The sequence below is a fragment of the Myodes glareolus genome, chromosome 3 (assembly GCF_982192425.1).
Source record: "Myodes glareolus chromosome 3, mMyoGla1.1, whole genome shotgun sequence".
Classification (NCBI taxonomy): domain Eukaryota; kingdom Metazoa; phylum Chordata; class Mammalia; order Rodentia; family Cricetidae; genus Myodes; species Myodes glareolus.
Genome location: NC_142028.1, coordinates 88,439,817 through 88,561,712, shown reverse-complemented (window position 1 = coordinate 88,561,712; position 121,896 = coordinate 88,439,817). Strand labels below are relative to the sequence as shown.

At 42.2% G+C, this 121,896-nt stretch overlaps 2 protein-coding genes and 1 pseudogene across 4 annotated transcripts in view; 1 reads left to right on the top strand and 2 right to left on the bottom strand.

The window, feature by feature from the left end:
* Positions 1-1,774: 1,774 nt before the first annotated feature.
* Positions 1,775-55,853, bottom strand: C3H1orf141 (chromosome 3 C1orf141 homolog). The gene is made up of 10 exons (XM_087904776.1): positions 55,596-55,853; positions 50,556-50,647; positions 45,167-45,324; positions 43,064-43,155; positions 31,735-31,799; positions 12,153-12,297; positions 6,481-6,550; positions 5,241-5,418; positions 3,667-3,753; positions 1,775-2,880 (listed from the first exon to the last, which is right to left on the bottom strand). Exons 2-10 carry the CDS (start codon positions 50,628-50,630, stop codon positions 2,278-2,280), a joined length of 1,473 nt encoding a protein of 490 aa, XP_087760902.1. The 5' UTR covers positions 50,631-50,647; positions 55,596-55,853; the 3' UTR covers positions 1,775-2,277.
* Positions 29,349-30,226, bottom strand: LOC148122738 (signal recognition particle 19 kDa protein pseudogene; annotated as a pseudogene).
* A 22,047-nt stretch (positions 55,854-77,900) lies between the features above and the next one.
* Oma1 (OMA1 zinc metallopeptidase) overlaps positions 77,901-121,896 on the top strand; it is a 66,499-nt gene continuing 22,503 nt past the window's right edge. For 2 of the 3 annotated variants that reach the window (XM_085686338.2, XM_085686337.2), the window contains exons 1-8: positions 77,901-77,967; positions 85,902-86,390; positions 88,424-88,652; positions 92,084-92,257; positions 92,355-92,462; positions 95,811-95,939; positions 98,348-98,422; positions 121,030-121,179. In XM_085686338.2, coding sequence (XP_085542464.2) covers positions 85,921-86,390; positions 88,424-88,652; positions 92,084-92,257; positions 92,355-92,462; positions 95,811-95,939; positions 98,348-98,422; positions 121,030-121,179 — 1,335 coding nt within the window. In that variant the 5' untranslated portion in view covers positions 77,901-77,967; positions 85,902-85,920. The remainder of the gene's footprint in view (positions 77,968-85,901; positions 86,391-88,423; positions 88,653-92,083; positions 92,258-92,354; positions 92,463-95,810; positions 95,940-98,347; positions 98,423-121,029; positions 121,180-121,896) is intronic. The other variant, XM_087904775.1, reaches the window with a different exon arrangement.

Sequence of the window (121,896 nt, the reverse complement as noted above, 5' to 3'; positions counted from 1 at the left end):
AAGCCGAGCAAGCCAGTAGGAACAAGCAGTGTCCTTCCATGGTCTCTGCTTCAGTTCCTGTCTCCAGGTGCCTGCTTGAGTTCCTGCCTTGACATTCCTTCATGGTGGACCACAACAATAAGCTGAAATAAACCCTTTGTTTCCTTAGTTGCTTTTGGACATGTCTTTATCAGTGCTAGAAATTTAAGTAGGGTGGTCATGGTATTTTCTTTTTTAAAAATATTTATTTATTTATTTATTATGCATACAATATTCTGTCTGTGTGTATGTCTGCAGGCCAGAAGAGGGCACTAGACCTCATTACAGATGGTTGTGAGCCACCATGTGGTTGCTGGGAATTGAACTCAGGACCTTTGGAAGAGCAGGCAATGCTCTTAACCTCTGAGCTATCTCTCCAGCCCCAGGTCATGGTATTTTCTCACAGCAACAGAAAACGAATATGGTTTTGGACTTATGCCAGGCTTTTCTCCCCCAATACTGATATTGAACCTAGGCCTCCTTCATGCTAGGTAAGAGATCTAGAACTGAGTTACATAGCCAGTGTTTAGTGTCTTTCTAAAGGATAAAGCCCACATACGCACATAGGAACTACCAAAAAGAACTAGCTACTCCTTCCCCAACCCCACTCAGTTCTTTAGCCTAAAATCTGAATACTATAGTTAGGTTTAGCATTTAACTTAGAAAAAAATGTTTTATCATGAACTAACTTAAGAGAAAGTGGGATAGAAAGAATTTTATCAAATGCTACAATGCTCAAGATACTAGGCATTGCTAGATACTAGTTAATCTGGAGACAATCTTGTCTTAAACCCCACCTTGAGTGAGAACACAGTAAACGGAGACTTAGGTACTTTCTGTTCTAAGTCCTACACACCTTTTTCTCATGCTGAGTATGGACATTGTGCACTTACTAGGTATATGTTCTACTTCTTGATTTTCTCATTGGTGCTTCCAAAGAATTTGTTTTCTCTTCTGACCCAGCATGGGGGCTGGCGGAAGTAGGGGGGAGGGGAGTATTCTGCTTTACTGCAAACTGGAAAGCAAAGAAGATTGGCATAATGGAGACAGTGAGAAAGAGTGGGGGAGGGGTGGAGTGTGAGGAAGGTGACTTGAGGACCTTCCCTGCTGCAGCATGGCCCCGCAGGTGGTACCCAGGTTTCTGCTCTGCCTGGATTGCAGCTGAGCCACTGCCCTCCAATTTCTCTTAATTGGATGCTTCCGATCTGACCTGCTTGTCCTCCCGTTCTAATCAACACGGGCAGATCCTTCTCTTACCTAGTGTTTCCTTTTAGTTATTGGAAATATAAATTATTACTTATTTTCACTTTCAATTCTGTGTGATAAAATTATAAGTTAAATTTATTACTGCCAGCTTATTTTTATTTTTTTATTTACTTTTTTTCATGCTGAGACTTGACCAAAGGATTTTCTGCATTCTAGACATGTGCTGTTGACTGAATGTCTAGCCACTTGCCTTCGAAGACTGTTTTTGAGTGAGAAATACTTGGGGCCCCTAAGGAAGTGTACTCTAAATGAACTTGGGTGTAACTTAGTTCAAGACGAGTTCTGTCTTTATGCTGTTTGAGTCAACAAGAAAGAGCAAAAGTACCATGAAACAATGTGTTTTAGACTACGCAACAGTTGACAGAATCTGCTACCACAATTACCTCACTGATGAACCTTTTTCATTTAAGTTATTTCACAACACCAAAAGGAAGCTGCTGTAATGCTTGGAAAACACGGTGCAGTAATGATGTTCCAAACAGCGCCAACAGGTTTTATGAAATCTTTTTAATCACATACATTCCTTATGTGGCATTGTTTCCCCATGAGTCTCTAAGATGCTGACCTACTATTGATTCCATATTCAGCAAATTAACGTTACATCTGTCTTGACAGTCAATCATTTGTTTGTTGAAGTCTTTTGACTTCCTACAGCAACTTTTTCACCAATCCACTCCGTAGCTGGTACTGAATGAGAATGGCCTGTAGCCAACAGGGATGTCTGATAAGTATAATTGAGATAATCCATGAGCAAGAAATGGCTCAACCACTAAAAGCTAGGCTGACAACCAAAACTAAGTCATAAATGAGTCTCTCTTATTGCTAATTCTCTAATTCCATCCTTATGTTAGCTAACGATGTTGACTGATCCTAAACAGACCACTGCAGATTTGTGTACTTCATCCATCAGAACACTAATAATCAGCTAAGAATTTCTTCTGTGATCTTGGAACTCGGTTCTTGTTTTTTTAATAGTGCAGCATAAACGGTTCCTCATGAGCCGTTGACTTCCCAGCTTATCAGGTTGTCTAGTGGGGTTATGTTGTTTAGTTTATGGATTTCAAGTATATTCTTCAGAGGCTTTGAGTCATACTTGATAGGTAAGGTGGTGAATTTGCGTGTGTGTGGTGGTTTTACTTTGGAAAACTGTCTTTGAGATCCACCTGCCTTGGAAAACTGTCTTTGAGATCCACCTGCCTTAGCGCTCTTTTCTTCAATAACATCCTTATCAAAGTAACCCACGATTTTTTTGGTTAAGCCTGAGAAGGTTCGGGATAAATTATAAAGTGTGTCCGGGGATCTCTTTTTGGAAATCAGACTGTCATGTTTCTTCTTTCGTTTCTCCTTTATACTCTTTTGCACCCGTTCGGTAGAGAAGAACTGCAGACTTTTGTAATGTGTTGCAGGCTTAGTTCTTTGAGGCTTAGACACAGCACTGGGTTTATCATTAAGCAAAGCTTTAAACATTTCACAGTTTTTTTCTAGAACAACATTCTTTTTTGTGTATGTCATAGCATAGGGAGTGAACCTTTTTGTCAGGAACCTCACTATATATGCTGTGTCATGGAAAATTATTGGATTTGTGTGACTTTCCTCCTGTATAGAAAAAAAAAACAAAATCAAAATCAAAACACTGAGTCCTGAGCCTATTGAGGCAAAGCTATTTATGTATTTTAAACATGAAAATAAATTTGCAAAATATTTTAAATGACTATATTGAGGTACATGATATCAACAAGAATAACATTCAAATACATTTAAAAAGGTGCTTTTCTTTGGCACACTACCTTCTCAAAATCTGAAGCATTGGCCTTCTTAAGTTCTATCTGAAGTATGATGAGGTTAGTAGAAGGAAGTACTTAATTATTCTTGGGCCATTGTGAATTGAGAGAAGAGAGTTAGTAGGAAGGAGCACTGTGGGCATTTCTTAAATGTCCATGCTCTAGAAATAAAAGGACTATACCCCCTAAAATGGGTTGAGTCAAAGATAAGAGATTTAATTGAATATAAGCCCAAATGACCATGTATGGCTATTCTAATTTTAAAACCTTGAATTTTGTCTATTATTGGAATATTTACAATTGTACCTTAGGACTTACTATAATACTTGGTAAAAGTGTTTAATATATATTTGAATAAAGTAGCCAAAGTAATAGATAGAAAGGTAGAACATGCTTTACTATAGTAATAGCAAAATCTATAAAAGTATTTTTTAAATTACTACCCCCACATTGGCATAAATAATTTTCACAGCCCCTTACTCTTTTGTAGATAAAAATCAATTCCATGAAAACTAGTAAAATATGCATATTACCAATATTTGCTTTGCTAATCTTAAGTCAATAATTTCTACATTAAAAAAAATGGAGATTTAATTCTCACAGCTTTGAAGGGCACAAAGTCCAGACTTGAAGGTGGAATGGGTTCGGTTCCTGGTGTGTCCTTTATAGTTGGCACTGTCTCAGTGTCCTTGCATGGGAGAAGATATAAAGGTAGAAACAGCCCGGTCAGTTCCCTAAGTCCTTTGCAAGCATACGGACCCATTCCCGAGAGTCCTGTAATCTTCATAAAAACCTTTCTTCTTGTGACTATTACACTAGGTCTTAGGACTCAACTTATGGATCAGGGGCAACAGAGACATTCAAGTCACATCAGCAGCCACACTTGGGATGGGACACTCTGCCTCTTTACCTGGTCGCTGGGAAAGGCAGCTGTGCTTACTGATTTCTTAGGTGAGGAAGACTTATGACGAGAAGACGTCGCGGGGGAGGGGGACGGGCAGAGATAGGCAGAGAGAGAGCGGATGGCGGTGGGCGATGCCGGCACAAAGGATTGGCTAGGTACCATTACAGGATGTCTGGATTGGGAGATGGGTTGGAAGGGGACTCTCAACAGAGACAGAGCTTTTCTCTTCCATATTAAACTCTGACATTGGCTCTATCTTGGGCCTAGAATTACACTCTGCAGAAGGAGTGGAGTCACAGCCGATTCCCCAGCTTGAGGTCCCCTAGCCATTGAGCAGGTCAGTGTCTCATGCTGGTAACAGCTGGGAGGTTTCCAGGCAGAATAAACTAAAACAGAAACAGAGCAGGAACCAGGGGCAGTGAAGCTGAATGAGCCCTGGACAGCAAGCCAGGAGGGGTCTTTCCCAGAACAAAATCAGAAATTAAAGGGTGGTGTACAAGTCTCCTTAGCATGAAATGTATCCCAATGACTGTGATTCCCAAAAAGATAACCAGAGAACCAGTTTACTGTCCTTTGGTGATAAAAATCTTACCAACTAGCCACAATAGTGGCCTTTGCATTAGTTTTAGTTTATCCGGCACTGTAAGGAGTTCCTACCATACAAATTAGTGTAATATTATTACATTAGTATTAAGTTAGTGTTCTCAATGTTCCAAATGCTGCGACTCTTTAATGCAGTTCCTCATGTTGAGGTGACCCCACCCCCAGCCACAACATTGTGTCGTTGCTACTTCATAACTGTAGTTTTGCTCTTGTCATGAGTCATCATGTCAGCATTTGATATGCAGGCTATCTGATATACGACCCCCAAAGAGTCACAGCCCACAGGTTGAGAATTGCTGCTGGAAGCCCATGGAGGGTCAGATAGAAACTATTTCCACCAGCCTCCCTGGAATTAGAGTATGGGACTTGGGCTCTGCCAATCACCTATAAGAGTCTTCCGTTTAGAAGGAGTTGCCTTGAAAAGCTAGGATTTGTGGGAGTGAAAAACTAGTCTACTTAGGATTGCAGACACTATGGAGCTCTTAGAAAGCATCCCCGCTCCATCATCCAAGTTGTTAATTATGACCTGTGACTGTACCACAGACTCAACAAAGCAGAGTGGGCTATATTTGGATGATCCCATCAAGATGGTTTTCAAGTCACATTGTCTTTCTAGCCTTCCCCGAGGCTTGGGGTATTCATTTTTACTGAACAGTAGTAGATGTTACCATGGAATAAAGCACGGTCTCTGTTGGACCAAGGTCAATTGTCTTGATGGTGGGATTTTTCAATACGTCCTCAACGTGCAAGGGGAGTAAGATGTTCTGCTTTGCTGGGCGAGGTGACGTTGCTTGGTTATCTCTGACTGACTCGTTTTCTTTTGCAGTAAAATCATGATCCGTTCTCCTGAAAATGAACATAGTTGAGGAAAGCAGTTTGTAAGGCGTAATTTCAGCTAATCAGTTCTCACTCTCTCTAGAAGTTACTGTCAGCAGCCCCCTGATCCAGTAGATATCGGTCAACCTGATAAGCCCCCCTCCCCACCTGGTTTGTGGTAGAAGTAGCAGGAGTGGATGAAGTCATGGGTACCTGTTGATTTTGAGCGGGGAACATCCCGTGGAGGCTGAATAGAACACTAAAGAAAGAGAGGGAGCCGACACAGCCTTTGCTGGGTTTTGCTTTTGTTTTTAAGTAGTGTAGTTAGGAGGATGCAACAGTGTGAACAGGCGCATAAAGAACAAGAGAGATTTCATCTCTGGTCTCCTTTGATTTACATGGGAAATGGCCTCGCCATTATAGGCTTTGGAGGTAACCCGTAACACAAACTTGGCAAAAATGAAGTAGATAGCCTGATTCCCAGAGGGCAAGGACGGAGGAGATGACAGAGCAAGCCTGTCCTGTCTGTGGGTCCTCGGAGTGCACCCTGATCAAATTCCTGGAGAACCGACCATGAGCTCATGCCCGACAGATAATCTGCAGCATGAAGGATCTGGCTCTGCCCCTGGTTCAGTACCTTCCTTTCCTTTTCCCAAAGTTCACCAAGGCCCTCACTCCTATCTACACTGCAGATACAGTCTTGGAAAGAAACAGAAGGGTGAGCTAAGGCCAAAGAGCCCATCTGTCATTGCACCAAAGTTGCAAGTGGGACTTTGGCTCCATTGTGCAGAGATGTTGATGAGAAGGATCTAGATGTTGTACAAGAAATAAACCACTTTTTCACCTCTGTGTGGAAATGTAACTAAATTTGTGCCTACTGCAGAAACATAGTTATATTCTCTGTGCTTGACTTGACTGTGCCCAGGTCCAGGTAAGACGCCCATTAGCTGACCAACCTGGGACTCCTCCTTTGCTGGTACTACGAGAGCAAATGTTAATAATAAGCCAGGAAAAAAAAACCATTCTGTATTACACAAGGCAGAACTTGTTGGACTAGGGTCATCATTGAACAGTATAAAATATTAACATTACCCTTCTTTAATAGAATCTGCTGAGTGGTCTGTAGAATACATGGACTTCTTAGCTCTGTTTCCATTTTTATCTGAAATCACAGATTTTCATAAAAGTTATGTAAGCATTATGCTACGTAGAAAATGTCGGTATTGAGTATCTTATAGTTTAAAATAACAGAGAACATCTGGAGTAGTGGAAAATCTGTAGTAGCTTGCCCACACTTCTTTTTTGTGAGTTTGCATGTGTGTTATGTGAGTGACTGTGGAGGCCAGAGATACCAGATCCCCTTGGAACTGGAGTCACAGGTAATTGTGAGTTGTCTGATGTCAGGGCTGGCAATCAAAATCAAATCAGGAAGTGCTCTTACCGCTGAGCCATAGATGGAAAGACTTCAGTGTTCCACCAAGACAGTTGCAAACAGAAAAGTAACCCGAGAGAGTTTCCATGGAGAAACGGGTTTTTTTGTTTGTTTGTTTTGTTTTTATGTTTTTGATACAGGGCCTCATGTGGCCAACGCTGGTCATAAATTCCCTATGTAGCTGAGGATAGCATTGAACTCTACTCCCCAAGTGTTAGAATCACAGACCTGCACTAGCATACCTGATTTTATGCAGTGCAGGGGAACCCAGGGCTTCACGCAGGCTAGGCAAATGCTTTACTGAGTGAGCTGTATCTCCAGCTCTAACATGGTGGTATGGAGAGCAGTCACTTAGCAGAGAGCAAATAAATCTTCCCACCTGATGCTAGGAAGTAAGTCTTCAAGGCCAAGTTCTTCCAGACAGATCTTGTGGCCACTCCAGAATTTTATTGCCTCTTTAAACGACCCCAGATAGATACTGTCTGAGTCACTGTTCTGTTGCTGGAAAGAGACACCATGACCAAGACAGCTCATAAGAGAGCATGTAGTTGGGGGTCTTGTTACAGCTTCAGGGGGCTAGTCCGTAATGATGGCTGGAGCAGACAGGCATAGTGTTGGAGCTGTAGCCGAGAGCTTTGCACCCTGATCTGCAGACAGCAGGCAGAGACACTGGTACTGGTGTAGGCTTTTGAAACCTCAAACCCTATCCCCAGCGACATACCAAGTCCAACAAACCATACCTCCTAATCTTTCCAGACAGTTCATCAACTGGGGACTAAGTATGCAAATATGCTAGCCTATTGTGGTCATTCTCAATCAAACCACCACATCCCGCTCCCTGCCCCCCATAAACTTGTAGCCATATCATAATGTAAAATGCATAATCTTTAAAAGTCCACATAATTTTTCAGTCTCCGGACTGCTTAAAAGTCCAAAGCCTCTTCTGTGACTCAGGGCAATCTCTTAGCTGTAACCCTCTGTAAAATTAAAATTGAAAAGCAGCTCATATACTTCCAACATACAATGGCATAAAATAGGCCTTGCCATTCCAAAAAGGAGGAAAGGGTGCATAATGAGAAAATACTGGGCCAAAGAAAGATTGAAAGCAACAGGGCAAATTCAATCAAATGCAAATTCTGCATCTCCGTATCTGATGTCAAAATGCTCCTCAGATCTCCAACTCCTTTCAGCTTTGCTGACTGCGACACACTTGTTTCATTTTGGCTGGCTCCACACCCAGTCTGCAGTTTTCCTCAGCAGCTCTGGCATCTCCAATATCGTGGGGTCTCCAGTGCAATCCAGGTTTCACCTATATAGCTCCATACAATGGCCTTTCTTAGCCTGCATGCATTCAGGGACTACCCTGCCAGACTCCTTGCCTCAATGGCTTTCCTTAACAGTAGCGGAAGACTGTGTCACCCCTATACTCTTGATTTTTAAGCCAGAACCACTTGACTGAAGCTGCCAACTTCTTTTGCTTGCTGGGGCTGGAACCTGGGACACCCCAGTCAGCCCCAAGGATTTACATTTGCATAAACCTGGTCCTGTTGATGGTTTCTAGACCAAGGGAAGTCTTCAGGATTATTCTTTTTGCAACAGCAGGATTAGCTGGGTGGTCTTTTGCTGTAAGGGTACATCTCTCTTTATTCTATTTTGAATCAAGTCTTTCTTTAAACTTCTCATCTCCTTGAGCATAGGACCTGGCTCCAGTATTATATTTTCTGGTGGTCTTTTTCTCTTCAAACCATATATTTTGTATTTCTTTTTGCCCAGCTTGCACTTTTTCATTGTAGATCGACATCAGAGTGATCACTAATAATCACACAACACAGCCAATATATTTGCTCTCTTAAAATCTCTTCTGCTGGTCCCATTAGTCCCAAACTCTTCAATTTAGCCTCCAGGAGATATTTTGGACAAAGGCAAAAAGTAGTCACGTTCTTTGCCAAAATGCCACAAGAGTGGTCTCCAATATTATTCTCCTTAGAAACCTCCTGAGCTAGACTGTCATAAGCTATATATATCTCAGTAGTACTTTCTCCCTTGCTCCTACTAGGATCGCCTATTAAGCCCTGCTTAAAGAATTCAACTACTGTTCTAGTCCAAAGTCCCAGTCTTCCATATTCCTACAAACAATTGTGTGTTCAGGTTGTCACAGCGATATCCTTGGTACCAACTATTCTATCGCTATGAAAAGACACCAGGACCAAGGCAACTCTTACAAAATGAAGCTTGTAATTGGGGCTTGTTTACAGTTCCAGAGGGCTAGTTCATGACCAAAGCAGGAAGCATACAGGCATGGCTCTGGAACAGCAGCCGGTAGCTGAGTGTCCTGCATTCTGATCCAGAAGCAACAAGCACCCAGAGAGAGAGAGACAGAGAGACAGAGAAGCAGAGAGACAGAGAGACAGAAACAGAGACCCCCACACACAGAGGGGGCAGGCAGTGTGCCTGGCATGGGCTTTTGAAACCTCAAAGCCCACCCCAGTGATAGACCTCCTCCACCAAGGCCACACTTCCTAATCCTTCCCAAATAGTTCATCAACTGGGACTAAGCAGGCAAATATATGAGCCTATGGGGGCCTTTCTCATCCAAACCACCATACTTACTGTTAGTGAGACACCCTACTTTTTCTTGTCATCAAGTAGTTTCATTTTAGAATATTGATTTAAACTCTTTTCCACATCCTAGCAAACGTCACAGTCAATGTTATTTGTAGAGTACTCAAGAGTGACAGCAAAATGAAGACAGTTTGGAAAAACAAGGGTAAAAAGAGTTAACAATACAGCTCATCACTTCAAGAATCACTAAAGGTTGTCAGCTGAGGACAGTAAACGTGAACACAGGTGACTGTGTGCAGGAGCCAATTATTATTATTATTATTATTAGCCTTTTAAACTAGCATCTGGAGGTGATAGATAGATGGTTCAGTGAATACAGCACTTGCCATGTAAACTTGAGGGCAATAGTTCAGAAGTCCTGTTTGTAATTCTATCACCGGGAAGGTGAAGATGGATCTCCAGAGTGAGCTTCCTAGCTAAACCAGCCATGTTGGTCAGCTCTGCATTTAACTTTCAGGCCCTGTCTCAATGAATAAGGTGGAGAATGAGCGAGGAACACTCCTGATATCAACTTCAGACTTCCAAATACACACACACACACACACACACACCACATGAACACACAAATACACACACATACATACCACATGATCACACACACACACACATATTCACATCACACACTCCAAAAACTAATATTTTTAATTTTAAATTAAATCTTATTATTATTATTTGTTGTATTTGTACAAGTTTTTTTTTATCAGTTATTTTAACAGTTACATTTTTGGGATCTTAGACTTGTGTAGTTTGGTTTCTTTTGTTTTCTTTTTAACTTTAAAAATATTTTTATTCTCATTTATGGTATTTTGCCTGCATGTATATCTGTGCACGTTGTTCATACCTGGTGCCTGCAAAGGCCACGCGAGGGCATGAGATCCCTGGGACTGATAGACAGTGTTAAGCTGCCATGTGGGTGCTGGGTCCTCTGGAAGAGCAACCAGTGGTCTTAACTGGAGTCATCTCTTCTGCCACTTACTTTTTTTTTAAAAGTTTTTACTAGATCTTTGAAAATTTCATACAGCATGTTTTGATCATACTCACCCCTCCCCCAGCACTTCCCAGATCCACCCCCTTCTCACCCCCCCCCCCCCATCTTTAGAGCCCATTACGATTAAGTAGTGCCTCCCAAGTATTTCTGGATGTGTGGTAATCAATGGACCGCGGTCATCTTACCAGGATCTACATCCTTAGAGAAAACTGATTCTCCTTCTCCCAGGAACTACCAACTGCCTGTAGTTACTTGGCTAGGGGTGAGGTTTCATGTGCAATCCCCTCTCCATGCTGAAATTGTGTCTGGTTTGAGCATGCACAAGTCTTGTGCAAGCTGCCACAACCACCGCGAATTCATGTGTGCAGCTGCCCTTCTGTGTCTAGAAGACTCTGCTTTCTTGTAACTGTTTTCTTTGCTTTGTCGAGGTATAACTTAAAGGCAATGAAATGTTCACATCTTAAACATGTAGTTTGGAGAATTGTGACAACGTAATCATTTAAAACTAAAGCTTATATCAAGACTCCAAAGATGGACTTTTGGCAGGTGGGGGCGGAGTCACCTCTTTATTTGCTCGTCTTCCCCATATGGCCACACTGGATATGTCTTCTCTTTCTGCATGTTTGGTGGCAAGTTAACCACAGATGGAAAGGAGAGATCAAAAGGAAAGATTCCACGTAGTTGCTGGAATGACTTTCTCCCAGGAGTTTTCCTTATATTCCCACTTCAGCCAGAAGCAGATTTATATATATATATATATATTGGCTTCTCTTTGACAAAGTAGAGAAATGAACAACTGGATTTTGTTTTGGACTTGAGGAAATTTGACCTTTCATACGTTTTCCCCGATCTTTATCCCCTGAACTTTGCCTTCACCTTAGTTTTGGGACTCCACTGAGCTAAGTTCTTTCTGAGCCACTTTGGTGACTGGCTTGGTTTTTCTGAGCTGTTTTGATTCAGTTGGGCTCTATGTATGCCAGGCTCTGTTACCTTGAAAGGGTTTTGAGGTTGCGCTGTGCCATTGGTTCTGCTGAGTCATGAAAGGCCGAGAGACAAGGCCTCTATTGTGGTTGGTGTAATGACAAATAATACGTTTGGGGTATGTGAGACGGCTCCAAAGGGAAAGGCATTTGCTGCCAAGTCCCATGACCTGAGTCTGATACCCAGAACCCACATGATAAAAGGAGAGAATCAAGTCCTTCATGTTGTCCTCTGATTTCTACACATGTGAAGCAGGATGCATGGACATATATGTATCCACACAACATAAAATAAAAGTGTGTTCCAAATGTTTAAGTTTTGACTATCTTTGTGCTCCCTAGGGAGAATTTTCCTGAGCAGTCTTTTGTAAACTTGGATTTCTAAGCAGTGATGAAGACAGGACACGGAAGCAGGTTAGGCACATTGGGAGCAAGGACCCTAAAAGCAAGTAGTTTTAATTCTTGTCCTTGGCCAGAAGCAGACATCTTTGGTCTGTCCTGGTTGGATGCCAGTAGTGCCAGACTGGAGCTAATAATTTGTAAATGGACTTGAAATAAGCAGAGTAAGGAACCCAGACTTCGCCTTTTTTCTAGTAGTAATAGATGTTACGAAATAAGGGCATATTATGTCTGTACTACTAAACCGTACTATTCCTTGGTCATATATATTCTTAATGTCCATAATGTACATTATATGCTGTTACTTTTTATCTCTTTTGATACAAACATGCGATCTGTGTACCTGTAAATGAAGTAGAGACTTTCTCCTTCTTACTAGCATCGGATTGGTTGGCGGGTGTGGGATACAGGATTGAAGACTCTGATGATCTTTTACACTGATTCCTCGGCTCAGACTGTAGAACACACAAGGGCTTTGCATATTCTGCCTAAAGAGCAGGAAAAAAATGAAGACCTCTTAGAAATTATCTTTCTGTATGGCAATTTGTGCTTTACCATTCAGGTTGTTTGTTTGTCTTATTTTTGGAACCAGAGTTTTATGAACTCCAGACTGACTTTGAGATATTTTGATTCTCCTGACTCCAGCTCTCGAGTACTCAGATTACAGGTATGGGCCAGCACAGTCAGTTTATAGTATGGTGAGAATCAAAACCAGGGCATTGTGCTTGCTAGTTACTGCTCCCATCCTCAATTCTTTACATTTTGAATATCAAGCTACAATAACTACCAACTATTTTGTTCTTAAAATACTAGCTGTTTTTCAGTGCTGAGAATTAAATGTAAGGTTTCATGGATACTAGGCAGGTGTTTCACCATTGAGCTTACACTTCAGAGCTGAGTCTTTTCAAATATGGTGTTTTATGCAATCCCCTAAGATGAATTTTTTTATCACATTTTATGAATAAGGGAAAAAATAACTCCAGGGAACTGAAAAGATTTGCCTAGGTTTGTGTTTTCTAATGACTGTTTCCCCTGTTTACTAATGACTATATTCCCCTTCCAATGAAACTTAGACTTTATATTCATAATAAACATTTTTCTAAATGTAAGTGAAATTCAGACCCAGAAAAGCAGCCAGCTCTGTTTTAACAGAAAAATCCACACAGAGTGGGACCAACAGAGCAGTCTGGAGGAGAGGGCAAGAAGGTGGAGGGAGAGTGCAGGATATTGTACACCCATCTCTGGCCTCTGCCCACTTGGAAACCAATGCTTAGAACCCCCCAAACATGCACATATATCACACACATGCATGCTACATGTATGAACATCATAAAACAACAGCAAAACATACTTCAAGTTAAAGGGACGGGGAAGGGCTTTCTGAAAAGGAATGGAACACACAGAAGGGACTCTCAATGATCGATGTATGAGCTTACTTAAATTAAAATTGTAAAAGGAATGGCAGGCCGCTTCCTGCCGCCTGCCTCCCGGCTAGCTTTACCCAAAATAATTACACAGAAACTGTATTCATTTAAACACTGCCTGGCCCATTGTCTTCAGCCCCTTATTAGCTAACTCTCACATATTGACTAACCCATTTCTAATAATCTGTATATCACCACGAGGTCATGGCTTACTGGGAAGATCTTAACCTGCTCCAGCCTCTGAGCTATAGCCTCTGCTTTCTTTCTCCCACAATTCAGTTCTGTCTTCCCCACCTACCTATGTTCTGACCTATCAGGTCAGGCCAGGCAGTTTTCTTTATTAATTAACCAATGAAAGCAACAGATAGATAGAAGACTCTCTTACATCATAAAATGATTCTGCACAGCAAACTGTTCCAAGTGAAGAGGTGATCTTCAGAATGGGAAGAAATATTTGCTAACTATACATCAGACATGGAACTGATGTATAACATTCATAAATGACCAGAGTAAACACCAAGAAAATAAATCATCCAAATATAGCAAATAGGTGGATGAACTGAATAATATTAAAAAAAATATAAGTGGCCAATAAATATTTGAAAAAGGTGTTTAATATCCTTAGCTGTCACTTAAGTAAAATTAAAATCTCCTTAATACTCTATCTTGCTAGTAAGGCCTTATTGCTGAAGACAACACTTAACATATATAACTCATTGAATGTGAAGAGGTTGTACTGGTACCTAACCAGAGCCTTCACCCCCACTGAATAGTGTTCACAGTATTGGAAGGTATTCTGTATGCTTCCCAAGGAGAAAGGTAAACACCACCCTGTTTATAAACCCTTCCATCCTCAATAGTGACCTGCCCACGTGATACACTAGAGCATTAGTGACACAAAAGCCGTGGGAGTAACCAACCAATATCTGATTGTATGGAACCCGTACCCAATGCCACTTAGGTGGCCAAAAACCTGAGATTAGATAGTATTGGGGCGGGGCGGGGGAGACAAATACCATTGTTCTGTTAAAGAAAAGCAGCAATAAAATGACTCCCAATGACCTACTGCTATACTCATAGGTCTGCACCTTGCTCAGCCACTGTCAGAGAAGCTTCCTCCTGCAGTAGATGAGAATAAACACAGAGACCCACAACTGGACAGTATGCAGAGTGAGAGACCTCAGAACACCCCACCCTAAATGGGATATCTCCATGAAATTCATCCCTTCAGGGTTCTTTGCCCCAGAGGATGTGGAAGGAGTGTAAGAGTCAGTGGGGGTGGAGAACTCCAAGGAAACTATGTCTTCCAGACACAACAGGACTGACACACGTATGAACCAATAGAGACTGTGGCAACAAACCCAGGGCCTGTACAGGTGCAAGTCAAATGATGGAGTCCCAGTGCTGAGAGGGAGGTGAACACAATCTTCCCCCAACCCCCGACCAAGACACTTTATCCAAGTGACAACTGCTCATAAAGCAGAAAGTAGCTGTCTCCAATGGCGTCTCCCTGGGTTCGAAACCACACTAGAATGTGCCCATGTCTAGCAGCAGACAGCCAATTCAAAATGAACTCAACGATATTTTGGGAGATTTTTTTGTCTGATGATGCTTTATCTGCGCCTTTTAAAAACTGCTCTTGTCTTTTGCTTATATATTATGATTTCTGGGAGTGGGGGGAAGATTCCATCTTGTCCTAGTCAGAATATCAGATACCAATAAAACCTGTTTTAACAAATGCTGTTGATGTGGGAAAAGAGGAACACTTATATCCTGTAGGTGGGAATGTAAATTACAGCCATGATGGGCATCAATGTGGAGGTTCCTCCAAAGACTACAAATAGGATGACTGCATGACTGAAGTCTTCCACTCTTGGTGTATACGCAAAGGATGCTGAGCATCACACTACAGAAGTACGATAACATCCACACTTACTGCTACACTACTCATGGTAGCTAAGAAACAGAATCATCCAAGATGTTCATCAAGAAATTAAAGAGGGAAGATAATGTGTTATACAAGCACAATGGAATTTTGTTCATCCATGAGGAAAAATGGAGTCATGATATTTGCAGGAAGTGAAGGCAATGGACAATCCTTATGTTTAGCAAAATAAGCTAGACTCACAAAAATGCTAGTGATTTTTCTCATATGCAGACCCTAGGTTTAAATTGTGTATGCACACACACACATGTATATAAATAATAAAAGTTGAGAGGACTGTGAGAAGGAAGGAAGAGATCTTGAGGTGGGAAGGTGTTTTAGTTGGGTTACTATTGCTGTGATAAAACACCATTGCCAAAAAGCAAGTTGGGGAGGAAAGGATTTATTTGACATACACTCCATACAGATGTTCATCCTCAAAGTAAGTCAAGACAGGAACCTGCTCAAACAGGGCAGGAACCAGGAGGCAGGAGCCCATGTAGATACCATGGAGGAGCGCTGTTTACTGGCTTGCCCCCCAAAACTTGCTCAGCCTGTTTTTTATTATACAATCCAGGACCATCAACCCAGGGATGTCATCACCCACAATGGGCTGGGCCCTTCTCCATCAATCACTAATTAAGAAAATGTCCTAGAACAGGATCTTACAGAGGTATTTTCTCAATTGAGTTTCCCTCTTTTCAGATAACTCTAGCTTGTGTCAAGTGGACATAAGAATAGCCAACAGAGGCCAGTGGTGGGGGCACATGATTTTAATCTCAACACTCCGGAGGCAGAGGCAGGTGAATCTCTGAGTTCGAGGCCAGCCTGGTCTACAAAGTGAGTTCAGGACAGCCAGGACTGCACAGAGAAGCCCTGTCTCGAAAAGCAAAACAAAACAAAGAATAGCCATCATAGAGGGCTATAAGAAAAATGAAATCTAAAATGACAGAGAGTGATGGAACTCATGTAATGTGACAAGCCCACAGCCAACATTGTACTCACTCAGTAGGGGATAGTTGACTTTTTCTCTAAGGTTATTAGGAAGACAATCAGTCTCCACTTTCATCAGTCCTAGTCAACACAGGACTAGAAGTCCCAGGCCAGAGCTTTCAGCCAATGGAAAGAAATTCAGAATATCCAAATTGGAAGGGAGGTAGTCAGGTTGTTTCTGTGTATGGAAAGCAAGACCTTATTTAAAGAAAAAAGTAAAAATTTCAAAAAAACCCCACATTATACCTGGTAAACAAATCCAATAAAGTGGATGATACAAAATCTACATACAAAAATTAGCCAAGCTGAGAGGGAAATCAGAGAAACATCACCCTTCATAATAGCCACAAATCACATAAAATATCTTGGGATAACACTAACAAAGGATGTGAAAGACCTATTTGACAAGAACTTTATGTCTTTGAAGAAAGAAATTGAAGAAGATGCCAGAAAATGGAAAGATCTCCCATGCTCTTGGATAGGAAGGATCAACATAGTAATAATCTATAGATTCAATGCAATCCCCAGCAAAATCCCAACACAATTCTTCACAGACCTTAATACTCAAAACAAAATTTTTTAATACTTAAAAACAAAAAACCCAGGATAGCCAAAACAATCCTGTACAATAAAGGAAATGCTGGAGGCATTACCATCCCTGACTTCAAGCTCTATTACAGAGCTACAGTAATGAAAACAGCTTGATATTGGCATAAAAACAGAGACGTTGACCAATGGAATCGAATTGAAGACCCAGATATTAATTCACATACCTATGAGCACCTGATTTTTGACAAAGAAACAAAAAAGATCCAATGTAAAGAATAAAGCATCTTCAACAAATGATGCTGGCAGAACTGGAAGTCAGCCTATAGAAGAATGAAAATAGGTCCATATCTGTTGCCATGCACAAACATGCACAAATCAAGTCCAAATGGATTAAAGACCTCAATATAAATCCGACCACACTGAACCTGATAGAGGAGAAAGTGGGAAGTAACCTTTAATGAATGGGCACAGGAGACCACTTCCTAAATATAACCCCAGTAGCACAGACAATAAGAGCATCAATAAATAAATGGGACCTCCTGAAACTGAGAAGCTTCTGTAAAGCAAAGAACACAGTCAATAAGACAAAAAACAGCCTACTGAATGGGAAAAATCTTCACTAACCCCACATCAGACAAAGGATCGATTTGATCTCCAAAATATATAAAGAACTCAAGAAATTAAAGACATTAAATAAAAGACATTAAAATTCTAAATAACCCAATTAAAAAATGGTGTACTGAACTAAACAGAGAATTCTCATCAGAAGAAGTTCAAATCGCCAACATGTTCTTCGTCTTTAGCTATCAGGGAAATGCAAATCTAAACAACCTTGAGATGCCATCTTATACCTGTCGGAATGGCTAAGACCAAAAACATTAATGATAGCTTATGCTGGAGAGGTTATGTTGCAAGGGGAACACTCATCCACTGCTGGTGGGAATTCAAACTTGTGCAAACACTTTGGAAATCAGTGTGGCGGTTCCTCAGAAAACTGGGAATCAACCTAACTCAGGATCCAGCAATTACACTCTTGGAAATATACCCAAAAGATGCTCAATCATACTATAAGAGTATTTGTTCAGCTATGTTCAAAGCAGCATTATTTGTAATAGCCAGGATCTGGAAACAACCCAGATGCCCCTCAACTGAAGAATGGATAAAAAAAGTGTGGCACATCTACACATTAGAGTACTACTCAGCAGTAAAAAATAATGACATCTTGAATTTTGCATGCAAATGGACAGAATTAGAAAACATCATCCTGAGTGAGGTAACCCAGACCTCCCCCGAAAAACCAAATATGGTATGTACTCACTCATAAGTGGATACAAGTCATAAACAAAGGGCAACGAGCCTATATATAGCTCAGGATCCTAGAGAAACTAAGTGATAAGGTGAACCCAAAGAAAAACATACATAGACCCACCTGGAAATTGGAATCAGACAAAAATTTGGGAGAAGGAGGATGGGGGTAGAGGGGAGGAGAAGGGGGTGGAGGAGAACTTGAGGGAATGGGATGGTCGAGATGGAGGAAGGACAGAGATGAGAGCAAGGAAAGAGATATCTCGATTGAGGGAGCCATTATGGAGTTAGCAAGAAACCTGGCTCTAGAAAAATGCCCAATGGGATGAACCCAGCTGAAACCCTAAGCAATAGAGGAGAGGGTGTCTGAACTGACCTTACCCCGTAGTCAGACTGGTGATTATCTTAAATATCACCATAGAACCTTCTTCCAACAACCGATAGGGAACAGAGGCAATGGCCCACATCGGAGCACTGGACTGAGCTCCCAAGACCCAATTGAAGAGTGGAAGGAGTGAGAGTATGAGCAAGGAATCCAAGACCATGAGAGGGTCATCCACTGAGACAGTTTGCTTGAGCTAATGGGAGCTCACCAACTCCAACTGGACTGGGAGTGAACAAGCATGGGAACAACCAAGCCCCCCTAAAAGGGGTTGACAGCTGGGTCTGACTGAGGGACCACTAATAGTGACACTGGGATGTGTCTCTACTTGCATATACTGGCTTCATGGGATCCTATCTCGTTGGATGTAAACCTTGCTCAACCTAGATGTAGTAGGGAGGGCCTTGGACTTTCCACAGGGCGGGGTGCATGGCACTCCCTTAGGGTTGGAAGGGTGGAGGGAGAGGGAGGGGACTGGGAGGAGGGGAGAGAGTGGGAATTTGGATTGGTATTTTTTTAAGTAATTAAAAAAAGTTAAAAAAAGAAAAAATAAAAATAAAAGGAAAAACCACAGAAATTAGCCAATAAAGCTGACAGAGAAATCAAGAAAGCAACTGTATTTATTCTATCTATCTATCTATCTATCTATCTATCTATCTATCTATCTATCTATCTAATCTATCTATCTTTCTATCTATGTCTTTCTAACTATCATCTCCTAGCAATTTAATCAAGAAGATGAGAGAAAGGGAAAATATATGTACATCGTTTGGAAGAATTCCCAATGTTAAACTGTACATCCTGTCCAGGGCAATCTACAGAGTCATCCTTATTTAGCTTCCAGTCACGTCCTCAAGAGGTATATATAAAAACCCAAAATTTTATGGAATCACCCAAAGCCCCAAATGGCCAAAGAAATCCTTAAGAAAGAGAAAAAAACTGGAAAAAGTAAAACACCTAAGCCCAAAACATATCCCCAAGCATGACATAGTGGTATACATGCAATGCCGCAACTTTGGAGGTCAACATAGGAGTACCTTGAGCCTAGAATGGGCTGCACAGAGAGATTCTGTCTCTAAAGAAAAGAGAGGTACAGTGCAGCTCCACACCCAAGCCTGCTTAGCAAAGAGCCAGGACCCGGCCCCAGCACACAAAGGGAAGGCTCAAGCTCTATTCTACAGCACAGGGAGATGACCATGGTTATACATTTCACAATAGCTAGCCCACAGCATTTGGAAGATTTCTCAATGCAGAGAAGTAGATGTGTGAGGTGATGGATATACTAAGTATCCTGATTTGATAATTGCATATTACATGTGCACATCAAAATATACATGCATAACTAGATGTAGTTATTATGTGCCAGTTAAGACTTTTTCAAAGAACCAGGCCCAAATAGATAGATAGATGGATAAATTTTTTAAAACTTTCATGCAGTAAAAACAAAACAAACCCCAAAAAGAACTCACATCCCTTAGCTTAAAAAACAAAACAAAACAACTCTTTCAGTTGTTTAAATAATCTGGCATGGTCTTAATACCAAAGCCTGAAAAGAACCTACGTGCTAATCTCACAATGTTAGGATATTTTATATATATATATATATATATATATATATATATATATATATATATATAATTTTATAATAAAATGCTAATTAACACTATACAAACCAGTATTCCAAATGAAGTATTAGGATGCAAGATCTCTCAGAGATACATTATTATAATTCATTCCCCAGTGAGCTAAAATGGATGGAAAACAATGTCATTTTTTTGTAACCGTTTCAGGGTTCACTTGCTTACATGTTTGAGAAAGGGTCTTCCTATGTGGCCCTTTGATATTGCAATCCTCTTGCCTCTTCCTCTCCAGTGCTGGGATGACAGACATGTACCACCATGTCAGGTCCAATGTTGCCTTAATAGCAACAATACCATAAAGAGTTTGATAAATTTAACAGCTATCATGAATAAAACCATAATAAATCCACACAAAAGTGTCATTTTAGCATAATTTTAAAGTGTACGACTGTAAAACCAACAGTTCTTATCACAGCTGAGGTAATCAATACACTAGTCTATGAAATAGAAAGAGGGATTGACACTATGCTGGGGCTGATGGCACAGGACTGTGATCCCAGCTCCTTCTGAGATGGAGGCTGGAGGATCACAACTGTGACACTACCCTGGGTCATCATTTCATTCATTTTGTTTGCCTTAGAACAAGAAGTGAAAAGAGGCTGGTGTGTGTGTGTGTGTGTGTGTGTGTGTGTGTGTGTGTGTGTAGATCAATGTTAGAGCACTGTCTAGCACGCACAAGGCCATAAATTCAGTCCCCAACTTCATACCAATAAAAAAGAGAAAGAAAAGGAAGAAAAAAAGGAAAAAAAGCAATAAGTATCACTATGATTTATGAATTTTTAGGAAGCACAGAGTAATGAACTAGGAATAATGATGGAATCTGTACACACACACACACACACACACACACACACACACAGAGGAAAACTACCTTTGGCAATCCTGGCTCACCATGAGTAAGCATTCTCTTATCAGAACTACCTTGTCTCAGATAAAAAATACACCCCCCCCCACACACATGCATGCACACCCCACGCAGAAGAGTGGAAGAAAGTTGTGACAAAGAGAAACCACTGAAATTTGGAATAACAGATTTGTAGGGATGAACTTTCTATTTATAAGTGGTTTAACTTGACTACAGGTTGCAACTGGCACTGCAGGGACATACAAAGCCACTGTCCAGAACAAGACAGAGGACAAAGTTCAGGTCACCCAGAGTTGCTGTTAGCCAAGGGAGAAAGGCTAGAAAGAAGGGTGCCACCAGGAGGCTTTCTGGCCATGTGTCCAGTTGACCTCAGGTTCCTGCAATTTAGGTGGACCCAACTAAGCGAGAACATGGGCTGTTCCTCAAGAGAAAAGTGTTCTGTGCATCAAGTGGACTGTTAAGACATTTTTTTGAAGGGTGAGAATTGAGTGTCATAAATACAACAGTCATGACATCCAAAGTAAACCTAAGTTGATGTACAGAGGACCAGGAAAATGAAGTCTCAATAGACACAAAGCCAAGTGAGCACAGCCCTAAAGTGACCCAGATGTTCAAATGGATTTTTAAAATTAATTTTGTATGTAAAATAATGGGTTTCATGTAAACATTTTCATATGTACATAATATTATATTTTGATGTTAATTACTCCATTACACTGTCTCGACCCTAATCCTCCCCTTTCTTTGATCTTCTTTGCCAAAATCTTAAAAAAAATGGTAATTATAGAGCTAAAGAAAAAAATCAAATACTTGAATTTAAAGAAGTCTCTGGCTAACTTAAACAGAGACATAGTAGAAGATAGAGGAAGAGAGAGCCGATGGAGTCAAAAAGACACCATGTAGCCGCCACAAGAGACAGACGCCGGATGCCAGCAGAACCTTAGTGGCAGGCCACAGCCATGTGGCAATACACAGGTTAATTGAAACCGTTAATTTAAGATTTAACAGCTAGCTAGAAGTACGCTTAAGCTATTGTCCAAACAGTATTGTAATAATACAGTTTTCAGTGTGATTATTTCGGGTCTGGGTGGCTGGAAAATGAACAAGCAGTCTCCAGCTACAGTCACAGTGCTGGATAAATGTACGTTGGTTTGGGGAGGGAAGAGTACAGACAGTTATAGAAGAAATAGGTTTAAAAAAATAAAATAAAGTCTTTAAAGAGACAGTAAAAGTAATATGAAAGAGTGCAGACAGTCATAGATTAATAGAGTAAAAAAAACCATGTAAAGATGGAATATTCATAGTGAGTCTGTATTATGTATATTATTGTGTTTTCTTTGAGTTTTTAAAAATAATTTATTTATTTGTATTTTATGAATATTGGTGTTTTTGTCTGCATGTATGTCTGTGTGAGATGTTGGATCCCTTGGAACAGGAATTACAGACAGTTGTAAGCTGCCATGTATGTGCTGGGAATTGAACTCAGGTCCTCTGGAAGAGCAGTTGGTGCTCTTAACCACTGAGCCATCTCTCCAGCCCTCTTTCAGTTTTTTTTTAAGATTCTTATAGTTTATTTAACTTTTATTTTATGTGCATTGGTATGAAGGTGTCAGATCCCCTGGAACTGGATCTTCAGACAGTTGTGAGCTGCCATGTGGGTGCTGGGAATTGAACCCCGGTCCTCTGGAAGAAGAGTCAGTGCTCTTAACCACTGAGCCATCTCTCCAGCCCTCTTTGAGTTTTTTTGACTGCAGAAAGAAATTTGATTCTGGGTTTGCTAAACTAAACCAGCATAAATGTATCCTGAGTTTGGGTTTAAGGGTCTGTTACTTTGGAAAAAAGGTTCTGCTTTTGTTTCCGCAGAAGATAAGAACCTGAGGATTCCTTCCAGGCTAATGTGGTTTGGTGGAAAAAGGCCCCCTGAAAGGTCTCCATGAACCCTAAAAATACTTCACCCAACAAACAGCAGGAAGCAGTTTGGAGAGAATAATGCACGAATTTCCAAAATGACTGTTTATAAATGTTTGTTTTCACTTAAAGGGGATTGATTATAAATGGTTAAGTGGTCACTGTCAATCCCTTTTTAAAAAGGCGGGGGCAGACATCATGTGGAGATGAATACTTTGCATTGGTATGAATCTTGATCTATTGATATATATTTAAGGTTGATTTTGTTATACTGTATATATGTAGTTCAGCTCTTGTTTAAGATATTATGTTTGTACAACTCATTTAAAAAGGTAATGTGTAATTAAGCAATACAGATTAATAGATAGTCATCTATAATAAACTGTAGTCATGTTAGGTTTTCTAGATATACAGAGATATATTTCAGTTAGATAGATAATCTTCAGCACTTCAAAGACTTGCAGAATATGGCATTTAAAAAATTTTAAGAACTTAGACTTATCATGACAACAAGACACATCTCCTGCCAGCACCAATCTACTTCAAGAGGATGATGGGCATCGAAAAGCCTCCTCATGGAGTTTGCTTGCCATTTGGGCAAGAAACTGCTCTTGCCTGGGCTGCCTGATGATATGCTGGACGTGTTGGACCCACGGAAAAATAACTACTGAACTTGCCTAAAAAAAGTGAGACAATCCTTCAGGGTTCCTGTTTCACAGAAAAAAAAACCTGCCAGATAATCTGCAGGACACAGAAGAAAACAACTGATGACCTTTGCGATTATAAGGCAGAATGGACCTTCAAATTGCCTGCTTAATGGAAAAATCTGATACTATGGGCCTGTAGGCTAAAGGTGGATGCCCCAGTGTTACAGAAGAACTTTGAGTGACTATCTAGGCAACAAGATATCTCTGTCAATCTAGAACTTTGGAATTTGCTTAAGATGCACTTCCTGTTTACTTAGGTAATATTATATTCTTCTGGGGTCTTTGAAGAATTGAAGACAGATAGTTATAAATTAGATATAAATATTGTAACTGTAATTCTTACTTGATAACTCTTTTTTATATGTAATTTTATTATATTAAAGTTAAAACCTTCCTTTTTCTTTAGACAGAAAACTGGAGATGATGTGGAATTCTCCTCTGTGTTCTGTGAATATGTTTTATTACTATTGGTTAATAAAGAAGCTATTTTGGCTAATGGTTTTGCAGAGTAAGGCCAGGCAGGAAATCAGAACAGACAGAGAGAGAGAGAGAGAGAGAGAGAGAGAGAGAGAGAGAGAGAGAAGTCAGAATCAGAAAGAGGCCATGTAGCTGCAGAAGGAGAATGACACCAGAACAGAAATTTACCTGGTAAAACACAACCTCATGGAGATACATAGGTTAATAGAAATGGGTTAATTCAAGATGTAAGAACTAGCTAGAAATAAACCTGAGTCATTGACTGAATAGTATTGTAATTAACATAGTTTCTGTGTGATTATTTGGGTTTAAGCAGTCAGGATATAAACAAGCAGTCTCTGTTTACACTTTAAGTTGATAAAACACATAATTAGTGAATTGTAGAACATTAGAAAATGCTATGAGGAGTTACAAAGAAAACCATGGGTAGTCAAATTGCTGAGATTCAGACAACAAGAAAAGATCTTGGAAGCAGCACAAGAAATAAGATATGGGACCAACAACTCAAACCCTGTGACCAGTCAGGAGAGAACATGGGAGTCAGAAACTGGGAGCCAAAGGACTCTGGCACATTAATATGGGGAAAGGGAAAATATCAGTCATATACACATTAGTAAGTCAGAGTTTTCTGTCAAGTAAAAATTTCCTTCAGAAATATGTTTTTAAACAAATTAGGAATTTGCTGAGCCAAGACTTCTGTTGGTTCGGGTGCGAGTATGGGACCTTCGAGGGAGTAGACTGGATCCCAAGCCAGGTATCTCCATGGAGTGGGTCCAGACCAGAGACATTTTTGGAAACAGGTCTGAGCCAGCAACGTAGGCTGGAGCAAACCCCAAAATCACTGAGTGACCTTCAGGAACACAGAGTGACCAACAGAGTGACTGGAACCATGGCCCTGATTGCACCACAAGAAATAACCATCTGAGCCTTGGATCCATTGTCACCTGGAAGATTAATCACTAGAGTCACAGATAGCCCAACTACACCCAGAGGAAAAGATGGGTAGACATGGTAAGAACATACACAACACTACAAAGAGCAACACAACACCAGTAAAAACTAGTGGCCCTACAACAGCAAGATTTGAACAACCAAATATAGATGAAGTAGGAGAAAATGACCTAAAAAGCAACTTTATGAGAATGTTTGAGGCCTTTAAAGAGGAAATTAAAAATTCCCTCAAAGAAATGGATGAAAAGACAAACAAAAAATTGGAAGACAAGAACAAATCCCTTAAAGAAAACCAAGAAAAAGCAATCAAACATTTGAAACTATTTAAGAAGCTGAGGGAATCAAAGAAACAAAAATCACGAGAAAATGATCAGGAACCACAAATGCAAGCATAAACAGCAGAATACAAGAGATGGAAGAGAGAATCTCAAGTGCTGAAGATACAATAGAGGAAATAGACTCATGGGTCAAAGGAAACATTAAATCTAACAAAAGCTTAACACAAAATATCCAGGAAATATGGGACACAATAAAAAGACCAAACCTAGAAATAGTAAGTATAGAAGAAGTAGAAGAAGTCCAACTCAAAAGCACAGAAAATATATTTAACAAAATCATAGAAGAAAACTTTTCCAACCTTAAGAAAGATATGCCTATGAAGATACAAGAAGCTTACAGAGCTCCAAATAGACTGGATCAAAAAAAAAAAGTACAAATGCTAGGGTAGTAATGAGACCTGTACCATTCAAAGCTTTCTACATCAGTACTGTGATTTTACTCTAACCAAAGTATGACATGATGATATGTAAGGTTTTTGTATTTATGATTTTGTTTTTTTGATGCAGAAGTTCTCTGTATATCCGCCGCTGTCCTGGAACTTGCTCTGTAGACCAGGATGGCCTCTGCCTGGCTCTGCCTGCTTCTGCCTCTTGAGTCTTGGGATTAAAGGCATGTACCACCACACCCTGCTCAGTGATGTGTATTTTTATCATGCACAGAGAATACCAAAACTCCAAACTAGTACTATGTGTCAATAAAATAAAAATTAAAGTAAAATTTTAATATATGTGGTGGTTTGTGTGAGGATGCCCCCCAATGGCTTAAGTATTGAATGCTTAGTCCCTAATTGGTGAACAGATTTGGGAAGGATTAGGAGGTGTGGCCTTGTTGAAGAAGCTGTGTCAATTGGGATAGGCTTGGAGGTTTCAACAAAAAAAGCCTATGCCATTGCTGATTAGCTCTCTTCTCTCCCCCCTCCTCCTCACCACTACTATTTCTTCTTCTTCTTCTTCTTCTTCTTCTTCTTCTTCTTCTTCTTCTTCTTCTTCTTCTTCTTCTTCTTCTTCTTCTTCTTCTTCTTCTTCTCCTCCTCCTCCTCCTCCTCCTCCTCCTCCTCCTCCTCCTCTTCTTCTTCTTCTTCTTCTTCCTCTCTCTCTCTCTCTCTCTCTCTCTCTCTCTCTCTCTCTCTCTCCCATCTCTTTCTCTCTCTCTGTGCCTCTCACTTATGGATCAGATGTAAACTCAGCTACTGGTCCCACATGCCTGCTTGTCTGCTGCCATCCTCCATGTTGTGAGGGTCATGGACAAACCCTCTGAAATGGTAAACCCAATTAAATACTTGCCTTTGTAAGTTGCCTTGATCATGGCATCTTTTCACAACAATAGGGAAGCCATTAAGACAATATAGATTCAAATAATCTCAAAGGTCATAGGACAAAGGGAACAGAGAACAATAAACAAGGTAGAACAATAAACAGAAAAAATATTAGGTTTGAGTATGAAATGTTCTTCAGGGGTTCCTGTGTTTGAATATGTGGTTCCAGCTGATGCTGTCTAGAAAATGGGATGTAGGTGGAGAAAGCAGGTTCCTGGCAGACAAGCTTTGAGGTTTACACAGCATGGCCCTGCTTTAGCGCACGCTTTGCTTCCTGTTCTGCTGAGGCATAAGGAGGTCAATTGCTGCTGTCACCATGTCACTGGCTGCCTCCATCCCTACTGTGGTGTAGGGATGTGGTGTAGCCTTTCAAACTGTGACCCAAGTAAGTCTTTCCTCCCTATGGTTGCTTTTGATAGGTACTCTGTTACAAGGAGAAAAGAATGAAAGCAGAAAACTGGTTCAGAGCTGGGGTCTTTGCAAAGATAAACCTGACTATAAGGTTTTTAGGCACTGAGGACTGGTTTATAGGAAGAATGAGGGAAAGTATGGAGTTTCAGGCTGGAGAAGAATGCAAAAAATTTTTTTTACCCTATGACCTTATATGATAGAAGCAAGTGTCCACAGTTAAAGAATTATTTTGAACCTAAGAAAAAACTTCAGACTCTTGGACAGTATTAGAATTTTAAGACTCTGGGGACATTTGAGGCTAGATTGGATGTAGTGGAATGTTATGGTTTAGATTTACAATGTTATCTGCAGGGTAAGGGTGGAGGGTGGGAGGGGAATGCAGAGGGGAGAAGGGGAGGGGGCAGGAGATCATGAGGGATCAGGATGGCCAAGTTGGGGGAAGAACAAAGGGAGATCAAGGAAAGAGATATCTTGATAGAGTGAGCTATTATGAGGTTAGCAAGAAACCTGGCACTAGGAAAATTCCCAGGAGTCCACAAAGATGACCCCAGCTAAGAATCTGCCCTTCCCTTCTAAGCAGATTGATGACTCCCTTAATTGTCATCATAGAACCTTCATCCAGTAACTGATGGAAGCAGATGCAGAGATTCACAGCTAAGAACTGGGTCGAGCTGCTGAAGTCCAGACATAGAAAGGGAGGATCTATAATATGAGCAAAGGGTTCAAGACTGTGATGGGGACACCCACAGAAACAGCTGACCTGAGCTAGTGGGAGCTCACTGACTCTGAATTAACAGCTGGAGAACATGCATAGGACAGAACTAGGCCCTCTAAATGTGGGTGACAGTTGTGTGACTTGGGCAGTTTGTGGGGGCCACTGACTGTGGAACCAGTATTTGTCCCTAGTGCATGAACTGGCCTTTTGGAGCCCATTCCCTATGAATAGATAGATACCTTGCTCAGCCTAGAGACTTGGTCCTACCTCAAGTAATGTGACAGACTTTTTGACTTCCCATGGGAGGCCTCACCTTCTCTAAGGAATGGATTGGAGTGGGGTGGGGAGAAGGTGAGGGGAGTTGGAGGAGGAGGAGAGAGAGGGAACTGGAATTGGTATGTAAAACAAACAAACAAACAAAAAAAACGGTTTTAATAAAATAAAATAAAGAAAAAAATGTTCTCTACAGGCTCATTTGTTTCCAAATTTGGTCCCCAGCTGGTGGTGGTTTTTTGGGGGGTTGTGGAACCTTTAAGACAGTTCTCAACCTCCCTAATGCTGTGAATGACCCTTTCACACAGTTCCTCATGTCATGGTGACCCTCAAACATACAATTATTTTGTTGCTACTTCATAACTGTAATTTTGCTACTGTTATGAATTGTAATGTAAATATCTGATACACAGGATATCTAATATGTGACCTCCAAAGGGTTGCAACCCACAGGTTGAGAACCATTGCTTTGAGAGGCGGGGCCTAGCAGAAAGAACTGTGCCCCTATGGGGTGAGGCTCCTAGACTGATCTTGCTTCCAGCCCTTGTTCTGATTTCTGATTTTCCTGATTTGAGCAAGCGAGTCTCCACTGCTGTGACTTCCCCATGGTGATCACATATTCCCTTAAACCACAAACCCAAACCAATCTTTTCTTCCTTAATCTACTTCTTTCTGAAACAAGGAGTGTAACTAATCAGGAAACCAACAACAAAAAAATAAAACAATAGACTGAACCACTACCTGTTATAATAATTACATTAAATTTTAATAAACTAATCATTCTAATTAAAAGCAACTCTTAGGCAATGCTTTAATTTAGGTTTTTTTTTTCCTCTGATGAAACATCATGACCAAAAGCATCCTGGGGAGGAAAGGGTTTATTCCAGCTTACAGTTCAACAGCACGGTGCATCTGTCTCTAAGGGGAAGTCAAGGCAGAAGCTTGTTTACAGGCTTAACATATGGTCTGACATTGAAAGTACAATGTTCAAGCGAAAGGTCCTAGATAGTTAGTACCTACATGAGGCTGCATTTTATAAATTTTTAAGCCTTCTTAAATATACCACCTCAACAAGTTTTAATAAAAGTCTAGGCTTAAAATGCCATGGAATATATTCTCTGATTAAAAATAGAATTAAATTAGGTATTAAATGTTATGTATCTGGAAAAAATTTAGATAGGTGGAAATTCTAGAATACATCTCAATGAAAAAAAAATCCTAGGGTAAAATAAAACATTCTCTTCAAAGTAAATGACAGTGAAAAATATAGTAATCAGAATTAATGTAATTTTACTCAACATTGCAATTATTTATCTAAACAAAAACCCCAAGGAATTATCATCTTAACACACACTGAGTCATTTTTTTTTCAATTTAAAAAGTCAGTTTAATTTTTTTATTTCATTAACTCAAAAAGTGAACAAAATGTGTATTTCAAATTTTATGAAACTTATTTACCTGAAATATATGTTTACAGAGAGGACAAACAGATACAGGATTTCAAGTAACTTATGGGACAGTCATTATCTGTTAAAAATATTCTTCTTTCTCCTACACACACAATCTTTCCTTTTTACAGTATAAAAGCTAGATGCAAACTTTTGATGTAAACTTATCTCATTGTTAGCTCTGTTGATGAAGATGGGAGACATACTTGTTCACAGTTCAGTTAAACGACACAAACAAAGCTGTTCCCGCAGACACAGAGATGCCCATGTCTCAGTAGGACTGTGTGCTTCGCGTTCACACTTCACTTCTTCTTCCCTTTCCCCTTTTTACTGCCCTCTCCTTGCTGAAGACTTGGGTCAGCACCTCCTGTTTTTTGTGTCCTTGTTTTTAGCTTGGGTATCATTTCTACTACATACAGCATCACTGACTTACGTGACGGGAACTGCACAAGGCAGAGGCTGCCATCTTCCTGTTTGAGCTGAACCCGAACTCTGCCTCTGTACTGAACATCACGGTTCCATTCTCTGGAGTACATTTTGTTTTTCTCTAGAAATGCGTTCAGTCCAACTGCTGAGCACACATCCTGAATCTCAGTAGCAGTAGGGTTTTCTACAGCCTTACTTATGGGAATCCGCCTCCCCTCCGCTATGGTCTTCTTATTATTTAAATAAGCGGGGTAGATACAAATAAACCTGTCCTGGTCGGCCGGAGACCGCGCGGCCGCGCAAGCCATTTCCACGGGCGTCCCCACGCCCCGCCAGCCCGCCAGCCCGCACACCAGATCACCAGCCGGAAGTTCACTGAGTCATTTTAAAGCCCCTCAAGGGCTGGAGAGAGGACTCAATGGTTAAGAATTCTTCCTGCTCTTGCAGGGGACCCCAGTTCCAGCACTCAGATTTGCCCGTATGTAGCACATTTCTGGAGGGCCTCCCAGCCTCTTCTGGACTCCACGAGAACCCATACTTATATATTTGAGTTTAAGTCATGGTCCACTGAGCCCCAAATAGAATTGTTTGAAGTAAAATCGCCACACCAAGCTGTGGTTTGAATAGGACATGCTCTCATGGGCTCATGTTTCAGCCCGGCTGCTGGTGCTGTTTGGGGGGGGGGGGTCTGTGGGACCTTCAGGAGTTTGAGTTTCACTGGAGGAAGTGGAGGCTTCATGTTAATACTCTACGTCTTGAGAGTAGATTCAATGAGAGCAGTCAGTCTCCTGTCCTGCTGTCATGCCTTCCTTGCCCTGTGTCTCCTACTGGGACACAACAAGTTTCTCTGGAACTGTAAGCCAGAGTAAACCCCTTTGCCTTAAGTTGGTTTAGTCATGGTGTTTTATCATAGCAATCGGAAAAGAAACGAAAGCATTAGGTACGTCCTCAAGTCCGTGCAGAGTAACACTGGTAAGAGAAGGTCCTGGCAAATTTTCACTGCTAAAATTTTGTATATTTTAACAAAGATGGCTAGTAAGTTATGATGATGAGCAAATTGTGATGTTATACAATTTCTGGGAGGTTTTTACTAAGTGGGGATTTGAGCATGTAGATAAGAATAAATCTATAACCAGGAGTGTAGATACTATTAATGCTTTTTCAATTTTAAAATTTAGGAGTGTGAAGCAAAAATAATAGGTAGATGACTAAGGGCACAGCCCAGTGGTTGAAGATTTGGATAGAACACATGAAGCGCTAAGCTTAACACAATGCCAGTGCTGCCCCCCAAAGGCTAAAATATAATACGCTCTAATGATCATCATTAAGCATGCATAGCTTCATGTTTCTTTCTCCAGGTCAGCTATACTCAGTTAATAGCAAATCAATACAGATTTAAAAGACTCTAGTTTGCCCTCACTGATTCTCTGGATCAACTCAACTCTCTAGTTCCCTAGGTGTGACCTGCCGTATAGCGGCCAGGGGCATGCTCAATGTCGGAAGAGGGCAAGTTTGCAGGATGCAGGAGAAGCCCCCTCAATGACTGGTTGATTTGAAACCAATTCTTGGTAGTTACTGTAATTGTATCCTCTAACCATAGCTCAAAAAATTGCCTGAGCTACACATGAAAAGATTGACAGGTTTATGTGTTTATGATTTAAGTAAATGTTTAAATTAGATATGCATAGCTTTAGCTCATGTGTAATTTTGTGTTGTCCTCATACACAAGACTTTCTATCATATCAGATGAAACTGCTTTACACTCATACCTTTGGATTCTAAACTTCACTTGGATTGTGACACATAAAAACAAAGCTATTTGAACTAGCTTAAATAGCTACTAAAGAGTCACAAACATGAAAATTATACCCACCTCAGTTTTATCCTTAAGAAAATGAAGAGATCTAGAACTCGGTTTTAGATTTTCTTCTTTTGGTCCTAAGGAAATCCAAACACACACACAAAAAATGATTTTAAAAAACTACTTCTAATTTCTCTACAATTAGTTAAATATTTTAACATAACATTTTTATTGATTCTTTGGGAATTTCATCACGCACTAGGAATACACAGTTCCCAGTCTTTCCATGTCCGACCCCCACCCTTGAGACCTTCCACCCCCAAAAATAAAACGTAAGAATAAAAATTAAAAAAATAGAGAAAAGATCCAAGTCCTATTTGTGTTATCTAAATACTCGCTCAAGTGACCTGTCCCTTAAATAGAACTGACTCATTCCTCTCCTGTACCCCCACTAGAAGCTTTCGGTTGTGGGGAGCTAACCTCAGCATCCTTAGTACACTTTTTAAGAGTTCTCTGATGGCTTCCTGTTTAGGTTGCTACTTTTTGGGGGGCAGTGACAACCCCTACAACCCCAACTCTCCCACTGCCCCCCAAAAAGTGTGTCTGCAGTCATTAATATCACTGCAAAAGTAGCTTCCCTGCTATTTATAGACAATGGGAGCATGGATAATGGGCTCCTACATGGCTTCTGGTGACAGCACAGACCATGAACCTGGCCCCTGAAGCAGCCTGAGCCAAGGACATCTACCTGGCTTCAGGCAGCAACAAAAACCAGGGACAACTGTTGTTGGCTTTCAGCAGCAACATGGGCCATGGGTATCAACACAGAACCTGGCTACAGTAAGACCCTGGACCCAGGCATGACCCTGGGCAGCAGCACGGACAGGAACATCACCATGGTCTCAGGAGGCAGCACAGGTCCCCCACATCAGCCTGGTCCTCATTGTTGTCAAGTCTCTAGTTCTGGATCTCTCCACAGAGCACATACCCTCTATATTTCCATCTTACCCATCTCTCCCTCACACATCGTTCACCTTCCACGGCCTCTCCTACTAGTACATTTTTTAGACATATACTTTAATGATCTTATATGCTTGCATATGCAATATTTTTACATTTGTAGAAATAAATCTATTTCAAAATGAGTCAAATTCTTCATTGCATTTATTGCTTGATTTCTGTAGATATGAATTGCATGGGTGGGTGCATGCATGACAGAGCATGTGTGGGAATCAGGGGACAATCTGTGGGAGCCTGTTGTCTTTTTCCACCAGGTGGATCCCAGGGATTCAACTCAGGTTGTCAGGCTTGGCAGCAAGTACCTTTGCCAACCTCTGAAATTATTTTCTTTAAAAGTGAGGTTTTAAATGATAGAAAATAATTTTCAGATATTTATTTGTTATGCAATACTATTTTATTTTCTTGGAAAAAACTTTCTAAGTAAAATAGAAGCATACATATTATTCAAAATAACCTTTAAGCTGTAAAATAATCTTTAATAAATCATTGGAAAAGAGAAGTATTCTCTTCAAGCTGTAGTTCCTTTTTCCTAATTACGGATGCTATTCATTTATATTATTATATAATATATTTTCTTAATATAAGCAAAGTGTATGGGACAAATATCCGAACTTTGGTTTTAAATAATGCTGCAACTCAAACCAAATGCATTTATGTAAGTTATATTATCTTGAGAAGCTAACCTCTTTGACCTTTCTGTCTCATCTGTTAGCTTCAATTATTAGTAATTATCATACATATATGCTTTGAGGACTAAATAATATAATAGATAAATCAAACAATATGGAGTCTGGTTATTTATTCAGCTGATATAGAGTAGGCTAGTAGAGAAGGTGCTTGGCCCTGAATGGGATCACTCAATAGCAATGCACACATCTTAGCAGATAACAGAAGACCCCAAGTGATTGAAAAGGAAATGTGTTTGGACAGAGGGGAAGTTCAGTTGTGTTGAAAGGAGGCTGGTGAAGAGGCAGCTGTTTAAGAGACAGTGAATGAAATCCATCCTGTTGGCAAAGGTCAGAAAGTTCAGTGTCTTTGTAGGGGGAGCACATTTCCTAGTAATGGAGGTGAGAAGCCAATGAAGAGACTTTAGAATGGGATGCTAACACCTTTTCAAAGACCACTGAGACTGCACAAAAGCGAATGGTTTAGAAACCTCTGTGGTCAGAATGGAAAGTCAGGCAGTGAGCAATAGCTCTCTTTTAGAAGGTAACTAAGATACTAGGATGAAATATTTTTTTTCTGATAAAAAATGCAAGTTTTGTTGCTGTTGTTTTGTTTGTTTGTTTTTAATCAAGAAGTTTTGTTCTTTGACAATTTTGTGAGTACGAGGCACAAGCCAGTAAGCAGTATTCTTCCATGACTTCTGCCTTAGTCCCTTCCTCGGGTTCCTGTTTGAGTTCCTGCCCTGGCTACTCTCAATGATGGACTGTCAGCTGAAAGGCCAAGCTAAATGGACACGTTCTTCCCTGCATTCATCACTTTTCTCTTCCTGTGATAAAGCACCAAGACCAAGGCAACTCCTAGAAAGAAAAGTTTATTTGGGCCTATGATTCCAGAGGGATACAAGTACTCGATGCTGAGCAAAGGTGTGACAGGAAGCAGTAGATGTGGTGGCAAGATCAGGAAGCTGATTTCACATCTTGAACCACAAGCGTGAAGCAAACTGGAAATAGCATGAATCTTTAAACTCTCAAAGCCCACATCCTGGCATACTTCCTCCAACAAGACTGCACTTCTTAAACGTCCCCCAAACAATGCCACCAAGTGGTGACCAAGAGTTCAAATGCATGAGCTGTGGGGGACATTCTCATTCAAGCCACCACACTCCCCCCAGTTTCTTTCCATCATGGTATTTTATCACAGCAAACTAGGACACCTAGACTCAGGAAGGGTAGCTGTTCTACAAGAGTTCAATGCTGTTGGCATCTTTGTTACGCATAACTGGGAAGACAGAGAGGATGAAAGAACTTACGCCAGGAAACAAGCTAGTACTTATATAAGTAAAAGGTGATTGGATCATGATGGCAGCAGAAATGGTGAAAACCCTGAACTCAAGATGAATTAGCATGAAGAGATCTTGTCGGACTTTGGGAATGGGGAGAAAAGGAAATTAGGGGTGACTCTGAAGCTTCACATTTGCATTGCTTCTCGGTCCAGTGTTCTGTGGTGAGAATGCTGGGGGAGGAGGGTGGGAAAGAATGCTTAGCACGTGTGGTGGGAACAGGTAATCCTAAGTCTTGCTCTGCTCATTGGATTCAAGATGCCTGTGTGAGGTCTGAGATAGCAGAGAGGTATCTGACATTTAGAGACTTTTATGAATCAAAGTTAGAAAGAGTATACTAACATCTCTATGGTACGTTTGAAGTGTGTGTGTGTGTGTGTGTGTGTGTGTGTGTGTGTGTGTGTGTGTGAGAGAGAGAGAGAGAGAGAGAGAGAGAGAGAGAGAGAGAGAGAGGAGGGGAAGTGCAAAAGGTGATGGGGAGAGATGCATCAAGGCTGACCCCCCCATCACCGGAAAGAGAGACCTAAAGTTTAATATTTATTTATTTTTAACTTGTATGACTGTTTGACAATGTATGTGTACTATGAATGTCCCTGGGGCCAGTAGAGGTTAAAGATGGCATTGTTTCTCCTGTAACTGATGGAGACAGATGGCTGGGAACCGCTATATGAGTTTGGGGAACCAAGCCTTGGTCTTTTGCAAGAGCAGCAAGTATTTTTAACTGCTGATCCATCTCTCCAGTTCCAGACCCAAACTTTGGCATAATTGATTGTCTTTGTTGTGCTTCCCTGGAGAAGGCAAATTTCCCAGTTTACCATATCACCAGCTAAGTAAGAGTTAAATCCCTGCCCCTCTTTGTTGGCTTCTGTACTGACAGACGTCTTTAACCTCCAGTGTTCTGGTTATACTAGGCTCACAGAGGTATACCTTCAGGACCCTCAGTAAGTCATTCAGTTGCCTTAGAGAACCCAAAGCCTGCCTAAGACCAGAAGGTCCTGGAGTTATGAGATGGAAACTCTTCCAAACATCCAACAAGTGATTCTACTCATGGATTTCCCATTTCCTGACTATGGTGCTTTCTTGATGTGGGAGTCCCCTCTGTATTCTGTGAATATCATTGGCTAATAAAAAAGCTGTCTTGAGCCTGTGATAGGGTTGAGTAGAGCTAGTCAGGGAAAACTAAACTGAATGCTGGGAGAAAGAAGGCAGAATCAGAGAGAAGCCATGTTGCCCCACTGGAGACAGACGCTGGAACATTACCTGGTAAACTACAGGTAATACATGGAGATACACAGATTAATGGAGATGTGTTAATTTAAGGTATGAGTTAGCCAGAAATATGCTTAAGCTATTGATCAAACAGTATTGCAAGTAATATGGTTTCTGTGTGATTATTTCGGGAGTCTGGGCGGCCGGGAAATGAACAAGTAGCCTCCTACTACACTTTCTGTCACCTTCATGTAGCAAACTAAACTGTGGTACCTTCCACTTTGACGTCCATCATAAGGCTTGTCTGGCTTCTGCCTTAAAAGTGCTTTCTGTTGTGTTTCTCTTTCTTCCTAGGTTACGGTTTGTTTTGCCACTGAAAGTTCTTTTCTATCCTGTTCTGTTTGGGTTTTTCAGAACTTAGACTGTTAGAATGGGTGACATAGTCCCCAATCCTCACGACAGTTCCTCGGGATCTGCTAGCCTCAGGTCATGAGAAACAGAATCAGGCTGTATGGGACGATAGTCCCATAAAGAATGGCTCAGCCCCAGCCTGGCTGTCAGCTTCCCCTGCAGAAACAATATGCCCAGGTACTGAAAGCAACTCATATATTTCTAGTCAAACCACAAACACCAGCTGTAACTTCCGAGTATCTGTGTATGCACATATATCTGCTCCCCAGGCCCTCTAAGGGCACTCAACCTTCATCCCATAGAAAAGTTGGGGCTCCTGTCTGTTCCAGTAAAGCATCCTCAGCCTGTTGATGGGGTCTGTCTGTTTCTCTGTCTGTTTTCTGACATAGGGAGATACTAGAGATATATCCCAAGAGGCCTTAGGAAGAGAGGTACAAAAGCAAAAGCGTCTACACCTGGCTTAGTGGGTTTAGGGCTGACGAGAATCATATGCATTTTCAGAATACAGCACATTGAAGATGCACTGACCCTCGGACCACACAAAATATCACGACATTGACTATAACCTATATTTCACAGAGGACTTGATGAAAGAATTTACAAAACACTGGAGTATTGACATGAAATTCTCTTGGATGGCAGACATTGCCCAGAGTATAAATATAACAGTTGTGTACAGCTAAAGACATTGGTAGCCACATCCTCTTAGGACAAAACTTCAGGCTGCAAAGTCAAGGAGGCAGGGTCTTGAAAGGGAAATGAGCGTGCCTGCTGTGGAGATGATAGGCCACTGGAAATGAGTGTCTACTGTGGAGATGATATGTCACTGGAAACTTGGGTGTTCCAGGGAAAAAGAGATGCTAGAAGCCGGAAGCCCTAGCTGCCCTGGAACCTGGTTCTGAGGAAGATGGAGGAGGCCTGCGATTCACGGCTCAGACAGTCAATTATAATTACTCCCCCAGAGTCTCAGGTAAAACTCACAGAGACGCGGCATCCTTTGACTTTGCTGGTGGATATTGGGGCTAGTTAGTAATAGATCATCGATCACAATGCCGCTCCCCCCCCCCCCCCCCCGAAACAGGATGGCAAGCAATCCTGATCACCTGTGGTTTCTGAAATCTCTGAAATATACAAGAGACAGGGCTGGATTCTGTAGGTTTTGGTGGTGGTGGTGGTGGTGGCGGCGGCGGCGGCGGCGGCGGCGGTGGTGGTGGTGGTATGTGTGTTCTCTTAAACTGGGTCTTACGTACTCCGACCTTGGCTTTGCAGCAAAGGCTGGCCTTGAATGCTCAACCCTTCAGTCGCTACCTCTCAAGCACTGGGATTCCAAGCATGTGCCACCGTATCTTGGTTAAGGAACACAGTTTTGACTCACACAGCCCTCTTTGGGGGAAGGATCACTAAGTTGCAGGCATAGATAATTTAGTTTTTCCTAGAAGGCCAACAGTTCCACCTACAGGCTCCTCTGGAGCAGTGGTTCTCAACCTTCCTAATGCGGTGACACTTTCATACCTCATGTGGTGGTGTCCCCCAGCCACAAATTTAGTTTCATTGCTACTTCATGATTGCAATTTTACCACTGTCATGAATCGTCATGTAAATGTCTATTTTTCTGATGGTTTTAGGCGGCCTCTGTGAAAGGGTCATTCAAGCCCAGAGGGGTCGCGACCCACAGGTTGGGGAACCACATGTTGAGGTGGAAGTTGTCCGGCAGGCAATGCAGGCTAGCAAGCTCTGACGCTCATCGCACGCTGACACTCGTTCCCATGTTTAACTGGGCTGGATTTGAGCCTCAGTATTCTGCTTCCGCCACAGGAAAGGCTGTAGGCTGTTTGTCCTGGCTTGATTTCTATTGCTGGGATAAAACACTCAGAACAAATTCAACTTGAGGAGGCAAGGATTTATCTGGTGTATACTTCCTGGACACCATCCATCACTGAAAAATTTGGGGCAGTAACTCAAGCAAAACATGTGAGAATTCTTCTTGCTAGCTTGCTCTCTGAATTGCTCACAGACTTCTACTTACCTAGCTTTTTAAATATATATATCCATTACAGTACCTGCTTAAGCAATGGTGCTGCCCGCAGTGGGCTGGACCCTTCTGCATCAATCAGTAATCAAGCCAATACGGACATACCCACAAAAAGCCAATCTGATCTAAGCAATTTCCCTACTGAGGCTTCTTCTCAGATGGCTGGCTCCAGACTAATCAGAACACTGGAGGTTTATGAACCTGGATAAGACAACTGGACAGGAAATGAGAAAGGAACGGCATTCCTCCTGGCCTCCATGGCGGGACCAATGGTTAAACAACTGCATCAATTAGTTTTTGAAAAGTTGCTACGGTAAGCTGTGGATTACAGGGCCAAGGTTATCTGAAGTCATTTGGAGAACATAACATTAGCTAGATATATAACTTATCTTAAAGAATAACACAAAGACTGACCTCAACAAAACAGATTTTATACAGCCAAGGCCAAGACCTACCCCAGGACTGGTGAGCCAACTTTATTCAAAGACCAAAGCTAAGAGAGTTCAAATACGTGCTGATCTGTGTTGCTACCTTTTCAAGGTAGGTTGAAGTGTTTCCCGCATAAACTGACAAACCAACAGAAGTTATTAAAGCCCGACTGAGAGAGGTTACCCTCCATTTTTGACTGTTTCATAACATAATGATAACTGTCCTACCTTTGTTTTTGAGATAACACAAAAGGCAAACAAACACGAATCAAATGGATGTTACCTATATCCCAGTGGCCCTGGACCTCAGCTGAGGTAGAAAGGATGAATCATACCCTGGAAAGGACAATCTTGAAATTGTGCCCTGATGCACCTGCACTGGGACCAAGCCTTACCTCTTGCTCTGAGAAGGGAAGAGCAGCTTCCCTAAGGTTCCCTTGGCTTGAGCCCTCATAACACTGTTTATAGGCATTCGCTCCAGACCATGCTCACACTGGGTGGCTAGAAAAGACGGTGGGGATGGAAAATCCAGAATCATGTTTGCAAACGTATCTAGAATGAATGCATGTGCTAGAGATTCTGCTGTTGGTGGCAAGGTTCTGTTGAAAATCAGAAACATGGGCTCTCTGGGAGATTGAGACGTGGACTAGCCCATGGAAGGTGGTTCAGTTTGCTGGAGTTAAGTCTTGGCTATACAACACAAGGTAAAGGCTACGGCAGAGACTCACAGACATCCAAATGGACAGGAGGTCTGAAATGAACTCTGCTCATGAACAGCACCAGGGGCTAGGAAGGCTCACAGGCTGTCCCAGAAGGCGCAGCAGATTTATGGGTGTGACGGTTGACACCGGTTGTCAACTTGACAGGATCCAGACTTACATGGGAGACAAGCCTATGAACATGCTTGTGTGGAATTATCTAGATGAGGTTAACTGAGGTGAGAAGACCCACCCGTTCCCTGGCCTGTGATCCTGAGCTACATCCATGGGGAAAAGGGAACGGCATCCTTCTCCCTGCCCCTGTCTACTGATGCAACACTAGATGCCCTAAGCTTCTCCGCCATGGTGGACTGTAACCCTGGAATTCTCAAGCCATTTTTGTCCGAATATTTTATCACAGCAACAGCAAAAGTTACTAACTCGTGGTGCAAGACAAAGAGGGCCGCTTCCCACACACTAAACTTTGGAGTGTAAAGCACACTAGTAGATCACTCACTTCTGACCATGCATATACCCATGGACACTTGTGAGGCCACTTCAGGACTCTTACATGGAAGCTGAGCATCTTAGTCTATGGTAAAAGCATCTTGGGGCTATTGGACAGAAATGAGGTCAAATTGGGGAAGCAGCCCTGGAAAATGGGCTACAGTAGATTGTTTGGTACTGAGAGGTAACCAAAAAGAATGCAGAAGGGTGCTGTTTTTTTTTAAATTTATTTATTTGTATTTTATGTACATTGGTATTTTTGTCTGCATGTGTGTCTGTGTTCTCACAGATCCCCTGGAACAGGAATTACAGACAGTTGTAAGTTGCCATGTGGGTGCTGGGAATTGAACTCGGGTCCCTCTGGAAGAGCAGTCGGTGCTCTTAACCACTGAGCCATCTCTCCAGCCCCAGAAGGGTGCTGTTTTAACCTGACAGGTAAAGCTTAGTTGGCTGGACATAAAGCTAAAGCAGCCAATGACACTGTCATCATAAAGAATAGAAGAGGACTCCAGTGTCAGCCTTTTGTGCCTCCTGGCTCCCAAGGTTTTCTGGCCTCAGGGCAGCCTTCCTGCTCTTCCCTTTGCTAGTACTCCCCTGAGCATCTGTCTGCTGCTGGAAAGGTGCTCTGACTTACACAGCCTCCCTTGCTGGTAAGACGCTCAACTAAGAACGATATGCCCAGCCGCAGAAGCGAAATTCCATGTGAAGCCGATACAAGTTATTATTAACAGTAGGAAAGAATAGGAGACAGATAGGGGAGCTTCCTAGTCTGCAGTCTGAGAACACATTTAAACTTCATAGCCTTTTCAGGAAAAGCAGCCCAGCAACGCACACTGCTAATGCTTTGTTTGCTCGGACTTAACCTTTAACGTAGAGAGAGTCTGGATGGTGACTCAGGAAAATCGCAGGACTTGGGAGCCGGAGGTGTACACGAGCTCCTCGCGACACAGAGAGCTGATAATGAGGAGGATGTGCAGGGAGCGATAAGGAGAGAAACATTAGCACCGTGAATCTCACAGACAAGGCAGGCTTCTCGAGCTGAAGTTCAGGACAAAACTTTGAAATGATTAATCGCCTCTGTACCGGCTCCCTAGACAATATACTAGTGGGAGCTGGCTCCAGGCAGATTTCCTGTGGTTTCTGAGATTGCTCGCTCTCTGTAAAACAAAATAAGCTATCGAGAGTCTGCCTTTTGATTGCTATAGTGACAGACACACAATCTCTGGCATTCTGATTAGATTTTCAATAGCCATTCATTGCCTACATCTGTGTATGATCAAACACCCTGGTGATTCTCAGGTAAATCGTTCCCGAATGTATTGACTTAGTCAACCATGAGATTCCACCATCCCCAGAGGTAAGGAAGTTATCAGAAAGTATGGGAAACCTCTAGCTGAGATTCCACTGCTTGTCTGTAACCTCAGTGTTCCCACTGGTACAGTTGGAAAGTACCTTGGCTTATGACTTTCCTTTGCGCCTTAACTATGTGCCTTCAAACATACATTGATACATTGAAACATGTTATTTGGGGCAGTCGGAATCCATGTTCTTAGGCCCTGGGCACTCATTTTGGGTTAAAAATAAACTATTTTTATGTCTTTTGAATGGCAGTTGAGTTTGGTCTCAACAGTCTCAAAAGCTTCAAGCTGAAAATTGTAAGAAGGAGGGGATGACCCACTAATGGAGCCTGGAGAAGTTGAAGAAAACAGAAATGAAAGATGTTGTTTGGATTTAGCAACACTGGGGCCACTGGTAATCCTGGTCAGTGCCCTTTAAGCTGAATAGCGAGGGAGGGATCCTGCCTGGAGTGGGATGATGTTTAAGGAGGAATGGAGAGAGTAAAGACCATGCGTGGCATGTAAACACACATTTAGAGAATTTATGGGGCACCACACAGACGGAAAGCATTGTGGGGCAGAGTGGAGACAAGAAGCCTCCGTCCAGGAGGGTGATGACAGTGTAATCCACCAGAGGATTACAAAAGCAACAAGAAAGCAAATGTAACAGACACCTTTGAAGCCTCTGAAAATGTATAAAACACTGGGTCTGGGACCCCAGGCCCTAAAATTTCTAATCCTGTAAGTGTGCTTCCATTAAACAAGCTATTCATACTTGACCTTTATTTTTTAGCTACAAGAAAAGTCTTAGGGCTGAGTTGAAAGAGAAAGTGGCGTTTCTTTCTAGAAGAAAGACAAATAGTCCCATAGCAGAACTATTTCCTCTAGGTGTGACTTGACCGTTGGCCATCATGACTCAGCAAGCGCTGTGTTGACACTCAGGATGACTTGACCTTCTGTGTGTAAGGAAGTGAGGACAATACAGTCAGAGTCTCTGGAGAAAGCTATTGATCTTCCTTCCTAGAAGAGGTGGAGGTCACTAGGCTCTCAGGTGAGATTCCAGTGTCTGTTCCCCTCACCCCTGCTCCTAGATACACATAATTTTGATCCTGTGCATACAGCCTGGGAAGAAGGAGTGCCAGCATATACAGAAGGTGGGAATGTTGACTGGAGGTTAAGGTTCTTAAGTAGCTGCTGGGGGAGGGACTTCCTGTTGGTATCCTGGCAAGAACCATCCATGTTCCTGTAAGCAACCACTCACCCATGTATACTCATGGAAATAATCTGAATGGATTTTTGATTTATCAGACTCGACTTAAATGAAATTATTTTTCTTGGTCTGTTGGTACCCTGTCTGTCTGGTGTCCATTGCTATTTCTTCTTGTCTCCCCCAGAAAAATAAATGAAACAACCACATAAACATAAAAATATATTTATAAAAATGTATTTGTGAACCAGGTATGATGGTATATGTCTGGAGTCTCAGTTACCTGAAAAGATGGACCAGAGGAATTTCTTGAGTCCAGGAGTTCAAGTTCAGTCTGGGCAAGAAGGTGAAATTACATCTAAATGTGTGTGTGGGATGTGTGTGTGTGTGTGTGTGTGTGTGTGTGTGTGTGTGTGTTGTATGTGTGCACGCTGTGATTATACAGTAGACGGAGGAGGATAAAGTAATTAATAAGTTACTACTTAATCACACCAGTAACTGTAAGGAGAAGTGAGTATATTACACACAGCATTCCCCATTGACTTACTTTCTTCATAGTCTGCAGCTGTGGCAAGAGCAGATGAATCTGACTCTTTAAAGTCACTTCTGTGTTCAGGCGTACGTTTGAAAGATACGTGCCTGGAAGAAATAAAAGTTACTCTGAAGGAAAATGGTCAGAAAATTTACAAAACAGATATAAGCTTCAAATTTGGAGAAACATGCCCATTTTACAGATTGAAGACAGAAGACTGGAGACTGACTGGAGAGGGAAATCCAAGCGGAGGGGACAGGACAAACCTACTTCTAGGGCAGGAATGAGGGCACATGGGATGCCAGTATTCACAAGCTGACCAGGACACACATCAGAACTTAGTTCCGTGAGATTTGGCGGACAGATTTGAATGGAAAGTGGGGACATATGGACTCAGAGACAGCTCAAACATCAGATAGGATGACAGCACCTGTGTATTACGTGGAGAATTTCACTCCGAGCTCTTTATTCTAGGTATTGTAACTGTCCCGAGAGGAGCACAGATGTTCTAAGGAGGGAAACTTGTACCAGACTCCTTGAAATGGTGGACTCCGAGAAACTGAAATGTCTCAAAAAGTCCCATGCTGAGCAAAGGAGAGGACTGAAGCCTCGCACCAGCCAGAGGAGGAGCTGGTTTCTTAGAAAGAGACTTAGCACAGTGCCTACAGGTGGTCACCGCTCAGAGCACACTGGGGAAAAAACAGTGAGGATGGGCAGGACCACAGTGCTTAGCTAGGCAGGCCCCTTGCCCTCTATTTAAACTTAAATTCCATGTCAGGACTCTCAAAGTGTGTGTGTGTGTGTGTGTGTGTGTGTGTGTGTGTGTGTGTGTGTGTGTGTGTGTAGGAGGACTACATGCCCTTGGGCCTATTTACTTGTTTCCCAATTGATTCAATGTGGCCACAGTGAACAACCCTGCTGTCTCTGCCTCCTGTTGTCATTTCTTTATGGAGTACTGAGGATCGGTGGCTGAGCCTAGCTTGTTAGGGTTAGGGGAACCTGAGTTTTGACCCCAACAACCCTGGTTAACAGTATGATGGCTAAGTTTTTTAGGTGCCACTTTGACTGAATCCAGGACTATCTAAAGAACTGGCAGATAATTCTCTCTAGGTAGCTCTGTGAGGGTGCTTCTAGACTAGGTAGGTACAAGAGTTGTTGGACTGAAAAGGATCTGCCCGCAGCATAGGCAAGTGCCAGTCAATCCTCTGGGATTCTAAATAGAACAAATCAACTCTCCCTCCTCCACAAACGATGCACTCATCTCTGGCTGCTCTTGGGTACCAGAGTTGTAAGCCCCTTGACCCTTGGGTGCCAAGACTCCAAGTGCTCCCACCTTCCCCCAGGTTCTCAGGCCTTCAACTTCAGACTGAAAATTAGACCACCAACCCCTCATATACTACTGTGGGGATGGTTTTGCTCAGAAATGTGGTTTGAAGCTTGCCTTATAGATCAAACTCTCAAACCGGAACCAAGCTAATATCTGTTTTGAAACCATTTACAACAATGCATTCATTCTGTTTACATATGCTATACTCAACCTGTTGAGAATGAATTGGCCTTAACAAAGCAAAACCAAAACCACTGCAATCAGACTTACTATGCTTTGGCTCCACAGAATAACACCTTCCCTGTTTCTCTTTCATCGCCCATTCATGGCCCTGACCTCTAGCAAGGTGTATGTGGAAGATGTGGTGGCTAGACCTAAGACCATTTGCTGAAGCAACAGAATATTGAAAGCAATGCTTCAACCTCCCCAAGTGCTGAAAGCAACCTGTGACTACAGACTGGTGATGCATGGTGATATCTGCTTGTGTTGTGTGCTACTGAGCCCAAAGGGTCAGAAAACCAGTATCTTCCTTCATGAGGCTGCTGCTATATAAAACTGTTAAGACAGATATTCCTCATCCCTTTTCAATACCATATTTGTTTTGCTGTTCAATAAATAGGAAGAGTGAGCTTTGTTCAGGAGCAGAGATCAGAGCCCTTCAGAACGAATCTCTGCCTCCCTAGAACTGAGACGGAAGCCACTACACTGGGCAAGATTTAGTTTCTCACAGTATCAGATAGTCTGAGGCAAACAGAGCACTTTAAAACGTTCAGCAGAATTATGATAGCTACGTTTTTGACTTCTTAGGGCCACATGACTTATCTTCTCTGATCTCTGTTCCGGTCTTAAGCACAGATGGAGCAGCGGTGCCCTCAGATTCCATATGAAGATCGAATAGCAGGGGTGTGGTCAAAAAGTCTTTCCTTTGTTCAAGCTGAATGTTGGTTTTCTGCAATGAAGCAAAAATGAAAAAGAAATGCTCTTTCTACAGGCAAAATTCTGTATAGTAAGAACAAAAGTTAATCTCTCTCTCTCTCTCTCTCTTTCTCTACACACACACACACACACACACACACACACACAGAGCACACAGAGAGAAGAGAATTCATGTGTAAGAAAATAATGGAAAATATTTCAGATTTAAAATTAAAGGCTGAAAACATTATGCACTAAAATCTGAAAAAAGCCTTGTCCCTTTACTGTGTGACATGCATGACGTCTTCCCCATCCATGTAATAAAGCAGCACCCCATAACCATACAGGAGCCCTTCACGCCTTCCCCATCCATGTAATAAAGCAGCACCCCATAACCCCCCATACAGGAGCCCTTCCAACTCTAAAGTTTTAGACTTTAAAGAGAGACCTATAAAATTGCTCATTTCCTCTGAATTGAAACCTTCCTGCCTGGAGGGAAGAGGGAGGGCTGGAATCCAGGAAGCTCATGGAATTTATAAGACTTGGGAAGCTGAGAAAGTTAAAGATTTTTCAAGGTCCCACCCTGAGTTATAGAAGTCGTAACCAACTGCTGGGGAAGAGGAGCCTCTTCCATGGAGCCACCTGCAGGTTGGGATGAGAACCCAGGGATGCGACTTTTATGTGGTATCATCGATGCTGGGTTGGGCTGTTTGGTGATATATGAGTTATGTATGCTCTCATAAGAAACCCCAAAAAACTCATTGGTTCGCCAGTTTTTGGATCTATTGTCTGTGCTCCATCTGTGATAAGCAGATATTGGCTTGTGTCTCTCCAGAAAAGAACCAGATACATCTGTACAGGGACCACCAATCAAATATGATTTGAAGAGGTGATGAGTAATAAGACATGCTACTGATGTTGATCCATTTGAGGGTAGAGCATCCTTTGTATGCAATCCTGACATGGCTGTCTTTCCTGTGTAGTATGATATACTGGACTTCCTTTCTATAGTATCAGTTGCATGTTTCCTGTTATGGGTGATAAGACATGCAACCAGGATGGAGCCGTCTGAGAGCTCAGCATCCTTGCAAGATAACCCAGCGTGATCATCTTCCTCTAAGTGAAAGGTGATCGTATTCCTCTTGGATGACTGACGTCTATGATGGAAGTAAGGAGATGCTCTTTAACTGGCTAATGAGTAAGGTAATACATTACAATCCTTGGAAATGACATGGGTATGACGGTAAGGAGGGTATGGCATCACTTGTATGATCTGTGCATGTAACCCAGGTTCATCTTTCCAACCAGAATGAACTTACCCACATAAGGAAGAAACTCCCATGGGAAAAGGCATGCAGATGCAAACCTCAGCACTAGCCTCTGATGTGGTAGAAAAGATGAAATAAAAGAATGAGGTGTAGGTGTTAACTTGGTATTTCCCACAGGGGGGAGCATTCTGTGGGAGAAGAGTACAAGCTAGATCTGTCATACAGCCCTCCCTGGGAACCAAAGTCTTAGAACCTAGGAGAAGGTTAGCGAGTGAGAAAAGAGAAGTGAGGGGCAGAAGAAAACCCTCAGGTCTGAGTTTCGACTCAAAGGAAAAACCCACAGTTCAGCAAGCAGATAGGAATCAAAAGGGTACAGTGTAGGAAACTCTGACAAGCGGAGGATAGCATCAGCAGGGAAGTCTTCTAGGAAAGGAGCAGAGTGCCTCACTACACTTTAGAGGTCAAGGGGCACAGGGTGAACAAGTCTGTGTGCAGTAGAAGCAGAAAAACCGAGTAATAGAGCTACTCATTCCTCTGTCAGACCAAGGCCGAGGGATCTGAGGAAATCAGAGGGAAGCAGGTTCCTGATGAACTGGCACTCACGAGTCAGTTATTGCCAGCTCAGGGACCCAGATATCAGGGACCGGAAGACAGCAGAGGCTAGGTAGGCATGACTGAGGGAAATGTGTGGCTTTGAGAGGCAATGTTTGATGCTCATTCCACAAACCTGAATAGGAAAGGATGTCAGATACTGAACTGGGTCTCCACCAGCCTTGCTGAGCTCCACAGTGGGATGCAATCTTTATGAGGAGGGAGCGCTCTGGCAGATCTGAATAACTTACACTGGCAGGTGAGTTAGAATCAGGAAGTTCTACAACACTCAGGTGAAGAAAAAGGATAACTGGACCTGTCCACATTACTTGAAAGCCAAGGTGGCAAGATCCGTGTCAAGCAGAATTCCCTCTGGGAGATGGGATTGCTAGAGATCCACACGCTGTGGATGGCAAGACACCAGTGTGAACAGAGTAAAATGCAGGGAGGCACCAGGTGCCCTCTTCAACCCCTAGGTGTGGAGGAAGGAAATCCCCTTTGATAGTATACCCAGGGTAATTGGCAAATGGTGACCCCAGGCTCCACATTGAATTGGAGATTTGCTGGCTCCTGGTTAATGTGCAAAACGCTTGTGTTTCAATGGCTACTGGAGCTAAGTATACTTTGGTTAATGACAGCTCCCCAATGTACCAGAGGCAATGGCTAGCAATACATGGATACAGGGACAGAACAGCATGAGTGGAAATGATTAAGCTTGTCCTGGGAGTAGGCAATCATTTTTCCTAGAGAATATGCTTGTATTTATTCCTTGCCAGAAAGTACACTGGCATGGAGACTCTTCACTCAGTTCATAGCTCTTTAGCCAGTCAGGTATCACTGGTGGAGAAATGAGGCCTCAGTTCTTTCTTGGAGTTTGTCACCCTCACCCAGGGAGCCAGTTCAAGACGTGGGAATGCCAGGTCAATACATGAATGCCTTTGGTCCTGTTCCATGGAAATCAGCATGGATCAGGCTTCACAGCAGTATCAGCACCCTAGGATGAAGAGGCCAGATGTCTCATAGAAGATGACAGGGGTCAGGGAAAGCCAGATGAGGGAGCATTTCCATCCATACTGCTGACAGTCAGCATTGCCTTTTTGATGAGGCAATTGGTTCATGTGATGGGATCTTTCATTCTTATAGGAAACCTTGTGAACCGGAAAAAAAAAGAACACCTTAATTTAAAAAAAATATTTATTTATGTATTATGTATATAGTATTCTGTCTGTGTGTATGTCTGCAGGCCAGAAGAGGGCAACAGACTTCATTACAGATGGTTGTGAGCCACCATGTGGTTGCCGGGAATTGAACTCAGGACCTTCGGAAGAGCAGGAAGAGCTCTTAACCACTGAGCCATCTCTCCAGCCCCCTCACCTTAATTTTTAAGTTCCAAGATTAATTAATACTTGCTTGGAATGAGTGTAAAATGTTTTCAAATTACTGATATATTTATATATATATTCTAGTGAGCATTTTACAGATTTGCACAAACATTGTGGAAGAACTGTAGAAATACCAACTAAAGACTTTGAAAGAGTCGTGAGCTGAAAAGGCACTTCCAAGAGCCTATGAGTGATTGCCCATGGAGGTCCCCAAGACCACTGAAATGATAAGGCTGTTGTTTGTACTGTGGATTGTTGGAACTGAACTAGGAAAGACCCTATGGCTGGAGGCGTCACACACTGTGGCTGCAGGACAGGGAGAAGTCAAACAGACTAAGCAGCAGGTTTCCTCCCTGTTGGAACTATAGGCGACCAGGTTTCCCCCTTGCCGGATGGCTGTCGGAGCTATAGGCGACCAGGTTCCCCCCCCCCCCCCCCGCCGGATGGCTGTCGGAGCTATAGGCGACCAGGTTTCCCCCCTGCCGGATGGCTGTCGGAGCTATAGGCGACCAGGTTTCCCCCCTGCTGGATGGCTGTCGGAGCTATAGGCGACCAGGTTTCCCCCCTGCTGGATGGCTGTCGGAGCTATAGGCGACCAGGTTTCCCCCCTGCTGGATGGCTGTCGGAGCTATAGACAACTGTGAGCCTGTAGTATTCACTTTAAAAAGAGTTTCCAGGGATCAGAAATCAACTTGTTCATATATGCTAAAACTCTAGTATTTGGGAGGTATTATCTGTTAACTGTTTCACCTTGAATTCTGAGTCCTGCCTATTTTAGTTAGCTTTGTTTCTGTATAGTTCAGTTATTCTTAATTCAGTAACAATGCCAAATGTTACTTTCCTTTTTTAAAATTTTATTTATTTTTTGAGGATTTTCTATACTACATTTTGATCAAATTTTTTCTTCTTACCCACTGAGACCTACAACTTCGTTTTTTCTTCCTTCCTGTCTTTTTTTTTTTTTTTTTTTTTTCCAAAACAGGGTTTCTCTGTAGCTTTGGAAACTGTTCTAGAACTCATTCGATAGACCAGGCTGGTCTCAAACTGCTTCTCCTTCTACCTCCTGAGTGCTGGGATTAAAGCATGTACCACCACCACCCAGCCTCTCCTTTTCTTTGTTTCTTTCTTTCTCTCTCTCTCTCTCTCTCTCTCTCTCTCTCTCTCCTTCTTTCTTTTTTTCTTCTTTCTTTCTTTTTTTCTTTTTTCTTTTTTTGGCTTTTTTGAGACAAGGTTTCTCTGTAGCTTTGGTGCCTGTCTTGGAACTAGCTCTTGTAGACCAGGCTGGTCTTGAACTCACAGAGATCCGCCTGCCTCTGTCTCCCAATTGCTGGGATTAAAGGTGTGTGCCATCACCGCCAGTCTGCCTCTTTCTTTCTTAAAACAAACCAAAAACCCAACACCAAAACAAAAAACACAAATAAATATAGAGTCCAGTTTGTGTTGACCAGCTACTCCTGAGCCTGAGGCCTGTCCTGCAGGGTCACTCCATTGAAGAAAACTGATTTTTCACTGGTCCAGCAGCTGTGAAAGCACATAGCTTTCCATTAGGGGTGCTTTTGGGACTTGGTGCTTTCTGTGTATCTACTAAGTAACTTTGTATACACTTAGCATATTGGTAACAACTGTGGGTAGCTGTATTTAGTGGTTGGGAGGCAGTACTTTCTAAAGTAAAGTTTTGATACATATATGACCTGGCACATGACAGCTACCTAGGAGTGATCTTGTATAGTTAGCTTTTATCACTGCTGTCATTTTATTTATTTATTTATTTTTGTGGTCCTGGGGCCTCCAGTATACTAGGCCAGCTCTTTCCAACTGAGTTACAACCTTGATTACTTAGTAAGTCTTTTATTATCTATTTAAATATATGATTTTCAACGGATCTGTTTACAGAGTTGAAAGACATTTATATGAAGATATAAATGAATTTGTCATATCAATGCATCATTAAGTATAAAGTAAAAAGCTTATCTGAAATGTTAACTTTTTACCGAGTACCCTGTATTAACGTCCACTCCATCTACCTTTGCTCGGATGGCTGCAAGTATCCGTGCATCCTCATCCAGGGCCTCTAACTTCTGCAGGATTTTTTCCATCATCCTTTGTCAAGCAATTCCTGTTGAAAAGGGAGGAAGAAGAAATACAGGATTCAATTCAGACCAAAACACACGATGGATATTTAGGCAAAAGGGGAGAGTCCCTTTCTACTACCGCTCTGGGTATATTTCAGAGCGCTGTTGGCCGCACAGTCAGTCACAGAATTATACATGTACTCAATTGCTTTTTGAACAGGAAAAGCCCCTAGAACTTCAAGCTGTTATGTGAGAGCCAGATATTCTCTTATGAAAATAAGGCTGTGTGGCTGTCATGATATAATTCAATCCATTTTTAAAAATAATTTATTTTTGTCTTATGAACATTGGTGTTTTGCCTGCATATATGTCTGTGTAAGGGTGTTGGATTCCCTGGAACTGGAGTTACAGACAGTTGTGAACTGCCATGTGGATGCTGGGAATTGCACCCGGGTCCTCTGGAAGAGCAGCCAGGCTCTTAACCTCTGAGTCATCTCTCCAGCCCTCATGACATAATTTAAATGAAAAGAACGCAAAGACCTCAGCTTCATACGGTGAACTAAACTTAAATTGGTCCTTTGGTGTACAGCACTTAGGAGGCACTGAGAAGCATCTAATATGAAAGTCCTCACTGGCATTCAAATGATGCGTGTGAGCTGGACGGGCATCAAAGTCTGGCCTTATTTATCCCAGTTATTGAATGATTAAACTGAAGGTCACACAGGACTACAAATGCTTACTGTCAGAATAGAGGCAAGAACCCAGGAGTACTGGAGGTTAGGGAAATGACTCGGTGCTTAAAGCACTTGCCAACAAGCCCGAGAACCTGAGTTCAGATGCCCAGATCCCAGAGGAATGCTGGCTGGGTGTGGCTAACCACCAGTAATCCTAAATCAAGAAGGTGAAAATAGGTAATCCCCAGAGCAAGTCAGTGGGAGTAGCCTTGCTGGTGAGGTCTGGGCTTGACTGGGAGATATTTTCTCAAGAAATAAGACAGGTGGTTCCTGGCATCCATCTCTAGCCTTCATACATATACCCACACGGATGTGCTGTCCCAACATGCATACACACAAAAGTGAACACATTAACACACACACACACACACACACACACACACGCACACACGCACACACACTCTTTAACAAGAAAATGGAAGAAAAATTAATGCAGCATTGGTAACCCAGTACTCCCTCCTACATTTATGTTTTAAATTTGGACAGATGATTGCATGTTTTGGCTTAGGGAATTAAATGAGATCCAGTGGCGCTGAAGTGTAAAAATTACCATGGCTCGCTGAAGTCTGAGATCACCAGTGTTTATAAAGAACACCAGTCAGTGTTAACACTGAACTTCCTTCTAGCTCAAAAGTTCTTCCATATTTCTCCCATATTGTACTGGACAGTAGCCAATCAGTATTATGAAGGGCAGCCATGCCTGAAACGCAATGGTTCACACTCTTTGGTACTTCATTTCTTTTAATTTTTTCTTCTTTTTTCCTTCACCAAACATTGAATTTGAACTATGAATCACCCCGTGCATGTGCATGTGTGCAAAATCTCTATATAAGTCAAATAGGATGAATTCAGATCTTCTGAGATTCCAATTCACCTCTGCGTGAGCAGACTCTGATATTTACCTGGTCACACAGTGGACACAAACTGAGGCATTTTGAGTGCAGCCAGGAAGCTGGGAAGGATGTTCTTCATCTTGTTGAGATAAGATCTAAAAATGTCGAAGGTGTGACTGAGCTGGTGGCCTAAGAGCTTGCATAACTGGTGTGGGTGTGTGCGCACGTGTGTGTGTGTGTGTGTGATATGTGGGTGATGTATGCACAGTACATACATGAGTGCCAAAGGAGGAGGACGTGAAGTGTCCTGCTCCATCATGCCCTGCACTCGTCCCTTGAGACAGAAACTCTCACTGCAACTAGAGCTGGACAGTAAGCCCCCAGGATCCCCCTCCTCTCCCCATGTCCCCAGAGCTGGAGTTACAGATTGAATACAGCCATGCTCCGCTATTTATGTGTCTGGAGATTTGAACTCAGGTCCTCGGGCTTGCACAGCGGGTGTTCTTGCCATCGACCGAGCCGTCTCTCCACCTTCTACATTAGAAGGGGCCTCATGTGGACCTGTTTCACCCAAGAGGGGGCATTTTAAGTAGGCAGTTAGTTCTTCCCAGTTCCTCTCTGACACTCCCTCACTCCGACCCTTCTCTTCACATCCCCTGCATTCATGGGAAAGGCATCCCTGCCTTAAGATACTGTCCAAGGATGAATTATGATGCTTGCTATAGTTCCCTCCCCATTACCTTCTTGGTGGACTCAGTGCCAGTCGATGGTTAATCTATGGCTTTTCTGTTGCTGTGACAAACACCTCAGATTGAACGCTTTATGAAGGAGAGAGAATCGCCTATCCAGGTCATAGTTTTGGAGCCAAAGTCCAAGATTTGGAGAGTCCATAATCTCTAAGTGAGACCTTGTGGCAAATGGTATCAGGATGGTGACAGTCGGTACAAGAACCATGATGTCAGACATAAATCCGGAGGGAAGGCAGAATCCAATTTTGCTCTTTTATATCTGCCCCATTGTAAGATCTAACTGGTCTCAAGAGAACCATATAAACTCCCTCTGTGGCAGGGCCCCCTAGTGACCTCAGTACCTCTCCTATCACTGGGAACCATGTTTCCAATACGTGAACCTTTAGGGAGGATTCCCTCAGGGAGGAGACTATGTCCAAACCAAAGCACCAATGTGACAAAAAACTTCGGACACAGACAGACAGTAGTCTTTCCCCATATGAGCTCATGGCTACTACAGGTAGGAGAGGGAGGTCTCATGAACTATGTATCAATCCACATGAGCTTAGGCTCCTACAGGTGGGAGAAGGAGATCTGGATCCAGGTGTCAGCTCACTGTGGATGTTGCAAGTTTTAAGGATCTCCTTTAGGAAGGCAGGGGAAGGTTTTGAAAGAGACAAATTGTTTATCTGGACACCACAGGTCGTCTTTTAGAGCCAGGAACAGGTCATCTTGTGTCTGAGAAACAAGGATGGAATTTGGGTTCCTGTTTCCATCACTGAAGTGGATATGCCAAAATGTCTTCTAGTAGAGACAGACCCTTCCTTCCCAGTGAGAAGTAGGAAGGTGACTTATCACATTGAAGGGAATGGTCTTCCCAGCTGGAGAAAGGGACAAACGGCACAAGAGCGCTAAGATCTGCTGGCTGCTGATGCTATGGAAGAAAGTAGGTCTCTTTAGAGCAGCCGTTCCCAACCTGTAGCTCATGATCCCTTTGGGGCTGCATATCAGATATCCTGCATGTCAGATATTTACAATTCATAACAGTTATGAAGGAGCAATGCAATAATTTTATGACTAGGGGTCACCACAACATGAGGAACTGTATTAAAGAGTTTCAACATTAGGTTGAGAACCTCTGCTTTATTTATTTGTTTGTTTCTTTGTTTTTCGAGATAGGGTTTCTCTGTGTCACTTTGTTGCCTGTCCTGGAACTAGTTTTTGTAGACCAGTAGGCTGGCCTCCAATCCACAGAGAACCTCCTGCCTCACACATGTTTGATTCCCCAGCCATGAGAAACAACCTTGTCTTCTCATGTGGTGTGGGAGGTTCTTCTGTCTATGTGTTGTTTTTATTGGTTAATGAATAAAAAAACTGCCTTGGCCTGCTGATAGGGCAGAACTTAGGTAGGTGGGGAAAATTAAATGGCATGCTGGGAGAAAGGAGGCAGAGTCAGAGAGATGCCGAGGAGCTGCTGCCAGAGCCAGACATGCTGAAACTTTGCCACTGCCACACGGCGATACACAAATTAATAGAAATGGGTTAAATTAAGATGTAAGAGTCACCTAATTCACCTGTGAATTCCTAATACTTTCACAGCTTAAGTGGTAGCTGCCAGAAAGAAAAAGGATAGTTGTAAATGCCATGGCTGCCTTTGGCCTTTGGCAAGGTTTTTGCTTTTGACAGCGCCCCCTTGAGGGTCTTCAGGACCAGTCCATTAATTTGAAAAAAAATGGAAAAAAACCTCAAGGGAGAGTGGAATCAACAAAGTCTGATGTGGGATTCCTCTCTGTATGCGGTAAATACGTTTTATTACCATTGTTAATAAATAAGCTTCTTTGGCCTATGGTAGGGCAGAACATAGCAAGGCAGGAAATCCAAGCAGAGATAGAGGAGAAAAGAAGGTGGAGTCAGGGAGATGCCATGTAGCTGCTGAAGGACAAAGACTCCATAACGTTACTGGTAGGCCACAGCCTCATGGTGATACATAGATAAATAGAAATGGGTTAATTTAAGATGCAAGAGCTAGCTAGGAATATGCCTAAGCTATTGGCCAAACAGCATTGTAATTAATATAGCTTCTGTGTGATTATTTGGGTCTAGGCGGCTGGGAAACGAAAGAGCAATCTCCATTTACAATAGTCTATCTATATTCAGCACACTTTGACAAACACTTGACACATGAGCAGCACTAAACGGACTCAGCATGTGGAGACACACACACACACACACACACACACACACACACACACACACCCCAGTAATAATAAAACAAGTTATGAAGTCAAGGGGGAGTTGCCTCAGGGGGAGTTGAGGGGCCTGGGGGGAGTTGGAGGAAAAAGGTTTCAGAGGTGGTAGACATTATATAGCTTCTCAAGAAGAAAAGAAAAATTTAAACCAAACAAAACCAAACCAACAAACCAAGCAGCCTTTCCTTCTCCCCGCCTCCAAACGTATGGGCCGTACAAATGGCATCTGTGTCCTGGATGTGATGGGACTCTGCCTAAACTATGAGTGCAGCCACACGGTGGTGTATGAGGGGGGACTTGCTGCTGAACTTTTCTGTGTGGCCCGTTTAAAAAGCCGAAACAATAAAAGTGTGGAAGTCATGGGGTTGCGATAAGGTTTAATCATGCAAATATAGGCGGGAGGATAATTAATAAGTCAAACTTATCAATTAAGTGAGGATCGACTTACTAGTTAGATGCCAGGCGCGTGGGATTCCTGTTTCACAACTGCAGTTCTTCCTGGGCTGCAGACCGTCTCACCAACTGCCACTCTTGCCACAGTATGGCCAACAATAGACCTGCATTTGTCTGTCTGCTTGCTTCCTTTGGCTACACTCACACCAACGTTCTCAGAACTCAGCAAACGACCAGAGCTTCACAGTCATTTAGTGTTTCTTCTTACTGTACAACTCTATCTTCCGAACAATGACTTCCCCTGATCTTGCTTCCTTTCAGGCTCACGGTATTATGCGGAATTTTAGATCAAATTCTTGTTTTATCTTTTCTGTCCCGGGAGTCAAAACTAAAGCTCTGTTAGGAGACCGACGAGCAGGCCTTGAGTGCCCTGTAGCTGCTGAGCAGGAACTCCGTGTTCAGGATCCCTGCGTCTCCACACTGGTGTCTCAGCAACAACCTGTAGTTCTGTGGTCAGTAGTTCTTATCATGCTTCTTTCTGCTGATATAAATTGGGGAGGGAGAGAGGTACTCGCTTCTGAAATCGGCACAGCTCTGGCTAAAGCTCTCCCACACCCTTACACTCGGGGGCCGATGGTCTTCTCTGGAATGTAGGGTTCTTACATGTCACAAAGCCAACCTTCCAGGCCATTGGGGTTAGAACCCATCTAGAGGTTATCACACTGTTCCATGAGCAGCAGGGCTGTGCCCGCCTCCCTTTCATTTTGGGTTTTGGTTGTTGGTTTCTCGAGACAGGGTTTCTCTGTGTAGCTTTGACTGTCCTGGAACTCACTCTGTGGACCAGGCTGGCCTCAGATTCCACAGAGATCCTCCTGCCTCTGCCACCTGAGTGCTGGGATCAAAGGCGTTCGCCACCACCACTCAGCATGTGGTGGTATACGCTGGTAGGATTTGCTGAGGGAGGCAGAGGCAGGAGGATCATGAGTTCGAGGCCAGCCTGGGCTACACATTGGCCAGGCATGGTGGCTCAGGCCTATAATCCCAGCAGTTGGGAGGCTGAGGCAGGATCTGTGCTTTAGAGTTCGGGGTCAGCCTCCTGGACTGTGCTTTTACACACACACACACACACACACACACACACACACACACACACACAGAAAAAGCTCTTCCTATCCTTGCTTTGACTTCTTATCCTCCTCCAGCCCTTTAGGGCTCTGCTCTCCATTCCCAGATCACTGCAGCATTCCTACCCTGCTGATTTGCCTACCTCTAACAGTGTTCCTCATCTTTGGAATATTGATCATTCAAAACGCCATCCAAGCATTCTGTCTTTAATAGAACAATGATAAGGTCCCGCTCTAGCCCACGAACCATGACTCGTTTCATCTTATCTGAGGAATGGGCCCCCAGGTTTTCAGACAATATCCAAGAAAAGACAATGCAAGATGTGGCTCTATCTTTCTGACTTATCCCCCACAAGACCACCCTCATGTTCCCTAAGTCACGTCCCACTCGTTCCTGGCCACATCCTTATACTTAGATCTTCCTTTACTAACCCTAACCTAACTTTGAACGTCTTCTCTTCAAATGTTCTGATCCTAAGCCTGCCTGTCAAATCCCAGTGTGAAGCCTCTCGCATTTGTGAGCCTTCCCTTGGCCTCCTCGCTGTCTTGGATGTCTTGGTGACTTCTCTTTCTTTTGTGTGCTCCTATCATATTTCATACTTCCTCCTAAAGAGAGTTACTCTCATCTTGGCCTTGGTGGTGCATCCTTTAATCCTATAACTTGGGAGGCAAAGGCAGATGGATCTCTGTGAGTTTGAGGCCAGTCCTGGTCTACAAAGCAAGTTTTAGGACAGCCAGGGCTACACAGAGAAACCATGTCTCTGACCTCAAGCAAAAACCATGCATTCTCTGACTCATCTCTTCCTTATTTTCAGGGAGACTTGAGCCACTCTCCTCTGAATCTCTGCATTTTACATTCAAATGCAACCTGCACAGCACAATTTAATCCGGAGATGTCTCCCAGTAGGATGTCTTATGGGTGAGCACCCTTGTGCACCTACAATGACTGTGTTACTGCAAGATGATTCTCTTTCTGGAGAATAAAGTATCAAGTGGGGTGAATTGTTATGAAATGTAGCTTTTGCCATATTAAATGGTGCAATAGTTTTTCAAGGAAATGGATTTATGGTTAAGTTTGTTGAATTTTTTTCCTTTGTGTGTGTGTGTGTGTGTGTGTGTGTGTGTGTGTGTGTGTGTGAGAGAGAGAGAGAGAGAGAGAGAGAGAGAGAGAGAGAGAAGAGGAGGGAGACAGGGTCTTACATTATAGCCCAGACTCGATTTGAATTCATAGCAGCCCTTCTGCCTTAGCCTCTGACATGCTGGGACTTATAAACATAAGCCGTAGCTGGGCAGTGGCAGCACACACACTACTTCTTCTTCTTCTTCCTCCTCCTCTTCCTCTTCCTCCTCTTCCTCCTCCTCCTTCTTCTTCATTTTGAGACAGCGTTTCTCAGTAGCTATGGAACCAGTTATGGAACTCTCTGTGTAGACCAGGCTGGCCTCGAACTCACAGAGATCCTCCTCTCTCTGCCTCCTGAGTGCTGGGGTTAAAGGTCTGTGCCACCATCACCTGTTTTTTTTTTTTTTTTTTTTTTTTTTTTTTAATCTCGGCACTTGGGAGGCAGAAGAAGGTGGATCTCTGTGAGTTCGAGGCCAGCCTGGTCTAGAGAATGAGTTCTAGGACAGGCAGGTGGTTACAGATAAAAACTCCATCTTGGAAAAACCGATGAATAAATAAATAAATTTAAAGAAAGCATAAACCAGCACATGGTTTAACTGCTAGATATATATTGATAATTTTTGAATTGTGTAGGGTTAACAAACAAAACAGAAAACTTACATTAGCGCACAGCAAGTTCCTAATCACTCTCTGGGCAATAATCCCCAGGCCTCACTTCACAGGCCGTCACCGAGGAAACCTGAGCAGCAGCCCTCACCAGCCCACTAGAGACTGAGTAATGATCAAATACCGCAGAGCTTTAGAAAACAACTATCTTTGAGGGCACTGTTTCGTTTTAACAGTGTGTTCCTGACCTCAGGACTGGAGGTGAAAGCAAAACCCAAGGTTCTCACCAGGCTATAGGCTCCCTGAAAAGGCTTTCTTCAGGAAGTGTCAAATGTCTGTTGGGGGAGTTCAGAAGAACCAAGAATCTCTAAACTCTTAAACAGTAGAGAGAAGTGTTTTACCCAGAAAACAGAGGCTTAAATCAAGATGGACTTCCACTATGTGCCTGTATCAGTTCAAACATTTCTCCATGGAAGACAAGACCGGTGGGAAACAAGGCTGGTCTTTTTCTTTTCTTTCCTTTACTTCTTCCTTCTTTCTTTCTTTCTTTCTTTCTTTCTTTCTTTCTTTCTTTCTTTCTTCCTTCCTTCCTTCCTTCCTTTCTTTCTTCCTTCCTTTTCCTTCCTTCCTTTTTTCCTTCCTTCCTTTCTTCCTTCCTTCCTTCCTTCCTTCCTTTCTTTCTTTCTTTCTTTCTTTCTTTCTTTCTTTCTTTCTTTCTTCCTTCTCCTTCCTTCCTTCCTTCCTTCCTTCCTTTCTTTCTTCCTTTCTTTTAATACATTCTACTCGACGCTGCTGAGATTACATCGAGTGGACTGTCTCTTCATTTGCCAAATAACTAACTTCTACTTGCTAATGAGGTAACCTCCTCAGTTTACATTTTCAGTGTGGTTTCAGATAATTTCTTCCTTTTGAATCGAAGATGATAAATGGTCCATCTTACAGAATGAATTCATTCTCCCACTTAACAAACACACATGTTGAAGTGCTAACCTCCAGTTCCCTAGAGTGTGATTATATCTGGAGATAGGCACCCCCACAAAGAGGCCAAGTAAAAATTAGGGTGTTTGGTCTCAACTTGTCCATAAGACTGGCGCCATGTAAGACAAAATCAGCTCTGATGGTCACAGGGCGGAGTCATAGGGGGAGGCGTGGATTACCAGAGGGGTGCCTGTGAAGCTGACCCTGCCCATTCCTCTTTCCATGGCTTAGCATCCCGAACTATGAGAACACAGCTGTCTGCTGTTTACCCTCCTGGTCTCTGATGTTTTCTAATGAAAAGAAAAGAAAAGTTATTTCCAAACTCATCCTTGAGTAAGGCCTGGTGGATCAGGCTGTAATCTCAGATCCTCGGGAGGATAGAATGGGAGGTTTCAAGGGCTGACTGGGAAACCTGGTGAGATGTTGTGTGTTAGTTAGGGTTTTATTGCTGCAGAGAGACACCATGACCATGACAACACTTATAAAGGAAAGCATTGAACTGGGGCAAGCTTACACTTCAGACGTTTAGTCCCTTATCACCATGGCGGGAAGCATGGTGGCACGCAGGCAGACGCGGTGCTGGAGAAGGAGCTGGGGGGTCTACATCCGGATCTGCAGGCAACAGGAAGAGGAAGAGGGCCGCTAGGCTTGGCTTGAGCTTCTGAAACCTCAAAGACCACCACCTAGGGACACACTTTCTCCAACAAGGTCAACCTACTCCAACAAGATCACACCTCCTAATAGTGCCACTCCTTATGGGCCTACGAGGGCCATTTGTATTCAAACCATTATGATAGTGACAAAAAAAAATGTCTAGAATGTAATCCCAGGGCAGAGAGCATGCCTAGCATGGGCAAAGTATGCTGGATCCTAGCACCTCAAAAAGATTGAAATATGAACTTGGTCCATATACTTCAGCCCACACCATTTTTTTTAATTAAAGAAAACTTACTCTGCATTGAAAAAATATTAGCATATATTCATTATATATCACAACAGATTACAGCATTTTCAGCAATGTATATATTTGTATCATATTCACTCACCCTCATTATCCTTTCTTACCTCACTCCATGTTTTGCTGGTCCCCTTCCTGTTCCCTAGAGCCCCTTCTGAGCGAGGGGTTAGTCACAGGACTGTGGGCAACCATCTAGCGGCTACGCCACTGAGGAAAATGTCTTTCTCGGGCAGTCGGCTTCCTATAGCTTCACAGCGAGTTTCACCGGTGAGACCTCTACTTCCCCTCTGTGGAATCATATGCCTCCATCTTTTCTCGGGGCAGTGATTAGCATTGCTGAGAGGAACGTAGTGGGCCAGTGGTCAGACTCTCTCTGACTTCACAGTTCTGACCCAATCAATCTTCAGTTTTAATCTTTCCCAAAATTTTCCACTTACCAGTCTTATATATGGTTTCATGTTTCAGAGAAAAACTATCAAGATTTTAAAACTATGACCAACATACACCTATGAGCAGGCAGGCATAGGGCATACTTTAGCAGCCTGGGACTTGACTTGGATTGAGTTATGAATTATGACTCAATGTGTCAATCAAAAGAGAATCACCCTCTCTATGACCTCTTAGCAAAAGGTCTTCTCTTGACTCCCACAAAGGGAAACCCCAAACAATAATTGGGATCCTTGAATATCTTGACTCATGTGGCCCGCTGGCACCCCTTTCAGAGGGTCTGACCTGTCCTATAGGTTTGCTTTGAATAAAGTTCTCTTGTTCTTTTCACAAGTCTGTGTGAACCTTTATTTCAATTCTCTGAATAAGAGGGTAAGCCCTGGAGACATCCTTTGACCACTGGACAACACAGGAGAGATACTTTTCTACAACCAATCAAAGAATGGTTCAAAGAATTACTAGGCCAAACTGTAACTAAACCATAATTACCACCAGAGTTAATAGAACTCCTTCTAGCCATTCCGGACTGCTTCTGCCTCAGTAAGTCGGAAATCTGACCACTAATGCTGCCTTGTTTGTGTGTCCTGCCGCTCGTGCCTTACCAGTGCACACTCCCTGGAAACACCTTTCAGGGAACTTGCCTCAGACACTCACCTGAAGTGCGTTAATGAGAAGCCAAAACCAGAAATAAAGTTGAGAAAGCTCACTGAATTTCAGTCAGTACAGGAAAAGCAAAGGGGTTTTTCAAAGAACCCGGATAAGCCTGTTGACTCCATCTGTACCTCTGTTCTCATACATTCAAGAATGTGCTTTTCCAAGACTTCACATCCAAATGTGGTCCTCACCCAGACCCGCTTGCAGGGGCTGCAGAAATGTGGTCCTCACCCAGACCCGCCCTCAGGGGCCACAGTCCTGCCGCAGGACAAATCATGACTCTGAACTTCTCTAATGCTGGTTCTTCCTCAAACAACCCAGGTTTATGCACCTTTGTCTTTAGGCTGCTGGCTTTTCCGTCCCCACTTTGCTAAGATAACAATGCATCTTGTATCCATAGAAACCATCTCCAGAGCTTTCCATCTTGAGGCAAGCATTCTTACTCTCCAAGGCATTTCACTCCATGTACTCTTGTCACCCAAAGCCAAAGTGAGTCATAAAATACTCACAAAACTTGTGCTGAAGGAGTGGAGGGAGGGAGCCTAGAGCGGGAAGATGACCTAGAGAGAGCTAAGGGCAGTTGCTTTGTACCTACTATTGCAATTCCTTCTTCCTTTTGTGTTTCCCGTAGAAACGGAGAAAATTTTAATAAGAAGCTTAAAATTCATATGCAGCTTGCAGGTCTGAACTGAAATTGGCAGCTTATATTTGAGTATTAAAGAAAAATTATTTTCAGTACATATGAAGTTAAAAGATTCCATTTTTACCCACAAGGTCAAGAAGCATCTGATGGATATAGTAAGATTAGTCCAGCATTATATAAACCCAAGTAGCAGCCTTGGACACATGAGCACACACACACACACACACACACACACACACACACACACACACACACACAGAGAGAGAGAGAGAGAGAGAGAGAGAGAGAGAGAGAGAGAAGACACCACACAGACAGACAGACACATCATTCATATGTAACACGGAATTACAGACCAAAGATGATTACCTTGGAAACAGCTTGTATTTGATCAGGAATGGTGGAAATTTTATATAAAACAGACTAAATTTTCAGTCAAGAGTTCTCTTGGTAAACATTTTGAGAATGCACCTTATATGCTATATCAAAATGGGAAAAGGAAAAATTTAAACAAGTAGGTCTAATGACGAGATCACGTCACGGGCAAGACTCTGAAACAGACTGTAGTGCTGTGTAATAGTCATCAAATTGACATGGTGCCCAGAGGCAGAGCACTTGTTCAGCAGTGCCGCAGCCCTGGATTCAGTCCCCCTCTGGCCCGGTAACAATCTTTAGAAACCACCCTAAAAATAAAGGAAAAGAAAGAAAAAAATGGCTAGAGTTTGATAGTCATACTCATAGCCAAAGCATGAACACCATGAACTTAATTTATTCTATATATTTATTATACAAGAAACCCAACAATAAAACATAGAAGTAGCAGGATTCTGTTATTTGTTAAACTGTGGACACTGATAATCAGAGGCTTGATTGGGGCCAGTGACAAGAATGATGCTGACCCTGGTGATGTGAGGAATCCTCAGGAAAGTGGCAGGTGTCCTCAGGGAGAGATTGAGGGGAAATAGGTGGGCATTGGCAGATGTGGCCACAGGGACCCAAATAAACAAAGTGTATATTTCTCTATCTCTGTCGTTTTCTGCCTCTCTGCCCCTCCCTGCCCCTGTCTCCATTTTTCTCCTCCTTTTCAATGTGTGTCTTGAGTGCAATCAGATGAAATTCTAAAAAGTATAAAGATGGAGACAGACACAGTCTCTTAGAGAAGATCCTACCACTTGGTGGCAGCATACCCAAGTGTAGACGGCTGAAAATTAAAATATGATTTGAAATGTCACCATGCATCTCCTGACCACAGTTGCAAAATCACTCCCCCAAATCCTCTCTTTCTGGCTGGAGGTCGGGCTGCTGTTCCTTATGCCGCAGGTTCCAGAAGCACCCTTCTCTGGCAGAGGGGGCTGGCTCCGAGCAGCTCTTGCCTAGCATACACAAGGGCTTCACAGTCCACAAGAAAAAACTTCCTCTAGGACACACATTTTGTTTTACCTTTAATTCCCACCATTTTTACTCTCATTATGAATCCGAGGAACAGCTTCTACACAGCAGTGGAAATGATTAACTCAATGCTCAAGCCACTGTCTTATTTCTGATATCTTTCTTTTTATTGTTGCTGAGATCTGTTTTATACCTTTTATACTGGCATTCCTTACAGAAATAGGAAAACCTCTCTCCCCTTCTCTCCCCCTCCCCTTCCCTTCCTCTCATCAGGACCTTGCTATCTAGTCCAGTTCTGTAGCACGAATAATAAAAACCCAGAGACAGACATTGGGGTTCAACCTGAAGATCAGAAAAGCAAAGCAACAAGCCACTAGAGAGCTCTTACCTCTAAGAAATCCTCAAACTGAAAAGAGAGCGAGTTCCTGTCTCATCCTATCTTATATTTCTCTCTAGTGCTGGGATTAAAAGCATGCAACACCACCACCCGGCCTCTATGGCTAACTAGTGTGGCTGCTTGGATCAAAGGTGTGTGTCACCACTGCCTGGCCTGTATGGCTGACTAGTGTGGCTGTTTTGAGTTCTGGTCTTCAGGCAAGCTTCATTTATTAAAATACAAATGAAGTATTGCTACACAGTTCAGTCTCAGATTTCCAATCTTCTTGCTGCAAGCTCCTAGGTTCTGGGATTACAGGCATGCTCCAAACTCAGCATGGTCTTTCTTTTAGTGGAAGACATTTTCACTTAGGGCTAGGGAGATAGTGGTCAGTAAACTACTTACTTTGCAAAAACAAGGACCTGATGTGTGAAAAGAACCAAGCCCATGAGAAAAAGACCAAGGGAAAGCCAAACAGTGGTGAAGCACGCTTTTAGTCCCAGCACCGGCAGGCAGGTCTCTGTGAGTTCAAGCTTGGTCTGCACAGTGAGTTCCAGGACAACCAGGGTTACAGGCTGAGAAAAACTCTGTCTCAAAAAAAAAAAAAAAGGCCAAGGGCACTGATGTCTGTTACATTAGTATTCAGGCATCTATACTGGCCTGCCCTTGGGGTCCTGACAGGATACCTCCTCAGCTGCAGCCACTAAGAGCACCCCTGTGCACACTTGCTATGTTCCCTTTTAAAAGGCGGGCCTGCCCATCTTCTTTCTCCTCCCCCTTTCTCCTCCCCCACTCTTGTTCCAGGGACCTGTCTCTGCCCCTCTCTGCCCCCTTCTCTGCCCTTTCTCTCTCCTCTTCCAATAAACCTCCCATGGAGCCCTTGTTGCATGGCAGGCTAGCCTACTGGTTGAACTCTAGGTCAACCAGAGACCCTGTCTCAAAACAACAACAACAACAACAAACAGCATAACAGGTGGACAGTGGCCAAGGACCAACAACACCTAAGGCTGTTCTCTGGACTCCATACGTACTCACGGACACATTCATGCAAGTACACACATGTGAACACAGTTGCAGAAGTTCTCGTCCCTTTGGAAGGCAACAACAAACATGATTGTAAGTGAGGATATCTACACCCATTCTTTTTATTCACTTTGTGTTACAGTCAGCGTCGTTCTTAAGTTCCTTATGTATTTACAAGTCCTGTTGTATAGGGCTGTTTCTCAGGCATGGCATGGTCACTGAAGTCGGAGCTGCGGTGATGGCCCCAGGAGATTCTCACCGATGTTGGGTCTGTTAACGCTTGACGGTAGAGGAGCATGGGGAAGGTCGTCAGAACTTAGCTTCTAGCCCCTTCCTCTACCTGCCCACTCCTCAGCCCACTGCATGCAATCCTGTCCCAGGTACTCACAGCCTCAAGAGGTGCTTGTGTATATAGGTTAGCTGTATAGGGGACTTCAGTGTAGACATGTCTTGGTGTGACAGGAGGGTAGGGTGGAGAGAGGAGCATCCAGATGAGCCTATGAAAGAAACCAATGAAAAAGGCTGGAACTTTGACTCTTTCTCACCCCTCCCAAGGCCTACATTTCAGGGGCCGATGGGGCCCAGGGCCACTGAGCGCCTAACCTTTCCCAGCTCTCTGGCCTGTTTCCTTGCTCAGAAGTGTTCTTTTTCTTAATCCGTCAACTTTGCTTCTACCATTGTCCATGTGTCCCTGGTCCAGTTCCTTGTTCGGGGACACAATAATCTGGAAATCTCAGCAGATGCCCTCTGGACTTCAGGGTCAGCCCATAGCAGTTGGTGAGTCACCAGACATGAAGTCATATTTATGACCATAGTCTCTTAATCTCCTCAAAGGAAGCTAGAATTTTGTGCCTGTCCACTTGTCTGCCTGCCTTCCTTCTTCCTTCTTCCTTCCTTCCTTTTTCCTTCCTTCCTTCCTTCCTTCCTTTCTCTCTTCCTTCCTTCCTTCCTTCCTTCCTTCCTTCCTTCCTTCCTTCCTTCCTTCCTTCCTCTTCACTTTTGTTTTTCCTCCAAAGTACACAGAAACCAGGGAACCAGCTGTGGAAAGTGTGGTCATGGTGTCAGAACAGATGTCAAAGGAGACTTGACACCAGTCTGGGACACTGAGTTCAACCTTCTTTATAGTTCAGGATGCCACTAGGTTGGGGGAAGAAGAGTCCCCAACATGTCTAACTACTGGGTTCCACAGCACTACCTCTGCCCCAGATATTCTTGAACTGCCAGGTTTTTGCCTACTTTCACTTCCCCTTTTCTTCTACAACAGCCCTGATGTCCCACTTGGGCATGGGGAGAACAATGATTGTGCCTGCATTGGTCAGTGTTCCTTAGAGGAACTTGATAGATTGAATTTTTCTATATGTAGAAAGAAGATTAGAATGGCTTACAGGCTGTGGTTCAGCTAGTCCAACAATGGCTGTCTACCAACAGAAGATCAAAGAATCCAGTAGTTGTTCAGTTCACAAGGCTGGGTGTCTAATTTGGTCTTCAGAGTTCCAGAGACATAGGCTTTAATTCCAGTGAAGGAATGAACTTGCCAGGGAGAGCAAGAGCAGCAGGCAAAAGGAGAAAGCTTCCTTCTTCCATGTCCTTTGTCATGGACAAAGTTGACAGCAGAAGGTGTGGGCCAGATTAAAGGTGAATCTTCTACCTCAAAAATCTGGGTTGGAGGCGGGTCTCCCCATTTCAAACAGTTTAATTAGGAAAAAACCCTACAGTGCACCCACCACTTGAACTTTAAGTCAATTCCAGATGTAGCAAAGCTGACAATCAAGAGTAGCCATCACAATGCCCATCTTCACACCCAGATGAACCCTCAGAGAACCATCCCTACTCTGGGTTCAGGCTCTGGCCAGAATGGGGAGGATGGAAATGTCGCAAAGGCTGACTCTATTGTCTGTGAGCCAGGACCTGGACTCTAGGCAATTTCACGTGTTCTTTCCATCAGGGCTCATGAACCTTGATCCTCCAGGGCCATCGCCTGGGAGGAACGGGAGTTCAGAGGTGAGCTCTAGAGATCCCAGAGAAGATAGTGAAAGACACAAACAGAAACAGAGGCTGGTAGGCTAGGCCCAATGCTAATCAGGATCTGGATGCCTGAGACCAATTCCGGGGAGTGAGGTGCACAGGTCAGTCAGGGCAATGGATTCTCACCCCTCACCATTCTTGACTGACTTTGCTCTGCACTCCAGTACCACTGTTTTGTGTGCCCCTCCCCCAGGAAACAGAGGATACAGGTAGAAGCTAGAAGGCACGTGGATAAACTATTTGGTCAAAGGCCTTATGACTATCTGTCTACACTACAGGCTCTCTCAGACCAGAAACTTCCTGACTGGGAGTCTCACATCCCAGGAGAGATGCAGACATGCAGGATGGTGAGGGAGAGTCTCTTCACAGGATCGGAACATTGAACTTAGAAACCTGATTACAATGGTAAGATAGGAGGTTATGCAAACAAGGAAAGAAGATCCTGCCCTATTTCTCAAATGATTGAGGCTTTCAGAAAATTCACCAATCCGAAGCCACCCACTAAGAATCAGGCTCTTCTGAGCTAACATTTCATTCATTGGTCAACCCCTGCCTGACATCTATAAAAAAAAAAAACAAAACCAAAACCACCTCTAGTAGCTACAGATGGGGCCTCGGTAGCCACAAATTCAGCTGTTCATGTTCAACAACTGAGTTCTGAAGGAAGACAAAAAGGAAGAGAGAACAGGGTACAAATTGCGATATTTATCCCTGTAGGAGCCAGGTTCATCTACCCAAACCAACCAACCAACCAACAAACAAATAAAATCAAAAAAGAAAAAAAACAACCCACTTCTGAGAAGTCGGAGAGAGGGAAGGCTAGAGGCCAGACCTGCTCAAATGCAAAGACCAGGGCACCGGACGGGCGAATGTCCCAGTCAGCCTCATACCTGTGTCTAGGAAGCAAGAATGCAGAACTCTCACGGTAGAAGGTTTCTTGTCCTTATTCCCAGAGCAGGAAGGGGCCAAGCAACTGAGAGAACCCAAGGAAATAGAGTGACAGGAAAACGGAAAGCCTTACAGATCCCCCAAGATCTAGCCTTGTTCCCCACAAACAATAGAGATAAAATATCTCTTCTTTGTTTGACAAAATACATTCTGATTTAATGAAATTGTGTCGTGTGTGCTCATGGCAACTGTTTTCATGTGATTGTATGTTATTCCGTGCCTAAGACAACATGGCTAAAGCTTCATCTGCCCCTATTTATTGATTAGTTATTTCTTGAAATAACTAATTAGCAAATCCTGCGATAGTTTATTATTTTTATTATTATTATTATTGGTTTTTTGAAACAGGGTTTCTCTATGTAGCCCTGGGGACTGTGCTATGTAGACCAGGGTGACCTCGAACTCACAGAGATCCGCCTGCCTTTGCCTAACCAGTGCTGGGATTAAAGGTGTGCACCACCACCTGGCTCATTTTTAAACTGTGTAATAAAATTACTGTTTTGTCATGCTGGATTAAAATGCGTGTGTATGTGTGTGAAAGCAAGTGCTTGGGGAATACAGGAAAAGACTGGCTAATGTCTTACAAACTTAGGTACTCTTAACTTTCTAAAAACTATTCAAATGCTACTGTGGAGTCTATTAAGTAAACTTCCTAAAATCTTAATATCCTTAAATTCTACTTGTTTACTTAGAATAACATCCATTGAATTATAACATAAGTGTTGTAAAAATACATTTAAAAAATTGTTTTCCAGAGAACTCTCAACAGAGGAATCTAAAATGGCTGAAAGACACTTAAGGAAATGTTCAACATCCTTAGTCATCAGAGAAATGCAAATCAAAACAACTCTCAGATTCCATCTTACACCTGTAAGAATAGCCAAGATCCAAAACACTGTTGACGACTTATGCAGGAGAGGATGTAGGGGAAAGGGAACACTCCTGCATTGCTGGTGGGAATGCAAGCTGGTACAACCCCTCTGAATGTCAGTGTGGCGATTTCTCAGAAAATTAGGAAACAACCTTCCTCAAGAACCAGTAATACCACTTTTGGGTATATATCCAAAGGATGCTCAATCGTGCCACAAGGATATGTGCTCAACTATGTTCATAGCAGCTTTGTTTGTCATAGCCAGAATCTGGAAGCAATCTAAATTCCCCTTGACCAAAAAATGGATAAGAAAAATGTGGTACATTTACACAATGGAGAACTACACAGCAGAAAAAAATAATGACATCTTGAATTTTGCAGGCAAATGGATGGAACTAGAAAACGTTATTTTGAGTGAGGTAACCCAGACACAGAAAGACAATTATCACATGTACTCACTCATGGGTGTTTTTTAAACATAAAGCAAAGAAAGTCAGACTACAAACCACAATCTCAGAGAACTTAGACAACAATGAAGACACTAAGAGAGACTTACACAGATCTAATCTACATGGGAAGTAGAAAAAGACAAAATCTCCTGAGTAAATTGGGAGCATGGGGACCTTGGGGGAGGGTTGAAGAGGGTAGAGGAGAGGCAGGGAGGAGAGCAGAGAAAAAATGTAGAGCTCAATAAAAATCAATAATCAATCAATCAATAAATAAAATTTGTTTTCAATTATACGTGTGTCTGTGTGTGAGTCTGTACGCATGAATGCCTGTGGAGACTAGAGGCATCAGGCACATCCCCTGCAGGCGGTGGTTGTAAGCTGCCTGACATGGTGCTGGGAACCAAACTCGGGTCCTAGGCAAGAGCAGTTTGTGCAAGAAACACCAAGTCATCTATCTAGCTCCATAATGTTGTTTGCTAAGCAACAAACGTTAGCATTTGCCACATAATTTTGATGAGGATTTTTTTCCAAAAATAGGTCCTGGAAAGAAACTAGATTTTTGCTTTATTTTCTTAATAGTCAAAGATGACAGAAAAGCAAGGATACCTAAAACTGCTAAAAGTTAATCAAAACACCTCTAAGAAATGTACATTAAAGTCTTCTTATTAGATTAACAGCGATAGATTTCTTTTCCAATAATATTCCTAATTTAGAAATGATAATTGTTAGATTTTTATCAAAGCTGTAATATACATGAAATGATGGATATATATGCTTGTCAAATACCTTTATGCTATATTTTCTTTGCATAATAAAAATTACTGGTGGTAGGGATCCCAGCAAGCAGGGGCATCCAGAATCTGGGTGAGCTTTTTGTGTATGTAAGGGAGAAAGGCTATGTTACTGAGGCTACCTGAGAGTGGGAGAGAGAGAGAGAGAGAGAGAGAGAGAGAGAGAGAGAGAGAGAGAGAGAGAGAGAGAGACGGGGCACTAATGTCTTCAGATCTAGGATAATTGTTAATTTACAGTTGTGATCTTAAGGTATGAGATTTATTGCCAATCTGCCTGCGCTCTCCTCTTTCAACAAAAGCCCAAGGTTTCCAAGAATCTTCTCTTATCTGATTTAAAACTAGAGGGAAAAAGTCATTTTAAAGCTGAGCTGTTGACACTTGTTCATCAGCTTAAGCACTAGCAGTGATCAGGTGTCTTTGTGACCTAAAGCCTTCCACTTCAGGTACGTAAAGAGTTGTGTCTTTTGAAGTCCAGACATTGGATTAAGGCTTGTGTAACACTACTGAGGAAGTAATCAGATAGCGGTTTAAATTAACACTGATAAATGAGGAGCTGGAGAGATGGCTTGGTAGTTACAAGCTCTAGCTGCTTTTCCAGAGGACCTGGTTTTAATTTCTAACATCCACATGGCAGATCACAACTGTTTAACTCAAGTTCCATGGGATCTAATGTTGTCTGTGGGAACCGGGCATATACCTGGTACACATACATACATGCAGGCAAAACGCCCATACACATAAATGAAAATAAAAGATTTTTAACAACTTGACAAATGATAGATGTGAGTAAAAGCTTCAAAGTCTCGGGTTCTTAAGTCTGTTCTTATGCATGTTGTGGTGGTTTGAATGAAAATGGCCGCTGTAGACTCATAGAAAGTGGCATTATTAGAGGTGTGGCTTTGTTGGAGTAGGTGTGGCCTTGGAGGATGTGTGTCATTGGGTGGACTTTGGGGTTGTAGAAGGTCAAGCCAGGCCTAGCTGCTCTCTCTTTCTTCCTGCTGTCTGCTGATCTGAATGTAGAACTCTCAGCTACTTCTCCAACACCATATCTGCATCCATGCCGTCATGCTTGCCGTCATGCTTGCCGCCATGATGATAACGGGTTAAATCTCTGAACTGTAAGTCAGACCCAATTAAATGTTTTTCTTTATAAGAGCTGCCATGAGCACGGTGTCTCTTCATAGCATCAGAAACCCTAACAAGCAGGCATGGCTATGTGTTTGTGTGTGCTGTCCGTATGTGTTCACACTTATGAATGAGTGGATACATAAAACTACTCAGACCAAATTCCAAATAATGGACTTGAAATTTTAGAACAAAAATTCCCGGCCCTGACAGTTCACAGGTTAAGGTTGACCATTCGTCCCAATACGCCAGTTAAAGAGACAGTAATAATAAGGACAGAGAAAAGTTAAGCAATGTGGTCACGGTGGGTGAAGAAAACAGTGAGGTTTTGTGACTCCTAAGTCTGATTTTGGAATATCACATGAGATTTATTATTTACTTGTTTGTTTTATAGCATGCTACTCTAAAATGTAGTGATATAAGATAACAGTTACGTGTTAACTCTCAGGGTTATGTGGGTTTCCTTAATGCTGCCTCTGAATGTTTGTCGTTGTTGAAAACATACTGCAGCCTCATCAATTACCAGGAAATTAGGGAAAATTCTGTCTAGGGTGCCAGTTCGTCTCTGTGCACCCCCTACATACCCAATAGACTTGTCTAGCATCCATCCACAGCATCTCAGGATAGCAATGTTAAAGGGTGAAGGTGGGGCTTGGCAGTGGTGGTGCAGGCCTTTAATCCCAGGACTCAGGAGACAGAGGCAGGCAGATGTCTGAGTTCGAGGCCAGCCTGGCCTACAGAGCAAGTTCTAGGACAACCAGGACTACACAGAGAAACCCTGTCTGGAAGCACAAACACAATACAACACAGAAAAGACTGAAGGTGGAAGTTGTAAATGTTCCTTAGGACAGGTTCCAGAATTCAAGGACCAATACCTCTGTCACACTTGTCAGCTAAAGCAAATAGCAAGGTCAGCAAGAGGTCACAGTCCTGACACAGCAGACTGGACCTCTGGAAGTGAGGAATAGCCAAAGTCACTGTGAAACAATCCCACACCAGTTTGGATTCAAAGGGTTATTTATTTGAGGGGAAAAAACTTATAGAAAACCATCCTACACGAGAGCAAGGAAAGGAGTCGAGTCGCTGGAGCACGAGACCGAGCAGAGGGCTGCTGCTGCTTTTTAAAGAGAGAGAAACCACACCCCAGTGGGCTGGTATCTCAGCGGTTATTGGCTGAAGGAGCGGAAGGAGCTCCCTCAGCACTATGGTACCCGTGGCCATATCTTGCCTGGCTGGTCATTATTATAGCTTACATAACTCATGCTTGGATAAGATTGTTGATGACTTTTCTCCACCAGCAGCCTACACACACCTTCCAGAACTATGAAAGAAAGCTAGCAGGACAGAACTTTCTAGGTCAGCACAGTTTTATTTCTTCAAGTTCTGTGATCAAAATGTGTGGTACCTTTAGCAATAGGGTCTTATCATCAAGTTCTGGTGGACAACCAAGAAAAAATGGCAATACCTTGCGTTTGAGGGGTCTCTGGCAACCCCCAGCCCAACTACTCAAGGGGAATATACCATGTTTGTAATGAGGTGACTTATTTGGCAACTCGTGGCTTCTGAGAAGAGCATATTCCTGGTGTTGAGTAACTCTATTTAAGTTCATATTTAAGAAGTTTATTCAGGTTTCCATATGCTTTTTTTTTTAAAAAAACAGCCCAATGTTAATTATCCATTCCTCCACCTCCTCTGCCTTCTTGTCCTCCCATCCCCCTCCCCGCCAACTCATCCATCATTCTCCTTCATATCACTTGTGCTTTGACCAAGTACAGACAGCTAGTGGCTGTGGTGTGCTCAGATACGAACGGGAATTCTATATCACAGCCCTTCCTCCTGAAGTGCAGAGAATATCATGGAAGAGGAGATGGTGAGACTGTAAGAGCCAGAGGTCAGGGAAGCCTGGGGAGAGACAGTGTCACCTAAATTCTGCAGGACTACTGCATTCACAGCAGCTGTGGGAGCCTGAACGATACTTGCAGAAGATCAAGTCAGTCAGCACTGCGGCATGGAGCGGGAGGGGCGCAGAGGAAGAGCTATTGAATGCAATGGGAGCTATTAATGGCTGCTGGGGAGGGAGAGACAGTTTTTTTTCAGGGGTTGGGGTGTTCTCTGGTAGGTTAACCTCTTATTGGATTGCCCCTTATTGTATATGCACATGGACAGCACTTTTTAAATTCAGTGGGTTATTAAAGAAAAGAGGTCATGAAATTGGGAGGGGAATTTGGGGGGGAATCTTGAATGAGCTGGGGGGGGCAGAGGAGATGAATATAAAAAATACATTATTTGTATGTACAAAATTCTCAAATAAACAAATCTCATACTATACAAAAGAAAATGAACAAAAAATAGAGCTGAAGTTATGTGAGAACGATTAACATCTGAAAGTGGCCAATGTCAAGGCTGGAGAGATGGCTCAGTGGTTAAGAGCAATAGCTGCTCTTCCAGAGGTCCTGAGTTCAACTCCCTGCATCCACAGGTCTACTCACAATCTGATGCCTTCATTTGACAGACAAAGCATCTGTATAAATAAATCTTTTTTAAAAAAAGTGATCAATGTCAGAAAAAGACTGGAGCCATCCCTGAACAAGAGCTCATGTAAGAGACAGAGCAGGTTTAATCCACAAATGAGAAGTGTGGTGGTTTGAAAGAAAATGGCCCCCAAAGAGAGTGGCGCCATTAAGAGGTGTGGCCGGCCTTGTTGAAGGAAGTGTGTCACTGTGAGGGCAGGCTTTGAGGTTTCACATATACTCAAGCCATGATCAGTGAGTCAGTTTACTTCTTGGTGGTGCCTGCAAGAGATAGAACTCTCATTCCTTCTCCAGCATCATGTCTGCCTGCATGTAGTCATTTCCTGCCATGACGGTAATGGACTAAACCTCTGAAACTGTAAGTCACCCAAATAAACGTTTTCTTTTATGATAGTTATCATGGTCATAGTGTCTCCTCACAGCAATAGAAACCCTAACTAAGACAGAAGTTGGTACCAGGGATTTGGGTATTGTTGTGATAGCCTGGACCATGTTTCTGGATTTGATTTTGAATTTGGACTTTGGTACTTTGGGTTTGGAAAGCAGTGGGATGCTTTAAACACTGCTTGATGGACCATATTAGTAGAACATGGAAGACAATGGAGCTGAGATTGATTGGAACTGTGGGGGCTAGCTCAAGAGGTCTCAGAGAAAAATTTCAGTATGTTGCTTAGAGATTGTTCTTGTGATGTTTTGGTGAAGAAAGTGGCTGCTTTTTGCCCTTGCCTGAAAAGTTTGCCTAAGGCTAAAGTGAAGCGAGTTGGATTATGTTGGCAGAGGAAATCTCAAAATATCCTAGTATAGACTCTGTTATGTATTTATTATGTTAACTCTAATGAAGATGTATAATGAAAAGGAGCAAGTTGAGCAAGGAAAAATACAAATGGACAGACTGAGGAGAAAAGGGGCATCAGTAAGTTGAATGGAGCTAAATCCTGTGTTCAAGGAATAAACAGATTAAGAAATGAAATAAAGGGAATGGTGATATCAGGAAAAAAATCCCACAAGGATCTTTTTTCAACTTGTGAAAAGGAATTAAAGACAAGTTTAGAGCCAGCACGCCAGAGGTAGAGGTTGGCAGATTTCTGAGTTCGAGGCCAGCCTGGTCTACAGAACAAGTTCCAGGAATAGCTAAACTTGTGTAGTGAAGGTAACCATCAAAACCAGAAAGCTGGTCAAGATGCAATCGAAAGATCTCTGAGTTCAAGGCCAGGTTGGTCTACTGATCCAGTTTCAGGACAGCCAAGCTAAAGCAGTGAAGGAAACCATAGAAAACAGAAAGTTGGTGAAGATGTAATTGAGGAAGTGTGCCGTGTTCCAGCCCAGTAAGCAGCAGAGCCTGGCAGTTCAGCAATGTGGTTCTGGAGTTAAGGGTAGAAGAAAGGGGTTATGGAATTTGCCTCTGTGACTAAGAAGAGGCCAGGCATGTGTCAGGGGTGTCCCCGAATGGGGGCCCAGAGAGGCCATTGTGTGAAGCTGTAAAATTGAAGCCTGGATTGCCTTAGAGACCCCAACATGTTGGAGATGGCAGATCCATGGGATCTGCTGAGGGGAGCTGCTAACAGAGTGGAACCAGCCCAAGAGAAGGAAGTGTATTGTAGTCAACAAAACTGAAAGAAGTTGGAGATCTGAAGTGCGTTTGACATCAGACATGGAGATGCAGAATTTGGAGGTTGCTTGGCTGGTTTTCAATCTTGCTTTGGTCTAGTATTTCCTCACTATGCTCCCTTTTCTACATTTTGGAATGGTAATCTATATTCCGTGCCATTGTATGTTGGAAATATGTGATATGGTTTTTGATTTTGGTTTTATAAGGGATTACAGTTAAGAGATTGTCTGAATATCAGAAGAGACTTTGAACTTTGACCTTTTAAATGAGTTTGAAACTGTTATAGACTATGGGTACTTTTGAAGTTGGACTGAATACATTTTTACATTTTGATATGACTACAAGCCTTTGGGGGCCAGATAGTGGAAGGTGGTGGTTTGAAAGAAAATGGGCCCCAAAGGGAGTGGCACTATTAGAAGGTGTGACTTTGTTGGAGTAGTTATGGCTGACCTTGTTGAAGGAAGTATGTCACTGTGGAGGCAGGTTTTGAGGTCTCATATATGTTCAAGTCATGCCCAGTAAGTCAGTTTACTTCCTATTGCCTGCAAGAGGCTCTCAGCTACGTCTCCAGCGCCACATCTACCTGTACACTGCAATGTCCTGCCATGATGATAACGGATTAAACTTCTGAAACTATAAGTCACCCAATCAAATGTTTTCTTTTATAAGAGTTGGCGTGTTAATGGTGTCTCTTCAAAGCAAAAGAAACAGCAAGTGGGGTTGGCAGGCATTAGGTAAATGACCCACAAAATGTCACAACCCTTGTGACCAGGCACCATTGAGCTTCTGACCTTTTTGGATCTCTGTCCCTTTTTCTTGCTCACAAGTTCTCTAGTTCTCTCTCTCTCTCTCTCTCTCTCTCTCTCTCTCTCTCTCTCTCTCTCTCCCCCCCCCACCCAACAAGCTACCCATTTCTAGTAACTGTATCTGTTTCTCCATGTGTCCCTGGTTCAGTTCCTTGTTCTGGAACATACAAACCTAGAAATCCCAGCACATGCCCTGTGGCATCCTACATTCATCTCTGACATTCTCGAGGGCTGTTCATGGTGCAGATGCCAGAGTCGTCCACGCCCGGCACATAACCCCTGTAAGCACACTGGCCAACAAAGGCAGACTTGAATGGAATCATTTTGTTGGTCTGTGATGGCCCTCTTCATCCAGCAGGAGAAGAAATGGACACCTCAGGAAAAGCCAGGCAATAACTTATTAACTAAACTTGATACAAAGTTAGTTTAAAATGCTAAATGTCATCAGTTTTGTTTGTTTCGAGACGTGGTTTATATAGCTTGAGCGTGCCTGGAACTTGCTCTGTAGTCTTGCCTGGCCTTGAACTTGCAGCCATATTCCTTCTTCAGCCTCCCACGGGCTGGAATGAGAAGGGCGTGTCACTATGCCCAGAAAAGATCACTACCTTTAAATGAATTCTAAATTAAGTAGTTAAATTACTATTAATTATAATATGGTGAATATTTGCTTCAACCTCCTCCCATTCGTTTTTACTTGACCTATCTATCTAAGTGCCTCTCCTTTGAACTTTCGTTGTGTTTTTCAGTTTTTGAGATAGAGTCTTACTCTGTAGGCCAGGTTGACTTGACACTGGCCATGTCATTTGGCAACCTGGTTTTGAGTTCAAACTGATCTTCCTGTCTCAGTCTCCTAAGTGTTGGGATTGAAGATAGAAAACACTGGGCCCTCTTTTAAATTTTAAAATGTTGACGTTCCCTAGGGTTCTGTTTCCCAACCTCTGTTTTCTCTCAACCCATCTACTCCTTTCCTCACTAATGACCCAAAGCTTGGGTCATTTCCTCCCTGTCAGTGATCCCTAGGATTATAGTTCCCGCTCCCATTGGTTTGTGGAGCCACTTCATTTTTATGACTGCTTATAAATATCTCCATGGCCCATCAAGCAGATGCGGCGAATTGAACGAGCACGCACTCCCAGTGCTGCCATGCTCCCTCGCCACCTTTACCAAGCATCACTGCATGACGTTTTCATTATGGTGACTATATGATATTGATCTTAATATCGCTACCATGCACGGTGCTGTCACACACTAGATAAATATTTGTTGGATAAATTAGTGAATACATGAATAGTAGGTTTAGCTTTAATGTGTCCCTCAGGTAGCCTATCAGGAACACAGAATAATTCATATATATTCACAAAGCATCATCTTTCGATTGTGGTGGCTAGCCGCAGCTGATATGGCATCACGCCTGCCAGTATTCACACCCCTGTGCAAACCCTTCCCACAGTGAAATCGTGTCTTAGGACACTACAGAAGCTGTTGTCATGGATGCTGCTGACCTCCTCAAGAGATCCTGGTGAAACGGCCTTTTATCTTTAGTCTTATTTCTATGCAGACTTACCACCCTAGGACTGAGGGATGAATACCAGTAATTGGAATGCTAGAATTAATGTTTCACCCATCATCAAAACCATCAGCGCAGTGCAGCTTCAAATCAAGGCATCTCAGTCCTTCGTCAGTTCCCTGAATCGCCTTCCCCTGGGGCAGAACTGAGGGTCCAACACAGCCGTGGCAAGTACCAAGGAAGTGTGTAGTTCCCGGCAGGTGGCTTATCCAGGAGTCAGAAGGGGCCGCAGCCCGCCAGGGACCGCCAGGGCACTGAGGACAGCACTACGCGGGCGGGGCAAAAGGCGCCCGAGAGGTCCCAAGGGCAGGAAGTGAGGGGGCGGGGCCTGGGGTATGTGTGCGCCTGCGCGGAGGCCGGCTGCTGGATCCCGCTCAGGCGGAGGCTAGAGTGCGTGCTCACGGTGACGGCTCCCCTGCGCCGGGCAGGGAGGGTGGAGATGGGGAGTTGGGGCAGGGGTTCGGGGTTGCGGTGGGTATGGGCCCTGCCGGGGTCGGCGCGAATGGCCGGGGTGGCGGGCTTTCTGGAAGCTTGCCTCCCGCCGCCGCCAGTGGTGGGTTCCGCCTGAGCAGCGCTTCCTCCTGCGGTGTGGCTGGCCTGGCCTGTGCGGGTCTCCCCTCCCGTCCCGCCGCTCGTCCTTGTTCAGAGACAAACGCTCCTGTCGCAGCTAGCCGCATCAGGACAGTCGGAGCGATTCCAGGGAGCTTACTGATTTCCTAAGCAACTTGTGTTCAAGGATCGTTTTTAAATATGCGACAGGGAGCACCTGAACGGGGCAAGCCTCAGCCAGAAATGTTTAGTCCCAGGAGGTGAAAATACCACATTTGAAATTTAGGAGTTGATAGCTTCGTAGGAGTTGACCGCCTCAGAGCGACTCTCAAGGTCTTGGAGCCCTCCTAAAAGGATTTAGCTCCATTGCCGGCATCCCCAGCCAAGGTGCAGGGAGGGGGTGCAGTGTGGCATTTGGAAACTTAAGAGCCAAGCCTGGTAACTTTCTTTTTTAGAAGCCGCCCATCATGTACTTAGCTTGAATGATTATTTCAAAGTGCATGTCCTATTTTTGCCAATCTGACAGCTGTTTCCATAGAAACTAGAGAAGGCATAGTCGTTTTCAGTGAGAGTTGTTCAGACTGTCTTCCAGACGTCAGCTGTGTGTGCCAGTGAGTGCACTATTTGCTCATTCTGCGATGGCACTTGAAGAATTAAGGGTTTGGAATGTTCTTAGAGGCTAGCAATCCAAATTGTTTAATTTTTCTCACATCATTAATTTCCTAATCCTACAAGGCTGCCAGCTATGTTTGTTGATCTGCTATGGTTCTTTGACGAGCACATGGCAGCCCCAGTTCTTTCTTGGGTGCTGTGCAGCGTGGTGATTGGCTCTTTGAAAATGTATAGCTCCCCACCCCCCTTAAAAAAAAACAACTCCATTTTAAGGATTAATTAATGATTTCAGATTAACAACTACTGTTTCTATTCTAGGAGGCAGGTGATTGTCTGTGGTAGAAATGATAATGATTTTAATTATGTACCTAGCGTTGAGGGCTTTTGTTTTGACCTTCTATTGGTAGACTGCGTTAAAAATGTTCACACATGCCCTGAAATGAGCAGTTTTCTTCTTATACGAGCAGAGCCAAGCAGTGAGAATAGTGTGTGTGATACCTGATGAGAGTTTATCATAGAAGGGGTGTCAGTGAACCAGACATTCTAGAATTTAGCAGTGGGTGGGAGGAGGCTTGGAGGTGGTGCTTCTGGAACTGGGGAACCAGGAAGCAACATTAGGATGTTCACGGAAGCTCAGAGAGAACCAAGGGTAATTACAGAAGTGCTTGCTTGGCTTAGTGTTTACCAAGTTCATGAATCCTGTAGAATTTAAACTGCCCAGAAAGAGGAAATACTGGATCCCCCCAGAACCACCATTTTGCTCCCTACATTACACGTAGGTCTTTCCTGAAGTTATTTTTGTATCCATTAGTGTGTTTTATCTTCGTTAGTTTTACAGACTGGGCAGGGATTTTTGTCCTTTTTCTTCCCTGCTTTGTATCTGCTACACAGAATGGGTCTGACGTGTTGTATTCATTCATTATCTAATGAATTAATGCATGACTAAAACACTCCTGAACGGAATGAGATAGTGGAAAGTTTGGTTAAGATGATCAAGTTTTATTAATTTGGTTGGCAACATTTTGGTATAGGTAAATTTCACAGTAAACCTGAACTTATGGCCTGTGTAGAAAGGTTTGAAACCTTTGGCATTGTGAAGGTCTGATTCAGTTACATTGCGGGACTTCCTTTGGGTGGCTGTGTTCACATCTTTTTGGCTCTGCTGAAGCTCCCCTGCCTCTAATGTGCAAACCTACTCTGCTGAGTGTGACAGCCACTGGTTCATAACTCCTCTCATTAACTTTAATAGAAACGAAACAGACTACACATTCTGTTCCTCCGATGCCACATGCCAGGGCTGCCATAGTGGACAGCGCAGAGAACATTTCTGTAGGAAGTTTTATGCGGTCTTGCTTTTTTTTTTGTAATTTTATTAAATTATAAAAGTTTCCATTTCCGCCCCTCCTCCCACCACCCTCCCACTCCCCCCACTCCCTCTCCTCCTCCCTCTCCATCCCTAAGAGCAGTCAGGGTTTCCTGCCCAGTGGGAAGTTCAAGTTCCTCCCACCTCCCTCCAGGTCCAGGAAGGTGAGTGTCCAGATGGACTGGATCCGCAAAATCCAGTATATGCAGAAGAAACAAGTCCCAGTGCCATTGTCAATGGCTTTTCAGAAAGACTCTGGGCCAGCCACATTCAGAGAATCCGGCCACATTCAGAGAATCTGGTTAGATCACGTCCTCGTTCAGTCCCAGTCCAACTGGCCTTGGTAAACTCTCATTAGATCCGTCCCCTTGTATCAGTGGGTGATCGCATCCCTCGCAGTCCTTATTTCCTTTTTCATTTTCTTCCTCCTTCTGCTCCTCATTTGGACCTTGGGGGGCTCAGTCCGGTGCTCCAATGTGGGTCTCTGTCTGTATCGCCATCCATCGTGGGATGAAGGTTCTCTCTGATCTTGCCTTCTTTGCTCACGTTCTCTTTCCTTCTGCTTCTCGTTTGGACCTAGGGAGTTAAGTCCAGTGTTCCGATGTGGGTCTCTGTCTCTATCTCCATCCATCGCCAGATGAAGGTTCTGGGACTCTTGTCTATTTCCAATCTCCAGGCAGATAGCTACATGATTTTCATCAGGTTCACCTTCTTATTTAGCTTCTCTAGGATCACGAATAATAGGCTCAAAGACCTTTAGTTATGGTTAGAATCCACATATGAATGAATACATACCATATTCCTCTTTTTGGGTCTGGCTTACCTCACTCAGTAAAGCGTTTTCTATTTCCATCCATTTGCATGCAAAATTCAAGATGTCATTGTTTTTTACCGCTGAGTAGAACTCTAATGTGTATATGTTCCACACCTTTATTAACCATTCTTCTATTGAGGGGCACCTAGGTTGTTTCCAGGTTCTGGCTATTACAAATAGTGCTGCTATGAACATAGTTGGACAAATGCTTTTGTAGTATGTTAGGGCATCTCTTGGGTATATTCCCAAGAGTGGAATTGCTGGGTCCTGAGGGAGGTTGACTCCTAGTTTCCTGAGAAACCGCCACACTGATTTCCACAGTGGCTGCACAAGTTTGCATTCCCACCAACAGTGGATGAGTGTTCCCCTCACTCCACATCCTCTCCAGCATAGGCTATCATTGGTGTTTTTGAGTTTGGCTATTCTGACAGGTGTAAGATGATATCTCAAAGTTGTTTTGATTTGCATTTCCCTGATCGCTAAGGAGGTTGAGCATGACCTTAAGTGCCTTTTGGCCTTCAACTTAGCCTCTCCTGTTGTCATGTTATACAGACAGTGTAGGTGGAGACTGCACTTTCGTTTCCTGGCCACTCAGACCCAGATAATCACACAGAAACTATATTAATTGCAACACTATATGGCCAATGGCTTAGGCATATTTCTAGCTAACTCATATCTTAAACCAACCCATTTCTCATAGTATACAGAGGGGAATCCCACATCAATAAAGTCTTGTTTTTTTAAATTATCTTGAATAGCTCTGTGACTCAAGTGCTGGAAGATAGGCCTGTCCTGACACACTAGCAGAACACAGGCCTGCCCTGGCACACTAGCGGAACACAGGCCTGCCCTGGCACGCTAGTGGAACACAGGCCTGCCCTGGCACACTAAGCTTCAGAGCACTTGCAGGTAGCACTTACTGCTGATTTAGATTAGCAGATCTCTTTGTGTGTGACTGACTCTTTGGGTTAGATTTATGTTGTTGCTTTGATTTTTTTTTGTTTGTTTTTTTGAGACATGTTTTCTCTGTATAATGGCTCTGACTGTCCTGGAACTTGCTTTGTAGACCAGGCTAGCCTCACAGAGATGACAGAGATGACCTGCCTCTGCCTCCCAAGTGCTGGGATTAAAGGCTTGCGTGTGCCAACGCCTGATTTGCCTTCCTTTTCTCAGCACCTATGGAGCCAGTCCAGGAACTTGCTCTGTAAATCTGGCTGGCTTCGAACTCACAAAGATTTACCTGCCTCTGCCTCCCAAGTGAGTCCTGAGATTAAAGGCGTGTGCCAACACTGTCAGGCTAATTTGCCTTTCTTAAGGATTGCTTTAGGTTGCTTGGAGAAGGGGTTAGTGGTGAACTAAAGCAGAGTGAGAGAGAGCCTGTAGTAAAATCTCCATGCAGGGTCACAGAGCCCAGGGTGAGCTGCGCTGGCGTAGTAAGGAGGTAGATTGGCAGGACTGATCTAAAGTGGCCTTTGCTCTTTTGGATGTTAAAAATCCTAGGGCTAATCCAGTATAGTTTGGAACTTAGTCTCTGGAAGATTGGGAAATGTGTGTAAGGGATCCCTTAGGCTGCTTCTTGACACGTATTATATGGAAATATTAGCTTGCACGTGAACTTGTGTGGCTGCCTCCAATCATGAAAATGTCTTTGAGATCATCTGTAAGACACAGAAAGTGGACCAAGAGAAGGAATTACTTTAGGGAGCTTCTGGAGCTTGTTCAGATTTTGGAAAGCACAGTGATCTCAGAGAACATGAAGTCCTTCTTTTGCGTCCATGTTTAGCTTCCCTCTCTCCCTCCCTCCCTCCCTCCTTCTCTCCCTCCCTCCCTCCCTCTGTGGTCTCTCACTTACCACATACATATTCCGTCATTCTTTCTATGCAAACACTTACAGAACTTTCCCTCATGGTTCCACCTTGCATGGGCTTGGTTTGCTGCAGCACCAACTGCAGACCCTACGTCCACACTTCTTGAATTCCTGTGCTAGATTATGCTTACTGTGGAGTTGTCTCTGTGGTCGATGTCTGCTGTTGGCTTTGAGACCAGTGGCCGTTAGGGGCTAACATGACCTCCTGCTGGCCTATTCCCTATTGAGGTCATGGCCAGGAAATTGTTAAAGCTTTATGACAGTAAGTCATCAGATTTGAAGGAAAGAAAATGTGTTCATGTTGTTTTTGTAGCTTGATTTCTAGAAAAAAAAAGCACATGGCATCAATAAGAAATTTTATGTATTGTCCCCCAATAAATCCAGTTCTTGATTAGAATGCCGCCTCCACAAAGATAAGGACTATGTTTTATGTTCTTCCTGTAGCTTCCATACCACTTAGCCAATGAAGAACCCAACGACTTGTTCAAATACATGAAGATGGTCCCATTAGGTTACTGTGGAGCTCAGACACTCCTGTTGCCTAGTGACATGGTATCTGTCTTAATGCAGGCTAAGCAACTACTCACATCCAGGACCTGTAGCTATGTATAGCATGCTGTACTTGCTAATGGTAACGATGTGCTTTCTATTATTACCGTAGATGGTGTTGATTCTACTTTTAAAAACAGCGTCAGTAAGACAGGCTGCTGTGCTGTAGCAGCAGTGGCTGCACACATCCGTTAACTGCATCTCTGGCGTGCCCCAAGAGCACCTGGAGCTCTGCCTGCATGGTGAGGAGGCTTACAGTGCAGCTCTCCGACACTTTTCTATATGTGACACATGGCTGCGAGTTTGCAATCATTTTCAGACTTAAATTATTATCATCATCATCGCCATCGCTGTCATTATCATCATCCTACTTCTCAGTTTAGTGCTGCGCAGACGAAAGGAAGCTAGAAAGTTGAAGCGTTTATCCAAATTGTCCTATCAATATATACTTGGGAGTCAAATGTCAGGGTGAAAACTTCATCAAAGAAGTGGCAGAGGAGTGACCAGCTGTCCTTTTCCCCACACTCCCCAGATCAAAAAGGCATCTCTCTCAGCCCCTCCTTACGCCTTCCTATGCCTCTCTATTGTATCCTGAATCCTCTAAAATCTCTATGGTCAATTCTTGTCAATACGTCACTGGCTGCCCCTCCCTCACCCAAGTTTAACTTTATTAACACAGTCTCAAGAGTGTCACACTGTGATCAAATATATCACAACAGGAAGTATCTTGTTAATGTCAAGAAACTATTAATAGGCTAAGTTGACTCTACTCGTTTTTAATTGCTAGTATCTCAAAAAGAGCTTCAATGGGGTTAATTTTCACTTAGTGTTGACTTTATTCACTTTATAAATTAATAACACAAAAGTGTGGAATACAAATTACAAAAAGTACAGTCTAATAACCTTCAAATTGTCTTCTATGCAGACAAGGCTAGTCACTAAAATTAGCAGTTCTGAAACATCTTTTTAGGTATTAATACTGTAATAATAAAGTTAGTTTCATAACACCCCCAATGAAGATTTTAAAACATTAGAAAAATTGAAAGAAAGTTTGAGGAGCATAGATATAACCACATAGATATGATTATCAGTATTACAGCATTGGCTCTATGTCCTGTGTGTGTATATTTGTGTGGAAGTACAGTTGTGTGGAGGTGTACATGTCTGCATGTAGTTGCAAGTCGGCTTCATTCATGAATAGATGCTTTATCACGTGTGTCAGAAATGAGATATTCACCCCACATCATTATCTAAGAAAAGCCATTTCCTGCAACAACACGTCTGTATTCAGATGCATCCATTTGTCTCACTTCTGAAGCTGATGTTCACTACAGAGTTTATCCAATACATCTGCCTTTTTTCTCCCAGTCTCTCTGTCTCTGTCTCTCTGTCTTTATGCGTGTGTGTGCCATAACACATTGTGGGTATCAGAGGACAACTTGAAAGAGCTGGTTCTCCTTTCGCTCATGTGGGTCCCGGAGTCTCAGCTCACCAGCTGGTTCTTTCCGAGCTTCAGGGAGGTTTCCGACTCATGTGAGCAGCTAGTACTCAGCCGCAGGGAGGGGCCTGTGCGGACACCGGGTCCTCTCTGTGCCCGTCTGTGTTCCTGTGCTCTGCCCATAAGATCCAGCTACCGGCAGGTTAGGGTAGTTAAGGGGCTAGGCTCTCCTGTCTGTGTGATTCTAGAAACTCATCAGGTGGTTCTCTGGGTTAGTTGTAGGTTCTCATCTTGTTTTCCATCTTTTGATTCTTCATTGCCAAGTATGTCGAAACCCCTGTTTTATATATTCTGATTTTAAAGCTATTTTTATGTGGCATTAAAGTCTGTCTTCTTACTTCCGGACTCCAATCAAAAGTCTCTCTCCCTTCCTTTTTTTTTTTTTTTTTTTTGAGATGGACTTTCCCTGTGTAGCTCTGCCTGTCCTAGAACTCCCTTTACAGATCAGACTGGCCTTGAACTCAGAGATCATCATGACTTTGCCTCCCAAGTTCTGGGATTACAGGCATCTGGCTAAGTGTCAATTTTTTTCCCCCAAGACAGGGTTTCTCTGTGGCTTTGGAGCCTGTCCTGGAACTAGCTCTTGTAGACCAGGCTGGCCTCGAACTCACAGAGATCTGCTTGCCTCTGCCTCCCGAGTGCTGGGATTAAAGGCGTGCGCCACCACCCCACTCTCAGGGTTTTATTGGAAAGAATACATTGGGATTTTGTAAGTTAGGCTTTTCTGTCTGTTTGTATTCATCATATTTGTCAACTGATGCAAATTTATTCTTGTTTTACCTAAGCTATTTCTCTTTCCCCCAAGTGATTTTCTAATCAAATAGATTCCCTGCAATAAAAAAAAAACTTTTAAAATGAAGTTTTTGATTCAAGTGTTGAAAATAAGCACTGTATAGTGAACTAATTGTGTATACCCCTTTGGTTTGTCCTGTCGAAAGGAGCTGCTGTGGGGGATGGGCAGGAGCACAGGCATTCATTGTAAGATGTTTAACACACATTTCTTAAACATCCCATTCCCAGTTTGTGAAGACGTATTTCCACAGGTGCTCACATCTTGTGTTTTGTGTTCTAGATAGCCGAGCGAAAGCAAGATGAGCTTCCTGTGTGGACTGCAGTCTGCCACGAGAAACCCTTTTCTCTCTGGAGTGAATTCCCTGGCCAACTGGAGACAGTGGAAACCACTAGGCTGTCCACAAGCACGAAGGCACTGGGTGGTAAATGCGAGTTGGGGACTTAACACAGTCAGTCAGTGTCACTTGCTGACTTTACAGCCTGGCAACTTCCGTTTTTGTAGGACCCTCAGTAACAAAAAATCAAGATACTTCTCAAATGGCCAAAGCCAGGAAACGGGGGCGCTTATCGACAAATGTACTTTTCCAAGACACGGAGTGAGAGAAGGGGTTGGCGGTCCTGCTCCTGCAGCCTTGTGTCCTCTGAGCTGCCCTGCAGTAAGAGCCGCCAGGAGTTTCCACACATCTCCGCGGGCGCTGGCCGCCCCAGTCCCTCTCCTGCTGCTTATTCTGAAACCAGTGCAGAAGCTCCTGGCCATCATTGTGGGCAGGTAACCGTACTTGGGGGAAACAACGTTTGTGTTAAAGTCCTTAAATTTTCATGTTACATTTGTATCAAATTACAATAATTTTTAACAATTAAATTTTATTGTGTTATAAAACTCTACTTTTAAAGAAACTTCCCCAAACCATATTCAGCTCAAAATTTGAGTTTTAAAGGTAAGTTCTACTAGTCTTGTTATGTGTGATCTTGAAATCATCTGTTTATTGTACAGAAATGGATCCTTAAGTTTTGTTGCTAGAGACGTTTCTAAGAGACTTTACATCTCTAATCGGGAGAATGGGAAGCATTGGCAGCAGCACTTAAGAACATCACCTTTGGATTTTGTGGGACTTAGGCAGTGAGCATGAAGTGAGGGTCTTCCCTCATGTAACACATCAGCGATGCTCTCTACCATCCTGTTGTCAGTGTGTCCTTGTTCTGTTCTTCTTGGTCGTCCTTCATGGTTCCTCATCTTATAGCTAGCGCTTGTTTCTCACCCCCCTTTCCTCATTCCATGAAGGTCAAAGAAGGCAAATCATCTCTTCGTAAAGTTTTCTTATGTTTAGCTCTCTACTTCCTTCCATACTCACAACCCAGTCTGCTTTTATTAAAAACTGAAGAGTTCCTCTGTAATGTGTTTAATTCTACATGCTTGATGTTGACGGTCAGAAAATAGGTATCTACATTGGCTCCTAAGTAACCAGCCTGTCCTTGTTTATAGGGAGGATGGTTTTGTGAGTTCTAGTCCTTTAAAATTGTTTGATTTGGTATTGATTTTACTATTATAAATTTTCTCTTATATTCTATACATAAGTAAGTCATAATTCTATAAATGTTGTAAACAGGAAATAAGTGGTCAGGAAGTGGTAGCACACACCTTTAATCCCAGCACTTGGAAGGCAGAGGCAGGATCTTTGTGAGTTCAAGGCCAACCTGGTCTATAGGGTAAGTTCCTGGACAACAGGGGCTATATAGAAAAACCGCATCATCCGCTTCAAGGACATCCCCAGTGACCCTACATTTTATCACTAGAGACCTGGAATCTCATAGTAGTGCCACAGGCCAGAGACCAAGCCTTTGATATGGAATACAGAGACCTTTTGGTGGAACTATGATAGCAGGAACTTGGTAAATTACAGGAACTACAAAATTACTATGTCAAATGAGTTTCTATCAAGGGATGGATATTTGTGTGTGTGTGTGTGTGATAAATTTTATTGAGACTTGACAAATGTGTACACAAGGAAATGTTTTGTCCCACTTTTGAAAATATTGCTTGTTGTCACTGTTTACAGCACTTGAGAGAACTATTGTCAGCTCACAAGGCCATCCCCAGGTTGCATCTGTAAGGTGCCCATTTCTTTACTCTGGTGCTTCCGATCTTGCTTTCCCTCTTTGTTCTATAGTGACACGCTAGTGGAGCTGCTGCTCTGGGCAGCTCACTCCCGGAGTCAGTGCCAAGGTAGCTTCTCTTCTTCCTTGCTGGGTTGCAGACTGAGCTGGAGTCTGAGGACCAGTGGGAAGAGCAGTTCTGAAAGGTACATATTTATCCTTCGTGACCCCAGATGATGGCCTGGGACTCTATCTGCCTTCCCTTTACTCCTGGGTTTTCCTCCTGCTGCTCACGACGGACCGACTGGACCAACCGATCACCATGGCTAGGTTGTTCTCTGTATCAAGCTATTACATGAGGAAGAGCGGATGAGGTGACATGTGCATAATTATTAGAACAGCACTTTGACTATGGCAACCAATCCGAGTGTTGGTCAGAGGTGGCTGTAAAACAGCTCCTCACGTTAGTCTTTGCCTTCACACTAGCTGAAGGGGGACATTCAAACGAGCCTTGCGGATTTTAAGTATGACTTTATAGAGTTGCTGACTTTTTCATCCTTTAGCTAAGAATTTTATAAGTTAAAAAACTATGTGTACAGAGAAACATAGAGATTGAAGTCATTGGTGCTATAAAATCCTGGCTCACGTGTGTGAGCTTTGTTGGAAGGTGAGCATGCACTTACGATGCTCCTTTCTGGTTTGTCACAGGGGCATAAGGAAATGGTGGCAAGCACTTCCTCCCAACAAGAAGGAGCTATTTAAAGACAGCGTGAAGAAGAATAAATGGAAGTTGCTTCTTGGCCTGAGTGCCTCCGGACTGTTGTTTGTGGTGTTGTATTTCACTCACCTGGAAGTGAGCCCTGTCACAGGGAGGAGCAAACTGCTCTTGCTGGGGAAGGAGCACTTCAGACTTCTAGCAGACCTGGAGTACCAAGTGGTAAGTCCCAGCAACTGTCCTTAACTAGATTGCATAAGGAGGCACTGAGGCAGGCGGCTTCTTTACATATGGAAGATGCACTGCTTTTAATTTTAGTTTTTGATACAACTTAGTAACTTTTTTCCAGGTCTCATAGCTGGGGAAGGGCTTTGCACCATGTGCAGTGGGGCTTTCCTCCCACCCCCATAGTCCCTGCAATGCTCAAGCCTGTACCTCACTGTCTCCTGCTCAGGAAAACCTCGCTTGATGTTCAGACTGGCTCAAACCCAGTGACTAGATCATGCTGAACTGAGAACTGTGTCTTTGTGATTGTGCCCCGTGCTCAACAGTGTTAGTTTTCCTTTCCTCTGCTTTCTTCACCATAGGGGAACGTAACATAGTCTGTCTCCACTGGCCTTATTAGGCTAAGCTCCATGGGACTGGCAGTGTTGTTGGTTTATTTATTTTGTCCTAGGAACCAACACACCATGCAAAATAGTGCTTAGTTTTTATGTATTAAATAAGTGCTTAGTTTTCATGTATTAACTAAGTAAATAGGTTGTGAGAATTTTTATACCTTGAAAGTCAGGTGTAATAAGACAGTTATTATTCTTCCAAATATCAGTTTTGACTTTTGAAATCTTAATGTATTTTCTGCCATGTTTTTCTTCTTAAGACAGTTTTCCCATGAGGCCCAGGTTAGCCACCAACCTGTGACCCTTATGTCTCGGTCTCCTAAGTGCTGAGGTTGCAGGTGTGTGTCACCATAATCACTTCCTTTCTGAATGCTCAGTAAAGATGTGATTCAGAAATCTTAACTCTTTGAGATGTGTAATAACTTTAATAATAATGACACATTGTGTACTTTGTGCTCTTGTGTGTCCTCAAGGATGAAGACTATCCTTGCATTCCAGTATATACCACTTACAGGGATGTGCTGAATGCCATTGGTTGAATAGGTGATGACTCCAGGGTGCTCAGGTCTTCATGTCTGTTTACTGCAAATGAATATGTGAGCCTGTCAAAGGAAATTTATCATTGATACTTTCTTAGGGTTTCGATTGCTGTGAAGAGATACCATGACCACAGTACTCTTATAAAAACAAAAAAAGTAACCATTTAATTGAAATGGTGACTTACAGTTTCAGAGGTTTAGTCCATTGTCTTTATGACAGGGAGCATGGAGGCTGGGAGTATTGCAGCATGCAAGCAGACATGGTACTGGGGAACTCTATATCTTGATCCAAAGGCAACAGGAAATGAACTGAGACACTGCGCATGCTTGAGCATATATGAGTCCTCAAAGTCCACCTTCACAGTGACAGGCTTCCTCTAACAAGGCCATACCTACTCCAGCAAGCTACACCTCCTAATAGTGCCACTCCCTTTGGGAACCATTTTCTTTTAAACACCACAGATAGTAATGACTTTTTACTATAAAAATTGTTCTTAGTTAAGATAATGACAGTGTCTTAGAAGAATACATACAGAAATTCAAAGTATCTTAGTCTTAATAGGAAGATAGGTTGAGAAAAATATTATAGAAAGATTGGAAGAAACCTTGTATGAAATTGTATGTCTTCTACTCTTCAGATAGCTTAAAAAATGAGACTAGATGAATATATGAATGGATTTGTTTATATGTATATACTGTGTATATATGTCTCTCTCTCTATATGTAAGTGTGTTCATGTGATTAGACATTTTTATTGCTTTATCTATTGGTCTGTGAATCCAAACATTTTTTTAGAGCTATTATAACATTCCATAATTTCATAGTGTGTAAACTAGTGTATTGTCAGCTTGACACAAACTGGAATCATCTGAGAGACAAAGGAGGCTCTGTTGAGAAAATGCCTGCACAAGAGTGGCCCATAGGCAAGCCTGTGGTCCATTGTCTTGACTAATGATTGATGTGGGAGGGCCCAGCTCACTGTAAGCAGTGCCATCCTTGGGTAGGTGATTCTGGGGTGTGTAAGAAAACAAACTAAGGCAGCTATGAGGAGAACACCAGTAAACAACATTCTCCCAGGGCTTCTGCTTCAGTTCCTGCCATGCCTTTCTTTGGTGATGGAGTGTGGCCTGAGAGTGCAAGATGAAATAAACCCTTTCCTCCCCAGTGCAAGATGAAATAAACCCTCTCCTCCCCAAGTGGCTGTGTCATGGTGTTTATCACAGCAGTAGGCAGTAAACTCAGATTCTCTGAGAAGGATTAATAGAGAACTTTTAAATTTGTTTACATTGTTGAATTGATATAGTCTTTTAAGTCCATATTCTATTAAGTCATATATTTTAGTGCATCTTGAAAAAGGTCATCAGCCGGGCGGTGGTGGCGCATGATTTAATCCCAGCACTCGGGAGGCAGAGGCAGGTAGATCTCTATGAGTTCGAGGTCAGCCTAGTCTACAAGAGCTAGTTCCAGGACAGCTAAGACTGTTACACAGAGAAACCCTGTCTTGAAAAGCAAAAAAAAAAAAAAAAAAAGAAAGAAAAAAAAAGAAAAGAAAAGAAAAAAGAAAAAGAAAGGTTATCAACTTGATTTATATATTAAGCTATACATTTTATGGATATTAAATATTTGTAGAATAGTCTTAATTTTCTCAGTATATATGACAGAATCTCTTAGAAAAAAGCTTCAGAAAAAAATGTTCTCCTATATAAGATGGCTATGCTTTTTAATCAACATCACATAGAGAATATGATTTGCCCATTAGTTTTAAGATCTCAGTGATTTTCTTTCCTTCAGTGTGGATCAAATACTTTACAATCTGTGAGATATTGTCTCTCTTTGTAAAAGCCTGAGTCTATATTATGAATCTGGTGTTCTTCCATTTAGTGGATTATGAAAGTAATTAATTTTCTTTGACATTCTGTCTCTCTCTCTCTCTCTTTTTCTCCCCCCCCCCCCCCCACTGGCTGGCCTTGAACTTCCTCTGCAGTAGACAATGGATGACCTTCTAACTCTCCTGGTTCTACCTCTCCAGTGTTCAGAGTACAAGGCTGTGTGTCCACACTGGGTTTATGCTGTGCTAAGGCGCGAGCTCAGGCTTTGCATACGTCATTAGAGTGACCACTCTGCCAACTGAGCTACATATGAAGTTTTTTATGTGAATCCTTTAGTATCTAGGCAGTTTTGTTTCCTGGAATTCTTAGGAAGGTAGAAATATCTAAACATTTTGCTTGCATATAGATTAATAGAAAAGAAGAATAAAATTTGAATTGAATTATATTATATGAAAAAATCTTATAATTTATTCCCTTGTGAGACACTATACTGCCTTTATATGAATAATTCAAATTTCAGAAATGTGAGCATTTAATATATGTAAATTTTTGCACAATTCAAAATTAAAATGCCCAACACTAGTCAAATGAAGCCCTTTTCATGAAGCAGAATAAGCATTTTGTATTGCAAAAACTCTTAAACAATACTTTTTGAAAAAATCTTCTAGTGGATGGAAGAATTTAAAGACGCTATGTTGCCTGAGAGAGACCCCCGCTACCTGACTGTTAAAGAAGTGGTGTATCATCTGACTCAGTGCAATCAGGATGTCCCAGGGATCTCTGAGATCAACTGGGTGATTCATGTGGTTGATTCCCCAGATGTGAATGCCTTTGTTCTTCCTGTAAGTAAATACTTTAAAATACATTTTTTGTTTCTGGCTTTCATGTCTTTAAGTTTTACTGTGGGCTAATTGCTTATATTATTCTTCTTATGTGCAGAACGGGCAAGTGTTTGTTTTCACCGGGCTTTTGGGTAGTGTAACTGACACTCACCAGCTCTCCTTCCTTCTGGGCCATGAGATTGCACACGCAGTCCTGGGGCATGCAGTAAGTACCCGAATGATGTGCAGCTGTTGAATGTTGCTTTGATATTACCAAGTTGTAGCCTTTAAAGAACCCAATCATTTCAGGATTTTTTTTTTCTTTTAATGATGGAATGTACTCGTCTTATTCTGTACCTGAAAAAAAGTGATTAGCCTATTTTGAGACTTTTACAGTCTTTAGTGTGTAATACCGAATAATTAGTGTTTCTCTTAAATACTGTTTTTATCACCTGTCTCTTTTGCTAAAAAGTAATTAGTCTCAACCTCTAATTATTTCACATTAAAATTTAAACTTTCATAATTATTAACATACTTATATCTAGTCAGAAAATTAATTGTTGGAAAGTGATACTACTATTTAAGTGGTAAATCAGTTTTATTCTTACTCATTTTCAAAAGATGGCTTGGAATATTGTTGGAAAATGTCTAAATGATACGCAATATGACATGAATGTGGAGCAGTAGTGACACCTCGCTGGAATAGTTTACTGAGCTTCATCTAATATGTTCTTTCTCACTCAGAGCTTTAATAACTTACGAGTATGTATCTATCATCCCTGGTTTATATGTTAAGAAACTAACATTTAAAAAGACTAACAGTGGTCACATAGGTCTTTAATAACACACAAAACATATTTTTTGTACTCATTTTTGATTGCTATTTATTAAAAATGTGAATGGATCTTTTGCACATATAAATAGAGATAAATATATTTTTGTTTTCTAATTGGAACACACAGTTAATGTTTGTGAGAGGATTACAATATGCTAAATCGTAAGTGCAAATATTTTTAACTTCAAATGGAAATTATAATGTTTTTTAATCTTTCCCAAAATCATTTAAAATTCTACCTATTCTTTAGTGGAATAATTAGGCGAGCTGGACCAAAGTTGCTCTCTTTTGAAGAATTCATGATTTCTTTTGAGCTACAGGAAAATATTCTTTAAATATTTACAAGAATAAATATAAGCAATAGAAATAGTATCATTATAGTGTATTCCAACATCTCTCAAATAATGATGTCTTAATATATCAGTGATGCATTAATGAATGAGACAGAAACTTTCTCTTGGGGTAGTTTGACAAAGTGTAGGCTCAAATTTGATTTCTCCACTTCTCTTCCTGTGTCTTCTATCTGTCTGTTGTGTGTATGTGTGTGATCTATTTGTCCCTGTTGCCTGTATCTGTGTGTGTATGTTTGAATCTGTGTCTGTGTCTCTGATTATGTCTGTCTGTGACACTGAACTTTGGACTGTGTTTCTTGGACAACACAGAGAATTTGGAAATCTTTAAGCAGAAATCTTTAATGGTTTTACAAGGGAAGAAATGACTTTACTGACCCCATCTGACCCAGAATAGCACCCAGCAGTGTAAGCAGGGGCTGCCGACTTGTATCTACATGTTGTTTAAGGTTGTTTTAAAGATGCGGCTGTTGTAGCTTTAAAAGATGGTACCATTCAGCTGATGTGGCATCCCAGTCAGTGCCTGTCAGTGTGGGGATACCACCACCAGTAAAGGATGGCAGTCAGATGAAACAGAAGAGGCAGGGAACAGCCATGATGGAAAAAAGTTACCATTTCTTTGACAAAGGTCCCTTATTAACACAACATTTTCTCTTTTGGAAGTCTTAATTTTGATTAAACCTGACTTTTATGCTGTCTTCTTTTTCTATAAATATGCAGTTTTAAAAATGTTTCTATTTTTTAAGACTAATAACAGTTATACTCTTTAATACTCTATAACAAGGGTGTTCTCTTTATAAACACTATCATATTGACTTCAGTCTTTCATAGTAGAATTCAATAGCTGTTTTTTTAAATATTTATTTATTTATTATGTATACAATATTCTGTCTGTGTGTATGCCTGCAGGCCAGAAGAGGGCACCAGACCCCATTACAGATGGTTGTGAGCCACCGTGTGGTTGCTGGGAATTGAACTCAGGTCCTTTGGAAGAGCAGGCAATGCTCTTAACCTCTGAGCCATCTCTCCAGCCCCGTCAATAACTGTTTTACAACTAGCGACTGTTGTATAATTGTTTTGTGAGGAGAGATTATATTGTGAAGGTCATAGTCCGATTTTAGTTTTCAGCCATGTGTGTCCATTCAGGGAGTGACTAGTAGAAAGTCAGCCTGGTAGTGAGTTAACACGCACTAGTAACTGGTGAATAAGCCTGTGCATTTAACTTTTACTATTATATATATTTAGGCTTTATGTAACAATATTAGTGTGATAAACGCTTTTATTTGATGTGTAGAGTATAGTGTCTATGTTAGAAACCAAAACAGCATCAGCCTGGGATTTTTTGGTCCTTTTACTAATAGCTATGTGAATTGGAGCAATCATAAAATCTCCATTTCCATTCCATTATCTATAAAATGGGGTTTATCATACCAGAGGAATCATTGTGCTGGTTAATGTAAGAAACTACTTTATTAATTGTTACTGTCTCTGATGATGAATAATTAGCTCAGCAAAAGTGGTAAAATGTTAAAGGCATAAGTGACTCACAGGTGTATAAGCAAAGAAAAGGGGACATACCAGGAGACAGCATGGATATGAAGGGAGAAATTCTTTGACTGGTGAGGTGACTTGACAAGTAAAAACTCTTGGCTGAAGCCCAATGGCTTGAGTTAGGTCCCAGGTCCCACGTATGAAAGGAGAGAACTGAACCCTACAAGTTGTCTTCTGACCTCCTTGTTATAAGCAGAAGTTTCTGTCCTTTCTCGTCCTACAGCAGAATCGTTCAGTCCCAAAGAAACACACAGAGACTTATATTAATACATAAACTGTTTGGCATATTAGCTCAGGCTTATTATTAATGAGCTCTTACAGCTTAAATTAACCTATAGTTCTTATCTATGTTTTGCCATGTGGGTTAGTACCTTTTATCAGTAAGGCCTTCTCTTCTTGCTTCCTCTGTGTCTGGGTGTCCACTGCAGACTGAGCCTTTTCACTTCCCAGAATTCTCCTAGTCTGGTCACCCCACCTTTACTTTCTGCCTGGCTACTGGTCTATCAGTGTTTTATTAAAACCAATACAAGTGACAAATCTTTACAGTGTACAAAGCATTATATCAGAGCACCTTGTCTATTGTACTATGGCATACCCATGCCCTATACACACACACACACACACACACACACACACACACACACACACACATACACACAACTAAAAACTAAGTATAATAAAATAATTTTAGAAAATTAGATCTTTGTTCATGTTGACCAGTTGAACACACATAATTATTTAGTATGATTAAGTGATGGCTAGAGTGTATAAATGTGTACTGTTTCCATTTACTAAATACTAATTTATTAAGTGGTTTTCATCGTTTTATTATTCTCAGGCAGAAAAGGCTAGCTTGGTTCACTTACTGGATTTCCTTGGTATGATTTTTCTCACAATGATTTGGGCTGTCTGTCCACGAGACAGCTTGGCACTTCTGGGCCAGTGGATACAATCAAAGCTGCAGGAGGTAAGCCTAAGATGACCCGTGGTGAGCATGCAACAGTACCCACGGAAAGCAGTGTCTATCAGAACTGTGTTAAAATCTGTCCTGGAGTCAGATATGGAATTTTAGTGCCTGATTTTCATTTTTAGGTGCTATTCCTATGTAGCATTTAATTAAGTAATTCTACATCTGTTCAGTGATATATAAGGATTGATTAAAAGAGCTACTGTGGATTTTTTTCATAGGTGTTGATATTGTAGAGAGAAAACCTAGTCACTGGCCCTTCCCTTATCTCTGTGGCAGTGGCGTCCTTCCTCCAGAGTGCTCTTTCAAGAAGCCCGAAGTTTTAATGAGCATGGAACTGGCTGTGGCTTCATATCATTCTCCATCAGGCGGAGGGAAGTTTTAGGTGCTTTAGTGCTGACAATAGTAATCTCGTGACTAAGTCCCTCATTGTTCAGAGTGCTGCGTTACTGAGGATCTGTCTTGTCATCCTCACAACTATTGAAACCAGACCAGATTGAAACAGTGGTTCTCAAATTGAAGAAGAAAGAACAGTTAGGTTCAGATGATGGCATGTCATGTTTGGAACTTTCTTCTGTCAGTGGCCTGCTGGGCTGTCAATGAAGCCCTGCCTCTTAGGCGTAATTTTTCAACTTAATAGTTAAACTGAGATCAGGGATGCCTTTGGTATGGATTCTTTTCTCCTAAATTGAGGCCTCTCAATGACTCTGTTGTCCGTAGATGTTTTTCTCTTCTGTGCCCCGCTCACTGTGAACGCTGGCAGTGATGCACTGCAGAGCGGGAAATCCCACATTTCTGGCCACTCACTTATTTACCGTGGTGACTGAATGATACACTAGGGCTCTGTTAACTCCTAACTACTGATGTTTTGGTCTGGATTTTTATTGCTGTGGGGCTTGTCCTGCTATTGTGGGTTTTCTAGCATATACAGCCTCGTTTCAATAGGCGTCCATGGTTCTTGTTTTCCACAGTGTCTTGATGGCTCAGATGGTTAAGAGTCTTGTTATTCTTGTAAAGGATCTGGGTTCACTTGGCTTCCAGAACTCATATGGTGGCTCACAACCATCTGTAATCAGGAGACTAGATGACCTCTTGGCAGCCATATGCACCAGGCTTACACATGGTATACATACATGAAGGCAAAACATTTAAAACACGTAAAATAAAATGAATATAAAAATAATAATTTAAAAAATGCCACTGAACCGGTATGGTGGCATGATCCTATAGTCCCAGCTACTGTGAAGAGCTAAGGCAGGAGGATTGCTTTAGTTCATGTATGTGAGACTACTTAGGTAACAACATCATGACCTTGTAACTCCAAACATTTATAATGTTTCCAAGAGTTAATAAACAAACAAACAAACAAATAAATAAGCAAACAAATCACACTTGAGAGCCACTACTTTCAATGGTTTTGTGTAGTATCTGGCACAAAGTAAGAACTCTGTTAATAGGGATGATTGACTTTATTATTGGTCCATGTAATCTTCTGTGCAAATCGAGGAGCTAGTTATTGTTACTAGCTCCATTTTGCGTGTTGCCCTATGAGTTCTTCTGCTGAAGCAGTTGCTGCATTGGGTTGGTACACTCAGTGGTGCACACTTGGCTTGTGCACTGAGAGCTGACCCCTGCCTTGCAGTTCTCCAGCTTAACACCTGTAGCTGAGAGGGAAGGAAGTCCTAGGCCACGCTCACATACTGTGAGCAGAGGCTTGGTTGCTTGGATCTGTCACAAGCATGTTGCTGTGTTTGAAAAGTTGCTCCCTGGATTAATAGGTCCTTTATCAAAAGTCCTGCTTCTTGATCCAGTTCCTACAAAGTTTTAGTGCTTACTGCAAATTAGAAGTTAATTGGAAAACATTCTCATAGATACAAGTAATTAGGAAAATTAAAGTTACGGTAACTGTTCGTGTTTTTTTTTTTTTTAAATTAAGTCAGAAGAAAATTTTATTTTCCTAACTAATCAATATTTAGAAAAAGAAATGAAGATAATTAATCACAGATGGGGCTCTCCTCTGTGGTTAATTTTCTCGCTGATGTTTTCTGCTAGTGTTATTGGCTCTCATATACCTGTATTTGTTTTTCTAGAACTGTGAGGTTCATGTTCCTTGGCCCTGTTAAGTCTGTCCCAGTACGTTCTCCTCAGCAGTAGAGATTTTACGGTGGAAGTGAAATCAGCTGTTGGCAGCAGAGGCTGTCCGGACAGGCGCATCCCTAGCTTCCTTATTTTCCTGTTTAAAGTGGGGTCTAATGGAAGAAACAATGGCCTCATTTACATTTTCAATCTTAGAGGACAGACATTTCATACTAGATTTTCTGTGAAATTAATTTAACATTCATTTTTTTATAATTCCTTTGATCATAAAATAAATCCGCTTAATGCAGTTTTTTTGTTCTACTTCTCAGTATGTGTTTGATAGACCGTACAGTAGAACCCTGGAGGCTGAGGCTGACAAGATTGGGCTGCAGCTTGCTGCTAAGGTAAGGTGATCGGCAGCAGAAAACACAGTGTCCCTCGCACAGCTGACCAAAATGTGTGCTGTCTTGACGTGTGGCGCAAGCACAGGCCAAACATTAAGTCATGCACTGTGCGTCTTTATAGTATTATAACAAAATTCTGCAGCTCAAGTATAGTAAAAGGTTTGCTGAGCCCACAGTTATGAAGTTTCAGGGGTGTGTTACATGCCCACTTTGGTTCAGTTCTGGTGAGCACAGACGATGTCACATTATGGCAGGATCATGTGCAGAAGCAAGTGGGTTACATCTAGAACCAGAGAAGAGAAAAAGAGATGACAATCAGGGTGGTACAGTCCCTTTTCAAGGGCACACCCTCAGTGTCATACGCGGTCTGTTATTTGGCTCCCCTTTGAAGGGTGTGTCACCTTCCAGGAGCAGCTCATTGGGGAAATGCCTTTAGTCACAACGGACCCTTAGGGGTGACCTAGCCCTCATCCTCACCATAGTACTTTCCATAAATCTATAATACTTGAAGGTTGTATCTCTTAAAGGAATAAATGAGTAACTGAAAATATTCAGCTCTCTTCTTCATATGTGACTGCAATTGGCAGGATGTATTAAAAGTTTTAATTTTTATTAGAAAGCATTTTTTGCATGCATGAAATTTTGGTTATAGATACGGAGTATGCAAATTAAAACTTCAAAAACATATGAATGTATAATACCTTAGGCCCTTATTGTTATGTGTGTCTTCTGGAAGGCCAGTGCTGCCTCTGTTCTACGTCCCTTGTCGCTGTGACCTGATGGGGGGTTGAGAAAATAAGACCGTGAGAGCGTCTACTACGGAGCTGTGTCATGGAGAACAAGCTGGGTCAGTGTAGCAGCTGGCTCCCTGCAAGCTCCAGGGGGGCTTTTGGTCCTCTCAGGTTTTGTGTTATTTCTCTCCTGGGCAGGAGCCTTCACCCCTAATTACTATTTTAATCACCTGTGATAGCTGAGTTATCATTGTGAGCAGAACATTTTTAAATGAGTATGAACTATACAGTTTATGTATTAAGTTACAATGTTATTTGGCCCCTTGTTGAGTTTCCAGTAGTTATTAATTATTAAAAGTCACTATAATTTAACTTATAAATTATAAATCATTGTGAATCTTAATGGATTTGACTCTGAAAATGATACTACATATTTACAAAAGTAAAAGTGTCTCTTGGCACGTTAAGTAAGAAGGATCAGGCAAGTGTTATCAGACTCTGTGCGTTAAGAGGTTATTGAGTAAGGCCCAAAGCCGGTGTGTGGGCTCCTAGTCTGAGCGCGCTGGTCTCACAAGGTTCACCCTCTGTGCATTTTGTGCTCTGGTTCAGAAACTTTAGTTTACCTTAGTAAGTTGATTCTGTCTGAATTCTAAGAAATTTTATTATATTAGCTCTTTTCTGTCACACGAAGAAGTGATCAAGGTAGTTCTGTTTTCTCCATGGACAGCTAACATCCTCAGCCCCAATTATTGAAAGGTAGGTCTGGGGGCATGCTGATGTAACACCTGTGATTCTAGTGCCTTGAGGTGGAGGCAGGAGGAGCAGAAGTGCAAGGCTAGCCTGAGCTACATGACACTCCGCCTGGAATGGCTGGACAGACAAAAACTGTTATTTTTGTCGTAAGAGTTAATTGCCTTTTTGGAGATTTGCTCCCTTGTAACTAGTCATTCATCCCTGGTAAACAGTCCCTTTAGTGGGGTTCTGTAGTGTGGACTTGATGTTCTTGGATCTTTGCATGCTTGTATACATTTTATAATGATATCATTAAATTATATCTCCATAAAAATTTGCCTGGGCATATGATGGGCTAATTGACCAGTATCTAACACACTGAATTTTTCCATTTAAGAATGATGCATTTGTCATTTACTTAGCTGTTGTTTAATTATTCTTAATAATGCTTTAAACTTGGTTTTGTATATAGGGATGGCACATATTTTGTCTGATTTATTAAGTGTTTGATATTAAGATATACTCATTTAAAATAAATTTCTTGCCGATAGAAATATAATTGACTTACATAACTGACTTTGTCTCTATCAACAAACCACCTACCGGTCTGCCTCCCCCCTCTCCCCATCCTCCCTTCCTTCCTAATCTTATTATTAGTGTAACATCCAGATGTCAGCTCAAGCTGATAGTGGGCAACTTTGATTTTCCCTGATTCTAGAAGGAAATGTCTGATTTTTTACATCCATTCTCATGATTCTTGTAAGCTTTCTTAGAAGTTGTATTAGCTATGTTTCTGTTGCTGAGGTAAAACCCCATGACCAAGGTAGCCTATAGAAGGGAGTGTTTATTTGAGCTTCTGGTTGCAGAGGGGTAAGACCCAATTTGGCAGGGAAGGATGGCAGTGAGCGGTAGGTGTGGCAACAGGAGCAGGAAGCCAACAGCTTAGATCTCAAGTAGAGCAGGAAGTGGAGAGAGCCAACTGGAAGTGCCTCCAGGCTTTCAGCCTTAAAGCCCCAGTGACTCCTGTTCTCCATCAAGGCTGCACCAGTCAAACCTCCTTACACAGTGTGCAAACGCCCAGCTGGTCGGGCTTTCCTCAGTCACTTCACCACAGGGGCCGTCCGTCAGGTCGAGGGGTCTGCCTTCAGTTCCTCATGGTTTGGGAAATGGTTTTCATTATGAAAGAATATTGTAGCTTGTCACTTAATTTATTGAATTTATTGGAGTGGTTATGTTTTTTTCTTCTTCAATTTGTTAATGTGGATTGGCTACATTGATTTTTTTTAAGTTAAACTAACCTTTTGCTTTTGAAAATAGGCCTATTTTTAAAAATCAGTTTTAGTATTCTATAATAAATGTTTAGAATTGGTTTGCTAGTGTGTTAGTTATATATTATGTGTGTGTCTGTAGGAGACAGTGGCCTGAAATTTAGATTTTCAGGGATTGTTTCTCTTGAATGCTCTTCTCATTCTCACCTTTATGAAGCTGGCAGATTTCAAGGTGAATCCTTATGGAGTGGGGACTGTCTATATGCCAGCGTGTTGGGAACTGTCTGTATGCCAGCGTGTTGGGGACTGTCTGTTTGCAAGGGTGTTGGGGACTGTCTGTATGCCAGGGTGTTGGGGACTGTCTGTATGTCAGGCTGATGGGGACTGTCTGTGTGCCAGGGTGTTGGGGACTGTCTGTATGCCAGCGTGTTGGGGACTGTCTGTTTGCAAGGGTGTTGGGGACTGTCTGTATGCCAGGGTGTTGGGGACTGTCTGTATGTCAGGCTGATGGGGACTGTCTGTGTGCCAGGGTGTTGGGGACTGTCTGTATGTCAGGCTGATAGGGACTGTCTGTGTGCCAGGCTGATGGGGACTGTCTGTTTGCAAGGGTGTTAGGGACTGTCTGTATGACAAGGTGTTGGGGACTGTCTGTATGCCAGGCTGATGGGGACTGTTTGTATGCAAGGCTATGTGTTTACCTGTCAAGTGTTGACAGGCTGTTTAATTTTTGTTTAGTTTGAAAACACATTATTGTTTTTTCTGTGATTTCTTTTTAGCTCATGGATTATTTAAGGGATTATTGCCTAGTTTTTGGATCTCTTGTGATTTCTGATTGCCATGTTTTTTTTTTTTTTTTTTTTTTTTTTTTTTTTTTTTTTTTACTTCCAGTTCACATTCTGAATAGAGAGCACACTGAGTAAGAAGCATCTTTGGAGCTATCTTATTTTCTGTCTCAGTGGGGTGTCCTTGGCAGAGCTTCTGCCCGTGTAGACACATTGTTTTGTGGATGATTATTTGGTCAAGTTTGTTGATTTGGTTGTTTCAACTCTTTTATTGTAGAGATTATTACTATTAAGCTGTTTTATTATTTATCATTGTTCACCTTTTTCTTTCCCTTTCTAGTTATTTACAGAGCTTTGTAGTCTTTTATTATGATTATAGAGTTTTCTTTATCTCTTTTTAGTTCAGTCAACTATTTCTTTGCATAGCTTATAATGAGCTATCTTCCTGGTAGATTGATTCTTTTTTAATATATCAGTATAAGAATATAACTTGGGGCTGGGTGGGTGGCTCAGTGGTTAATAAGGCTTGCTACTCTGAGTCCAGTCCACTCCTAGCACCCATGCCAGTGGCTCACAGGCACCTGTGACTTCAGCTTGAGGCACTCAGTTACCCCTTTGTGGCATCTGTGGGCATCTGCACTCATGTGCACACACCTCTACACAGACAGACAGACAGACAGACAGACAGAACACTCACACACACACAATCAAAAATAATGCTTTAAAATCTATTTTTGAAGAAAATTATCCTTTATCCCTGGTAATGCTTCTTGCCTAATGTCTGCCTTTTTCTTTATTTTTGTTTTCATCTCCTCGCTCTTCCTCCCATATTCTTTTGGGTTGTACAAGAGTGTTGTTCTTTGCAGTCTCTCGTTTTCAGTCTTTTTTTGTGTCTTTATATGTATATCTTATAAACAGTACATTTTTTTCCTTTTAATCTTTCCTTTTTGGGGCAGAGTGCACACTCTAGTTTGTGTTTCTTTTTTCTTTCCTTTTTCCTTTTTCTTCTTTTTTTCTTCTTTTTCTTCTTCTTTTTTTTTTAATTTGATACAGGGTTTCTCTGTATAACAGCCTTGGTTGCCCAGGAACTTATTTTGTAGTCCAGGTTGGTCTTGAACTCGGAGATCCACCTTCCTCTGCCTCCTGAGCACTGAGATTAAAGGCGTGTGGCCACTGTGCCCAGCAGGTTTCTGTTTCCTGCTTACCGTGGTGTAGAACATGTTTCATGTGTGTCTTTGTCCTTCATGTGCCCTCCTTTGTGAATTGTCTGGTCAAATGTTTTGCCTGTTCTTAAACTGTGTTGTTGGCCTTCCTGAATTTATATGCTTTTCAGTGACTTGCCAGATACAAATCGTCTCTTAGCTATATGTATTGCAAGGATTTTTTTTATCATTCTGTGGCATCTTTTAATTTTTTAATGGGTTTATTTTGAAGAACAAAGTTTAATGTTTTTGTGAAGTCTTTTAATTTTTTTTACTTTGGGTTTAATTGTTGTTCTAATTTCCTAAGATAGAAGCTCAGATTATTATTTGTAGATTTTCATGTTCTTAAATTAACACAAGCAGTTAAAGCTAAAATTTCTGCTTCTCATTATTTGAATTTGAAACATTTTGATACGTGTTTTCATCACTGTCATTAAGTACAAATGTTTCCTAATATCCTTTGTAATTTTCTTCTTTTATATACAGATAGTTTTAATTAATTTAATGTCTAGATATTTGGAGTTTGTCTAAATGTTTTATCATTGTTTATTTCTAATTTACTTCCTTACAAGTCCGAGAGCACACTCTGTGGAATCTTAATCTTTGGCTGGCTGTTTTTATGTCAACCTGACACAAGCTAGAGTCAGCTGGGAAGAGGGAACTTCAGTTGAGAAAATGCCCCCAAAAATTGGCTTGTAGGGAAGTGTATTCTCTAGTGATGTGGGAGGGTGCAGTTACTGCAGGCAGTGCTGCCATGGTAGTGGGCCTGGCTGCTATTAGAATGCAGATAGAGTAAGCCACAAAGAACAAGGGGTAAGCACTACCCTCCATCCATAGCCTCTGCATCAGGTCCTGCCTTGAGTTGTCGCCCAGCTTTCTTTGGTAACGGACTGTGACCTGAGAATATAAGCTGCGATAAACCATTCCTCTCTAAGTTGCTTTGGCCTTGGTGTTCGCACAGTAAAAACCTAACTACAGATGCTTGGTTTTGGGAAGCCCTTAACCTGTCTTGGTGACTGTGCTCTACAGTAACTGAGCGGCTTTCCACAAGCAAGTCTTAGATTGAGTTGGTTCGCTGTATCATCCACATTAATATTCTAAGCTCCGTTACAGAGATGTTTTAGCTATGAATGTTGACTTGTCTGGTAGTTTTAGCTTCATGTAATTTGAAGTTTGTTTAAGACACATACATATTTGGGATTCTTTTCTACTTTTGAATTGTTTGATCATTTTGAAGTAAATCTATATACTTATTTAGTCGTTCAGTTTTTTAATTGTTTATTTGTTTGATTCAGGGCACCACTCTAAAGCCCTGGTTGGCTCAGAACTCACAGAGAATTCCCCTGCATTCCAAATACTGGTATTAAAGGCACACACCACCACACCTGGATTCTTTTTCTTTTCTTTTTATTTTTTATTTCTTCTGTTTTTTTGTCTCTATAATTTCATTTTTAAAATTTGAAGCTACTTTCTGAATGTATTATTGCTCACGTAGTTATCTTCTTTATTTCTTTGACCTTTGCCTTTGCTGTGAGTTAGATACGCCTTTTAGATTTGCTTAAACATTATTGACCCTGGTTCTATTTAGTTTTGTCACTTTGTTGTTTGTGTTACTGCAACTTTGGGGTCCCCTCTTGTTTTTCCAAGTTGCATTAATATGAGAATTTAAGGATGATCTCAGTGGAAGGTCAAGGACAGTTTTGTAAGAGTTTAAAACAAACCAAATACAAACCAGGTCAGGGCAACTGTAGATCCAGAGGAGAGGGACGGAGAAGAGTAAAGGAAGCCATGCTGTCTCATTGGGCACAGAGGCCAGCCCAGGAGAGACAGGCAGCCATGTGGTGGGGAGGGGTGCTTCTGAGAAAGAGTAAGGAAGCCCAAATGTGGGGGTTAGGAAAAACGTACTTAGAATAAGAGATAGAAGAAAAGAAATTCTCTTTTCTGAATAGTTTGGGAAAGTGAGTGGACTTGCGCAGAGGGTTGTGGCCTGGCCAGCCACTGGGTGAGGGTGAGGATCCTGAGAGCAAGAGTTCAGTTTCTCCTTAAAAGCTTTATTCTGCTCATCTCTTTAGCACAGTGAGCTGACCAACTTGGGGGTGATCCCTTGACTGAGCTGGACCAACATGAATGAGGAACTTTTGTCTTAGTATTTTAAGTATCGCAGGGGGTAGATTGTTTTTTGAGTGCTGTTGACTCAAGCCACAGTCAGATTCTAGCAATCTATGTGCTGGCTGTTTTCAACAGTTTTCCTTCAGTGGGGGCATTGCTTTCAACACCTCACTGCTTCATGACGTTAGGTCTAGCCACTGCATCTTATGCACACATATATTGTTCTGAGTCAGGGGCACAAACAGGTTGCAAAGGAGAACTAGGAAATGTGGAAATATCAAAGCCAAGCTTTCAACTTAGCTCAAGTCCACAACATAGTAAGATCTTAAAGATCAGTAGATCCTGAACAGGTTTCTCAGAAAAATAATTCCCATACCAGGGTCTGTTTAAGAAGTAGATTTCTCATTTGCCTGATTTTCTATTTTTCTCCCCTTCATGCTAGAAGCCAGTGAGGGATTTGACTGGAGTTGAGGCGGAATGTGTCAGTCCGTTGGTTCTCTGGCTGTGAGCTTTCTCCCTTCCGTCTGTGAATCAGGGAGGCTGTTGCTCCGGAAGCAGGCAGCACCTTCAGGAATGCTTCAGTCTTATTTCTTCTCTAGGCTTTCAGTGTTAAATTCTTTCCTGGCTTGTGTTTGATTTATAGTTTCCTATAATCATTAAATAATAGCTACCTGTAACCAAGGCTGCAAAGTTGTCATCTCTTGTAGGATGTGTGGCTACCAGCTCCTTTGCCCATTACGGCAAGCTGGCATGCTTTGGAGGAGTATTGTTGTGGGACATAAGATTTTAAATCTGTGGTTCTTGCTCTCAGCAAGCTGATGATGACCTCTGATGCTTTCTAATTTAACTGTCCACTTTGAGAGGCCGTCCCGTTGTCTTTTCTCTTGTTTTTAACTTTCTTTATTCATGGTTGCTAAGCTTGCATTTTTGTCTTTGCTTTTCTGTTGATTGATGTGCAGCACCAACTTAGTGTGTGTTTTCCTGTGTTTACAGTGCTCACATGACTATTGCTTGGTATTTTTCATCAGTTTCTTGGAATCTCATTGATTACACTTTAACACAAAGCGTTTGCTCCATTCTTATTCTCTTCTGGGACTAGAAATATATGTAACTATTTGTTGGAGAGTGTCATGTTCCTCTTTCATTGCTTCTTGTTTTTATAGTTTCTGTGCTTGTCAGCATGGATGTGTTCTGTTGTAGTTCACTAACCCTCATCTCTACCGTTCTGCAGTGAACTCGCTGTCTTCATCCAGAAGAGCACTGCTGTCTAGGGTAGGCCCCGAGGGATGCCATGTGTTCTGCAGTTCTCCTTTAGACCTTTCCAGAACACTGGCCCTAGACTTTATCTTCTGTCCTCACAGCACCAAGTCTCTACTTGGTTTGGGGCCTACATTTTCTTTAATTTCTTGAGTTTTCTTTAAGAATGTTCAGATGCTTTGGTGAATCAGTGCTTGGCTCTGTGTCTCTGTTGTCTGTTTTTTAACCCCAGTCTTCACCTTTATGAGTTACAAACTCTTAGTTTTCTCTCTGCTACTTTCTCCAGAAGCTTCAATAGCAATTGGTTTGGGTAGCGTGTACGGAGGATGCTCAAATGTCCATCATTGCCACGTTTCTAACCAGCAATAACAAAGGACAAAGTTAAGTCCCATCATTGGACCAGTCTCTAGGTCTCTAGATTTAATGTTCATCATTCCCCCTCCAACAAACACCTTTTCTCTGTTTTTACTGTCTCTCTTGTCCTCATATGCAAAAGGTGGGATATTCTTGACTAATGCTAGACTTCTCAGATCTGACCGCCTTGATGAGTCTAAAGTTCGGGTTTTCTAGCCCTATAACAGCCAAATGCTTCTTTCATTCTCTCTTCCTGTTGGATTTCTGCCAGATTCTGCCATGTTTTTAGCCTGCTGCTCCTCTCTGCTTCAGTGGGTTCCCTGAGGGTTAGACTACCTTTGGTGAGTTTCCTCCTTTCAGGATTTTGGTGTCTGTCTTGGTCAGCCTAGTGACTCTTCTATCCTCTGGCCAAGTCTTCTTTCTATTCTCTGGTTGTTTTTGTCAGGGGCACTGGTTTGTTAGGAACGCCTCTAAACTGACTACAGATAGCACTGGAGGTTCTATAATAAGGATAGTTGAGTTATTTGCCATTAATAAGCATTTGGATAGCTTTTAGGAATTGGTAATATTGTAAATAATTTTGGAAAAGATATTCTGTTCATATATCCTTAAACTCCATGAGTTTTTCCTTCCTTCTTTCCCTCTTCCTTCCTCTTTTCTTTCTTTACTTTTTTCTTTCCCCCCTTTCTTCCCTTCCTTCTCTCTGAATTCATATTTCATCCCTTCTTTCTGTCTCCCCCCTTCCCTCCTCCCCTCTCACACTCATTTTCATTCACCCCTCTCTCTTGTGCTAGGGCTCAAACTCAGAGCTTTACACCCCCAGGCAACTGTTTACAACTGAGCTGTACTCCAGTACCATTCCACAAACTTTTATTATTTCTTTAGGATAAGTGAGTGGAGCTTAGGTCACTAGGATATATTTATATATTCTGTATTCAAAAATGCTAATTCCAGCTTTCAGTAACCTGTGAGAATACCTTTTTCTCTTCAATCGTGTTAGATTTTGTCAATTTGGAGGGAAAAATAATATCTTTTAGTTTTTTTTTAAACTGGGGTCTCTCCTTGTATCCCTTGCTGTTCTCTAACTTACTATATAGACCAGGATGGCCTAGAACTGAAAGAGAACCACCTACCTCTGTCTCCAGGGTGCTGAGATCAAAGGCATGCACCACATACAGCCTCCCATTGGTTTTTGAAATTTCCTTTTCTAGACCCTGGAAAAGCTGAACATACTGTCTCAGTTTTATTGGCTCCTTAATATTCTCTACTGCAGAGTGCCTTCATTGTGCTTATTGGTTAGATGTTTAAAATGTATATTTTAGGTTCGCACGTGGAGTGTCTTGAGTAGCTATAGATGAAGAAGCTCTGAGGAAGTGTTTGAGAGCAGCTCAGTGCTGTGTTGTCCAGGCAGATCAGGACGGCAGCTGCCACAATCCAGCTCTGTGTTGGGGGACTTGGTGAGTCCTCTCCTCTGAGAGCAGACAAGTCAGTGAAGAGATGATGAAGCCTCTTCAATTACAACATGGCAAACCGTTTTGGAAAAGTGTATTTGGACAGGTGAGAGCGTGGTTGCATTTTCTGTAGCACACTGAATGTGTTGTGCAGTGTGAGGCTCCCAGTGCAATCATTTGCTCTGTTTATGTCAAGCACAAAGAAATGTTGCCACAGATGTTAAATCTGTCTTTGTTATGAAACACTCAGGATGAAAAATGCCATCTCTAAAGTACAAGTATTTATTTCCTGTCAGAAAGAGACGCAGTATGAAGGCTTTGAACATAGTGTTTATGCTGCCTTATTCTGTGAAAGCATCCTTTTAGATACGAATGCCTCTAGTTCCAGCTACTGCCTGTTCTCCCAGTGCTGTGCGGTGCAGGAGGTGTGGAGCCTGCCCGATCCACTGCGCAGCAGCTCCATCAAGTGCTTACTGCTGTGACCATTGTCTCCTTTTTGCAGGGGAAGGAGCCGAAGCCCACACAGGCTCTGTTAGCTTCTTTTTCAAAGGTACAGCAGTAAAAGTGATTCAGACTGGAATGGGACAGAGATTTATTTATTGATTTTTTTTTTGCTCATCATGGAGACATTTATTCTGTTATGAGCTACGGGAGTTACTTTCCTTATTGGTGAGGCCAGCTACTTGGCAGGAAGCCATCTATGGGAGATGCTGTTGTTGGCTTTTAGCTTATGGTTCAAGGAGATACAGTCATGGTGGATACAGTCCAGCATGGAGGTAAGAACACGAGGCAGCTGATCTTACTGTGTCCCCAGTTAGGAAGCAGAAAGTGGACAGGAAGTGAGACCAGGCTGTACACCCTCGATGCCCACACCTAATGACCTGCTCCTTCGAGTGAGGCAAGAATCAAAGTCTAAACCCTTTTTAGGTACTGGTGGTGTGGAGGAATCAACCTGCCAAGGACACTGAGTCCCAACAGTAGTGTGGCTGCTGAGCTAGATCACCCATGTTTGGGACTCCGCCTTTCCGGCTACCTGTGTGATCCTGAACGTTATGTTTACTTTTCTGCACCAGCTTTCCCCACCTGGGTGATGGACTCGGACATTTCTCATTCAGTCAATACAATTCAAGTGTCCAGGGCACCAGTTTTCTGCCTGTGTATGCCCCCTTGCCTGCTTCCTCCAGTCCACAAGGATGCTAAGCCTGTATATTCAGCACTGAATCCTGGAGTTTTTCCCCTTTTTCTTCCAGTTTACTCCTTTCCCTGACAGATGTTCCACCTTGTGTTCAGCATTGTTCTGAATGCCTGCAGCCTGTCGTCATCCTTCCTCATTTAAGATTTAAATCTGATCTTTCACCAAGTCCTGGCAATTCCATCTATAAAGTATGTCTCAGTATGTTCCTGTTTCCACTGCTAGCATCCTTTCACTGGCTACATTCATCCTCCCCCTCCATTACACTCGCTACCAGCTACACATAACGAAGCAGGTCTGGTGAGCCAGTGTTGGCCTCTAGATTTCTGCTCAGTACCTGGATGCCAGACCTCTAATTCTGATGGATTTTTTTTTCTTTTGACATTACAGTAGTCTGACCCAGACCCATGTGGTAGCCCTCCTCTATAATATGATTTTCATTTATTAACTGAACATGTATTTGTTGCATGCCTGCTGTCTGCCAGGTAATTGGAAGTCAGAGTGTTTGTAGGAGACAGATATGATCAATTAATAATTTTAACAAGCTTAGAGCATCATGGTAGAGACATACAGGCAGGTTCATCCCATGGAAGAGTGCAACAGAATGGTAGAACTTGTATCCAGGTTTAAATGCGAGCCCAGGAAGGGGACTGAGAAAGAAGCATCTAGAGCAGAGCTCTCTGAGACAATTATCCTGGTGTGGTGCTGCGGGAGTCTTGGGGGATTTGCTATGAAAACAGTGTGGTCAAAGGTAAGGAAAACAATGCCCGTTCTGGGAATTGAAATCTCCCTATGGCTAATATACAGACAGTTTAGGAGCATCCACACCAAGATGAGGAGGAGAAGGTGGGCGGTGACTTAGTGGTCTTAAGGGCTTTAAACCTTGAGCTCAGCGGTGGGGACTTTGGGTGTCACAGAGATCTTGGAACTCTGATTTCTTCCATGTGACCCTAGGCAGGTTACTTAACTCTGTTTTCTCTCTGAAGTAGTGATGCTCCTACTTAAAGTCCTAGTCTGGGTGTCTTGGGCTTGATTTCTATTTGTGGTCTCTACCCTGGGCCCTGTGTCCTATGCACTGTACCCTGTGCCCAGCACTCTGTACCCTGTGCCCAGCATTCTGTACCCTGTACCCTATTTTGGACATTTATAGACCAGGTGCTTTTTTGTTTGTTTGTTTGTTTTTGTCTTTGTATTTTGAGACAGGTTTTCTCTGTAGCTTTGGAGCCTGTCCTGGAACTAGCTCTTGTAGACCAGGCTGACCTTGAACTTCCAGAGATCCACCTGCCTCTGCCTCCCGAGTGCTGGGATTAAAGGAGTGCGCCCCCGCCATTTGGCAAGACCAGGTGCTTTTGTGTATGTGTGAAGCAGTTGAACAAACTCCCCAGCCCTGCCCTGTAATTCCCATCACATTGCCAAATTGTGCTTAGATTTCTTTATAATTATGATTATAGCTTAGCTTCCTTCGTCACACATTAAAAGAGAGCAAAGGTGTTGACCCAGGGACAGACACACCCACATTGCATGGTTGCCCTGGCTTCTGTAAGTTGCCATTACCTTTCTGTCTGGGACTTGAGAGTGTGGTCAAGGGGAACTGTCTCTGGGAGGTGGATTTGTTGCTCCTGTGTTGTCCCATTGGATTCATGAGCATTCAAGGTCAAGGCCAAAGCAGAATATAGGAAATTCACTAAAATGAAATTATATCTGAGAGACTTTCAAGCAAGAATAATTCTTTCCTAAAGATTCTTTCTCCTTCTATTGACTGTGAAGAAGTTAATTTTACATGCTTATGTTTTTATAGTTTAAATTTTTATTTTGGAGAGCTTTGAGTTATCATTATCAAAAATTATTAGAATGATTAATTTAGAGTTAGTGGTTAGCTTGTAGTCTGCTGTAAACTGAGACGGAATAAATGGTTCAAATCAGCTGGACAAAAGACTGTCTGATTTTGTTGATGTATTTATTCATTTGCCTTTGTGAGGAAATTTTGACACTTTGCAGTCATTTAGAAATGACTTATTTTTTAATTTCACAAGCAACCAAACCATCTATATTCATTTTTGAGTATCTGTACTGAAATCTAAAAAAAGAAAGCTAATTTTCTTTTAATGCTTCTAAACTGGGGACAGGCTCCTTGGAGGGCATTATGTATGATTGCTTTTGATTATTACAGAGCCAAGGGACGTGTGGATGTGTTATTTCATTTAGTGGGTGGAGACTAAGGATAATAAATACACTGGTGTGGTTTGAGAGCCCTCACTGGGAGGGATTGTCCAGCTCCAGAGCTACTAAGGACCCTTCTGGAAGCTCTATTGCTTTCGATGGATGATCTGTAATAGCTATGTTCATAGCACCATCTAGCGAGAGAAGTGGGTAACAGAAGAATCCTCTATCACAAAATAAGAACCCAAACTTAAAACTTCATGTAAATATAAAAACATACGCTTTTGGACCTGGGAGGAAAACTGGAGCTAATTTAACTCAACTTCTCCTTTTACAGGTAGGGAGACTAGAGTCCAAAGTGCTGACGTGATTTCCCTAGTAGTATATTTGGTTAGTAACAAGACTCCCGGCCCTTGTCCAGGTTAGTACTGAGTCTTCCCACAGTGAACTGTCTTTGTGTTGTGCTTGGATGACTGTGTGGGCTCTTAGGTTAGCCATTTAAAAATGAATAAGCATCAAATAAAAAAGTTCCATTTCATAGATGTGCTATAAAGTAATTTCCACAACATATACATTATACTAAGATCTTATTTTGAACCCATTCCCCACAGAGAATATTAATTTGATTTGTAATTGTTATGATCTGCGTTGTGTTGAGTACTGAGCTACACGAGACAAGAAAGAAATGTATGTAAAATTCATTGAAAACTTTGCCAGCTTTGCTGATTGATGAACTAACACAATGGCAATCAAAAAATGCAGAACACTTGGGCAAGGACTTTAAAGTTATTGAACCACAAAATAACAAGAGCCCATTTCCCCATTTTGGCATACACAAGTGTTTTTGATAAATGAAATTTTTTCATTGACAAATTCTGAGAATGATTTAGCTACAAGTATCTTATCCACACTCATTTGGGAAAGAGCAGTTTGAAATTATTGATTGGAGAAACAGTGTGTAGGGAACCAGTGACTTACAGAACATGAGGGAGTGTGACAGGAGACGCCCTGAGCATGGGACACTTGGCCCATGCATGCAGACAAAGGAACTGGCTCCCTGTAGATGCTGAGGACAGCACAGGTGGTGCTGCTAGTGATGGTGTTGACAGTTGGCCTCAGTCGTAGTTTTCTGTGTGCTGGGTCCTGTCCTGAGTGGGTATGTGAGCTGTTCTTCACTCAACCTGTGGGGTGCGGGTACTGTGGGTATGTGAGCTGTTGTTCACTCAACCCGTGAGGTGCGGGTACTGGCATTTGCCTGGTTTTACAAATGACACTGGAAAGTGGAGAGGTTAGCCACTGTGGCACATATCTCCTGAGGGTGGGTTTTCTGACTCCAGGAGGAGGTGCATTCATGTGGGATGTGGGACTTCTTTCTTCTAGGCTGCTGGGAACAGATTTCTCTTCCAGAGCGTCACCTCTGGAATATGCCCGTTGTTATGCGTTTTGTTCCCTTCAAACTGTGTTCTCCTAGTTCTTGTCCCCTCTGTAGCAGTCCTTTCTAATACTGTCTCATGCCCGACACATGTCTGCAGTACAGAGGGATGCCAGGACATCCGGTTTAGATAAACAGTGCTACTGGCATTCAAAATAAACTCTAAACTTCTAACATCAGGCTTTCCCTTCTTGGGGTAATAGCTGGCAGGAGTCGGAGAGGTGAATGCATAGAGTTATGAAGTCCAGAACCCTTTTCATTTTGTACTTGTGGGGAACATTTTCCTCATAGGTGAGGGCTTGGTCTTTCTTTGGTGTTGTGTTGGCCTTGGGAAATGTTCAGGTTTTAAGGGCAGTACTGTGTGCCTTATGGATATCACATCCTCCTGAATTTATTATAAAATAGAATAAATTCCTTGTCAGTGTCTCTTATTGCATATTCATGCATGTTATTGCTTTAATCTGGATTTGACTAGATCCTTCTTTGTTTATGATTCATAGCACTTTCTCTTAGGACCGCACATAGTGTTGTGTAATTACCACAAGCTCCTGCTCCTCCCCAGGGGAAAGGAGGACAGAAACATTGTGTTCTGGGTTCTGAGAAGGCTGCTTTTTATCCTGGTGATGTGCAGCATTAAGTTTCAGAGGTGAATCTGGTGGCCTGGGAGACTGAATTGTTGGTTTAGGGTGCTGACTGGCTCTTGACTGCTGGAATTCAGATGGTGGTTCAGTCCCTTGCACTCCCCTCTGCTCTGTAAATTGATGCGAAATAGCATCACTCACCTTTTCAGGTCGTTAGGAGCAGTAAAGGAGTTAACACAGTGCGTACAGTTCACAATGAAGTAAGAAGATGGGGTCTTAGCCCCTTGTCTCACTGGTTATAAGCCCTACGGTCTCAACATTACCCAGCCCTGCAGCATTCTAGGACGCATTTCCCGCCGACATCTGTCCCTTATGGTCCCTGGGACTCTGGTCACCACTGGCTCTTTGAAGAAGGAAAGGTGGTTTAGAAAGAGCTTTATCTTTTCTTTATGTGAGTCCACAATCTTGGTAACCACACACTCTTTTATTACATAGTGTTTTCAAAAAAGATTTTATGCCAAACATGATGGTGGACTTGGAGGAAGAGGCAGGCAGATCTCTGTAAGTCCTAGGCCACTCTGCTTTAGGATCAGGTTCCAGGAGAGCCAGGGGATACGCAGAGAGATCCTATCTTTTTTTAAAGGAGATTTTTTAAATTATATTTTATGTGTTTGAGTTTTGCCTGTATGTGTCTATGTGCCTTGTCTGTGCTATGTCCACATAGTCCAGAAGAGAGCTTTGGATCCCCTGGAACTGGAATTGCAGGCAGTTGTGAGCTACCTTTAGGGTGCTGGAACTCTAATCTGGATCCTCTGGAAGAGCAACAAGTGCTCTTAACCACTGAGCCATCTTTAGCTCATGAGGTGTTGTTTTATTAATTTGTTTGTTTATTTACATATCTATCTGTTTGTGTGTGCATGTTCCATGGTCTGTGGAGGCCAGAGAACAACTTGTAGGCTTCAGTTCTCTTTTCCCACCACATCATTTCTGGGGATTCAATTGATTTCAGCAGGCTTAGCGGCAAGTGCCGTCACCCGCTGAGCCTTCTTGCTGCCCCTGCCCCACTTTTGTGGTAAAAATATCTAACATAAGATCTACTCACTTACAAATTTAAATGCGTACTGCAGAATGACCTCTGGGAGCAATGTCATAGAGCCAGTATCTAGAACCTACTGCGTCCTCATAACTGCCCTACCCCGTGTCTGACTTTACCTACTGTAGATGCCTCATGTAAGCTGAGTCAGGCAGTATTTGCCCTGTGCCCACCTCATCTTTCCTAACCTACCATCCCCAGTGTTCATCCACGCTGTTGTACATGGCAGGATTGCTGTAAGGCTATTGTGTGAGTATGTGTGCGTGTGTGCGTGTGTGCGTGTGTGCGTGTGTGCGTGTGTGCGTGTGTGTGTGTGTGTGTGTGTGTGTGTGTGTGTGTGCGCAGCCCCACATCTTCACTCACTCTTCTCTGAGTGAGCATTCAGGTTGTTTCTATCTCTTACCAGAAAGCACACTGTCAGTAGTAATGAATAGGGAATGCTAGTTTATCTTTGAGATCCCATTTTTAACTTTTTGGTAAACACTGCATAGAAGGATTGCTGAATCATATGGGTTCCATTTTTAATGTTTTTGGAACAGTCTCCATATTCATTGATGTAGGAGGTTCTTCTTTCTATGTGTTGCTTTCATTGGTCAAATAAAGAAACTGCCTTGGCCTTTTGATAGGGCAGCCCTTAGATGGGTGGAGTAGACAGAACAAAATGCTGGGAAGAAGGGAAGTGCTATGTGTTGCTTTCATTGGTCAAATAAAGAGACTGCCTTGGCCTTTTGATAGGGCAGCCCTTAGATGGGCAGAGTAGACAGAACAGAATGCTGGGAAGAAGGGAAGTGTGGCAGACACCATGTTTCTCCTGCCTGAGAAGAACGCTGGTTAGACTCACACTGGTAAGCCACAGTCAAGTGGCGATACACATTAATGGAGATGGGTTAAGCAAATATGTTAAGAGTTAGCCAATAAGAGGTTAGAACTAATGGGCCAGGCAGTATTTAATTAATACAATTTCTGTGTGATTATTTCAGGGGTTAAGCTAGCTGGGCAGTGGGACACAGCCCATTCCTCCTTACTACAATTCATTATTTTACATTTCCATGAACAAAGTATAAGAATTGAATCTTTCCATATTATTGCTATTTTTTTGTATCAGCCTCCTAACAGGGATGAGATGATATCTCATGTGTTTCTGAGGTGCAGTTCTTGGAGGTGTTGCAATATTGATGAGTTTTTCATACACCCATTGTTAACTTGTATGCAGTTCTTGAGGTTCTTATGTCTTTTGCCCATTTTTAATTGAGTGTACTCTGCTATGGAGTTGTAAGTTTTCCTTGTCTGTTTTGGACATTAATCTCTTGTTGTGTATATTGCATGCAGATATTGTTACCTGTTTCGTTTGCTGTGCAGAAGCACTTATTCAGAGATGCGGTTTCCATTCAAGATTGCTGAGCTTTGCTTTGTGCTCTGGAGAAAGTGCATGTGTCTATCTGTGTGTGTGTGTGTGTGTGTGTGTGTGTGTGTGTGTGTCTGTGTGTGTGTCTGTGTGTCTGTGTGCATGTGTGTATGTATTCTATCACTGTCAGATGAAGTGCCCTATGTGCCTATTGGGTACATCTGGTCTAGAGTGATAGTCAAATCCAGTGTTTTCTTACTAATTTTCCATTGGAATTATCTATTTATTATTGAAAATGTTGAGTATTAGAGATGCCATTGCTATTATATTGTGGTTTGTTTCTGTCTTTAGATCCTTTAATATTTATATATCTAGAGGAACTTTGATGTCGGATACAAATATTATTTTATTTTATTAAGATTTTTTTAATGCAATCTTTTCTCATTTTACACAGCTATCCCCATTCCCACTGCCTCCCTCCTCCCATCCCACCCTTTCCCCACCCCCATCCCTATGGAATGCATATATTTTTACAACTATTTAATTCTTCTTGATGAATTGACCTATTTATTATTGTGTAATGTCCTTCTTTGTCTCTTTTTATATTATGTCTGTTGCAAGTTGAGCTACCCTGCTTAGTTTTATTTTTTGAGTCTGTAAGGTGAGGTAAGTCTCTTGTAAGAAGCATACAGTTAAGTAAGTTTTCATTTAGTGACTTTTTTCATGAATTGAAGACTTGAATCTGTTGTATCTAGGGTAATAAGTGGTAGGGTGGGACTAATTATTGGGCTAGAGAGATGGCTCAGTGGGTCAGAACACTTGTTGCTCTTATAGACGACCTTGGTTCATTCTTAACACCCAAATGGTGGCTCACAGCCACCTGGAATTCCAGTTCCAGGGTAGCCTACACTCTTTTCTGGTGTCCTTTGTTCCATACATGTGATACCCATAAGTGCATGCAGACAACACTTACATGCATAACATAAAGTAAATAAATACGAGTTTTAAAAAAGAGCAGATTATTGTTGTTTTGTTATTTTCTGGTTGTTTTATAGTCACTTCTTAAAATTCCTGTCTTGCTTGAGGTTGGATGGTTCCATGCAACAGTATACTTGGGATCCTTTCTATTTCTGCTCTGTATATCAACTAACAGTTTTGCTTTATAGTTACTGTGAGGTTTAAGTAGATCACTGTATGCACGTGTAACAGCTTGTTTCAAGCTGATAATCAACAGCTACTTATATTTGTATTTTGGTCTAAGTAGTTTCCTTGATGACTCCTGGAGGGTGAGGCTGGTGGCTGTGAATGTTGCCTTTGAGGCAGTGTGGACTCACCGTGCACTCTCCCTCTCTCCACCTCCTGTGTGGGGTTTTAGGTGCAAGCTACCATACTCCATTCTTCTAGTTTTTGTTTGTCTCAGAAAGTTCAGTTCTCTCTCATTTATCAAAGACAGCTTTGCAGGGAAAAGCCTTTCGGTTGGCGATATCTCTTTATCACTCTACTATCTCGGCATCCCCTTCTCTGCTAGCTGCAAGGTTTCTGCTGAGAAGTCTCCTGATAGGCAGTATTGAGACAGCCTTTTAAAGAGATATGTCTGTTATCTTTTGTTACTCTTGGACTGTTTCTTCCTTTGAGTTTGAGTGTTATATGTCATAGTATGCTCTCTTTTGGGTTGAATTTGACTGATGACATCTGTACTTTCTGTCTCTGGGTGATGGCTTCTGGAAATTCCCAGCGTCATTTCCAAGTTCTTTCTGGTCCTCCTTCCTCTTTCTATAGCTCCTGTGATGTGAGTGTTTGCTCTCATGATGACCTATAATTTACACAGATATTCTTTGTCATTCTTCTTGTTCCTTTGTTCTATCTATCTTTTTTGTCCCGTAGAGTTTCATTGAAGATTTTTATTAAGCTTTTTATTTTAGTCATAGTATTTTTAATTTCCAATATTTCATTTTTTAAATATTATTGCTGTTAGATTTCTCAGTATTTGTCCAAATTTTTAACTGAATTTTATTATTTTTTATAGTTCTCTGAACTTTTTTCTTTGTATTATTCTGAATTCAATTGTCAGACATTTTGTAGGTCTTCATTTGTTTGGGGTCCATTATTGTAACCTGTCAGTTTCTTTGCAAAGTGCTCTAATATTCTTTGTTCCTTATTTTTTTTTAATATAGGGTCTCATGTAGCTCAGGCTAGCCTCAAATTTGGTCTGTAACTAAGGATGACTTTGAACTTCTGACATTCCTGTCAGCTTCCCAAAATGTAGGATTACAGGTTTGGTCACTGTGTCCAGTAAGAGGTTCTGGGGATAAAACTCAGGCTCTGAGGCTCTCTTACAGCTGAGATACATCCAAACCCAATGATTTTTTTTTTAATTCTTGGTTGTACTTGTGTCTTCCTACTGACGTCTGCTTTAGAGAAACACCCGGCCTGGCTTTTACAGTGTTCTTCGATGTACTCCAGGGTCAGCTAGTGACAGAGTGGGGTGAAGCTTTTTTACTTTGAAATACTTTTGCTATCTACTGGGATAATTTTTAATTTATTTCTACATATCAAATATTTTAAATATTGCTTTCAACTTTGTTACTTAGATTGAACAGGTAATATTTTACTTCTCTTTTGATTAACATTTGTAAGGTTAAAAAATCCTGAAATCGTGCTTTTATTTTGTTCAGATATACATAACCATGAATGTTCATACCTGTTAGTAGGATATATTTGTGTGTGTATGCATGCACGGGTGTGCTTGTGCACAGGCATGCACTGACAGCAGTACTAACATTGCGGCCATCAGAGGACAGTTTTCAGGAGCTGTGTCTCTGTCTTCCCTGTTGCGCAGGGTTTCTCTTGTTCTGTGTGGTGCTGCCTCTTCCAGGACAGCTGGCCCACACCTTTCCAGGTGGTTGTCTTGTCTGCAGTCTCACTGGATTACAGATGATGTCACTGCACAGGTTCTGTGCCTTGAACTTGGGAAGTGAGACCTTTATGGCTAGCGTGTTTGCTCTCTTGGCACATTTGTCCAGCTGTTCCTTGGGTTCTTTTAAACCTAGAGACCTTAATGTGCTTAAAAAATTGCACTGGCTGGGCAGTGGGATTTAATAATCCCAGCACTCAAGAGGCAGAGACAGGTGGATCACTGTGAGTTCAAGGCCAGCCTGGTCTACAAAAGCTAGTTCCATGGTTCCATGACAGGCTCTAAAACTACAGAGAAATTCTGTCTTAAAAAACCAAGAAGAAGAAGGAGGAGGAGGAGAAGGAGGAAGAGAAGGAGGAGGAGGAGGAGGAGGAAGAGGAGGAAGAAGAAGAAGAGGAAGAAGAAGAATTGCATTGATTTGAGCATTGAAAATGAATTTCAGATCATTTCTTCCTCTTTTTTTCTCAACCTTGGAAACTATCTTATTAGTGTTTTATGTGCAGGGAGGCAGCATAGGTGTTGACTGACTATTGAGTGTGTGTCCTGGTTAGGTTTCTATTGCTGTGATAAACACCATGACCAAAAGCAACCTGAGGAGAAAAGGGTTTCTCCAGCTCTACAGTTCCAGATCACAGTCATCATGGAAGGACATCGGGGCAGGAAGTCAAGCAGGGCGGGAACCTGGATGCAGAAACGATGCCAAGGCCATGGAGGGTGCTGTTTACTGGCTTGCTCATCATGGTTTGCTCAGCCTGCTTTCTTGTAGCACCCAGGACCACCAGCCCAGGAGTGGTCCACCCATTAGGGACTGGACTCTTCCATGTTAATCATCAACCAAGACAATGCCTCATAGGCTGGCCCACAAGACAGTCTGGTGGGGACATTTTCTCAATTGAGGTTCCTTTTCCCAAGTGACTCTAGCCTTGTCGAGTTCACATGAAACCAGCAACACAACCTGTGACATTTGTCATATGTTTTAGGTATCACAGTCACACAATTTAAGGCTTTTTAGTTCCACATTTTGACCAATCTGATAGAATTTAGTTCTTAATTTATTCAGTAGTAAAATAGGAAATGCAAACACAATTTTTCTAGTTCTTAAAGAAAGAGTAAATTAAGATGTGAAGAAAATTGAACAGACTTCTAAAAAACCTCCAAGTTCTTGTATAGAGAATTTAAAAAGAATTTTTATTACAAATAGTTAAATATAGTTCAGAATTAAACTCTTACTTCCTTCCCAACTCAGATACTTGAATTATGCTCCTGGAGCTACCACCATTAACAGTTTCTAAGTAGCCTTCCACGGTGTTCTGTGTACTCAAGGGTGTGGATATGAGTTTGCATATGGATACTAGATCCATAAGCATCCTTTTAAAAATAGTGTGTTTTGGATGGCCTAAATGTATTTTTTCATGTAGTTGAGAAAATTGGAAAGATTGATATACCTTAAGATTAACTATTTTCTACATGTTTGTTTAATTTCTTTTTAAGTGTATCATTAGGTGTAAAGTTTCTTAAGTGCAGATTATTTTTAGTAGAAAAGTTAATTGATGTGGAAGATTTCCCCTCACTCCGTGTTTCCAGTGTCGGCCGTTCTGAAAACGTCTGCAGGCTGGGAGTCAGTCTCGTGTGGCTGCAGCGCTGTGCTGTGTGACTGTGCTCTTCCCTCTATTCTGTTTGCGACCCTGGGAGCAACCCGAGCCTAGTGTCTGCTAGGGCTGCTACTCTATTGTTGAGAGTGGTTCCCAGCTGGGGGATTTCTTCTTTTAAGTGGTGAACAGATTTTTTTTATTAAAATGATGATAAAAACTAGAATATTTTCAGAACATGTAGTGACACAAAAGTAAACTTAAACGAGTTTTCCGTCTCTCTCTCTCCCTCTCCTTTCCCCCCTCCCTCTCTTCTACCTCATCTTTCTTGTTCTTTTGGATACTTGACTGAATTATTTGTTTTTAAAGTTGTGGTAACTAAGCTCATTGTGTGCCTTATTAATTCTGTGTTTAGGCATGTGTGGACGTAAGAGCCAGCTCAGTATTTTGGCAGCAGATGGAGTTTTCGGAGCGTCTTCATGGCTACCCAAAGTTGCCAGAGTGGCTGTCAACACACCCTTCTCATGGGAACCGAGCTGAGCACTTGGACAGACTTATACCACAGGTGAGCTAGCCCAGACCACAGGTGAGCTAGCCCAGACCACAGGTGAGCTAGCACAGACCACAGGTGAGCTAGCACAGATCATCAGTAAGTTAACTCTGCTAATCTTGTTACTTTTAAAGTATAGAAAAAGTGAGCTTTAATGTGCAGTTATTTTGGTTACTATAATTATTGATTATTGGCATTCACAGAGTTGGACTGAAAAGGAAAGCCCTATTTACCCACAAGTCTTGGGTATAGTAGATTTGTTCCCGGCTGCTCAGCTCTGAAGTAATCACTCAGAAACTATATTATTTGCAATACTGTTTGGCCAATAGCTTAAATGTCTTTTTAGCTAGCTCATATTTTAAATTAACCTATTTCTGTTAATCTGTGTATTGCCATGTGGCTGTGGCTTACCGGCAAGGTTCTGTCTGGTATCTGTCTCTGGCGGGGCTACATGGCTTCTCCTTGATTCCATCTTCTTTCTCCCAGCATTCAATTTAGTTCCCCCACCCTGTCTACCTCTATTCTGCCCTGACCTTTATTAACCAATGGTATTCACAGCATACAGAAGGGAATCCCACATCACTTGGGGAGTAAATTGCTATGTACAGCTGAGTTTTTTCAATGTGAAGGTCTAACTCTTTAGTGTCTGACTTTGTAACTAATTTGGTAATATTTTAAAACTTTAGTTGGGCCTGGAAATATAGTTCAGTTGATGAGTGCTTTGCTTAGCCT

Coding starts and splice junctions, on each gene's coding strand:
- C3H1orf141 (XM_087904776.1), bottom strand. CDS start 50,630: ATGATGGAAAAAATCCTGCAGAAGTTAGAGGCCCTGGATGAGGATGCA. Junction 31,800..43,063: donor AGCTGCAGACTATGAAGAAA/GTAAGTCAATGG, acceptor GGATTTCCTTAG/GACCAAAAGAAGAAAATCTA. Junction 3,754..5,240: donor AGACCGTGCTTTATTCCATG/GTAACATCTACT, acceptor CTCCCATGCAAG/GACACTGAGACAGTGCCAAC.